Source organism: Benincasa hispida, chromosome 12, assembly GCF_027475165.1.
Source record: "Benincasa hispida cultivar pf3 chromosome 12, pf3_genome.v1.1, whole genome shotgun sequence".
NCBI lineage: Eukaryota > Viridiplantae > Streptophyta > Magnoliopsida > Cucurbitales > Cucurbitaceae > Benincasa > Benincasa hispida.
Window position 1 is genome coordinate 23,246,995 of NC_143489.1, and position 144,179 is coordinate 23,391,173.

A 144,179-nucleotide genomic window follows, 5' to 3' on the forward strand; every position below is an offset into this window, starting at 1 on the left:
ATCTAGCTTGCTCAAGCTAACAATAAATTTTTTTGGATAAATAAACAAGGTGGTGCTAAGAAGGGTAATTAATTACACCACTCTTATTTTGTCCTAATTCAAGTATATATATATGATGAGTTTTTTTTCCATATAAAAATATACTTGGTTGACCATAAGCTTCTTCTACTTCTATTTCAAGAAATAAATTTGTTTGATACTAAATATATATATATATTTTTTTTTTAAAAAAAAGTTAACAAGACATTCAAATATCCTACTAAGATTAATTAAAAATCCAAATTAACACCAAAACCACCCATAGCACCTAAAAGAATGCAATTCAAATGTTCATAATCTAGAAAATAATATTTTACATTTTTATGATTTTCATTTGCTTAAGACACAAACACTACCTAATTAGGTCACAAAGCAATATATGATATAATTGTGAGTTGGTCTGTCTTTTTTGTCTTCCATTGGTCCCCTCCCTCATTATCCATATAAAATAGTTAACAACAAATTATCAATTAGTTTAATAATTACAAAGAAAAAATTAAATTTTTTTAATAATCTGGTTATGACATTTTTACTTTAAAAAATCTAAATTAAATGGTAATCTTAAATTTAATAAATAAATGGATAAATATTTTAAATAGTAAAACTGTTGAAAATATTTTTTAAGTATAACAAAATGTCTTTGTCTAATAATGATAGACTGCGATAGACATCTATCAATGTTATTAATAGATGTCTATCGCGGTTTATCACTAATAGATAGTAAAAATTTTGCTATATTTATAAATAAGTTGACTCATTTTCTTTTTATTTAAAAACAACCCTAAATATATATGGATACTTTATTAAAATGTTAATTCAACCATCTCTAAAAATAAGAGACAATAGAGCAATATATACCTTTAAACTTTTTTTTTTTTTTTTTTTTTTTTAAAATTTATACCCTCTTATTTTATTAAACTAGTCCCCAACTTGTTTCTACGGGATAAATCATTATTTGTTAGTTTATATTAATGAATCAAAATGAATATTTAAGTAACTATATTAATATAGCCAAAGTAAAAAATTTAGATTATTATGAATTGAAACATATGTAACTTTTTCTTTTTTTTTTCCTTTATAGTAAAAGGATCGGAGAAAGTGATCTTACCAATTCGGATCTCAAAAGATTGAGTACATGTTTATTATTACTAATTTAAACTTGATTAATTTAATGAAATGTATGCACTTTTTATCTTTGTGAGATGCATTTCATTTTTTTTAAGTGGTTTAATTTTACGTTAGAAGAATGATGATTAGTTGTTGAATAAAATATTTTAATATTTATTGGTGAAATAATGATAATGTGGGTGATCGTTGCATTTGGACTTTAATTAGCTACCTAACAAACAAATGAGATATCTCAACTACTTTCAAGTGCAACTAAATTTACAAATATTCTCATAAATACCAATTATCTTTACACATCTAATTTTGATTTGCATTATATCTTTATACCTTGATTTTCTTTTTCTTTTTCTTTTTTTCCTTTTTCGAAAAGCTTGAAATGTTTTACTCAAAACAAAAGTCCACATGTTGTCCATGTAAGCATATATATATATATATATATTTGATTTTTTTTTTTTTCCTTTTTCGAAAAGTTTGAAATGTTTTGCTCAAAGCAAAAGTCTATATGTTGTTCATGTAGCATATACATATTCACTAAATGCAATTTAAGATTTGTAATGAGCATAAATAACAAAAGAACTAAAAAAATGGAAATAACAATAACAAATGTTGATCCAAAGATAAAAACATGTGCAACATTCTAAAAAAAACCTCTATTTGTGATTTTTAAAGTGTATTTTTAAGATCCACCAAATACCACTATTTAGAGTCAAAGTGAAAAGTAGGATATGGTCTTACATAGACACAAGCATGAATAACTACAAGACATATGGACAACATAAAGATTGACACATGGCTTTTAGCACACTAAGCATTGTGCATCTATATTATAATATTTATAATACTTCCTTAGATGCCCATATATATATGAAATATGCATTGTTAAAATTTTACTGGGAAAAATCCAATGAGAAAAAAACCTTAATGAAGAAAAAAGAGTACATATTTCATATAAAATATATTCCTAAAAGAATATAATATATTTACTCACCTTCACGAAAATATCACTTAAGATCTCTGAGTCACCGCATTCTAATGTTATGAACCAATTTTTCAAAAGTTGCGGTTGGCAATGCTTTTGTAAATAAGTCTGCCAGGCATCCTTCGAACAAATTTGTTGTACAGTGATGTCGTCATTTTCTTCAAGATCATGAATGTAGAAAAGATTCGGTGAAATATGCTTTGTTCTATCTCCTTTAACATATCATCATTTGGTTTGGGCTATGCAAGCTGTGTTGTCTTTGTATAATATTGTTAGAAAATTTTTATTAGAAGACAAGCCATATGTTTCACAAATGTGTTGAGTCATTGATCTTAGCCGTACACATTCTCGACTAGCCTCGTGAATTGCATCAGCATGATTTGAGGAAGTGGCCGTTATGGTCTGTTTCATCGATTGCTATGATATAACAGTTCTTCCACATGTGAACAAATAACTTGTTTGGGATCTCGCTTTGTGTGGATCAGATAAATATCCATAATCTGCATAACTAACTAGATCGAATTTTGATTTATTTGAATAAAATAAATCCATATCGATTGTTCCTCAGAGATAATGGAGTAGATGCTTAATTATGTTCTAATGTCTTGTTATTAGAGAAGAACTATATTTAGCTAATAAATTTACTGAAAATGCAATATCTGGTTTTGTATTATTAGCAAGATACATAAGTTACCAATTGCACTAAAATATGACATTTCAAGACCAAGAAGTTCTTCATTATCATCTTGAGGTCGAAATATATTTTTCTTTATATCTAATGAACGGACTTCTATTGGAATATTTATTGGATGTCTCCTGTCTATATAGAATCTTTTCAAAACTTTCCTATATAAGTTGATTGATGAACAAATATCCCATCTTGTTAAATGTTCAATTTGCAAACCAAGACAAAATTTTGTTTTTTCAAGATCTTTCATCTTAAATTCTTTTTTAAGATATTTTATTGCCTTTGAAAGCTATTCAGGAGTTTCAATTACATTTAAATCATCAACATATACAGTTATCATAGCAAATCCTGACTGTGATTTCTTTATAAAAAGACATGGACATATTGGATTATTTTGATATCCTTCATTCAAAAAATATTTACTTAGACGTTTGTACCACATTTGTCCTGATTATTTCAATTCATATAATGATCTCTGTAACTTTATTGAATACAATTCTCCAAAATTTGATTTATATGTTTCAAATACTTTAAATCCTTCTAAGATTCTCACATAAATATCATTATCAAGAGATCCATATAAATATGTTGTGACTACATTCATAAGATGTATGTCCAAGTTATCATACACAGTCAGGTCAATTACATATCTTAGTATAATTGCATCCACCACTGGAGAATATATCTCCTCATAATCAATACTACGTATTTGTGAAAAACCTTGTGCAACTAGTCTTGCTTTATATCTTGTGACCTCATTATTTTCACTTCTTTTTCTCACAAATGCCCATTTGTATCCCAAACGTTTGACACATTCTGGTGTTTGAACTACTCGTCCAAAAATCTAATGTTTTGAAAGTGAATTTAATTATGTCTCGATTGCTTCTTTTCACTAAAGCTAATCTTTTCTATGTTGACATTCTTCAACAGATTTTGGTTTATGATCCTTATTTTCAGATATAATACTAAAAGTAACATTATATGCAAAAATGTTGTCAATAACTACATTAGTTTGATTCCATCTTTTTCTTGTCATGACATAGTTTATTGAAATCTCATTATTATTTTTAGGTATTCCACCTTTCTCACTAGTCATGTCAAGGATTTCTTCATGGGTATCTACATTCTCAACCAAGTCCTTTTTTCTATTATTTATTTTTCGTTTTTGAGGATTTTTAGCTTTGAAACCCACTGGTCTACCACGCTTCTGGCATGTTCTATATTCATTAATGACAACTTGCTGTGTTGGGATATCAATTTTCGATGGGACATTTGTAGCTGGTATATGTGACTTAGTTACTTTCTTTGCATCTATAAATGTATCTGGTAATTGATATGCTATATTTTGCAAATGAATAATTTTCTGAACTTCATGTTCACATTGATCTGTACATGTATCTAAATGAGACAATAACGATGCATTCCATGTAATTTCTTTTTCCAACTTTTTAATTCCTCTCCTTAATGTTGGAAAAATTGTCTCATTAAAAGGACAATAAGCAAATCTAGTAATAAATACATCACTAGTCAGGGGGTTCAAGATATTTAATAATTTATGTGTTGGGTTTTTGGCAAAATATTAGAAGTGTAGTTATCCTACATAAAAAAGAGTTAAGTCATGGGCTTGCCCAACATTTAAAAGGTTTAGGAAAATCATGGATCTGTCCTACATAAAATAGGTTTAGGAAAGTCATGGGCTTCAAGCCTATAAAAGGAGTCCATGTCTTTCGTTTTTTAGTCATCCCAGTAAGAAATACTTTAAGCTTGGATGGGCTAGCTCTAGTTAAATTCCCTTGATGTATTCTATAGTTTGAGAATGGAAAAAGGGTGTGAGTAGTCAAAAGTTTTGAGAGAGTGCTCTTGTAATTGGGATCGGGGAGAGAATTGTTCTATGTGATAGTAACAAATTTTCACATAGTAGATTTCTTTTTGGTGAGCCGTGGTTTTTCTCCAAGTTGGGAGTTTTTCACATAAATTCTTATATTTCTAGTTTTATTGCTTTCTTTTAATTTCTCTGTTATTTTTCTACTTATTCCTGTGACAAAAGTGGGAGGTATTTCCCAACAAGTGGTATCAGAGTGTCAAGTTTTATAGTTTCTTGAATTTCTAAGTATGCTCTATGGTTGTAGCATTGTCTGACCTTCTACATCAAAAAAAGAATTCTTGAAACGGGTTGCAGTATTTGTGAATAGTTTGAGTTGTTCATTATTTGATGATTTGCTTGGAGTGAAGTAGATGTGTGTCAAGTTTTATGAGTCCGATAAAGTTTGATGTGGAGAAATTTGATGAATGATCAACATCGGGTTGTGGCAAGTACAAGTCAATGATGTATTAATATAATCTAGGCTACACAAGTGCAAGTTAAGCGGTTATGATGTTCCAATGCAGTTTAAGAGTGATTCCAGCAAAGGTTTCTGGGAATGCAGGCAGTTTGGGCACATGAAAAACAGAGCATATTCGTCAAATGGCTCTAGATAGATGCTGATGGTGTCTTTCACATCAGGGAAGACAGTGACTTCCTCTGAAGAAGATGAAAATCATCCTCGTTGTATGTCCACTTTACCATGATAGAGGATGTGATGTCAACGGTTCCACAAGTTTGCACATGGGCATTGACTTGGCGATTATGCAAGGTGTGTGGTGAAAGTTGTGTCAATGGCTAAAGAACTTCCAAGTGAGCCAAGTAGGTGGAAGTTGCACCATAAATATCAGCATGGTTTATCGGCACGTGCAAAAAAGAAAAATCTTGGGAGGTGGAATTTCAAATGGTCTACTTTTTATGGTGAAGTAGGTTATAATTGTATGAGATGAGAATTATGATTGTCAGTGAAGACAATTGATAGCTTGTAGAAATACAAGCTATCATAGCCTTTTACTTAGAATAATGAGGGTAGATGAGTAAAATATGCGATGATAATACTAAGAATTCAAGTGAAATAATAAACTTGCATTGATTTACACTAAAAATCCCAGTTGACCCCATATCATACGTTATCCTACGTCAAAGTGCCTATTTAGTAGTTATCGTAGGAGTCGATCTCACTGAAGAAAAGTTGGTCGCATGCGCTGTCGCAACTGCAGAATGATGACCATGATAGAAGTATGATCGCAAAGAATGGGAGGAATGCATTGATTCTTTAAAAGAAACAAATATGATCGCATACCTCAAGATATTTGAGCTGCACAACAGATCTTCTACAAGTGATCTGAGCATGTTGACATTCTCACCTACTGCGTCAGTGATGGTAGCTAATCAGAGCGAGATTATCAAAGTTGTCAGCGTTTGGCTCTATAAATAGAGCCTTGACGCCAATGTTCAAGTATCTGGGACTTCTACCTTGGGCAGATTCCCGTGATCACAGGTGAGAGCATAAGCAAGAATTTCTCTAAGAGTTCTCCATTACCACAACCACCTCCGATAGATGACCAGAGCTTCGCCGAAGATAGAGCTCGAGAGGGCCTACTCATGACCCATCGATTGCACCACCGGCAGTCTTGACATACATCTGATGGAAGCAAGAGATTGCCTACATCTAGCCTTCCACCTCTCTTTCTCACCTCTGTATTATATTACATTTTGGGTTAAGATATTAATGCATTTGTAATCAATGCATCTCTCTAATCCTTCAACATCATTTCCATTATCTTATTTTATTTTATCGATTTTTCTTAATCACCATGAGCTAATTGTGGATCACAAGAATCATCGCACATTCAATCATGCGTCATAAAGATATGACATATGTAGTTGTCCACCGAAAGATATGCAATGCACGAGTGTAGCGATTCAATCCTGTTTGTTTAGTGCAAGGCTATCATAATGCTTGTCTATGATTGCTAATAGAAACAAGTAGCTATAACCAACTGTCCAAGAGGGTAAGTAGTTGAGGAACTCACTAAGCAAAGTAAGAAATGTTCCTAGAGATAGAAATAACCTTATGCTCAACGCAACATCAATCATGCATCATAGAGATATGACACATGTAGCTGACCACTGAGAGGTGTGCGATGCACGAGTGTGGTGAGTTGGGATTAACCTTGCGACCAAACTTAGGGACTTGGCGATGTCTTCTCCCCAATCTTGCTTCTAACAACTACTGCATCTCTAACGATTTTTATAGTTAGACTTCAATTGCTCATTGTTTGATTAGCTAGGAGTAGGAGTAGCGCATAGTTAATCAACTTCTTTCTTTTTATTTTTATTCTCAGCCTCAAACGCATCACTTTACATTCCTCTTTTAGTTTCAAGTCCCTGTATTCGACCTTGGATCATCCCAAGAAACTTACGATCTCGTTATACTTGACGAGAGAGCAAGAAAACTTGTGACAGGAGTGCATGAACATCACATACACGCTTAACACATAACCATACTCATCAGACCAACACATGACCATCACATGACCATTAACCCATATCAACTTATTTTTCCCCACCAAGTGTTTGGCATCGTTCTTGGGACTTGGCATTTAATAGTTTGTTTAGTTTTGTATTTTCGCAGGCCTGTTTTTGATCTTAGGCGTATTGTAGCTTGTGCAACCAAGTTGCAAATAGTATTTGAGTAAAGGTATTGTACCAAGATTCAGTATTGACCCTGAGATTGAAAGGCTATTTTTCATGTGAGCTGGAAGCAGTCTGAGGAACATAGCGGCCGTCATGTGGCTGATGATTGCTGAGGGCTCTGGTAGTCACGACAATGAGTCCCTTGACTTAAGCAGACAAATTTGACCCCCCTGCGTTGAAGAGTCCTTGCGGTGACTTCACTCCAATTCCTCCAGGAACGTCTTCTACCCTATATTTACTTTTCTTTCCTAGTTAACTTCTTTAGTTGATTTATTTGATTATTGTTGTTTTGGATTTTCGACTGTTTTTCTTGGATGTGGTGTGTTGTGATCACTCCTTTTGGTGCAACAATAACTTCCTTTCGGTAAGTTGTTGTGAAATAAGAATTCTTTCCCTTATTCAACGCATAATGATTTCTTCTACACGAATTCTAAGTGTCGATGCAATCACCATTTTGCCTGCGTCTATTCTTTTCTTGTTTATTTTCATGTGTTATCCTTTCGAAATTCTCTTTTGTTTGTTTACCTTCTTTTGCTTTGATAAATTAGCATCCATAATGATACTCATGTAAATTCGCTAAATCCACTCGCTAAAAGTCGCATGGCTCACTTCACTTTAGCAGCTTCTTCAATAGTTTGACAGTCTAATTTTTGTTGCCTGTAAACCTCTACTTAAACCTCTTTTAGTGCATCTATGAACAATTTTGTCTCCAATTTTTGGCGAGGACCTTGCCACCCTCTAAATTTGGGGGTGGGATCGTTCTGAGTCGATGCGATCAACATAAACATTGTTATAATGAAAAAAAAAATGTACTAAACTCCGCTGTTAGCACAAAGGGGAAAACCCAAATTGATAAGAGTTAAGTTGTGAAAGGTACTTACGCGTAGTTGGATACTTCGCATGACATCCATGTAGGTAAGCCAAAACGAAAGTAGGTGACCAGAATCAATGCATAATAACAACTCTTTTGTCTGGCAAATATGAAATTTAGTTAAGATAAGAGTTGAGTTGAACATGGCACGCAACCGAAGTTGGATGCTCGCATGAAACTCGTGGGGCTAAGCCAAAACGAATAGCGTAACCAGGTTCAACGCCTTACCTATATCTAGTAATAAGTCACGAACTTTGAGTTGTCTTGAACGATCGCATTGTAATAAGCTGAAAAAAAAAAGCTGTCTGTGACGAGTAAAAAGTTTTGAGTGGAGGTTTGTCGGATTTAAATTTAGAAACTATTTCTTAGGAGAAGTGGCTAAGTTTGAGTAAGAGTATTGCTACCTAGGTTAGAAGTGCAGTTGAATTACATTCTGAGATGCTAGTCAACGCAGAGGGAAGGGTATAGGGCAAGTTTGAATTTTCTTAGTTTAAGACATGCTTGAGGACAAACATGATTCTAAATTTGGGGGTATGATAGCTTGTAGAAATACAAGCTATCACAACCTTTTACTTAGAATAATGAGGGTAGATGAGCAGAATATGTGATAATAATACTAAGTATTCATGTGAAATAATAAACTTGCTTTGATTTACATTAAAAATCCCAGTTGATCCTATATCATGTGTTATCCTACGTCAAAGTATCTATTTTGTAGTTATTGCAGGAGTTGGTCGCATGCGTTAATCTCACTGAAGAAAAGTTGGTCGCATGCGTTAATCGCAAAGAGTGGGTGGAATGCGTTGATTCTTCAGAAGAAACAAATATGATCGCATACCTCAGGATATCACATACCTCAGGATTTCTTCAACATCATTTCCATTATCTTTTTCTATTTTATCGCTTTTTCTTCATCACCATGAGCTAAGTATGGATCATAAGAATCATCGCACATTCAATCATGCATTATAGAGATATGACATATGTAGTTGTCCACCGAAAGGTGTGCGATGCGTGAGTGTAGCGATTCAATCCTATTTTCTTAGTGCAAGGCTATCACAATGCTTGTCTATGATCGCTAATAGAAACAAGTAGTTATAACCAACTGCCCGAGAGGGTAAGTAGTTGAGGAACTCACTAGGCAAAGTAAGAAGTGTTCCTAGAGATATAAACAACCTTATGCTCAATGCAATATTAATCATGCGCCATAGAGATATGACACATGTAGCTGACCAAGAGATGCATGCAATGGTCTGATGAGTATGGTTATGCGTTAAGTGTGTATATGATGATCATGCGCTCCTGTCACAAGTTTTCTTGCTCTCTCGTCAAGTATAACGAGATAGCAAGTTTCTCAAGACGATCTGAGATTGAACAAGGGGACTTGCAACTAAAGAGGAATTTAAAGTGATGTTTGTGAGGCGAAGAATAAAAATAAAAAGAAAGAAGTTGATTTACTATGCACTACTCCTACTCCTAGCTAAACAAACAATGAGCAATTGAAGTCTACTATAAGAATTGTTAGAGACACAACAGCTATTAACGCATAATAAGATGCATGGAGAAGCAGGATTGAGGAGGAGACATCGCCAAGTCCCTAAGTTTGGTCGTAAGGGTAATCCCAGCTTGCCACACTCGTGCATCGCACACCTCTCGATGGTCTGTTACATATTTCATATCTCTATAACACATGTTGGATGTTATGTTGAGTATAAGGTTATTTCTATCTCTAGGAACATTTCTTACTTTGTTTAGTGAGTTCCACAACTACTTACCCTCTCAGGCAGTTGATTATTGCTACTTGTTTCTATTATCATAGACAAGCATTGCGATGGCCTCGCACTAAGTAGATAGGATTGATTCGCTACACTCGCGCATAACACTTTTCTCGGTGGTCAGCTACATATGTCATATCTCTATGACGCATGATTGAATCTGCGATGATTCTTGTGATCCGCACTTAGCTCATGGTGGTCAAGAAATAGCGATATAATAGAAGTAGAAGTAGATAACAGAAATGATGTTGAATGAGTTAGAGAGATGCATTGATTACAAATGTATTAATATCCTAACCCAAAATGTAATACAATACAGAGGTGAGAAAGAGAGGTGAAGGCTAGATGTTGGCAATTAAAGGATTTCATACCGAGAGTTCCATGAACGGGTTTAAATCGCTCCGATTTCACAGTGACCAAAACACAAAACACATACATTTCACACAAACAGTTATGCTTAGAATACAATAATTAACAAGGAAAGGGTTCATACCAGATGAAAACTCTCTTTGAACGTCAGAACCCTAAGCAGCGGAAAACCTCCAACAGATCTACCAGCATCCAGCGAGTATGTCGACTGCACAACACGATCAGAACGTACACGAACACTATAGCGGGGACGACACAACCACAAGTGAAACTCGAGTATCATCGGAGTCGAAAATCCAAAGAGTGGGCTTTGGTGAGTTTGGTAGAGGACGGAGGACAACGCGTCGTGTAGACAATAAGCAAGTGGGATATGAAAATGTGCTATCGTATAGCGAAAATGCTTATCGTATAGAAGAGCTACACGATCGTGTATGAAAGGCTGAACAATCGTTTAGGAAAAACGTATACGATCGTTTAGAGAAAACGTGAGGCAGACGATTGTTTAAACAGAAGAACTTCTATCGTATAAGCTCTCGCGATCGCTTTCATGGATTCTTTTGGGCAGACGAAAATTATTAATGCACGATTGTGAAAAATGAAAACGATTTTCATTTTTAATCCGCCGGTTACCATAACCTACGCAGCCCACTTCCCACATCCGAACGTGGATAAATTCGTTAATTATCATATAATTAAACAATTAATTAATTAATTAATATAATCATATTATATTTATATCCTATAGTTTGATATCACATATCTACTATAGTATTTTCTCCTCTACTTGATATAAATCATAATTATATCTAATTTCCTTCAAATTAATGTATCTCATACATTTAGCCAATTATATCATATATAATTAACTAGTCCAATTATATCATATATAATTGAACTTTCTCTTGTCAATTTGAACATTTTAAATTAACCCAAACACTGGTTCTCGACTTTATCTAAGCTACCCAAGTGACCTAATGGACCTGTGGCTCGAAGCTCCAACGATAGGTGAATAGCTGACTAAACTCTTTAGCCACGAGATCTACCATCCGTTAACTGTTAGTGATTCCACTAAATACCAACAGCTGAACTCTTCTTACCACAGATATGTTTCTGTGTCTGTCGAGTATAACCAATTATGAGTACGATGACCCTTCACAGATACTCGTAAGTACAGTTGGAAAAATTTACCGTTTTGCCCCTGTAGTTACATCTCACTCCTTAAGTACCATTGATTCCTCTAATGAACAATACAATATAGTCCAATTACGTGTGAACACCTTTCGAGCTAAGAGAAGGTGTGTGGCGCCACATCGTTCAAGCCCCGAAATCAGCCCTTAAGGGAGCCATCTATCTACTTACCACTGCCTCGGTGAAGGAGTAAATTTTATCTTGTGTAGCTGAGTTCACAGCTCCCAAATCAAACGAATCCTCAAAATGGTAGGTTTGAATCGGCGACCTAGCCACTCACACCCATACAAATCAAAGGACCACCCTCAATGGCAGGAGTTCCCAACTCCCTCAGGATTGAGGTCATGTTACCTATGGTCATCCTAGTGAAGTGAAGTCTCTGTCATGAACGGTGTTATATAACGAGACATTAACACTTCGTGGTCAGGTCTTATACAAACTCTTTGTATAGGACACCCCCCCCTCGCATGTCCCCAACACGAATGATCAGGATTAGACCATCTGTGACAAGTCACAAAACTTGTGACCATTCATCAAACTGGGCGGTGTCCGTAGCATTACCAGGATAAGGTTTCCCTCCTATATCCATTTACTACAGACCATTTTGGTTATCACTCAAGACATGATCCACTTGTATGTCACCACATACATGCTTGAGTCACATACAAATAACCAGGGATTTTATGTTTATTGGTTTGTGGTAAAGCAAATAAAACAATTAACTGAGCAAAATACAAAATGTGAAGTAAATGTCATATATTAACATCACAAATTTTCGTACATACTGTTTACAAGCTATAGGACACGAGACTTTAGGGCATCAACCCTAACAATATCTTGCTTCCATCAGATGTATGTCAAGACTGCCAGTGGTACAATGGATGGGTAGTGAAGTAGGCCCTCTTAAGCTCTATCTCTGGTGAAACTCCAGTCGCCAATTGAAGGTGATTGTGGAAGTGAAAAACTCTCAGAGAAATTCTTGCTTATGCTCTCATCTGTGATCACAGGAATCTGCTCAAGGTAGAAGTCCCAGATACTTGAACATTGGCGCCAAGGCTTTATTTATAGAGCCTAATGTCGACAATTTTGAGAACCCCGCTTTGATTAGCCACCATCACTAATGCGGTAGGTGAGGATGTTATCATGATCTAACCACATGTCAGAAGATCTGTTGTGTAGCTCAGATATCCCAAGGTATGTGACTAACTTTTCTTCTGTGAGATCAACGCATGCAATCGATTCCTGCGATAACTACAAAATAGACACTTTGACGCAGGATAAAGCATGATATGGGGTCAGCTAGGATTTTTAGTGTAAATCAACACAAGTTTATTATTTCACATGAATTCTTAGTATGATACATATTATGCTCATCTACCCTCATTATTCTAAGTAAAAGGTTGCGATAGCTTGTATTTCTTCGAGCTATCAATATGCTTTTCTTGAACATAATGATACTTTACCTGTGATTATCTCCTAATCACTCTCTCAAACTAATGAAGAACTTTTGTTGTAGGTATTAAAGAAGCATGTATGAGCCATAGGATGGACGCTTGTTGATATCCGAGGAATCAGTCCATCATACTATATGCATAACATAAGATCAGAAGAAGGAAAGGCCGGATCTTTTGAGCCTCAACGTAGGCTTAAACCTATCACGAAAGAAGTGGTGAAGAAAGAGATTATTAAGTGGCTCGACATAGGGGTCATTTACCCCATCTCTGATAGTACCTGGGTAAGCTCAATGCAATGCGTGCCAAAGAAAGGAGGCACCATTGTAGCCATCAACAACAATAACCAGTTAATTCCATCCAGAACAGTCATTGGGTGGCGCATTTATATGGACTACAGAAAGTTAAATGCGATGAACAAGAAAGACCACTTTCTAGTTCCTTTCATTAATCAAATGTTAGGTAGACTTGCTGGAAAAGAGTTATATTGTTTCCTAGATGTTATTCTAGTTATAATTAAATTTTAATCGTCCTAGAAGATCAAGACAAGACAACTTTGTAGATGTCACAAGTGTTGTAAAGTGGTACAAATGATATGATCCTGATCATTCATGTAGAGACATATGGGCGAGGGTATCCTATACAAAGAGTCTGTATAAGACCGTACCACAAAATGATTAGTCTTATTATATAATACTGTTAATAGTAGAGACTCACATTTCACCAGGATGACCATAGGTGACATGACCTAAATCCTGAGTGAGTTATGAACTCCTGCCTATAAAGGCGGTCCTTTGATTTGTATGGGTGAGAGTGGCCAGATTTCCAACTCAATATGCCTACCATTTTGGGCATTCGTCCGATTGAGGAGTTGGGAACACAGCTAGGGCTTCAATGTGGCCACACTCTCTCATGGCCCGAGAAGGACTTGGTCATAGTTGGACTATGACTTATTATTCATTAGAGGAATTAGTGGTACTTAAAGAGTTAGATGTAACTATATGGGCAAAACGGTAATTTTGGCCCAACTGTACTTACGAGTAATTTGTGAAGGGTCATCGCGTTGTTGATTGGTTATATCTAATGGACACAGAAATATATCTGTAGTGCGAAAAGTTCAGTTGTTGGTCTTTAGTGGAATGAGCGACATTTAATGAATGATTGGTAATTTAATTAAAGAGTTTAATTAATTATCCAAGTATCATTAGAGCTTCAATCTACTGGTCCATAAGGTCCCCTCTGTAGCTCAACAGGGATTTAATTGAGAATTAATTTTGGATTAATTTGAATTGTTCAAATTAATCGAGGGAAATTGATTATATATGATATAATTATTTAAATTAATTATATATGATATAATTAATATAATGTATTAGATACATTATCAAATAAAGTATTTTGAGAAAAATTTGAATATGATTCAAATACTAATTATATGAATGAAATTCATATAATTAGATTTAATATAAATATGATTTATGTTATGTTGAAGACATAAGTAAAAGTTAAAGTATGAAAGCATTCTAAAAGAATCAGTTAATAACAAACTCTATAACAAACTCCTCATTCTCTCATATATATATAGCTTTATATCCTAAATAATAAGTTCAAGAGAATGATTTAGAGAAAAAGAACACTTAGTTTATGCTTTGTCTTTCATACTTCATCCTCTAAATAATATTTGCTCCTTCCTTCACAGTGGACATAGGCCTTGTTGCCGAACCACTATAAATCATCTTCTCCTTCTATTCTCTCTTCATCATCACCTACATGCAAAGAAATTTTGAATGACTAAACAATCTTCATTATCAAAGATAAGAGCCGAAGAACACTAAGAGAGAGAGTAAGAGAGAATCGATTTCATCTGAAAAATTTATGATATGAAAGTGATTGAAAGCTGTTCTTTTCTTTACTGCTAAAAACGTGTGAATTTAGATAAATTGCTACGTGGCTTCACTTCCATCACATAATAAATCAGACTTTCAATTCTTTGGGTCATCAGTAGAATTGGGTCATTCCTGCAACCAAAATAAGCCCACTAAATTGGTATCAGAGTAAAAAGAAATTTCAAGAAATTTGTTCCTTAACTGAATGATGGCTGTTGCAAGGTTTAATATTGAAAAGTTTAATGGTAAGGGAGATTTCAAGCACTGGAAAGCTAAAATTAAAGCTCTTCTTGGGCAGCAAAAGGCATCTAAAGCAATTCTTGATCCAGAAACACTACCACCAGAATTCACAGAAGATCAGAAAGAAACTATGAATGAAGTTGTCTATGGAACAATCATTCAGGTCCATAAGGTCCCCTTGGTAGCTCAAAGAATTCAAGTTGAGAATCAGTTTTTGGGTCAGTTTGAAATGTTCAAATTGGCAAGAGGGAATTCAATTATATATGATATGATTGAACTGGTTAATTATATATGATATGATTGATTTTATGTATGATATACATTAATTGGAGGAAAATGGATATAAATATGACTTATATCTAGTGGAGGAGAAAACACTATGGTTTATATGTGATATTAAACTATAGGTTAATGAATATAATATGATTATATTTATTATTTTTAATTAGACAATTATGGGATAATTGGGCTGCCGCTTTCTCCGTAACCGTGTGATAGTGGGAGGTTTCATTCAGTTTTCGTAACTAAATAATAAAATGAAAATCGTTTTCATTTTGCAAGAGATCGGTCATTCGCTCAACTAAAGTGTATACTGCCTATTGCTTAGCAAACTAAAAGCCTACACGATAGTTCAATGTTGCTACACGATCGTATACACATGTGCCCTTTCTAAACGATTGCATAAGCTTTTCTAAATGATTGTCTAGCACCCGAGAATTTACTAAACGATCGTCTATATGATCGAAACCTATTTACTATACGATTGTTTACTCTAAACGATCAAGCATTGTCTATATGATAGACCCTGCCTTCTCCCACTTGCTTGGTCATTGTATACGATCTTCGATTCCTTCTTCCCTCTACCAAAACCAACAGAGCCCACACTTCTTGATTCTTACACCGAGAATATCGAGGGTTCTAAGTGGTGGTATCATCCTCATTCTTCTGTACGTGTGGAGGTCGTTCGTGAGTAGACGACTGGTGGTTTTGGTGAATGATTGCTTGGACATTCCAGCGAGAGCGAGAAAAGCAGTCTCTTGGAGAGAACGAGATTTTCTGTGGAGAAGTGTTCTTCAAATGGTACGTATCTCTTCTCTTTGTTGTTTAGTTTGAAAGAATGCCAGTAATTTGTAGTATAATGCATATCTGTTTTGTTAGATTGTAAATGTGGAAATTCTGTCACAATATTTTTGGAACGATTCATTTCTGCTCAGAGCTACTCTTGCATAAGATTTCCTTCAAAACTAGGGCATACTCTATACCCCAGTATCATCTCCCACTTGCCCTAAACAAGATGCTATATTTCCTATAGACCCAAACTCTCCAGATGACCCTCGAACAGTTTAGCCGGGAGGGCCTTTGTGAACGAATCAACAACGTTGTGCTCCAATGCGATCTTCGTGATTATCACATCATCGCGATGCACAATCTCTCTGATCAAATGATATTTCATTCTATGTGCTTGCCTTTACGATGACTCCGAGGTTCCTTGGAATTTGCCACAGCCCCACTGTTATCACAATGAAGAGTGATCAACAAAGACATATTTGGAACAATTTCTAAATTTGTAAGGAATTTCCTTAACCAAATAGCCTTCTTAGCTGCTTCACAAGAGCCTACGTATTCGACTTCCATAGTGGAGTCCGCGATGCTTCCTTGGTTGATGCTTCGCCACACTAGAGCCCCTCCATTCAGAGTGAAGACTGACCCTGGTGTCGATTTCCAAGAATCTCTATCAGTCTGAAAGTCTGATTTTGTGTATCCTATAAGGATCAAATCCTTATCTCCATACACAAGCATGTAGTCCCTTGTTCTCCGAAGATACTTGAGGAACGTTTTGAGTGTTGTTTAGTGATCTTATCCTGGATTGGATTGATAATGATTGACAATCCTTACTACATAGCAAATGTCAGGTCTGGTATATAATATTGCATACATTAAGCTTCCAACAGCTGAAGCATAGGGAATCTGTCTCATCTCCTCAACCTCTTGAGATATCTTAGGACATTGATCTTTAGACAAAACGATTCCATGCTTGAAGAGTAGTAAACCCCTCATGGAATCTTGCATCCTGTTCCTGATCAACATTTGATTAATGTACGATGCTTGAGACAAGGTCAACCTCTTGTTTTACTATCCCGAATGATCTAAATCCCTAGAACATACTGCACCTCTCTCAAATCTTTCATTTGGAATTGGATAGCTAGCCACTTTTTAATGTCAGTTAGAAAGCCTACATCATTCCCAATTAGTAGGATATCATCCACATATAGTACCAGGAAAGCTACTGAGCTGTTGATGATTTTCTTGTAAACACAAGGCTCATCAACGTTATGACTAAAGCCAAATGATTTGACCGCACTGTCAAATCTAATGTTCCACGATCTAGATGATTGTTTCAGCCCATAAATAGACCTATTAAGCTTGCAAACTCTTTACTCTTGATCTAGAACTATCAACCCCTCTGGTTAAGCCATGTAGATGGTCTCCTCAAGATTACAATGAAGAAAGGCAGTTTTGACGTCCATTTTCCATATCTCATAATCATAAAATGTGGCTATGGACAGGAGTATCCTAATAGACTTTAACATGACAGCAGGTGAGAAAGTTTCCTCATAGTCCACTTTCTCGACCTGAGTATAACCCTTTGCCTCGAATCCAGCCTTAAAGGTTTGCACCTTTCCATCTATACCTCGTTCTTGTTTATAGATTCATTTACACCCTATAGGTTTTACCCCATCAGACTAATCCACAAGTTCCCAGACATTATTGAAGTACATAGACTTCATTTCCTAGTTCATGGCTTTAATCCACTCATCTCTGTCAACATCCTCCATTGCTTGCTTAAAAGATAATGGATACTCGATCCCATCATTAGAAATGATGTTCTAGGCTTCAGTCAAACCCATGTAGCGATTCGGTGGGTTCATAACCCTCTTACTACGTCGAACCAGTCTCAACTCTTGAGATGGTTGACTAGATGAACCGATCTCAACAGCTCTTGTTGATCTATCAGTTTGTTCAACAATTCTTGTTGAACCCTCAATAGTCTCACTAGATGTCTCACATAAAATAAGCTTACTTCATGGTTTATGATCCCTGATATGGCCTTCTCCAAGAAGATAACATTTGTAGACACAAACACTTTGTTCTCACTCTGATCGTAGAAGTATCCACCTCTCGTTTCCCTGCGGTAGCGTACAAAGAGGCAAACTATCAAATGTAGTTCCAACTTCTTCGGGTTAGTCACTAGCACGTGGGCTAGACATCCCTAAATCCTGAAGTGGTGTAAACTAACTTTACGGCCTCTCCACAACCCAAAAGGTGTTTCAGAAATACTTTTTGAGGGAACATTGTTTAGAATATAACATGCAGTCTCCACTGCAAAACCCCAAAATGAGTCTGGAAGATGAGCATAACTCACCATAGATCGAACCATATCCAACAAGGTTCTGTTTCTCCTTTCTGATACACCGTTCTACTGAGGTGTACCTGGGGCCGAAAGTTGGGATGTAATTCCATGTTCTATCATATAGTTCTAGAATTGAAGTTCCATACACTCTCCACCATGATCAGATCGTAGTGTTTTTATCTTTTTACCTAACAAGTTTTCAACTTCGGCCTTATACTCCTTGAACTTGTCAAGAGCTTCAGACTTACGTTGCATTAGGTTGAGATACCCGGACCACAAAGGTCTGAATATATAAGCTCCAAGGTTTCCTCAGCTCTATAACCATTTCCTGTAAAAGATCGTTTGGTCATCTTGCCTTCAAGGCATGATTCACATATCGACAATGAGTTTTCTTCTAAACTCTTTAGAAGTCCACATTTCACCAACTGCTCAATCCTATTAAGGTTGATGTGACCTAACTTTAGATGCCAAAGATGAGCGTTTTCCTTTGGAGAAACCTTTGGTCTTTTATTTGTAGTCGTCGTACCAAATATTTTAGTATTAAGCAAGGCTTTTATGACTAACGACCTTAGTATATATAAGTTACTTTCCATTGAACCAAAACCAATCTCCATACCATTCTTGAAAATAAACACTTTACTCTCAGAAAAGGAGATGGTATGACCTTTTTTAATGAGATAAGAAACCGAGATTAAGTTTCTCTTGATATGAGGAACTACAAAAACATTATCCAGTAACAGATAATGTTTCTTGTCCAAAAATAACTTTAGCCAGTCGACAGCAACAGTTGAAACAATCTCACAAGTACCGACTCGAAGAGTCATCTCTCCCTGTGGCAACGTTTTCCAGGAACTAAATCTTTGGTAGGAAGAACTGACGTGATTAGTAACATCCGAATCAAGGATCCACGCAGAATCATTATTCTATACCAAACACGTCTCTAAGACCAATAAATCACATTTACTGTCTTTAAACTTCCTCCTCTTTTGGAGAGTAGTGGGATCAGTATCAGAACCTAAATAAACTCTAAGTTCCATGTCAAAGAACACTTCTCATCGATGAACTTCTACAGAGTCAGCAACACTTACTATCTCTTCCTGGAGGTTATCTTGGGAACTGACACTACTGGTTTTGTCATCCATCCCTTTATGCTCGAAAAGTAAGAACTGACGTTCAAACAATTCTTGCAATGAGTCCATGATCTCACGTGCAATGACCATGTTCTCAACTCTTTTGGCCAACGCATCAGGTATGCTAGCAAATATGTGAAGTCAGGCCGACAAGTTAGCCTTCATTCACACCTCATATGCATTGCGAACACTTCACAACGCATCAAGGGTCAAGACTTGAGGACACTCCTCAGCTAGGACAAATTTGAGGTCGTTTACCACGAAATATGTTTTAACGGACTCTTTCCATTGTATGATATCGGTCAAACTAGAGGCATTTAACGGAAAAACATTCATGTTGCTGAAAAAGAATCACATTAACCTACATTAGGTTTAAAGCAAATACTCGTTGAAAAACATACAACATCCAATATGGTTTAGCAAAACTCAAATGAATCCCGTATGACATCTAGTTTCGCAATGACGGTTCAAAGGTTTAGGACAAAAGCCGCCGAAGGGTGGTCAATTTATCCCTCCTCTGAATTGAGACATTCTTAACCAGTCATTAATATCAGAACAACTCTTGCTCCTATAATGACTAGCCATCATTGATTTGGTCAAGAAATCATTAACTTACTTAACAGTTTCTTATAAGTGTGACCCGTCATTTTAGGCCCTAGAGTCCCGCCCCAAGCAGCCAATCCGAAGGGAAAAAATACGATTGAGGAAAAAACTAAAGTGACCTTATCCATTTCTGGAGTTCACTTTGATATTGACCAACTGCACAAAACCCATCCGAAGGGAAACTTTCCAGGGCGCCACGAGGGAGTGCAAGAATGATCTCACGGTGCGAACTAATGAAGGAGACCGTAGGACGTGTTTACACACACCTTTCACCAACTTACTAGAAATACTCTTTCCGTCCACCTTGATATTGACTCATGCAAACACCATCCCAAAGGGGATGCTCCCAGAGCACCACGAGGCCAAGCATGAATCTCACGGCGTGAGCATTCAAGCAGAAACATGAGTGGAATCATTGACATATCATATACTTCTCTTCCTCCCACTGAGTATTTTATAACCTAGGGTTTAGTTTACTTAGAAAAAACACGGCTAAGAATTTTAACTAAGTGACTTTTAGGTTTGCCCAAGAGTAACGTTTACCTTGGATAGTTTAAACAACTTTTGATCATCATCCATTAAACTCTTTAACAGAGTCTTTGATCAACTGTCGCATGCTTGCAAAAAATCTATCTAATTCACCTTTCCAGGTAGGTTCCCAGATAGAGGTGTTTCGTTTCCGTCAGCTTAAGTACCCCAGCCTAGACAGAACTCGCCTTAGACAAAAGGTCTCTTATAGATAGATTTAATATAATTTTAATCTTTTATACCAATCAATTTGATTCTATTAAACCGATTTAAAAGGATTAAAACTTAGGTATCTAGTCGCATTAGAACCTTGAACTTAGGTCTATCTCAATCCAATTTTAAAACCCTTTTAAAACATGAGTTCGCCTAAGTTCGCATGAAACTCTTTCTTATCGATTTTAGTTTTAATTTCCATTACAACGCTTATACAGAAACAACCAAAACCATCCACAACGTGAAGCAAACACATACAAGGCATTCATAACATTTACAAATTAGCCTAAGTGTCATGCTTCATGCATTGTTCATTCAATGCTACTTTTATATAACACTTATACAACCAAGCAATGAACCGAGCAAACATGTTTCTATTCACCCTTATACTATAATTCTTATAATATAAAGATGATGCATGAATTTGCTTACTGCATACATAAATATAACTCTTATATTTCATGATGCATGTGCATGATTTCTTGTAATTTCATCATGCCATATTATAACACTTATAATATATGATGTATGAATAATTGCACAACCTAAGGTGGGTTTTAAATCTATATTCATACATTATGCCATATAAACCAACATATATCTCATGTATATTGAATAAAGTTGATGAACCGGGATAATTAGCCTCAAATCCTTAAAAACTAAGCTAACTATTATAAATAGAAAAGAGTCTCTGGTTCAAACAGGCAAACCGGGTCTTGAATCATCCGGACGAAGAAATGCGTCTCCACTGATCGTGTACCAAACTCCTTGTGATTGCCTACACGAAAGAGTAAATTATTTACTCAATCGTTTACCAACACTTTCTGAGCTAAACGATCATTCAGCAACGATCTTGTACCTTGACTATGCGATGAAGCATGAGGCACGCAATCGTGCAGCACGCAACACATAATGCAAGCCTTAAACGATCATCTAAATGACAACGATGCGATGAAGCAAAATTGTCTAAACAATTGTTAAGCAAGTGCGAGGTATCATATACTGGGTGATCGTGTAGTCAATGACTATACGATGAAGCATGCTGACTACACAATCGTTTAGTGAGCGCGTCTTTTATTAAACGATGAGCATCAAATGCTCCTACTCGATCATTTACCTCCAACGTCCACGCGAACGGGCAACCAACGCTACGCGATAGAGCAAACACTTTACCCCATCGTTTAGAATTAGCTAAATGATCGTTTAGTAAATACTACACGATCAGGCAGAATTAGAAGTTGAAGGTGCAGACTTTGTTCCTGAGGTCAAACCTCAATGGAACCTTTTAGAAGACGAGACAACATTTTCCTCACCTCCCTTTTTCTTCTTACTTTTCAGCAAGGATTAGTAAGCTGCAACTCGTTGAGGAGAGTGGTAAAGGTATAGTCCACTCGGTTAAGAATCGTATTTCTAACAAAGTAGAGGAAGCTCTCTAGTAATGAATGCAGGATAATGCTAACCTAACTACCCTCATCGATTTTAGACCCATTTATCTCCGCCACATTAAAGTGGACCATCATATTCAGCACATGTTCATGAACAGAGGTGCCTTCCTCCATTTTGGTGCTGAAGATGTGTTTCAGAGCCTCATGCTTGAGCTGTCCAGACGATTGTCTGAACATTCCCCACAGGGACTCCATGATCTCATGTGCCAAGACCATGGACTCGTGGTTCTTGGCCAACACATCACTAAGACTGGCCAAGATATAGACTCGGGCCTTCTTGTTTGCCCGTGTCCAACGCTCGTATGCTACCCGAACATTTCAAGTAGCATCCTGAGGTGGAATAGAAGAACAGTCCTTCGTAAGGACAAACTTCAGATCCTCGATGATGAGTATCGTCTTGAGTATATGTTTCCAACTCGAATAGTTTTGGCCATTCAATTTTTTAATACTAAGTAAACTGATAGTGGTTGTAGCCATTTAAAACTGTTGCTGAAAAACGAATAAACTTTTATAAGACTTTGCAAAAACCACGTTTTTAACCAACTAGTTTTAGCAAAACAGATTCCAAGTACCTTAAGTGATAAGGCTTCTATTTTGCAAAGATGCCCCAGCGAGGCAAGAAAAACGTCATTGGTGGGGTGATCAGATGTCCCTTCACTAAGATGAGACATTCTCAACTATTAGGCAGAACCAACTCTTGGAACTGAACTTAACAGCCACCATTTGTTCGGTTCAGAACTGTTAACCCTTAACAATTCTGCGTAAGTGTAGCCCCTTATTTCAACCCCAGAGTCCCGCCCGAATGCACCCACCGTAGGGAAAAAGCAGATTAGGAGAAGAGACTAAGTAACCTTATCCTCTTATAGGAGATCAAATAAAGAAACGCGCAAAACGACCATCCTATAGGGGGACACACCCAGGGTGCCTTGAGGCGATATGCATAAACTTTATTTAATCCAACAAGAGAGACCGTGGGATATGCTGTTGCATTTCCTGCTCCCACTTACTATGAACATTCTCTCCATCCACTTGATATTGACCTACCCAAACACCATCCTTTAGGGGGACACTTCCAGGGTGTCACGAGGTCGAGGATAGATCTCACGGTGTGGACTATGAGGGAGAAACGCGAGAGGTGTAAATGAAGCATCAAATGCCCCAAATACCTCCCACTGAATGTTCTACGGGGTTTATTAACCTAGACAATCCGGTTACTGATTATAATCTAAGTCATTTATTAAGTTTACTCAAAAACAACTTTTGTCTTTGAAATAAAATAAGTCCAAGTAGTCACATTAAACTCTTTAATGGACTGTCCTTAACTTGCATGTATGCATCAAATCTATCTAATTCACCTTTCCAGGTAGGTTTCTAGGTAGGGGTGTTCCATTGCTATCACCTTAAATACCCCAGCCTAGACAGAACCTGTCTTAGACAAAAGGTCCCTTGTAGATAGATTTGCTACACTTTAATGTTTACTAATTATTTTAGTTCTAATTTCATTTTATAACTAATTATAAAATAAACAACTAAAACATACATGCTACATAACGAAGTATTTATAACACTTATAAATATTACGCTAAATAAATAATGCATACATAAATATAACCCTTATATTATATGATGCATGAGCATGCACTTACGTAAATCAAATCATGCTTCACTAAATCATAACACTTATACTAAAGAGAATATGCATGACCAATGCATAACCTAAGGTGGGATTTATCTATATGCGCATACCATATGACATAAAAAATATACATTACATGTATAACATCATGGATTAATGGACCGGGATGAACCAATACAAAATCGGAATGAGAAAACTATCTATTACATTATTATGTCGAGCAAACCGGTTCACAAGCGAACCGGGTCTTGAATCACCGGGCGAAGCTCCCATCGTTTAGTAAATGCCTCCAGGTAAACAATCGTGTAGTGCACACTAGATGATAACGCAAAAGCTAAACGATCGCATAGACAACAATGAGGCCACGAAGCCTGATCATCTAGGTGATCACATAGTATATGAAAGGTATACGATTTACCATGCTATTACTCCACGATCGTATAGTCAGTAACTAAGTGATGAGGCTTACTGAGCTATACAATTGTCTAGTGTGTGTGCACGTTAAATGATAGTCGAGCATCCGAACTTTATCGTTTTCTTCTTTGAAGAACAACAACCTTGCTCCGAACTTCATCTTGAATGACTCAAGACTTAAACTAACTTTGAATTTAAAGACTCGATAGCAATTAATTGTGCCAAAAACACAGGGGCCTTAACAATTAACTTGGGAATTCAACAAACCGAGGTTACATCCCAGAAAACTCCATTAATCCACACATCCACAAACGAATTAACAATTAAAACAGAGAGTAGACATGTTGCACCCACCAAGAATGTAAATGTAATTCTTTTGCAGCAATGAATTGGAATATCAAAAACCGAAAGCTCTACTAGCAATTGAAGGAACTCTTATTCAAAAGTACCTACGAACGGAAGCGGATCTTTCCAATTCATTGTGACAAAATTTCTACATATACATCGAAACATACTGATATGCATTCATAATGCTAAATTATTGACATGCTCAAAAGAACGGTAAATAAGAGATTGAGAGATCATACCAATTGAAGACTTATTCTTCATAGAAAATCTCGCTTTTGTTGAGACGGTAAGCCTATTGCTCAGCAAAACCCAATTGTCTACCTCGAATAGTTTCCACACGAACAGAAGAAAACGGGGATGACACCACCACTCAGAGCCCTCAATATTCTTGGAGTGAGAATCCAAAGGGTGAGCTTTTTTCGGATTTGGTAGAGGGAAGGAGAAAGGGAGATTGTATACAACGATCAAGCAAATGGGAGATAAGCTCGTCTATCGTATAGACAAAATGCTTGATCGTTTAAGTGAAATATACGATCGTGTAGGAAAAAGGTAAGCAATCATCTAAACGATCGTGTAGGAAAAATTAAGCGATCGTCTATACGATCATTTAGTAAATATCAGGCGCTAAATGATTGCTTAGGAAAAGGTAAACGGTTGTTTAGTAAATAGCGTGCGTGGGTGTAATTGTTAAACGATCGCTCAACACTATCGTATAGGTAAGTGATCGTCTAAGCACTATCGTATAGGCACAGGTTTTTCTAAATGATGACACTCTTCAACACAATGTTCGTGCATACCATGCTTAACACACCGTGAGCTATTTAAACGTCTCAAAGTGATTTTTCAACTTACTCATCTGTTATGAAAACAGAAGAGACGCCGTCCTATTACCCCTTTAACCATCCAATTAATAGACAATGAATATCATCACATCATATTAATAATTTATGAATTAATATCATATATTAATCATAGTATTTTTCCTCCACTAGATAGAAATCATATTTATATCCAATTTATTCCAAATTAATGTATCTCATAAAGTTAATTATATCATATATAATTGACTAGTTCAATTATATCATATATAATCAAACTTCCTCTTATCAATTTGAACATTTCAAGCTGACCCAAAAACTGACTCTTAACTTGTATCAAAGCTATCAAGGGGACCTTATGAACCTATGGCTCGAAGCTCTAACGGTACGTGAATAGCTGACTAAACTCTTTAGCCACGATATCCACCATCCGTTAACTTCCAGACATTCCACTAAAGACCGATAGTTGAACTCTTCTTACCATATATATATTTCTATGTCCATTGGATATAATCAATCATTAGTATGATGACCATTCACAGATGCTCGTAGTTACAGCAGGTCAATTTATCGTTTTACCCTTGTAGTTACATCTTACTCCTTAAGTACCACTGATCCCTTTAATGAACAATACAACATAGTCCTACTATGTGTGAACACCTCTTGGGCCATGAGAATGTGTGTGGCGCCACATCGTTCAAGCCTCAGGATCAGCCCTTAAGAGAGCAATCTATCTACTTACCCCTGCTTCGGGGAAGAAGTGAACTCTATCTTGTGAAGCTGAGTTCCCAGCTCCCAAATCAGACGAATCCCCAAAGTGGTAGGTTTGAGTCGGCACTCTGGCCACTCGCGCCCATGCAAATCAAAGGACCACCCTCAATGGTAGGAGTTCCCAACTCCCTCAGGATTGAGGTCATGTTACCTATGGTCATCCTAGTGAAGTGAAGTCTCAGTTATGAACGGAGTTATATGACGAGATGTTAACACTTCGAGGTCAGGTCTTATACAAACTCTTTGTATAGGACGCCCCTACTCGCATGTCCCCTACACGAATGATCAGGATCAGACCATCTGTGACAAGCCACAACACTTGTAACAATTCCACAAAGCGGGCCACATCCGCATGTTACTAGGATAAGCTTTCCTTTCTATATCCATATACTACAAACCATTTTGGTTGTCACTTAAGACATGATCCACTTGTATGTCACTACATACATGCTTAAGTTACACAAAGACAACCAGGGATATTAAGTTTATTGGTTTGTGTTAAAATAAAAAACATCTAAATGTGCAAAGTCAAAAAGTGAAGTAAATATCATATATATTATACGTCACAAGCGTTCTTACAAAGTTGTTTACAAACTACAGGACACGAGACTTTAGGACACAAACCCCAACAGTATAGACGACGTGCTCAATCGTGTAGAAGATGGCAGCATATCATATAGACAACGCCACACAATCGTTTAGCTACAACCAACTGAGTGAACTATCTTATAGTTATACTCCACGATCGTTTAGTCTCTCTACTAGCTATCGTTTAGTGAAACACTTTCACTTGATAGCTTTTTCGTGTGTTTCTTTCAGAAAGTAGCACCCTGGGAGTGTCCCCTAAAGGATGGTTGTATTTGCACAGCTCTTTATTTGATCTCCTGAAAAGGATAAGATTGCTTTAGTCTCTTGTCCTAATATGCTTTTTCCCTATGGTGGGCATATTAGAGCGAGACTCTATGACCTAAAATGAAAGGTTACACTTACGCAGAATTGTTAAGGTTGTTAACAAATTTTGGACCGAACAATGGTGACTGTTAGAATCAATTACAAGAGTTTTTTCTGTCTAATGGTTGAGAATGTCTCATCCAGTGAAGGGGCATTTGATCACCCCATCGGTGACTTTTGTCCTGCCTCACTAGGGCATCATTGCAAAATAGATGTCGCTTAGGGTACAATAGAACTATTTTGCTAAAAACTAAAAATTTGTCTTAAAAATGGTCATGCAAATAGACTTATTAAGTTTATTCTTGTTTTTAGCAACTTTTAATTAATGGCAACTATTACTTTAGCTCTTTTAGCCGCCGACAAACTAACTGGCAAAAACTACGCTAGTTGAAAGAACACGATAAACACAATACTGATCATTGATGACCTCAGGTTCGTCCTTATGAAGGAGTATCCTCTCATTCCACCTCAGAACACCGCTCGAAATGTTCGAGAGGATTATGAGAAATGGATACGGGCAAATGAGAAGGCCCGAGCTTATATCTTGACCAGCATAAAAGACGTTTTGGCCAATAAACATGAGCCCATGGTCACTGCACGAGAGATCATGGAGTCTCTAAGGGGAATGTTCAGACAACCGTCCATGCAGTTCAGACATGACGTTCTTAAGTTCATATTCAACTCCAAAATGAAGGATGGAACTTCTATTTATGAACATGTTTTGAACATGATGGTCCACTTTAATGTGGCAGAGATCAACGGGTCTCACATCGATGAGGCCAGCCAGGTTAGCATAGTTCTGGAGACGTTGCCAGAAAACTGTCTACATTTTGTTAGCAACGCTATTTTGAACAGGGTTGACTACACCCTTACAAATCTCTTCAACGAGTTGCAGACATTCCAATCCTTGCTGAAAAGCAAGGAGAATAAGGTTGGTGAGGCAAATGTTGCTTCATCATCTAAGAAGTTCTATTGAGGTTCAACCTCTGAAATTAAGTCTATACCTTCTTATTCCAACACCAGCAAGTGAAAGAAGAAGAAGGGTAGTAAGGGGAAAGGGAAGACACCTGCTAACCCACCACCTGCCGCTCCATGGGGTAGGCAACCAGCGTTGGTTGAAAAGGAAAAATGTTTCCACTGCAACCAGGATGAGCACTGGAAGCAGAACTACCCACGCTAGTTAAAGGAGAAGAAGAAGGCCAAGGCCAAACAAGATAAATGATTTACTGGTTTTGGAGACTTGTTTAGTGGAGAATGATGATTCTGCCCAGATTATAGACTCTGAGGCCACTAACCATTGTTCTGTTGGGATTGGTATCCTAATTCTCCCGGAGTCTCGTTGTTTTGTAAAGATGCACATTGTTCAATGAATAAAATAAATGTTATTTAATTCTGGCATTTACTCATATCCAATAAACAAAGCTCCTTGGTTGTTTTATGTGAACTTAAGCATGTATATGTGATATACAAGTGGATCATGCCTTAAGTGATAACCTAAATCGGTCTGTAATATAAGGATTAAGGTGGGATACCTGATCCTGGTGACACTCCGGATATGACCCGCTTTGTAGAAGTTTGCAAGTGTTGGAAACTACTACAAATGGTTGATCCTGACCACATATGAAGACGTGGAGCGGGGGTGTCCTATACAAAGAGTTTATATAAGACCTGGACTACGAGATGACTAGACTCTTTATATAACGCTGTTGATACTAGAGACTTGCATCTCACCTAAATGACCATAGGTGACACGACCTCAATCCTGAGTGTTTTGTGAACTTCTGCCTTTGAGGGCGATCATTTGATTAGTATGGGTGAGATTGGCCAAATTGCCAACTCAACATGCCTACCTTTTTAGGGACTTGTCTTTTCTGGGAGCTGGGAACTCAATCCACAATATGGAATTCACTCCTTTCCCGAAGCAGGGATAAGTAGAGAGATTGCTCCCTTAAGGGCTGATTCCGGGGCTTGAACATAGTGGCCACAACTTCTCTTTGTAAAAGAAGACTCAGTCATAGTAGGACTATGATTTATGTTCATTAGAGGGATTAGCGGTACTTAAGGAGACAGATGTAACTACAGGGGCATAACGGTTATTGGCCCAGTTGTACTTACGAGCGATCTATGAAGGGTTGTCGCACTGCTCATTGGTTAAGATGGACACATAATATATCTGTAGTGAGGAAAGTTTAGCTATCAGTCTTTAGTGGAGTGCTTGACAGTTAACAGATGGTGGATCCCGTGACTAAAGAGTTTAGTCAGTTATTCACGTACCATTGGAGCTTCGAATCTACAGGTCCATGAGGTCCCCTTGGTAGGTTGGATTCATGTTGAAGGATCAAGTTCTTGGTGTTTATTTGAAATGTTCAAATTGACAAGAGGTATTTTGATTATATATGATATAATCGGTTTGATGTATAAGATATATCTAGTGGAGGATTGATGTAAATGAGATTTACATTAAGTACCATGGAATAGGAAAAGAACTATGGTTTATATGTTTCATGAGATGAAATATTAAAACTATAGGTTATAAATATAGTACAATAAGTTGGTTATCATTTATGTTTATAATAATATTAATTATTAGATAATTAATACTTTTTCTTTTAAATAACCAAATGTAGTGGGTGGTTATTGATCATGGTAACCATGAGGTTTTAAAAGGAAATCGGTTTCCTATTTTGAAAAAGAGGTTTTTTTTTTTACAAAAAGATTGAAAAGTTTTGAGTTTTCTCTCCAGCGAAAAGAAACTCAAGGAAGTCGTCAAGTAAATACAGATTTACTAAATGACGGTTGGGCTAGGTAAACGATCGTGCAGAAGCTAGCTAAACGATCGTGCAGTGTTTCCTAAACGATCGCATAACTTTGCTAGACAATCTCTGGCCCAAGGTAAACGATCGTGTAAAGTCTGTCGAGCTAAACGATCGCATAGCTTTTGCTAGACGATCGCATGGTTTTATCTAAACGATTGGGCATCGACCTATATGATAGGTCTCCGACTTCTCCCACTTGCCCAGTCGTGTACACGATCTGTCTTTCCACCGTTCATCTGCCTTAACCAAGTCCGAACAGAGCCCACCCTCTGGATTCTCACACCGAGAATACAAAGGTCGCCTTGTTGGTGGTGTCAGACTCAACTCGACATTGTCGAGGTTTATCGGAGGCCGTTCATGGTGCTTCGGAGGTCATTCGTTGTTGCGGAGGAGTTCATGACTGAGGAGATCGTTGAGGACGAGCACGAAGAGTTCGTGCTATGTTTGTGCGGTGTTGTGGTCGTGTAGATCGGGTGCTCGTGGTTGCTTTGATCGATTAGAGTGCACATCGGAGCACTCTAAATGTATTTTGATGTTCGTGGTTGTACCTTTGTTAGTACAGTTTTTCCTTCTGTACTTTTGATGTTCATGCTGTAATTTCTCTGTATATTTGCAAAACCATTTGTATTGAAGTCGACTGTAAATGTATTGTTGATTCATGATTGTAATTTGGAATAGTCTTGCTTCCACTGCTCACAAAAATCAGGATTCTGATTTCCTTCACGTTCTTCTTTTCAAGTGATTAGATCCTAGCGGCAGCTTGAGGCTGGTGAGATGATAATGCGGGTTGGCACCGGGTATGTCCTCTCAACTGTGGTAGTGAGAGACCTCTAGTTGAATTTACATAATAGATTTATCATTTTGAATGATGTGTATGTTGTTCTCGAGTTAAAGAGGAACTTGATTTTTGTAAATTCGTTGCTTGAATGTAAATACACTATAAACTTTTTAGTTAATAAAGTGTTTATTATGATATATGGTGTTGAAATATGTTCAGCTAAACTAGAAAACAATTTATATGTGCTAAGGCCATTAGCAACAAATTCCCTCCATAACATAGAGATGTTTAAAACTATCGTAACTCAAAATAAACTACTTAAAGTTTCTTCTAAGGAAAATGCCCAACTTTGGCACCTTCGTTTAGGGCACATCAATCTCAATAAGATTGAAAGTTTGAAGAATGAATTTCTAAACGAGTTAGAAGAAAATTCTTTACCTGTGTGCGAGTCATGCCTTGAAGGCAAGATGACTAAAAGAGCTTTCATTAGAAAAGGTTATAGAGCCAAAGAGCCTCTAGAGTTAGTGCATTCAGACCTTTGTGGTTCGATGAATGTGCGAGCTAGGGGAGGCTGGGAATATTTCATCACTTTTACTGATGATTATTCGAGGTATGGGTATGTTTATTTAATGCAACATAAGTCAGAATCCTTTGAAAAGTTCAAAGAGTTCAATGCTGAAGTTGAAAACACATTAGATAAACGGATTAAAATACTTCGATCTGATTGGTGTGGAGAGTTTTTGGATTCTAAGTTCCAGAAATATTTGATAGAACATGGAATCGTTTTCCAATTGTCAGCACCTGGTACACCTTAGCAGAATGGTGTATTGGAGAGGAGAAACAGAACCCTGTTGGACATGGTTTGGTTGATGATGAGTTACGCTTCCTTATCAGACTCGTTTTGGGGTTTTGCAGTAGAAACTGCAGCTTACATCCTCAACTATGTTCCCTACAAGGGTGTTGCCAGAACACCTTTGGAGTTGTGGAACAGTTGTAAAGCTAGTTTGCGTCACTTCCGCATCTGGGATTCCCAGCATGTGTGCTTGAGGCTAATCCTAAGAAACTGGAACCACATTCGAGACTGTGCCTATTTGTAGGCTACCCCAAAGGGACACGAGGGGGTTACTTTTATGATTATAAGGATAACAAGGTGTTTGTGTCGACAAACACTACATTTCTTGAGGAGGATTATATAAGGGAGCACAGTCCAAGAAGTAAAGTCATGTTGAGTGAACTTTCCAAAGAAACTACTGAAACTTCAACAAGAGTTGTTGAAGATCCTGCTACATCAACAAGAATTGTTGATGTGAGTTCATCTAGTAGGTTAAATCCACCTCAAGAGTTGAGGGAACCTCGACGTAGTGGAAGGGTTTTGAACCCACCCATTTGCTATTTGGGTTTAACTAAAATCTTGGCTGGTAGTCGATGGCAAGGTTAAAAATCCGTTATATTACAAGAAAGCAATGGAGGATGTTGACAGAGATGAATGGGTCAAAGCCATGGATCTCGAGATGGAGTCTATGTACTTCAACTCAGTTTAGGATCTTGTAGATCAACCTGATGGGGTTAAACCTATAGGTTGTAAATGGATCTACAAGAGGAAACAGGGTGCTAATGGGAAGATGCAAACCTTCAAGGTTAGACTTGTGGCAAAGGGTTATACTCAGGTAGAAGGAGTTGACTATGAGAAGACTTTCTCGCCTGTTGCCATGATTAAGTCTATCCGCATCCTCCTATCTATTACCTCATATTATGACTATGAGATATGACAAATGGATGTCAAGACTGCTTTTCTGAATGGCAATCTTGAGGAGACCATTTATATGGTACAACCCGAGGGATTTATAGCCCAAGGTCAAGAGCAAATGGTTTACAAGCTGAATCGGTCCATCTATGGATTGAAACGAAGATCTTTGGTTATCGTTGTAACTTAAGCATGTCTGTGGAGACATACAAGTGGATCGTGCTTTAAGTGATAACCTAAATGGCCTATAGTATATGGATAAAAGAGGAAACCTTATCTTGGTGACGCTACGAGTGTGGCCCGCTTTGTAGGTGTTACAAGTGTTGTAAAGTGCTATAAATGGTCTGATCCTGACCATTCGTATATTAGACATGTGAGTAGGGATGCTCTATACAAAAGAGTTTGTATAAGACCAGACCAGGAAATATTTAGTCTCGTTATATAATGCCATTTATGACAGAGACTTTCATTTTACTAGGATGACCATAGGTAACATGACCTTAATCCTTAGTGAGTTGTGAACTCCTACTATGAGGGCGGTCCTTTGATTTGCATGGGTGCGAGTGGCCAAATCGCCGACTCAAACCTACCACTTTAGAGATTCGTTTGATTGGGGAGCTGGGAACTCAGGTACACAAGACGAAATTCACTCCTTCCCTGAAGCAGGGGTAAATAGATAAATTGCTCTCTTAAGGGATGATTTTGGGGCTTGAACAATATGACGCCACACCTTCTCTTGGCCCGAGAAGAGTTTACTCATAGTAGGACTATGATGTATTATTCATTAGAGGGATCAATGTGAAGGATCTCATACCGAGAGTTCCATGAGCGTGTTCAGATCGTTCCAATCTCACCGTGACCGAAATACAAATGATATACATTCAACACATACAGCTATGCACATAAATCTAATTATCGACATGCTCAGAACAAAATAAATAACAGGGAAAGGATTCCATACCAGTTGAAGACTATCTTCGAACTTTAGAACCCCAACGCAACGTGATAACTTGTAGAAATACAAGTTATTTATTCTGTTTTATTTAGATTATGCGGCAAAAAGAAGGAAAAGTTACGTCGACAGTATAGAAATTGGCTTAGAAATACGTAAAGTGCCATGAACACACCCGCTAACCCCATTGTGATGGCGAAATGGAATGTCCAAGTCTTTGTTTTGCGGGAAATAGGTCACTGCATGCGACAATCGATCAAGAACGAAAAAGATCAACGCAATTGCAACGCATGCGACGATCGATCATGGATTCAAGCGATCATCGCATTTCCACCGCATGTGGCAATCGATAAGAGATCAAAACAACTACACCGCATGCAGCGATCGATCGAAGATGTGAAGAGCAACACATTCGTAGGGAACTCTAACAAGTGTACAACTTTTCTGTTGTACGAGTCTGACAAATTGATCGTGGAGCAGAGTAGACATTTCCATTACGATATGGCAGGAATTATATGATTTTCAAAGTGGGACCACTAATACAAAGAGCCAAGGTCTATAAATAGCTTCCTCAAATTCAATGTTAAGAAGGTTGTTCTGAAAAGACAATCCAGAGAAAATCCGGGAGAACGGCAGGACAAGACTGAAAGGTAAGTCTCCGAGCACGAAATTATTTCCATTGCTGAAGAAGAAGCTCTGTGCAAAAGATCACTTCTACCTGGAAAGCAAGCCTGAGAGGGAAGTTTTCCACTCTATTTCATCCACAAACTGGCAAGCATAACATCTTCAATCGGGATCTGTGTCAAGACATTGACACTCTTTCCGTATTTGTTCTTATTTTCCAATTCATCTACTGTGTTCATCTATCTTTAATCTTTCATTCACGATTTGTATCAAACGCTAATCTTTAGATTTTAATATCATTATCATAATCATTATCATCTCTCTGTTGTTTTCCACACATTCATCATCCATTTTCTTCATCATGTGTCATTAATCCCCTGGGTAAAGGGGAAGGATTAAACGAGTGAGTTAATCCTTGTTAAGGAAATTGGCTTAGTTTAGCTAAAGCATGCTCAACGACATCTTCACCTGTGAGAGTAGAAGTGAAGATGTTATTCCGCCTATCAAAAGAAGATTAAAAGAATGCATTAACTAAAGCGAGAAGTATTTCCAGAGATGGAAACAACCTTGCATTCATCACGTTCATCCCTATTTCACCATAGACATATAGGAACGCGGCCGATCACTAAAACGTGTAAGTCAAGGGAAAGTGGAACCTTAGTTGCGTCCTCAGCAAGATTGACGAACTTGCGATGTCCTTTCCCCCAACCCATTCTCTTTCTGATTCATTCAAAGGACTTGCCACCGCATACATTAGATTCTTTTGCAACACTTCACAGCCAATTCTCAACCTGTATCATTAATAATTTAGTCATTTATTTTATCACCGTAATTTATTTTACAGCACTTTACTTTATCACACTTTATTTACCATCACATTTTATTCTTTAACGCAATTTACTTTTCATCGCAAATTATTTTTCTACACACCCAATTCATTATTCTTTATTTTAACCGGTCGCATATACCACATTTATATCGCATTAACAATAACAATCCCTGTGTTCGACCTTAGGTCAATCTGAGAAAATTGCGTTGGAATTATACTTGGTTCCGGCGCAAGAAAACTTGTGACAGCACTACACGAACGCATACTATGCAGCATATCATCATCAACGCATACATTTAGAACGTAGTATCACAATATCTTTATCTCAAAGAGCTTGAATCATTCATAAGCAACGCATTAGTTAGTTAGATAAAGATTACAAATTTTATTCATCACAGCAGATCCCTCCAACAGATCTACCAACACCCGGCAGGAACGTCGACTGCAACAGCACGATCAATACGAACACGAACGCTGCAGCGGAGATGACACCACCACTAATGAGCCTCAGGTATTCTCGAAGTGAAAACCCAAAGGGTGGGCTTTGGTGAATTTGGTAGAAGACAGAGAACAACGAGTCGTGTAGACGATAAGCAAGTGGGAGATAAAACAGTGCTATCGTATAGCAGAAGTGCTTATCGCATAGAGGAGCAACGCAATCGTGTAGGAAAATCTGAACGATCGTTTAGGAAAAACGTACACGATCATTTAGATAAATCGTGAGGTAGACGATCGTTTAGACGGAGAAGCAGCTATCGCATAGGCTTTTGGGCGATCGTTTTACGAATTCTTTTGGGCGGTCGAAGAAATATTGAATGCACAATCCAAAATGAAAACTTTTTTTCATTTTTAACCCATCGGTTACCATAACTTACGCTACCCGCTACCCACGTCCGAACATGGAAAAATGATTACTTATCATATAATTAATCAATTAATTAATTTATTAATATAATCATATTATATTTATATCCTATAGTTTGATATCACATATCTACTATAGTATTTTCTCCTCTACTTGATATAAATCATACTTGTATCTAATTTCCTCCAAAATAATGTATCTCATACATTTGCTAATTATATCATATATATAATTAATCAGTCCAAATATATCATATATAATCGAACTTTCTCTTGTTAATTTGAACATTTCAAATTAACCTAAATACCGGTTTTCGACTTTTATCCAAGCTACCTAGGGGACCTAATGGACCTGTGGCTCGAAGCTCCAACGGTACGGGAATAGCTGACTAAACTCTTTAGCCACGATATCCACCATCCATTAACTGCCAGTGATTTCACTAAAGACCAATAGCTGAACTCTTCTTACCACAGATATATTTTTGTGTCCATTGGATATAACCAATCATGAGTACAATGACCTTTCACAGATGCTCGTAAGTACAGCAGGCCAATTTATCGTTTTCCCCCTGTAGTTACATCTCACTCCTTAAGTACCACTGATTCCTCTAATGAACAATACAACATAGTCCAACTATGTGTGAACCACCTCTCGGGCCAAGAGAAGGTGTGTGGCGCAACATCGTTCAAGCTCCGGAATCAGCCCTTTAGGGGAAGGTGTGTGGCGCCACATCGTTCAAGCTCCAGAATCGGCCTTTGAGGAAGTCATCTATCTACTTACCTCTGCCTCGGGGAAGGAGTGAATTCCATCTTGTGTAGCTGAGTTCCCAGCTCCCAAATCAGACGAATCCCCAAAATGGTAGGTTTGAATCGGCGACCTGGCCACTCACACCCATACAAATCAAAGGACCGCTCTCAATGGTAGAAGTTCCCAACTCACTCAGGATTGAGGTCATGTTACCTATGGTCATCCTAGTGAAGTGAAGTTTCTGTCATGAATGGTGTAATATAACGAGACGTTAACATTTCGTGGTCAGGTCTTATACAAACTCTTTGTATAGGATGCCGCCACTCGCATGTCCCCAACATGAATGATCAGGATCAGACCATCTGTGACAAGTCATAACACTTGTGACCATTCCACAAAGCGGGCCGCATCCACAGCGTTACCAGGATAAGATTTCCCTCCTTTATCCATTTGTTACAGACCATTTTGATTATCACTCAAGACATGAACCACTTGTATGTCACCACATACATGCTTGAGTCACATACAGATAACCAGGGATTTTATATTTATTGGTTTGTGATAAAGCAAATAAAACAATTAACCGAGCAAAAAACAAGATGTGAAGTAAATATCATATATTAACAACACAAGTGTTCGTACATACTATTTACAAAATACAGGACACGAGACTTTAGGACATCAACCCAACAATCTCCCACTTGTCCTAAAGCGAAGTGGGGTGTACAAAAAACTTAGTACAAAACAATAAACTAGGGCATAAAAGCCCAGTACAAGAAAATCTCTCACTTGCCCTAGTCCAGCCATGGGCGATCCTGTAGACCCATGCTCCGTAGGTAACCCTCAAACACTGTAGCCGTGAGAGCCTTCGTAAATGGGTCAGCAACATTGTGCTCCAAAGCGATCTGCATGATGATCACGTCCTTCGATGCACTATCTCGCGGATCAGATGATACTTCTGCTCGATGTGTTTTCCGCGCCAGTGACTCCTTGGCTTCTTGGAGTTCGCCACTGCCCCACTATTATCACAATAGAGGGTAATGGGCCTAGACATATCTGGAATAACTTCCAGGTTTGTCGAGAACTTCCTGAGCCAGACGGCTTCCTTAGCAACTTCGCAAGCCGCTACGTACTCCGCCTCCATAGTGGAGTCGGTGATGCACCCTTGCTTAGTGCTTCGCCACACTACAGCTCCTCCGTTAAAAGTAAAGACTGACCCTGATGTGGACTTGCGAAAGTCCTTATCAGTCTGAAAGTCAGAATCCGTGTATCCTGTAAGGATCAAATCTGTAACGACCCGACCTTTTGAGTACTCTGATAAGGGTCGTTACTCATTTACACATTTACATTCAAAACATTTTGACCATTGAGGAAAATAGATTTTATTAAAATAATAAAGACAGTTTTCCAAAATAAATAACAAATAAGTAAAACCTTTGTTCGGGGCCCCTAAAATAATGAAGAAAAAAAATAACTTAAACAAATAAAATTTTGACCAACATTGAGTTTCAAATCAAAACTTTTAAATAGCTTGAAAACGTAAACTGAGCGGAAGCGATTTATATGTCCTATATGGCACGATCACAGGTCCCTCTCGTCACCCACCTGTCCGTTCCTATCATTACCTGAAAAACATAAATTAAGAAAGGTTGAGTATAAAATACTCAGTAAGTGATCCCATTACCGGGATCAGACTATACATCCACGAGCAAAGAAAGATAGCCCGTGGCTCATACAGCTGCATCGGTTTTTTATGATGAAAGGAAAACCAAAAGACATACTATCTTGCCTTGAAATGCATGTCTAGCGGCCCGTAGGCACACCGTCAAACATGATAATAACATGAACGTGAATCCATCGACTCACGCATGTCTAGTGTCCCGTAGGCACACCGTCAAACATGATAATAACATGAACGTAAACCTGTCAGTTTACGCATGTCTAGCGACCCGTAGGCTTGCCGTCAAAACATGAAACATGAAAATAAAAGTAACATGAACATAAACCTGTCGACTCACGCATGTCTAGCGGCCCGTAGGCACACCGTCAAACATGATAATAACATGAACGTAAACCTGTCGGTTCACACATGTCTAGCAGCCCGTAGGCACACCGTGAAACATAATAATAACATGCGTCAAGGCGAGATAATAAACCGCTCTACTGGTCTGTTCATGCATCACATACATAATATCAGTACTGATTAGAAATTTTAACATGCTTATAATACTTGTAACTGCCATGCAACTAGCAAAATATAATGACAAACAAAATCATGCTCAAGAGTCCACCAAGTAACTTTATAGGTCTAATCTAGGTCGTTTGGCATGAAGGCACCGGTAATAGTATCACTTACCTCAACTTGGTAAAAAAACGCAAAACAAAATCTTCTTAGAACTTCTTTAGCATACTTGAATCAACCAATTTCAAAACTTGATTCAATTAGCCAAGCTGATCAAGAATTAAATCCAAAATCAATAACTTAATTTTCCACTATTACTCTCAATCCAAAAGAATAACCAGCCAACAACTTACCCAAAAGTTACCGATCTTTACCAATTTTCTGCAGAACAAAAAATGGTCTCTAGCTTGATGGTCAATGCCTCAAAACTTCCAAATCTGGAATCCAAGATTTTTCTCAAGATTCCGGCAAAGATCGGGCAGTGGTGGTTGATGGTCGTCGGCTTGTGGCTATCATAGATAGGCAGCGGGTGTTGCTTTCGGACGACATAAATTGTTTAGGCTCGCGACTAGTAGTGAGGGTCTTGCATGAGGAGGGTTTGCGAGAGTGAGAGAGAAGGGGAATTTCTAGTTTTACAGATTTAATTCAGAAGCGATTAAGAACAAACCAGAGCTTCAAACAATGATCCAACCGTTCAAAATGAAACTCTATATGTCTCGAACAGACTGACCAAATTTGAGCACGATCCAACTATTTAAACTCTAGCTATCAACAATTTTGTGAAAGCTGCCGCTGAAAAACCGAATTGCTCTCTCCCCAATTTTTGGCCTCTTTTCACTTCATTTAATTTTGAAAAAATATCAATCCTTTTATTTTATTTTTAAAAATTTGAAAATAATAAAATATTTTATCACGATATCTCAAAAATCTCCAAAGATTCTATTAAATTTATAAAAGAATTAACTTTTCAAATTATCTTAATTTAGGCTTCAAAAACCAAAATTAAAGGGCAGATCCATCAAGTTGATATAAATTAAATCCTTCCAAATATTTAAATCAATTTAAAATCACATGAAATTAATTATCTCTTTTAATTTTTTTTTTAAGTTGACCCTAAAATCCAAAATCAAAGGGAAGCAAAATTCAATATTTTCAAGATAATCAGTTCGAATATCTAATCAATTAAATTCAATTTAACCAATAAATTTTGTTCAATTATTTCAATTTAATCTCAATTTTTTAAATGAAAGAGAAATTTAAACTCAATAATTTTAGATAATTAACTTAAATTTTCCTAAAATTTAGGATGTCACAAAATCCCTCAAACCATACACGAGCATGTAGTCCTTCGTTCTCCGAAGATACTTAAGGATGTTCTTCACTGTGGTCCAATGACCCTGGCCTGGGTTAGACTGATACCTACTGACTATACCCACAGTGTAGCAGATGTCTGGATGAGTACAGAGCATTGTGTACATCAAACTACCAACGGCAGACGCATATGGGACCCGTCTCATCTCCTCAACCTTTTGAGGCGTCTTAGGACACATTTCCTTAGACAAAGTGACTCCATGCCTAAACGGCAGTAGGCCCCTCTTGGAGTTCTGCGTCGAGTACTTGAGCAACATCTTGTCAACATACGATGAGATAGTGCTAGCACTTTGTTCTTATGATCCCGAAAGATCTGTATACCTAGAACAAACTGAGCCTCTCCCAAATCTTTCATTTGGAATTGGGTCGCTAGCCAGTTTTTAACTGCAGTCAGTAGACCTACATCATTCCCAATGAGTAGGATATCATCCACATACAACATTAAGAAGACTACTGAAGCATTGATGATCTTCTTGTAAACACAACTTCATCAACGTTTTGGTCAAAGTCATACGACTTGATCGCAGTATCAAATTGTATGTTCCAAGATTGAGACGTTTGTTTCAGTCCATAAATGGACCGATTCAGTTTGCAAACTTTTTTCTCTTGACCTTGGGCTATGAATCCCTCGAGTTGCATTATATAAATGGTCTTCTCAAGATTGCCATTCAAAAAGGCCATCTTGACGTCCATTTGCCAGATCTCATAATTATAATAACCTGCAATGGACAGGAGGATGCGGATCGACGTTAACATGGCAACAAGCGAGAAAGTCTCCTCATAGTCGATTCCCTCTACCTGGGTATAACCCCTTGCCATAAGTCGAGCCTTGAAGGTCTGTACCTTCCCATTAGCACCTCATTTGCACTTGTAGATCCATTTACAACCTATAGGGCGAACCCTATTAGGCTGATCTACAAGATCCCATACTGAGTTGAAGTACATCGAATCCATCTCGAGATCCATGGCCTTGACCCATTCATCCCGGTCAACATCCTTCATTTCCTTCTTATAAGACAACGGATCCTCAACGTCGCCATCTACTACCATAGCAAGGATTTTCGTGAAACACAGATAGTAAACGAGTGGGTTTGCAACCCTCCCACTACATCGAGGTTCCCTCAACTCTTGAGGTGGAACCGACCTACTGGATGAACTCCCATCAACAACTTTTGTTGATGTAGCAAGCTCTTCAACAACTCTTGTTGAAGTTTCAGTAGTTTCATTGGAAAGTTCACGTAACACGAATTTACTTCGTGAACTGTGCTCCTTTATATGATCCTCCTCCAGAAAAGTAGTGTTTGTTGAAACAAACACCCTATGTTCCATTGGATCATGAAAATAACCCCCTCGTGTACCTTTAGGGTAGCCTACAAAGAGGCATAACCTCGACCGTGGTTCCAACTTCTTGGGATTAGCCTCAAGCACATGTGCAGGACAACCCCAAATGTGGAAGTGCCATAAACTAGCTTTATGCCCGTTCCACAACTCCAGAGGTGTTCTTGCAACATTCTTAGAGGGAACACAATTGAGTATGTACACCGCAGTCTCCACTGTGAAACCACAAAACGAGTCCGGTAAGGAAGCGTAACTCATCATCGAGCGAACCATGTCTAACAAGGTCCTATTTCTCCTCTCTGCTACACCATTCTGCTGAGGTGTACCCAGCGTTGAGAATTAGGAAACGATTCCATATTCAATCAAATAGTCTTGGAATGCCGAGTCCAAAAACTCTCCACCTCGATTCGATCGAAGTATTTTAATTTGTCTATCTAATGCGTTTTCAACTTCAGCCTTGAACTCTTTGAAATTTTCAAAGGATTCAGACTTCTGTTGCATAAGATAAACATACCCGTACCTGGAGTAATCATCAGTAAAACTAATAAAATACTCATAGCCACCTCGAGCTCGCACATTCATGGACCACAAAGGTCAGAATGTACTAATTCAAGAGGCTCCTTGGCTCTAAAACCTTTTCCAGTAAAAGGTCGTTTAGTCATCTTACCCTCAAGGCAAGATTTGCACACTGGAAAAGAATTTTCTTCTAACTCACTTAGAAGTCTATTCTTCACCAATCTCTCAATCCTATTGAGATTGACGTGCCCTAAACATAGATGCCAAAGTTAGGCATTTTCTTTTGGAGAAATTTGTTGACGTTTTGATTGAGTTATGACAGTTCTGAACATTTCAGTATTATGGAGGGAATTAATGGCTAACGGCCTTAGCACAAATAAATTCGATTCCAGATTTGCTGTGCAAATAAAAACACCATCTTTATGAATAAATGCTTTATTCAAATCAAAAGAAACAATGTAAATACATTGCAAGAAACACTTTACAGAAATAAGGTTCCTTTTTAGTTTAGGAACAATATATACATCTTTTAAAATAAGAAACCTATTATGTAAAGCTAATTGGAGTCCTTCCACTGCCACAGCTGAGACAAAGTGCTCGTTGCCTACTCGCATCATCATCTCACCAACCTCTAGCTGTCACCAAGATCTAATCCCCTGAAAAGAAGAACAAACATGGTTAGTGGCACCTGAATCAATTATCCAGGCAGAATCATCATTCTCCACTAAACAAGTTTCAAGCACAAGTAAATCACATTTACCTTCGTCGACCTTGGCCTTAGCCTTGGCTGCTTTCTTCTCTTTCAGATATCGAGGACAGTTCCTCTTTCGGTGTCCATCTTGGTTGCAATGGAAACACTTTCCTGTAGCAACTTGTGGACGCCTCCTTGGGGCAACAGACGGTGGGTTAGCAGGTGCCTTCCCTTTTCCCTTACCACCCTTCTTCTTCTTCCCCTTTACAGAGTTAGAAACAGAAGGTGCAGACTTCGTTCCTGAGGTCGAACCTCTATGGAACATCCTGAAGGATGAAGCAACATTTGCCTCACCCTTCTACCTCTCCTTACTTTTCAGTAAAGGTTGGTATGTCTGCAACTTGTTGAGGAGAGTTGTAAGGTTATACTTCACTTTGTTAAGAATCACATTATTAACAAAGTGCAGGAAGCTCTCCGGCAAAGAATGCAAGATTATGCTAACCTGGCTGCCCTCATCGATGGTAGACCCATTCAACTCCGCCACATTGAAATGGACCATCATGTTTAGCACATGTTCATGAACAGAGGTGCCTTCTTGCATTTTGGAGTTGAATATGTATTTAAGAGCCTCATGCATAAGCTGTTCAGATGGTTGTCCAACATCCTCCGCAAGGACTCCATGATCTCACGCACTGAAACCATAGGCTCATGTTTCTTGGCCAAAACTTCAGAAATACTTGCCAAGATGTAGGCTCGAGCCTTCTCATTCGCCCTTGTCCATCACTTGTATGCCTCCCGAACATTTCGAGCGAAATTTGGAGCTGGAATAGGAGGACAATCCTCCGTGAGAGTGAACATGAGATCCTCGATGATTAGGATCGTCGTGATCATGTGTTTCCATGTTGAAAAATTATCGCCAGTTGGTTTTTCGACACTTAACAACGATAACGTGGTTGTTGCCATTTGAAAATGTTGCTGAAAATACGAACAAAACTTTATTAGATTTTGCTAAACCACTTTTCAACCAATCAATTTTGCAAAACAGTTTCAAGTACCCTAAGTTATAGACTTCTATTTTGCAATGATGCCCCAGTGAGGCAGGACAAACGCCATCGGTGGGGTGATTAGTTGCCCCTTTGCTGAGATGAGACATTCTCAACCATTAGGCAGAACCAACTCTTGGAACTGAACCTAACAACCACCATTTTTCGGTCCAGAATTGTTAACATTTAACTATTCCACGTAAGTGTAACCCCTTGCTTTCGGTGTTAGAGTCCCACCCTAATGCGCTTACCATAGGGAAAAGATAAATTAGGACAAGAGACTAAGTTACCTTATCCTCTTACAGGAGATCAAATAAAAAAATACGCAAAACTGCCATCCTTTAGGGGGACACTCCCAGGGTGCCTCAAGGCGATGTGCAGTAACTTTATTCAACCTAATGAGGGAGACTGAGGGATATGCTATCGCAATTTCTGCTCCCACTTACTATGAACATTCTCTCCATCCACCTTGATATTGACCTACCCAAACACCATCCGTTGGGGGGACACACCAAAGGTGCCGCGAGGCCGAGGATAGATCTCACAGTGTGGACTATTTAGGAGAAAAATGAAAGGTTTAAGTGAAGTATCTTATGCCCCAAGTACCTCTCACTGAATGTTCTACCTAGGGATTCATTAACCTAGACAATCCGGCTGCTGATTTTAGTCTAAGTCATCTTTTTAAACTCTGCTCATAAACAACGTTTGTCTATGAAATATGAACAAGTTCAAGTAGTTACATTTAAACACTTAATGGGTTGTCCTTAACTTGCATGCATGCATCAAATCTATCTAATTCACCTTTCCAGGTAAGTTCCCAGGTAGGGGTGTTACGTTTCCGTCAACTTAAATACCATGGCCTAGACAGAACCTGCCTTAGATAAAAGGTCCCTTATAGATAGATTTGCTACACTTTAACCTTTTATTAGCCAATTTAATCATATTAAATTGATTAAAAGATTCACTAGAAGAAATTTGGGCTTTAATGTCGGTTTTAAACCGACATTAGTGGGCTTTAATGTCGGTTGACAACCGACATTAAAGATAGTATTATTAAAGCCCTTTAATGTCGGTTGCCTTTCACGTCGGTTTTAAACCGACATTAAAGAGCTTCAATAACACAGCCTTCAATGTCGGTTGCAACCGACATTAAAGACCTTCAGTGAAATTTCCAACCGACATTAAAGACATTCAGTGAAATTTCCAACCGACATTAAAGTCTCTGTTTTTTTTAATTATTAACTGACATTGAAGCCCGAATCTGTTCGTTTTTTTTTAAATTCCGTTGCCGAATCCATTTTTTTGGTCAAAAAGTATAACATGACACATCATCATTGAACGTTGTGGCTATGTCATATTATTCATGTATGGATTATAAATCTATTACATTTAATCCACAAATTCTGCTATAAAATTATAATTTAAAAGGTTGTACAATAATTCAGGCCTTGAAAACACAAATTACAAGTAATACAAACATTATCATATTACTGTCTCTCTCCACTTGGTAAGTATGGATCCCTTCATAATTCTTCTTGAACCAACCCCCTAGCTTCAGTAGTGTCTGGTTATAAGTATCTTTGTCTGACCACTGTTGTTCAAAGGATCACAAACAAAAAAGGTTTAAGACAAAGGATTGAAAGTGAAAATGTGATAAGAATTCATATTCAACTAACCGTGTTTATTGGGAATGTGCATAAATGGTACATTCAAGACAAAATTCTTGTAGTGAATGTGTTAGATCTAAAGTTCCCCAAGAAAAAGCATAAAGAGGTTGCGATACCAAATATTTACTCCTTTGTTGCATCTGCAAAACAAGAAAACTCAATAGTTGAATAAATGAGAGAATCTTCTTTTTCAAGATCTTGAAGAAGAGAAGCTTGGTTACCTAGATATGAGATATGAAGAAGATGAAAAATTTTCGGCAGCATGACGATGCTACCACAACAAAACCAAAAATTTACCTTGAACCTCTTCAAAGAAACACACTCCCAAAAGTATTTCACAACCACTTGTTCTCAACATAACTATCAGAATTCCCAAAAAATGAATATTCAAGAACACGTACATCAATAAGCAAATTTAGCTCACAATATACCTCAAACCTCAAAAGTTGTCACAAAGACTACCATATTGCATGAATAACCCACAAACTACCATAGTGCGACCTACAAACTCAAGCACCTTGAATCAAATCTAAACTACAAATAAATAGTACCCATGAGTCATAAATGGGTGTTACATTCTAATCCAATATGGTCCAAAGAGAAATAAGCACACTATAACTTCTGAAACAGAAATTTTCATATCATTAGAGTCACTTGAAAACACTTAGAAACTGTGCTTAAAACTGCAAGCATTCAAAAATGCACTTACCAGGAACAATTTTCACCTGAATCTCTTACTGTTGCAAGAAATCCATCTCCTCTCCACCCCTTCCAAACACCTAAAAAATATACAAACAAAAAAGGTTTAAGACAAAGGATTGAAAGTGAAAATGTTATCAGAATTCATATTCAACTAACCGTGTTTATTGGGAATGTGCATAAATGGTACATTCAAGGTAAAATTCTTGTAGTGATGCTTATCGAATGATCAAATAATTTAAATCGAATATTAGAATGATGCTTATCAAATCTTAATATGAAAAATGTTACTAATGTAATAGAAATACCAATTCTGTTACAGAGCTAGATACTAACTATTTAAATCGGATGTTAAAGAACGCTAGTAGAGCAAATTCATCATAAATTTATACTTGTAATGATTTTTAGCTATATGCTAACCTAGCGTTTTCACATTTATTCTAGAATTTCTGGGACATTTTAAAAATTGAACTGAAATTTAAATATTCAACAAGAATGTCAGGAATATACACATAGATAACCATATAATAAGTTCAAATCTACATATGAGAATGATGGTTACAAAGTTCTAACCTCCGATGAAGGTTCCACGCTTAGTGAATGAATCTGTGCTCCTAAACCCAATGTCAACATTACACAACAAGCGCTCAAGACACTTTTTAAAGTGTACTTGTTTGGTTCCACACCATCCGAGAGCATCTCGACGAAGAAACTTAAACTCTGAACTGCTTGACCATTATCATAACAGGAAGATACAACTGAAGTCCATGAAATCACATTCTTTTTCTTAATTTTCTTGAAGGTTCTTATTGCAAATTTCAAGCTTCCAGACTTAAATAGAAGTTCGAAAGAGAGTTGCCACATTTGATTTTGATGTGGCAACTCTCTTTCGCCATTAAAGTGGTGGATGTGTGTATATATAAAAACCGCCCCGTTGGAATTCGTCTTTACTGAACGCACAGGAAAACAAAATTAAAATAAAATTAAAATGAATTTCTAAAAAAGAGAAAGCAGAACGGTTACCATTTTCGATTTCCCACACCAGAGAGACACCAACACGCCGCCGCACGCCGCCGTACCACACTCCAAATTCTCTACTCTCAACGCATGTAACCACGAAATTCTTCAACATGATTTGCACCAAGTGGCCGATAACATCCGTAAATTCGTCGCAGATTCCGATCTCTTCGATGTCTTGCCGGACGATCTCCTTATACACCTCCTCTGCCGCCTCGCCTCCTCTGCCTTCTCCCCTTCCGATCTCCTCAACCTTCTCTTGACGTAATTACATGCTTCTTTTCTTTTTCTTTTTTCCTCTGTTTTTTGTTGGTTTGTAAATTTCTCGTTTTTTTTTGGATGGTTTTGCAGATACAAGAGGTTGAATCGCTTGGTTCTTCATCCTTTGGTTTTGTCTAAGGCCGGACCAAAGGCGTTTGCAGTGAGAACGAAAAACTGGTGCGATTCCGCTCACCGATTTCTCAAATGCTGCGTCGACGCCGGTAATTCGGAAGCGAGTTACACGCTCGGAATGGTTTGTTTATCTTTTTCTGTTCTTTTTTGTGAAAAGGATGAAGAAATTGTTACTCTGTATTGAAGTAGGGAGGGGGATTAATGAATAATGATATCTATATTTTTTCCCCTCTGTAGATCCGATATTATTGTTTGAGGAATCGAGGGAATGGAGCTTCTTTAATGGCGAAAGCAGCGATTAAATCTCACGCTCCGGCGCTGTACTCACTCACGTGCGGTGGCAGTCGATGAGATGGTGTCGAGCAGGAATAGCGAGTGGGGGGACGAGGTGCAGTGGCTGGTAATGGGAGGGAGGAGGTGGCTGATGGGGAAAATTGGCTGGGGGGAGTGAAGCGGGAAATGAAAAAAATGGGGGGAATGAGTTTTGTTATTTTTTTTTTTTAAAAAAAGAAAAGCGGATCTTTAATGTCGGTTTTAAACCGACATTAAAGGTATACCTACAATGTCGGTTTAAAACCGACATTAAAGATCCGCTTTTTAAAAAAACAAAACCAACATTGTACACCCGGTTTCACTTTTTCCAACCGACATTAAAGCCCAAAATTCTTGTAGTGATTAAAGCCTCAAAGTTGCTAATCGTATTAGAACCGTGATCTTAGGTCTATATGATCCAAGTTTTAAACACTTTAAAACCATGAATTAAACCTAAGTGAACATGCATGTCTTTTTTATTTCTTTTAGTTCTAATTTCTCTTTAACGTTTAAAAAGAAACAACTAAAAAACATTGCGCACAACGAGGCATTTATAACATTTATAAAGTAACCTATGTGTCATGCTTCATGCAATGTCCAGTCATTACTATATATAAATTTTATATAATTCGTAACAACCAAACAAACATGTTATCATTCACCCTTATACTGTAATAATTATAATATAAAGATGATGCATGTCAATGCTTTTTATGTATGCATAAATATAACTTTTATATTATATGATGCATGAGCATGCTCTGACATAATTAAATCATGCTTTTCTAAATTATAACAATTACAATAAATAGATGATGCATGACTGTTGCATAACCTAAGGTGGATTTACTATATGTGCATACCATATGACATATAAAACATACATCGCATGTAATAAACAAAGGATTAATGGACCAAGATGAGCCTTTACAAAAAAAACGGAATAAAAAACCCTATCTATTACATTTTTCATCGAGCAAACCAGTTCACAGGCGAACCGGGTCTTGAATCGCGAGGAGGTCTTGATCGTGTAGCATACTCCAGCAGGTAGACGATCGTTCAGCGCACACTAGACAATAGGAGCATAAGAAAACGATCGCGTAGACGACGACGAGGCTGCGAAGCCTGACCGTCCATGCGATCATGTAGCGCGATGATAGGTAAATGATTTACCTTGTGTTACTAAGCGATCGTTTAGTCAGTTACTAAGCGATGAAGCTTGCTGACTTAAACGATCATCTAGCGCGCGCGCTCTAAACGATACACGAGCGTCTCATCGTCTAACTGATGCATGCAACTTGGTAAACGATTTACCTTGCGATACTAAGTGATTGTTTAGTCAGTTACTAAGTGATAAAGCTTGCTGACCTAAACGATTGTCTAGCGTGGGCGCATTAAACGATACTCAGCGATCGTGTACCCGATCGTCAATCCGATACGACCAACTCTTGATCGCATTCCCCATCGTTTAATCGATGCGTTCAATCGTGATTGCGTACTCCTTCATCTTTATGATGCGATGGACATCGATCGTGTAGAACTTTTTCTGCATGATGCGATCAACCCTAGATCGTCTCCATCCTCGAAGAGCCACAACGCTTGCCCAGAACTTCGACGAATGACTCAAAACTTCAAATAAACTTTGAATACAGACTCGATAACGATTATTAATGCCCAAAAACACAGGGGCCTTTACAAATAACCACAAATGTAAAAGGATCTTAAACAAACCAAGGCTATTCATCCCGAAAACATCCATTAATCCGACACATCCACAACAGATTTAACAATTAAAACAGTGTAGAAATGCACCCACCATGAATGTATATTTCATTTCGTTGCAACAGATGAAATCGGAGTATTAGAACCTAGCTCTGATACCAATTGAAGGATCTCATACCAAGAATTCCATGAGTGTGTTCAGATCACTCCGATCTCACTGTGACCGAAAGACAAATGATATACATTCAACACATATAGTTATGCACATAAATCTAATTATTGGCATGCTCAGAACAAAATAAAATAACAGGGAAAGGATTCCATACCAGTTGAAGACTGTCTTCGAACTTTAGAACCCCAATGCAGCGGATCCCTCCAACAAATCTACCAACACTCGCCGGGAACGTCGACTACAACAATACGATCAACACGAACACGAATGCTGCAGCGGGGACGACACCACCACTAATGAGCCCTGGGTATTCTTGGAGTGAAAACCCAAAGGGTGGGCTTTGATGAATTCGGTAGAGGACGGAGGACAACGAGCTGTGTAGACGATAAATAAGTGGGAGATAAAACAGTGCTATCGTATAGCAGAAGTGCTTATCGTATAGATGAGCTCACGATCGTGTAGGAAAAGCTGAACGATCGTTTAGGAAAAACGCATATGGTCGTTTAGATAAATCATGAGGCAGACGATCGTTTAGACAGAGAAGCAACTATCGCATAGGCTCTCGGGCGATTGTTTCACGAATTCTTTTGGGCGGTCGAAGAAATATTGAATGCACGATCCAAAATGAAAATTTTTTTCATTTTTAACCCATCGGTTACCATAACCAACGCTGCCCACTACCCACGTCCGAACATGGAAAATGATTAATTATCATATAATTAATCAATTAATTTATTTATAAATATAATCATATTATATTTATATCCTATAGTTTGATATCACATATCTACTATAGTATTTTCTCTTCTACTTGATATAAATCATATTTATCTAATTTCCTCCAAAATAATGTATCTCATACATTTGCTAATTATATCATATATAATTAATCAGTCCAGATATATCATATATAATCGAACTTCCTCTTGTTAATTTGAACATTTCAAATTAACCCAAATACTGGTTCTCGACTTTTATCTAAGCTACCTAGGGGACCTAATGGACCTGTGGTTCGAAGCTCCAACGGTACGTGAATAGCTAACTAAACTCTTTAGCTATGAGATCCACCATCCGTTAACCAATCATGAGTACGATGATCCTTCACAGATGCTCGTAAGTACAACTAGGCCAATTTACCGTTTTGCCCTTGTAGTTACATCTCACTCCTTAAGTACCACTGATTCCTCTAATGAACAATACAACATAGTCCAACTATGTGTGAACACCTCTCGGGCCAAGAGAAGGTTTGTGGCGTCACATCGTTCAAGCCCCGAAATCAGCCCTTAAGGGAGTCATCTATCTATTTACCCCTACCTCGGGGAAGGAGTGAATTCCATCTTGTGTAGCGGAGTTCCCAGCTCTTAAATTAGATGAATCCCCAAAATGGTAGGTTTGAATCGGCGACCTGGCCACTCGCACCCATACAAATCAAAGGATCGCTCTCAATGGCAGGAGTTCCCAATTCACTCAGGATTGAGGTCATGTTATCTATGGTCATCCTAGTGAAGTGAAGTCTCTGCCATGAACGGTGTTACATAACGAGACGTTAACACTTCGTGGTCAGGTCTTATACAAGCTCTTTGTATAGGACACCTTTACTCGCATGTCCTCAATATGAATGATCAGGATCAGACCATCTGTGACAAGTCACAACACTTTTGACCATTCCACAAAGCGGACCACATCCGTAGTGTTACCAGGATAAGATTTCCCTCCTTTATCCATTTACTACAGACGATTTTGATTATCACTCAAGATATGATCCACTTATATGTCACCACATACATGTTTGAGTCACATACAGATGACCAGAGATTTTGTGTTTATTGGTTTGTGGTAAAGAAAATAAAACAATTAACCGAGCAAAAAACAATATGTGAAGTAAATATCATATATTAACAACACAAGTGTTCATACATACTGTTTACAAACTACAGGACACGAGACTTTAGGGCATCAACCCCAACACAGTGGTACTTAAGGAGTTAGATGTAACTACAGAGGAAAAATGGTAAATTGGCCTAGCTGTACTTACGAGCGATTTGTGAAGGGTCATCGTACTGTTAATTGGTTATATCCAATGGATACATAAATATATATGTAGTGCGAAGAGTGCAACTATCAGTCTTTAGTAAAATGCCCGACAGTTAACGGATGGTGGATATCGTGATTAAAGAGTTTAGTCGGTTATTCACGTATCGTTGGAGCTTCAAGCTACAGGTCCATAAGGTCCCATTGGTAGCTCAATGGATTCATGTTGAGAATTAGTTTTTGGGTCAGTTTGAAGTGTTCAAATTAACAAGAGGGAATTTGATTATATATGATATAATTAAATCAATTCAGTTATATGTGATATAATTGAGTTAATGTATTTGATACATTATTTGATTGGAGGAATTAATATAAATATGGTTTATATTAAATGCCATAAAGAAGAAAAAGAACTATGGTTTATATATTGCATATGATGTGATACTGAAACATAGGTTATAAATATAATATGATAAATTAGTTATTATATTTATTTATAATTAATTAATTATAAGATAATTGATTTTGGTTTTTCTCCAATAACCGGCTTAGAGGTTGGTTATGGACAGTTTATGGCAACCGGTGGGATAAAGTGAAAATGGTTTTCATTTTTTCATAACACAGATTACACATGCAAGAAGCATCAAGTTATGCGATATCATTGAGAGTGTAAACAATCACTCGAGTTTATCTATACGACAGTGACTCGTTTGCTAAACGATCGAGTACCCAAGTCTATGTGATAGACTTCTTCCTTCTCCCACTTATTCAATCATTTACCCGATCGTCTAGTTCCTCATTCCCTCTTCCCAAATCCATACAGAGCCCACACCTCCTGGATTCTTACACCGAGAATACCAAGGTAGCCTAGTGGTGGTGTCAAGTTGCTGTTCAAAGGCCGAGGATAGAGTTTCACTCGTTGCTGTGAGAGGATTTTCCAGAGGTGTGTTGCGTTCGTGTTGTGGGACGCGTTGGTGAGTTCAATCGAGGAAATACTAGAAGAAATATTTCTTCAAAGTTATGTTTACTCGATACTTTGTATTTATTCATGAAACATGCTGTAATTTAGACTTGATGCATAACTGTTTTATGGTAGATTGTAAATGTTGATGTTCTTTCACAATGGGATTTGGAACGATCTGCTTCCACTCATTGGTTCTCTACTTTTAGAGTTCCTTCACAGATACCCAAGAAATATGTATCATAGTGTCGAAAGAGGAAAATAGAGGAAATCGAAGGAGGAGAAAAAAGTTGTCATCAGAGGAGGTCGGTCTCATTGTCGAAAGCTCATAAAAAAAGTGTCGACTATCCTTACACTATCATCGGAGGAGCAGATAGACAACGAGGCGTTGCCAGCTTTGACTAACGAAGCTTCATCATAGAAGAAATGGCCAGCGATTGAAAAACTGAATAAATGGTTGGCAGTTACAAATTTTCATGGGGATATTTGTACGAATGACCCATTTTTTGGGCCCAGAATGTCAAATGACCCATTTTTTAAAAATAATGTCAATTGACCCTCTACTGACATTATCGTCATACCAGATTACGTAAATTGACCTCATAAGTGCCTCACGTTATAAGCCTCGCTCTCAACTAGTCAAACTTCTCGCTTTTGCTTTAAATTCCTTAGTTTGATGTGATTGCTCGTCAGTGTACGAATGATTTGACAATTTTCATGACTGAAGCCTCAAATCAATAATACCTAAACATAATGGTGATTTCTTTAAACTATAAACTCCATTTCAATGCTGATTTCGAACGGGGATTTCCAAGACAAGGCTTTTTCAGAACGAAACAGGTTTTCCAAAATGGTGTTTTATTATTTAGATGTCTGTTTCATTATTTTTGTTGTGTTATTTCTGGAAAGGTAGGAATTGAGCATTAGAAAAGTTTATAATGGGAGAGTAAGAGAGAGTGTGGTAGAGTAAGAATGAGAGATCATTAGGGTTTGAAGTTTTGAGAGATTCAAATCGAAGATGGGAGCAAAAATAGAGAGAGCGAGAGATAGAATAAGAGTGAGAGAGAGCGAGAGTAAGAGAGAGTACACTTCAATTGCTTATACAACTCAGTGACAAATGTTCTTTTGCTTTGTAGGATGACAGAAAAGTATCTACTTATTCAATATAGAGGTGATTGAGATGAGAATGAAAGTTCATATGTTGGAGGCGAGCTAATAGGAATCATTGTGCCTGTTACATTGAAGTATGATGAACTTAAATCTCAAATTTACAGGGTTACAAATGTCAGTTCTTCAGAGTTTGATCTTATAATGAGAGTTAAATATAAGTTTGAATACGAAGCCCCTCTACGATACATAAGGAACAATGATGATGTTCGCTTCCTTCTTTTTCAGGAAGATCTTAGTAGATTTCAGTTATTTGTAACACTAAAATCGAATCATGACAAAAATATTAGAATGAGGTTTGGAAATGTGAGTTATGAAGATACGACTGTGGACAGACAATACGAGGAATCATATGAGTTTCATCAGGAAGATGATGATATTCCATTGTCTACCAACACTGTACCATCAATATTATCACTAGACAACGACCGCATTAATCCAGTAGGATTGAATTCAATCAATTATGGTGATACAAAATTGGGTGATACTTCAGTTGTTAGTAATGAGAGATCATCTAGACTAGATTATATGGATTGTGGACATCCAGAGCAACGTTGTGGTCCTTCAGTAGATAATAATGAACAACTAGTAGGATTGAATGAAATAGATCGTGATCATAGAGATAATCGTTGTTCTATAGAAACTTCAGTGGTTCCACCATCTGTGTCTTCAAGTCATAGGGGAGAGTTGATTATACCTGGTACTTCTTCATTTGGGATAGATGTTGAAGTTGGTCAATCATTTTTTTTAGTAAAAAGGACTTGAAAATGCAATTATCTATTTTGTCCATCAACAAAAATTTTGAATTTAGGGTCAATAAGTCAACCAAATATGTGTTCATTGTCAAATATATTGGGGAGACTTGTAAGTGGAGTCTTCATGCAGTGAAAATGAAAGGGTGTGATATATTCAAGATGACAAAGTACTCACATTCACACATATGTTCTAACGAAATTCTGAATCACGACCATAGACAAGCAACTGCTACGGTTGTTGGTCAGTTGATTAAAGATAAATTTACAGGCATAGGACGTATTTATAAACCTCAACATATTGTTGAGGATATGAGGATAGATTATGACGTGAACATAAGTTACGATAAAAGCGTGGCGTGCAAAGGAAGCCGCATATGATCTCACTAGAGGTATTCCAGAATATTCATATGTCATAGTACATGTTTATGGGGAAGCGTTAAAAATAGAGAATTTGGGTACAGTGCTTGAGATCGAACTTGAAGATGATGTGCATTTCAAGTATATGTTTATGTCATTAGGACCTTGTATTAGAGGTTTCACAAGTTGTTGATTTGTGATAATTGTTGATGAGTCGCACTTGAAAAGAAAGTATAAATGGACCATGTTGGTTACAGTTTCTATAGACGGGAACAATCAATTATACTCACTAGCATATGTAATAGTGGATAATGAAACCGATCGATAAGGGAAATGGTTTATGTTGAATTTAAAATGCACTATCAAATCTTTCATAAAAAAAATGGTCTATAGTTAAATCTTCCCCAATTTAAAAACAAGCTTCTAAAATCAAATCTTTCATAACCTCCCATACCTAATTTAATGTGAAATTGAAGTTAAGGAATTACATAGTTGACAAAATTATTTCCATGATCTTTCCCTCCATGAAATTAATGATTTTTTTTTTAAAAAAAATCTACAAATGATCGTAAAAACATTTTGAATTATTTTTAATATTTTAATTAAAAAATTATAAATAATGAATAGGAATTACAAAGTTAAAATTATTTAAAAATATCCGAAAATCTAATTATAAAATATAATAAAAGTTTAGGACTTTCGTAAAATATTAGATGATGGAGGTTAATTCTATAAATCTTTCCCTTTTCAAGGGTTATAGGTGTAGAAAGCCGAATTTGAATCGAGTTGGATCTAGATTTGAGCCCAGCCTTTGGGCCCAAGCCCGTTTACAAGGGTGAGTTTTTATGTGGCTGAGCTGGAATATCATAATTTATGACAAATTGGATGAATTAAAATTTAAAAGAAAAAAGAAAAGAGAAAAGAGGGAAAGAGAAAGAGAGGAAGGCATCAAAATCGAATTGGGCAATTTGACCTTGGACTGCACACAACCAGACCTCCACAGAGCGAAGAAGCCACGAGGTGGAGACTGGAGGCCGGAGCGTGGAGGAAGAACACACAACAACAACAACAACAACGACGGCAACACTCTTTTCTCTTATTCTTCAATTCCTCATTCATATCAAACCTCAATTTCTCAATTCTCAATTCTCAATCTCATCATCCCGCCATGTTTCACCCAAACAATATGCAGGCATCTCTCTCTTCCCTTCTATTATGAATATCTCTTTGCTTTCTCAGAAACTCTCTGGATGTTTTCTGTCTGAAACTCCCACGATTCTCTACTCATAGACCTACAATTTCATTGTTTCTGTTAAATTGCTTGTTGGGTTTTTTGAGTTTTGATGAATTTGGAGTGGAGAGCTTCTTGGGTTTCATCGTTTCTGTTCCTTTTGTCCTGAATTTTTGCATGCCTCTTCCTTCTAATTTTACTCTTTCTGGCAGCTGGCTGTTCGGATACCCACATCGCCTTCCCAAGATTCTACGCAGTATATGCAAGTCGATCAGAGCGATAAGTCTTTAGTCGTGAGGAATGATATGCAAAATGGGAGCTTCCCACATGCCGAATACATCTTCAACTACTCCAAGGTCTCATCATACTCATTTCCGTTTCTTTTTCTCCTTCAATCTCTTGTAATTGCTTCCTTTAGTAGATATCATTTGTATGGAGATAGTTAATGCGTAAGGTGGGGGAGCATGTTTTAGACTCTTGGTTGACTGTGGTTTGCTTCTGTATCCTTAGCTAGTATATTACGAGTCTCATGCATCATTGGCTTCATTCCTACAGAAACTTGAAGAGGATCTACAGACATTTGGAATGAAAATAAAGCAACACGAGGACAACATTAAATTTCTCAAGACTCAGAAAAACAAATTAGATGAATCCATCCTCGACTTGCAAGGTATTTTTTCTTTAATTGTTGGGAGGTGAATTTGTTTTAAAATGAGAGACGTGGGCAATTTAACCTGCTTGTGATCCTTTGTTATTTACCATCAAGGTGATTGGTATTGGCAAGCATTGCATCAAAAAGCATATATTAGTTTTGGTGATATTTTTACGTATGATTTGAACTTGTGGGGTTTATGTTGTATTACACACCAAAATATATTACACTTTTAAATTTCACGCATGCATGGAGTGGTTTTTGCTAAACATTAGATTCTAAGACATGTAGAGTTGGTTTTCTTTTCCTCCCACTCTGTGTCTGGACTTTTATTTATTTCCTTTAGTATCTGTTATCCACTTAGAATTTTGTTTCAGTTATTCTAGGTAAATATCATTCTTCTGGCACACCTGTGGCCGAAAACGAGGTTCATTCCCATCCTCAAAATGACGAGGAAACAATGGAACAGATTATGCGGCAGGAGAAATCTGCTGCTAGCATTATATGTAAATTGAGTACACATCATGGTATTCAGGCTTACAACCTTGTGTTGACCAAGGATGTATTGGGTATTGTTGCTCGTCTTGGAAAAGTTGATGATGATAACCTTAGCAGGTCCGTCTGACTTCTAATTTTATTTTCCTCCATCTACTTGGGAATATGGAATTTGTTGTGAGTCAATTCAGTTAATTTTCATTGTTATGATAAAGTTAATAGTGGATATGGGTATTATACCATTTAATTTTCTTTCTAATGATAGAGAAAGCAGAAGTGAGATACAGTGCTTTAGCATGTGCTTTTCATTCTTCCTGTTATGAATTGCTTGTTATTATCAGAGAGTCCTATTGCATCATCAAACAAACAATGTATATAGTTTTGCACTTACATGTTTCTTTTTTATTAAAAAAAAATGCAGATTGCTCTCTGAGTACTTGGGAATGGAAACTATGCTGGCAATTGTCTGTAGAACATACGAGGGAGTTAAGGTGCTAGAAACATATGACAAGGAAGGTTGCATAAACAAAAGTCTTGGCCTTCATGGTCTTGGTGCTTCTATTGGGAGGAACTTAGATGGCCGGTTTCTCGTAATTTGTCTTGAACATTTGAGGCATTAATCTTATATGCTGTCTCTGTTTGAAATTCTGGAGCTTTAAGCTTGTAAACATTCTTCGGAGGTTTTATTTATCTATGATTTAATCCATGAGAATGCTAAACATACCCTTTTCTTTCTTTCTTTTTTTTTTTCTTTTCCTTTTTTTGCAGATCATATGCTGGTGACTTTATTGCCAATGACCCACAAAGGAGGCTTGACCTTCTAAAGCCAAGATTACCTAATGGGGAGTGTCCACCTGGCTTTCTTGGCTTTGCTGTTAACATGATCAATATTGATACCACACACTTGTTTTGTCTCGCAGCCAATGGATATGGTCTCAGGGAGACCCTGTTCTATTCTCTCTTTTCTCGTCTTCAAGTATATAAAACCAGAGCAGACATGCTACAAGCTCTCCCTTGCATTAGTGATGGCGCACTTTCTTTAGATGGAGGAATGATTAAAGCTACTGGTGTTTTTTGCTTGGGCCATCAGTATGAAGTTCTCTTTCGAAATTGTATTTCATGTTTATCTGAATCATTTAGTGGACCACGCTTTACAGATTAATCTCTTTATTTTTTAATTGCCTTTCATCAATCCATCTAATCGGATGCCTGTATATTTGTCGGTCCATGGACTCACTCCTGTTCTTAAATGATGGACTACATCTTAAAATTTTTGTGCTACTTGGATGTTTAAGATTCCAAGCGATAAGTCTTCTGTTTTTTAATGCTATTGGTAAAAACTACCATGAAACGTTGTCTATCTTTTTCCAAAAATCCCTTGTGCAAAACTGTGTAATGTGCTAGGCTTGACCTTCAATTTACAGAAACAAAAATTGAATTTTTGTTATGCTTGTGGACGTATTTGTGTTGTTTCAATTAAAATTTGGATTTTATCTAGTGTTAATCTCAATTTTTGCATGTTTGATGACAGGGAAGATGTTCAGTTGAGATTCCCAAAGGCCTCAATGAAATCAAGCCTACCTGAAAATTACATTGAATCTGAGAGGCAGATTAAAGAACTTAAGTGGAAAAAGGAAAAGATGGTTGAAGATATAAGGAGAGAACAAGCATTATTGGACAATACTAAGCTCAATTTTGACAGGAAAAAGGCAGAATTTCTAAAGTTCCTGACTGAAAGCTCATCATACGCAGCTCAGGTGAGCTCTAAAATTTAATGAACAACTACTATAATTGGTTCATGGGGGACTCATACGCCTTTGATTAAGAGATAAAACTTAAGGCTTAAATGTTCTTAAACTACAACATTTCAAGTCAAATATATTTAAATTGTTTCGTTTTGGAGATTGACTCTCCTCTTCTTTTCCTTCTCCTTTTCCCTACTTGCTTCTGATGAGTAAAGTTAGCAGTTTATTGGAAGTGGCGAACTCAATCATTTATCTTCGATAATTTATATTCTTTTTACTTGTAAACGAATAAGAGCTTACAAAAACATACCTAATCAAGATATTGATGATAAAATCTTCTAAAATTGCAAACGAGCTTGTGAAGAAATTTGATTGAGCCAAGACAAGCTTACCAGACTTAGAAATAGGAAAGTTCCACTTCGCCATACTAGCCTTGACATTGTCCAAGGATCCATGGACAATCCCAAAAAGCATACTGGGTTTCCACCAAGGGAAGGCCAGAGGTAAGGGATAGAAGTGAACGACTCTAGTTTTCAGCCAAGAAAAGTTGCCTACCTGATAATTTCTTGATTTGCAACGTTAAACCTTTTAACAAGGTCTTAGAATCAATGGTTATACTAGAAGTCCATTGGAAGAATAAATTTATTTAGACGAGCGGGTATTCATAAAAATGCATTAGACTTGGGATTTTATAATTCATATTCCATTTCTTTTTTCTTCTTACTCTGAATAAATTTACTTGTAATACTATCAGCTCTGCCATTTACTATTCAGTTTCGCTTGTATAATCATTTGTGGCCTTTAAAATGTCTATAATTGAATGATTGTGATTCTTTTGTGCCGGAAATTTTGTATTTTTATCTGGAAATTCAATCTTATGACCTGACATTTACAAAGATAACCCCATTTCCCTTTAACTGGAGCACATGCTTGGAATGCACCTGTTAAATTGCCTGCTATAATATTGAAAATATCAGCATGTTGTTATATTCAAAGTTTTATGAGATCTAAGTTATAGTGATCAAGGTGAAGATTTTGGATTGGTGTGGCTGCTGTTTGAGATCTGATATAGTAACTGCGTATAATCCCAACCTTTGTAACAGTGGTGATATCTGAATGTTATTTTGATGGTGTAATATTACAGCAACAACTCTCAGCCAAGCCAGAGAGGTTGACACCACGATGAAATTTGCAGTAGAGAACCAAGTCTTCCACTGAACAACAATTTGGGGGGAGGAACTACTGTGAGAGCAGTCAGCTGCAATATTTAAATCTGCGAAAATGCATAAGCTTCTTATTGCATTTTTGAGGTAAATATCTTATGGTTTAGCTGAAAATTTTCAAAGCAATGGAATAGGCAGGGGCGTGGCATCTGTAGTTCCTCTCTGGAATAGGCATTCTTTTAATGCTTGCTATCTAAATTTATTGAAACTTATGTTCTTGACAGAGGAGACAATGGTTCTCTTGCCTGGCAGTAATCTAGATGGGATGGCGGTTTGTATTGATCACCTTTGTCTTTATCATAGTATTTTTTTTTTATAAAATAAAATATGCTGTCTATCTCATAGTTTAAAATTTCGATCGAAATCTCGAGATTTCGACGGTTCAAAATTTCGGTATGGGGGAAATTTTGATTTTCCCCCCTTCTCGAAATTTCAAGAACGAAATTTCGATTTTTTTAAAAACAATTAGGCTCAATTGATTATTTATTTATTTATTTATTATTATTTTTTTTTTACCTGAACACGTCAATATATAATTTCATCTCAAAATTGAATTGATATAAGTTTTATTTTTTTACCATCCAAAGTGTAGGGGTGTTTAAATGACCTGACAACTCAAACAATTCGGACTACCCAACCCAAACTATAAGGGTTGGGTTGGGTTAATTTTTTTTTTTAAAAAATTTGGGATGGATTGGGTCTCGAGTTGTATTATATATATATATAGTTTCGAGGATTTTTGTTTTGGAGTGCTGGGTGTCACGGTCGTACTTCTCCAACCATGCGACCTCATGATTCACCCATGATCATGGTTAGAGATATCCAATTTCCCCACGGGGAATGGGGGAGGGAGTGGGGAAAAAAATTCCCTGTGAGCTAAACGTGATTGTTTATTGGGAAATATAATGAATATGTTTAAATTGAATACATAAATTTTAATTATATATGTGAATAATTTGATTTATATTTATTTCTTTCTACTATAAGAAATTAATTAGCTTTTTGAGATTAAAATTTGAATAATTTATCTTTAAATTCAAATTGTCATGGAAAACTAACATAATAAACAATTTAGTGATAAAGTTAATTATTTAATTAAAACTTGTTCACATTAGTGATTTAAATTAATTGATTTTTTACAAAAGAAAAAAAAGTAACGGGGAAAAATTCCTGGTGGGGAACCTGATCCCCGCGAATTTCCTGCGGGAAATTCCTGCCCCGATCCCTGTGGGAAATTTCACGGGGATGGGGAATGAAATGGGGAGCGGGGACGGGGATGAGGAATGGCATCCCCAGCCTTCGTCCCGTGGACATCTCTAATCATGATTAGCCTTAAGGGAAACTTAAGTCCAAATTCACTTCTTGTTCGACTCTTTGAAGCTTCGTCGGACTTTAGGTGAGGTCATTCCATCCTTAATCGAATTGAACTCATGCGGAATTGAACTTCATTTGGTCATACATATCGCCCGCACGTGTATTTTCCCTTATGTGGCTCTCTAGCCGACTTGCCTCTGCTCTAGGCCAAATCTTGAGGCTCGATCTTGTCCATATATGAGGCTAAGGTCATCACAATGCAATGTCGTTAAGGTGATCTTTGACTCTTTAGTCACTGTGTTCGTAGCTCTTAAATACTACTCCATAAAAAAAATAAAATTTTCTAGTGCTTTTGCATCACGAGTCCCACAGAATGGCTTAGGCTTGGGTAATTTACCCTGCTGAATTGGACTGCACCCCCAGCTTGGGCTTGATTTCCCATCGCTCTCATGGTGAGGTTAACTCTTGCACTGATGTTCGCAATCTCTGCCTGAATGACATCGAGGGTGGCTCAAAAGTCTTCAGATAACTTAGTCACCATCTGAATTATCGCTTTTTGTGAGCTGTCTAGTTCTTCGACATGCTTTTCCACAGGGGCAACAGAGTTCGATGAGCCATCCCCGTGCTCGAAAGTACATGTTCTCATAACTTTTGCCTCTAGGATCTCAACCCTTGTCAACAATTCCCTAATGGGCATCTCGTCTAAGCTGTCAGTCACCGTATCGATTTCATCGGCCTTGTCAGAGACTTCTTGTAATCAAGTTTCTAGGAACCGAACCTGATCAAGAACTTCTATTAAATAGAACATTTGCTCTTCTATATCGACCAACCGGTCAACATGGGACTTGTCTAACTGTTTCGTAGCAAACATGATCACAGTTTCTCAACTCCACGAGTCGACTTGGTTCTAATACCAACTGTCACAATCGTACCCTTGTAAGGGTCTTGTGGCAATTATGTAGCACTTGTTCTCGCCCTCGAATAAGTCAACCAATCTAAATCTGAATAGCCGATGGCACAATGGGCGTTACTCACAACCTCTACCCTCGTTCTTGAGAAAAGGTTTTAGAAAACGGGTTTAGAGGAAAAGGTTTTCGCAAACGTTTGAAAGCATGATTAAGTAATGAAGATTAGTCGTACAACTAGAAAGCAATAAGCAACAACACGACTTTATAACACAACTCACTGGTATGGGGTAAGACTAATCATCATATCTTCATACCAGTGAGTTGTATGCTATAAAGTCGTGATGTTGCTTATTGCTTTCTAGTTATACGACTAATCTTCATTGTTTAATCATGCTTTCAAACGTTTGCGAAAATCTTTTTATCTAAACCCGTTTTCTAAAACCTTTTCTCAAGGAGGTGGAGGTTGTGAGAAATGCCCATTGTGCCATCAATTATTTGGATTTGGATTGGCTAACTTGTTCGAGGGCGAGAACAAGTGGCACACAATCGCCTCGAGACCCTTACGAGGGTGCATTGTGACACTCCCCCTCGCTATCATCCCTCTTTCAGACTCCATGCTCTCTCGCCCCTTCACTTCAAGCCTTCCACCTACCCAATTGTCATGGTCATCTCTTCCCTGTGACTCATCATTCTCCCTCATACCTTTGATTTCACTTGTGCTGCCTCTTATCTCTAAGTCTTCGATTTCAATTTCGCTTACATCTTGTTTGCCTTTCGATTTTGTCTATACTAGTAGAGAGTCGTTTGCCAGCTTTAGTCTTTCTCCGTTTATCTACTTCAATCGTTGATCTCTGTCAGTTTTGAAAAAGAAAAAAAAAAACCCCCGAAAACCCAATCCGAACTTTAAGATTTGGTTAGAGACCTTATTCGAGTTGTTTGGGCCAATCCGACCGACTCGAATTTTCAAGTTGGTCCAAAAAAATACCTCCAACCCACGTGCACTTCTCGCCAAAATATTCATTTCCAAGAAACAAAATTGAGAAAAATAATAACATATATTTATTTTTAACTTTATTCAAACCTTTTTCCATTCACAACATTTCACATCAAAATTGAATTAATATAAGTTTTGGTTTTTTACCATCCAAAGCTTTCATTTTCAAGAAACCAAAATTGAGAAAAATAATATCCATTTATTTTGAACTTCGTTCAAATCTTTTTCTATTGAATTTTTACATGATTTCATTCAAACATTTTTCCATAGAATTTCCATATCATCTCAAAACTGAATTGATGTGAGTTTTGTTTTTTTTAACATCTAAAGTTTTCATTTTCAAGGAAAAAATTTTTAGAAAACTATAATCATAAGCAATAGTAATACACAACAAAATAATGATCAAAATAATAATTATTATTATTCTGATTATGATGGTCCTGTTCAAGATTTGACCATAATAATTTCTAGCCTAATTTTTTACCCAATAGTTTTATCTATGAAGGAGAAATATCATCGATCGTGAGATGTATCCATCAATAGAGGCTATATATTGGCTATATAAGTCCTATCATTTTTATTTAAGTAACTATCTTAAATACATTGCATTTAAATTCAAAACCTCAGTTCTTATTTTTTGAGATGGTTTTTAAATTTAAATACATTGCAATTTGTAGAACAAATTGAGGATGAAAATTAAATAAAACAAATATGATGGAAATTATATAATCTATTATATCATATGATGTGTTTATTTAGATGAGTCTTCCTATATCTAAATAGGATTAGTAAAAGAATTAAAGTTGAGTAAATCAAACCAACAAATCAATGAAGATCATATGATTTATGAGATAAATGGGGAGAGAAGTAATTGCTCATGTTGAGATTTTGTGTGCTTTTGCATCCTAAATTATTTAATTTCTCATATTTTTTTTCAATTTGTTGCACCTCAAAAAAAGCAAATAAAATTAACTTACTCATGAAAAAAATATTGAATGAATCTACACAATAAGTCCTTAATTATACATAGAAAATTCAATGATTTGGAATATGAACTTGCATTCAAAAAAGAAAAAAAAAAAGATAGGGAGACCAATTTGAATTGGATAAAGTTCGATGATTAGTGTAAAAAAAATAAAAATAAATAAATAAATCAATTAGTATATACAATTTGAATGGGGCTTTTTTATTTTTATTTTTTAATATGTGTTTCATAGTAAACACCTTAATGAGAAAATCAAAAGAAGAAGGTAAAGATCCTACATTCATAATTGTTGCAGAAATTTCTAAAAAGTAGGAAAAGGAAAAGAAGAAAATTAGCAAACATTGCTTCCAATTTTTTTTAAGAATACATAAATATTACTTTTGAAATTGGGATTTGTTTTGTTTAAATGGAGAATTGGTTGGCGAGGAAATTCATCTTAAATGTATGAGTTTGGATAATTTCTTATATGGATCATGTGGAAAATCTTTTCTCTTTGTGATGATGTTGGGTGAAAATTTATTTTTCAAAAATAAGAGGGAACCAAGATTTTTGAAATGGAAGCCTCCCTTTTGGACACCAAGTTTGGGCCTCGAGGATACCCATATTTTGAATGGAGTAAGGAGATAGACCAATTCGTCCACATATGCTGCCGTCGTCCATCCAATCAAATATTATTATTTATTTATTTTTTTGATAAATAAAACCGAAAAAAATAATGTTAAATAAAACCAAAAAAATAATGTTCCAATGGTCCTCCACGCATGTCATCCAGCCGCTTTTTTCAATCCGCCCTCGCACGTTCGGAGGCTACTACCTCTCGACAGTTCCACTATGAAGGCTTATAAAAGGAAAGGCGTGGCTTTCAACAGTTCAGAAAACACATTACACTTCCTTCCATTTCTCCATCGAAAGCTCTCTTCTACCTACTTTTTCTTCCACTTTTCATTTTTCGAGCAGTTAGTCAGAAATGGTGTGTATTCCGATCGGTAACAGTGTATTTTTTATTGGATTTTCTTTTTCAACTGTTTTATCTTAGAGACGACGTGACCTCTTTGCACACTTGGGCAGAGCCATGAAACGACGTGGCAATATTCTTGACCTCTTTGCACACTTGGGCAGAGCCACGAAAGAGAACAAGATTCACGACTCAGGCTATAACGAGCTTCTGCTTTGCAGGTTCCATTCTTTGTTCGACAGTTGAAAAAGACCGAGCCTAATGAACTAGAAGTTACAAATATGAAAGGGATGTTTTTTGTACCATTCTATGGTAACAATCATGTAAGGGTGAGAATTATAATTTAAATAGAATTTCTAATAACTAACCAAGCAAATTCATTTTGTTAAAACATGATGGGTAAACTGGGAGATAAAAATTCTTCCCTTTTTGACCCTTTCAATGTAGTAGAGATAAACTAACAATAAGCTTTATTTTGATAATATTTAAAACTTGTTTTCGAACTTTGATGATGAAAATTTTTCTTTTTTGAATTATTAGGATCAAATAGCCCCAATTTGACTAAAAGAATGTTATCTTTATTTTCGACAAGGTTATTTTTTGAAAATTTATGAGGTTATTTCTCTTTTCCATTATTTCAAAGTTATCTCTTTCTTTGGAGGTGTTTAACCTATCTTCTTTGTTTGGGGATGTTTGACCCACCGACTTTATAAGTTGTGTTTGACAACCCAACTTTAATAATAAACTATTGAAGTTTGACATTTATAATTTTTCTTCTATTCTTTCTTCATTATTTCTCGAGCTGAGATCATCTTATTGTCGAAACTTTATTATCTCGTTTCTCCATTCATGCACTATTAAATTGATTTTCTTTCTCCAACTCTTCCAAAAAAAAAAAAACTTAAATTTTGGTAAGTAATCATTCTTTTTTAAAAAATCTTAGGTGCTATTTGGGTTATACCTATTCCATTGCTAAATAAAAATTTGACATGTGACTATTTTTTTTAAAAAAATATTTTTATTATTTTTTGTAAAAGAAAATGATGACAAATCAAACAATTTATGTTGAAAACCATGAAGTTGGTTTGAGTTTCCTACCTCCAATTGTATTAGAAAAAGAAAGAAAATGATGGGATTAGATATATAATCATTACACTAACATCACAAAATTTTAATTATATTAATTAAATACGCCAAGCTTTTACCTTTTATTCAACTTTCACTAGGGGTGACCATTCAAATCGCAAAAACGGAATCGTTTTTAAAAACCAAACCGAAAATTTAGTGAACCGAAAAATGCGGTTCAGCTCGATTTGAAGAAAATTTGAAACCGAATTGATTCGGTTTGATTCGGTTTCAATTTCGAAAATCGAATTTGAAACCGAATCGACCCCTTTTTAACTATATATATGTATATGTATATTTATTTATTTATTTAAAAAAGAGTAAAACAGAATTTAAAACCGAACTGGACCGTTTTTTAATTAAAAAAAATATAACCTAGATTTTTTAAAAATAACAAAACTGAATTTGAAACCGAACATATATGCGATTCGAATGGACATATTAGAAAATTCGGTTTGATCACTAAACCGAACAGAATCAAACTGTTTCCACCCCTAACTTTCACTCCTTTACAATTCACAACTTTTAACAAAAATCTACCTCTCAATTAAAAAAAAAAACTATCCATAATATATCATAAAATATGTTTTAAAATTCATTAAATATGCCAGAAAATTATTTCTTTTCATAAAAAATTATACACATATGAACATTTTTTATTTATAATATATTGAAAATTTGAACATTAGGTAAGAATATAATATCTTAACCAAACTAAATGGAGCAAAATTTAGAGAATGAATTTTGGAGCCTTCAAATCTGATTTTATTGGAATATAATCCATATGATGGGTACATGTCAAGGTGAGATTCATTACCAAATCAAAGGACATGGCTATGTTTTAATCCACGTGGCATAGCCTTGTTGGACTTTGAAGATGCATTTTCAAAGTGTCTCATCACATCTATAATGAACTATAAAGCTAACTCTGCACCATATATTATATGTCAACATTATTTTTATAGCTTTTTGTAAGGGCATTTTAAAAATAATTTTTTAAAAAAGATAATATGAAATAATAGAGATTTAAGCCTTTTGCGTGTAACATTGGGACATGTTGTACATTTAGATGTTTTCAAATGTGAATATGAGAAGTCTTTTGACTTTTAAAAATGATTTCAATTCTTTTTATAAAGAAAAAAAAAAGAGTGGAAGGCTTAAAATTATCGATGTTTAATGAGGTCTTTTAAGATTAAAAAAAAATAATAAATTGAATTTTTATACTTTTAAATTTTATAATTCAAGTTTGATAAAACCTAGTTGGATAAAACTCTCTTGAATAATCCCTATTATAGAAATAAACTTTTAAGTATAGTCTAATAATTAGGGTGAGTAATACTTTTTTTAAAAAAACTTCAACCTAGCCCATGTGCTTAAGCTGCACTTAATCATTTACCTAAATATTTACTATTTTTAATATAAGGATAACAAATTTAAAATTCGAGAACAAAATCTAAACTAAAATCCAAAAATATTTTCAAGGTAAATCCACTCAACAATATTCATTAAATTGATGAAACTTTTGAATCTTTGAGAAGATGTGTGATTTTGAACAAAAATTTTGAAAATATTATTTTATTATTTTTAACTTTATGTTTTCAAATCACCAAACAAGCTAAAAGAAAAATCCAAACTTAGAAAAAAAAAAAAAACTAAAAACAACTGTAAAAATCAAAATTATCTTCTGAAAAAAAAAAACCAACATTCTCATCAAATAAATTGCTATATATAAGGAAAGAGAAAAAAAATCAATATTTGTAGTTGCTTGTGTTCTCTGTTTGTATTGTTTATTTGAAGCAAAACTTCTTGGAAAATTCTCCTATTTGCATTATAGAGAAAGGGACAAATAGAAAAAGTGGAATTTTTCTTTTCTTTATATATTTTGTGATGATTAAGATGGATTAAGAGATAATGGGTTCAGAGAAAGAGACAGAAACAAGAGGTGAGTAGATTTTTTAGCTTCATTTTCAGTATCCCCATTTAAGAATTTTGATGGGTTTTGTTTACTATTCGCCATGGATGATCATCAATGATTCTTTTTGTTTTTGCTCTTCGAACCAGAACGACAAAACCCTCTTTCCCACAATTCTGTTTGGAACTGGAATACTGCTTTTTCCCATTACTTTTCATTCACTAGAAGAAAGTGTTCTTCAATCTGTTCTCAAAGTCAAGTGGGTTATTTTCACTTCAACACATGCGATTACGAGTTCCCCTGTGGATGTTTGTGTTTTGTGTTTGATCAATAAGACTTGGAAACTTTACACTGTTTCGAATCATGGGTTTCTTGTTCTTCCTCAAATTGTAGGTTCTGAATTTGGGAGGTCAAACGTTTAGCCCAAAATATCTCAGTTTCCGATCTCTTTTTTTCTTTTGGGAAATTGCTTGTTTCGTGGAATCTGGTCCTGATTCTTAATTTTGGAATCCGAATTCTCATCGCTTTAGTGGTCGATCGTTTTCGTCTGCTTTCTCAGGTCTGGTTGATTTGTTTGAGTCGAGGCCTTGATAAAAAAGTGCTTCTTACTTTTGATGTCGAGTTTCTGATTTTATCATTCATTCCAAAGATTCTTATTCGTAGTGGATTTTGGTCTACTGAAAAGGTGTTGAGTGAACTTTCATTGCATTTGATTGGATCCCGTGGGTGATTCATTATCCTTATGATTATTCGAGTTTCTTAAAATGTACTAATTTGATAAACTATAGTCCTTAGTTTCATTGATCTTTTCTTCTCTTTGTTTGGCTGTTGAAGAACTCTGAAATTCTGGAAGTACAATTCTTTAATCCATGTCCATCATTTGCTTTCATTTGCTATAGGTTTTGGAGAATCATGTTCCATCTGAAACTGATTTTTGTTAAGGTATCTATCTTATCTTGAGACTTATGTAAAATTTTGGCCAATAGGTTTGGACTATCATGTGATCTTTGCCCCATTTGTTGGTAACGAACAATTAAAGGGTTGTCCATTTTGAAATTCTGCTTGATTCCTTCTGCTGCCTTTACTGTTTATAGTTCTTCCTTTAATATATTATCAAGCAATTCAGTGACAAGAATGAATGTTAACTCTATATAATTGCAACTTGAAATGATTGAATGGTCCTGTATCTAAGGTAACTATCAATTCCATTATAATCTTTAGGTCTACAAATTTGCAGTTCAAAATGATTGAATTGTCCTGTATCTGATTTTGAGTAAAATGTGTTTTTAAGCCCATTTAGGGACCTTATAAGTTATATTTAGATATTACCATCCAAGGCTTCTTGATCTGAAAATCCACTGCAACCTGCTCTTGCTTCCCTTTATCCATTTCGATCAGTTATTCTTTCAATCTGTCTCCCCCACATTGTGTTTCTCTCTCCCTCTCTCTCTCTCTCTCTCTCTCTTTTCATATATTATTTTTACTGACCTAATAAATTAAAAACAAAACATATTTAGTCCAGTCCATTTGGCATTTATTAGATTATTTGTTTCTTCTTTCTTCTGGTAAGGTTGGTTGTAATCCAGTATGTTCGGTGTAATGCAATCAGTTGACGAGGACGGTAAGCAAAAGAATTTGAAGCGTTCAAGGCCACTTTCAAACAACATGACGGTCACTAACTCTAGTGTTGCTCAGAGTTTGGATGACTCTTTCCTCTTCCCAGTTGAAGAGATTGTACAATACCCATTGCCAGGATATGTTGCGCCCACTTCAATAACTTTCAGTCCAGATGATAGTTCTGTCACTTACTTGTTTAGTCCTGATAGCACTTTGAATAAGAAGGTTTTTGCTTTTGATATCAAAACTGGCAAACAGGAGTTGATTTTCAGTCCTCCTGATGGTGGGCTGGATGAGTGTAATATTTCTCCAGAAGAGAAGCTGAGGAGAGAAAGATTGAGGGAACGTGGTTTAGGTGTAACTCGGTATGAATGGGTGAAAACAAGCGCCAAAAGGAAAGCAATTATGGTGCCTCTGCCTGCTGGGGTTAGGTCTTTTATTACTTTAAAGCTATTGTACTACTAGTCATTCTTGTGAAATATTATTTGGAACAAAGAATCTTGATCTAATTCATATACTTGTACTTGACATCCTCCTTCTATGCAGATTTATATTCAAGATTTTTGTGGCTCAACCCCAGAGCTTAAGCTTTCCAGTAAACCTTCTTCACCGATCATGGATCCACATCTCTCACCAGATGGGTCCATGCTTGCATTTATTAAAGATGGGGAGCTTCATGTCATGAATCTTTCATACAATGAAGTGAGACAGTTGACTGTTGGTGCTAACAGAAACATTACGGTAAATCTACAGTCATTCTTCATGAACTCTAACCTTCTATTGAAGTTAATGTTTTCATCTTTCTGCTTTTGGATGGCGTCTGGTTGTAGAACAGAGTGAGTTGCAGTTTAGGAAGTAGAATCCTAGTGCTTGGCTGCCCTTTCTCCATTTGTCTGTGCATTTTGTACCCTTTTCTAGTATTCACAGCTTAGTAATTAGCAATTTGTTTACTATTATTTGTATCTTTTGTGGCTCAGAACAGCGTGTATGATGTCATTTCCTATCAAGAGTTGTATGAGTTGTCTCTTGATATGGATTATGTGATTTATTGGAGCATTTGATTAGGTGTTCAGTTGGCATCTTGGTTGAAGAAGTTTACATCTTAACTACAATGTTCATCTAGATTACTGTTACATGTATCAAGTATGATATAAATGTTTAATGTTTTCCCTCTTCGGTTTTTCCCCTAGAATTTAACGCTTACCTTTTTTCCAAACTGCAGCATGGACTTGCAGAATATATTGCTGAGGTGAGAATACCAGCATCTGTTTTTCATATAGAATTTTGAAATCATTCCTGCTTGGAAGCTGAAGGAAGTTGAATTCTTACTGTTGGAAGAGATTAAAAGCAATTTTTGATCTTCAATGACGCCTCGTTTTGTTCTACTTGAAATTGTAGTTGGACATTTTCACATTTTCATGAATATTTTCTTCTTTCAGGAGGAAATGGATCGGAAAAATGGGTACTGGTGGTCGCTAGACAGCAAGTATATTGCGTTTACACAAGTTGATACTTCAAAGATCCCTCCGTTTAGAATCATGCATCAAGGTAAAAGCTCCGTTGGTTCGGATGCACAAGAAGACCATGCTTATTCTTTTGCAGGAACTTCCAATGCTGTTGTTCGACTCGGTGTTGTCTCTGTTGCTGGAGGCCCGATTACTTGGATGGATCTTCTTTGTGGAGAAACAGATGAAGAGGAATATCTGGCCCGAGTCTGTTGGATGCATGAAAATATTCTCATCGCTCAGATTCTGAATAGGTTACATACCAAGCTGAAAATTCTCAGGTTTGATATCAAGTCAGGGGAGAGAAAAGTTTTGCTGGTTGAAGAAGAAGATTCATGGATTAACTTACATGATTGTTTCACACCACTAGACAAAAGTATCAGCAAATATTCTGGGGGATTTATATGGGCAAGTGAAAAAACTGGATTTAGACATCTTTATCTGCATGATGGCCATGGGACGTGCTTGGGGCCACTCACTGAAGGTGACTGGATGGTCGAACAAATTGCTGGTGTAAATGAAGCAACCGGGCTAGTTTATTTTACTGGAACTCTTGATGGGCCTCTTGAATCTCATCTTTACTGTACCAAACTAACTACTGCCGGGAACACACCATTGGAGCCACCAATTAGACTGACTCATGGCAAGGGAAAACATGTCGTTGTACTCGATCATCGTATGGGAAGTTTTATCGACATTCACGATTCCCTCAATTCTCCCCCAAGGGTGTTGCTCCGTTCCTTGAAAGATGGAAGTGTCATTTTGCCAATTTATGAGCAAACACTTACAATTCCAAGGATTGAAAGGCTTCATCTTGAGCCTCCAGAGATTGTTGAGGTACAGGCTTCTGATGGGACATTGCTCTATGGAGCTTTATACAAGCCTAGTGAGACGATATTTGGACCGCCACCGTACAAGACTATGTTCATTGTGTATGGTGGTCCAAGTGTACAACTAGTCTGCGATTCGTGGATCAATACGGTGGACATGAGAGCTCAGTATCTGCGTAGTAGAGGAATCTTAGTGTGGAAGGTTGGTACTTAATGCAACTCTTTCCTTTACCAACTTTCCTTTCTGTAAACATTGAGATTCTGACATGTCTGACGTTATGTTTCACCGAAATTGTAAATCATGGTCTTAGTAGTGCCTGATCTTCAACGACCCTGCCATGTTCACACTGGAATTGTAGTGTTATTTGTGTAGACTAATCCTGTTTTGGATTCCTTTTGAATTGCAGCTTCATTTCTTGCTTAGTTTAATTTATCCATGTTTGTGTTGGATGATTAGTTTTCTTTCCTTGAAAATTCAGTGAGATAGTCTGTTCTGAGTTTAATAGTACAAACGGTTCCAAATATGCTTTGAACAATTTTTTTTTATCTGATGTCATTTTGAATGGTTTGTTGGTTGCAGTTAGACAACAGAGGAACCGCTCGACGCGGACTGAAGTTTGAAGCTTCTCTGAAATACAATATTGGCTATATCGATGCAGATGATCAAGTGGTTGGAGCGAAATGGCTCATCAGACAGGGTCTATCAAGAGCTGGAGAGATTGGTTTATATGGATGGAGCTATGGTGGCTTTCTGTCGGCAACGAGTTTGGCCCGGTATCCAGATATCTTCCGATGTGCAATATCCGGTGCGCCTGTTACGTCTTGGGATGGGTACGACACGTTCTACACAGAAAAGTACATGGGATTACCGACTCGAGATCCAGAAACTTACGAACGAAGCTCAGTGATGCATCATATAGACAAGATGACTGGGAGTCTACTGCTTGTGCATGGGATGATTGATGAGAATGTACATTTCAGGCATACAGCAAGGCTTGTGAATGCACTCATATCGGCTGGAAAGATGTATGAGCTACTGATATTCCCAGACGAACGACATATGCCTCGTCAGCATCGAGATCGTATCTACATGGAAGAAAGAATCTGGGAATTCATCAAGAGGAACTTGTGAGGTAAGCTTATTTTTGTTCATAATCTTTGTTATTTATTAGTGGTTTTGGAATAAATGATGTTTAATCCCATGAAACCTCCACAGTTTTTCCCAATGTCAAATATTTTATGATAGTTTAGTTTCTTTCTTAGATTTGTATGGAATGGAAATCACTCCTCTTGCTGGGATTCCCCTCCCCCAATTTAACCTCTATTTTTTAATCTTTTTTCAATTTGGTCCTTCTTTTATTATGTATTTGGTTTTCTTTCCAATAAAATCTTTATGATCTCCTTAGACTGATGAAGTTGCAATATACACTTTATTATCGAGTTGAAAATATTTTATATTTTATTTCTTGAAGTAGGCATAATATCACTCACCTATAAAATAAAATTTGGAAGTTACTTGTTATAAATAATTGTTCAATTAAATAACCTTCCATCATTTTTTTAAAAATCTTTTTAACCTTTTGTTATTCGAAGGGATTAATTGAAATTTTTGAAAGAATAAGGGCTAAAATATAATTAGATTCCAACATTTGGGATTAAATTTTTACATATAGCTTAACTAAAATGAAGTAATATTATTTTTAGACATATTTAATCGAATAGGTCATTCATCCTCATAATTTAAAAATGTTTAGATATTTGAATATTTAAATAGCTAGATTAGATTTCGTATAATATTTAGTACCAATATACACTTTCACAATCAATGTGAATTGGTTTAATACTTTTTTTTTTTTTTTTAAATGTATGTATGACTTTTCATATAATTTATTTATTAACTAATTTAATAAATCTAATTTTCGAAGAAGAAAAAATCGAGATTTCGGTTGCAAGGTGAAGCTATACCCAAAAAGAAAAACGAGACTCACTTGACCTGGCCTACTTCTTGTTTCTCCCAATAACCTACCGAAGTTCATAAATTAGAAAGTAGAAATATGAGAGATAGATTTGGGGTGGATTTTAATTTTTACGTTTATGAAAGTTTAAGAGTCTAATTTTTATATTTATCATAGTCCGAGAGTTTAATTTTTACAATTCAAAATTTTGGGGTATAATTATTACGACCACCATATTTTAGAGATGGTTTTTGTAATTTGCAATTTTTTATTTTACTATTTGTAGCCACATATTAGGTGTATTTGTTTATTTGTTTGTTATAACTATAGCCGCAAAAACAACAATATAAGTATGGTACTATTAAATTAATATAATTCAACATATACATAAGTCTATAAATTATATATACTATTTTATGGGTATATATACTATATTTTCAATAAAAAAAAAAAAACAAAAATCACTTATTATACACTTCATCATATACGCCCGGTATATTTGTTCGTCCTTTTTTTGAACCATTTTCTACTTTTGGTCTCCAATCTTCGTTATTTATAATTGCATGGAACATAACAATTAATATATATTTTATTTGAATTAAAAGAAAATTCATTATATTATTGAATTTTAATTCTATTTTCTATATAGTTTTGGCCATTGAGAGTGTTGATGTGATATTTAAAAGAGTATTGAAATGATATGATGTATCAATGAAACAAATTAATGGAAATGTCATATCAATGCTTTTTTAATGGTATTAATAGTAGATTGATAAGTCAATAGCATGAAAAAAAGGGCTCAATCTACCATTTATTTGTGATCATTATTATTTTTACAATGTATTGCCTAACCCAAAAAAAGGAAGTAAGATGAGAAATGAAAACTGCTATCTATGAGAAGTGGAGAAGGAGAGAGTATTTTTGATTCAACATGCTTTTTATCCATTCCTAGTTAATAGGTCATAAAAACACATTCAAACAAAACAAATTCAAGAAAGTACCATTTGTCAACTATGGATAAAGAGAACATGAGTTGGAGGTCATTAACCTCATGAACACGGAGAGGACGAAGATTGGAGTCTTCATTGAAGATATTATTTTGGTTTGTCCATTTTTATTACATTTCTCGAGAGGAGAATAATGTTGTTCATGTCATTGCAGCTTTTGCTTCTTAAAAATGCTTTTTCACGTGGAAAGTTGTTTTTTCATATAGTGTTATTTTCCTCATTGTTTAGGGGGTTTGGTGTTGAGTTTAGTCGTTGATTGTTTGATCTGATATATGAAAAGGCTTACTCATCAACCGCAAAAGGAGAAATCAATTTCCTTTTCATCTCTATCTATATCTAGAATGGAACATGCCAAATTTCAATTGTGGTTTGTACTTTTGGGAAAGGAAGTAGTATGTAATTGATGCAATATTAATGCTTTTATCTTACTTGAAGTAAATACAAGCATCTTTAATAGGTAGTAGGTAAATATAGACCTAAGTTACTTGTTTTTCTATATATCTAGAAGTGATTTTGAAATTGTTAAAATTATTTTTATCATGCTCAAAATCATTTCAAAATATGCTTTTAATCACTCAAAATTAATTTAATATTTAATTTTACACTTTTCAGTGTAATTTTCATTTTGTCAAAATTAGTTTTGAATCATTAAAAACATGCATATTTCTTACTGATTTTAAAAATGACAAAAGTAGTTTTAACCCATTTAGAATCACTACATGTCCTTCATCTTTTTAATGTGAAATCCTCGACAAGCCCCTCAAGATTATGTGGACTTCAAGATTCTTATATCATTTTTGATAAACATGGAATTTGTTAGGAGTGTGAACAAAATCGCACATTGGTTAGAGAAAGAAGTGATCAGGAGTGTATAAGCAAAGACAATTATCTCATTGGTATAAGGCATTTTGGGGTGGTACAAAGCTATGGGAATTATACCCAAAGTGGACAATATCATATAATTACAGAGAATAAAAATTCACGTTGGTTATCTCCATTGGATTGGGCCCATAAATCTAATTAATTATCTTGAGATTTGATTTTTGGATTTAAATTATTGAAAAATTTGGATTTGGGATATTTAGATTAAAAAGGAAGAAACTTAGATGCCAGTTTATATATATATATATATAGGTGGTTTATCAAGCAGCCCTGGCAATTTTTCCTCTCTCCTTTCAAACCCCCATCCATGAAAAGAAGTAGAGTTTTTTTTTTTTTTCTTCTTCTTCTTCCGGATGACCTTCTCTCACGCACTTTTATATTTTATGACCCACCCTTCACTATCTTATGAATTATAATCTTTTATTTATGTCAAAGGGCAGTTTTAGCCTTTCCAATGAACTCACACTCGGGATGAGATCTCCAACCCAACGCCTTTTCAAAGCTCAAACCTGATGCTATCGTAATAATGCAACAAAGAAATTTAAAGGGTGAGCCGACGACTTAATGATATCGGATTAAAGATGAATTCACCAGCTTGATTGCTTTTTCGAAGCCCAACTCGATTTATATGCTACCTGATTCAATAAAATCCAAAAAGTTAGATGATATTACCCGTGACATAGTGACAACGATGAACGTCTCAGCTTGTAAATTGGTTTCACTACTGAGATGTTCACCACTTTCGCGATGTCACGGGTAATGTCATCTGAGTTTTGGATTTTATTCAATTAGGTTGCATATTTGAAATCGAGTTAGGGCTTCGGAAAAGGAACCAGGCTAGTGAGACAACCCGATATCATTAGGCCATTGGGTTTCCCATAAAATTTCTTCATCGCATAATTATGATAGCATTGGGTTCGAACTTTGAAAAAGGCATAGTTGGAGATCTCATCCCGACCACGAGTTCATTGGAAAGATTGAAAGTGCCCTCTAACATAAGCAAAATGTTATAATTCATAAGATAGTGGGGGCGGGCCATAAAACATAAAGACATGTGGGAGAAGGTCATCTAGACAAAAAATTCAAGAGAAGCAACCATTTCACATTTTCCTCCCAGTCTCCTTCAACCACAACTCCTTCCATCCAACACCTACCCACCACCATCCATCATTCACCAATGACTCTCGATCACCACTGTCGTTCCTTCATTCACCTATCGATCATTCGTGCCTCCGGGTAGTCCATGTTATTACACGATTGGTGAGGATCATCTCTCTCTCTAACCGATTTCTCCCTTATAATCACCCATGCCCATTGCACCGTCATTACCGATATTAAGGTCATCAAAATCTCAGTTTTGGTTATTATGGTATTTTGAGGTTTTTCTTGAAAGTTCTTGAATGGCCATTAAACTTTGACATGAAATTAACATTACCCACAATTTTTCTAATGTTAGATTGAATATTTGGAGAGTGAGTTGTCATCCATCATCCTTGGTAAGAGGAATTGACATGGTTGGTAGCACCCGAATCTTGGATCCAGACAGAATCATCATTCTCTACCAAACACGTCTCCAAGACCAATAAATCAGATTTATTGTCTTTAGACATCCTTCTATTTTGGAGAGTAGTGGGATCTGTATCAGAACCTAAATAAGCTCCAAGTTGCATGTCAGAGAACATTTCTCTTCCACGAACCTCAACAGAGTCAGCAATAATTGCTTCCCCTTCTCGGAGTTTAACTTTGGATCTGACACTCCTGGTTTTGTCATCCATCCCTCTGTGCTCGAAAAGTAAGAACTGACGTTCAAACAAATCTTGCAACGAGTCCATGATCTCGTATGCAATGACCATGTTCTCAACTCTTTTGGCCAAAACATCAGGTATGTTAGCCAAAATATGAAGTCGGGCCAATGAATTAGCCTTCATCCACACCTCATATGCATTACGAACACTTTACTGTACATCAAGGGTCGGGACTGGAGGACATTACTCAACCATGACAAATTCGAGGTCATTTACCACGAAATACATTTTACAAGACTTTTTTCACTGTATGTAATCGGTCAAATTAAAGGTTTTACATGGAAATATTAACAAGTTGCTGAAAACAAAAACACATTGACCTATGTTAGGTTTGAAGCAAATACCCGTTGAAAAACAAATACAACATCCAATAAGATTTAGCAAAACTAACATGAACCCCGTGAGACATCTAGTTTCACAATGACGCTTCAAAGGGTTAGGATAAAAGCTGCCGAAGGAAGGTCAATTATCCTCTCCTGAATTGAGAAATTCTCAACTAGTCATTAATACCAGAACAACTCTTGCTCCTATAACGACTAGCCATCATTGATTTGGTCAAGAGATCATTAACTTACTTAACAATCTCCCGTAAGTGTGACCCGTCATTTTAGGCCCTAGAGATCCATTCCAAGCAGCCAATCTGAAGGGAAAAAATCCGATTGGAGCAAAACCTAAAGCGACCCTATCCATTTTTGGAGTTCACTTTGATCATGACCAACTGCACAAAACCCATCCGAAGGGGGACGCACCTAAGGCACCACGAGGGAGTACAGAATGATCCCACGGTGTGAACCAATGACAGAGACCGTAGGATGTGTTGACACACACCCTTCATCCACTTACTATAAACACTCTCTCCGTCCACCTTGATATTGACTCATGCAAACACCATTCGAAGGGGGATGCTCCCAGGGCACCACGAGGCAAAGCATGAATCTCACGGTGTGAACATTCAGGGAGAAATGTGAGTGGAATCATTGACATATCAGATACACCTCTTCCTCCCACTGAGTATTTTATAACCTAGGGTTTAGTTTACTTAGAAAAAACATGACTAAGAATTTTAACTAAGTGACTTTTTAGGTTTGCCCAAGAGTAAGTTTTACCTCAGATAGTTGAAACAACTTTTGACCATCATCCATTAAACTCTTTAACGGAGTCTTTGACCAACTGTCACATGCTTACAGAAAATCTATCTAATTCACCTTTCCAGGTAGATTCCCAAGTAGGGGTGTTTTGTTTCTGTCAGTTTAAGAACCCCAGCTTAGACAGAACTTGCCTTAGACAAAAGGTCCCTTCTAGATAGATTTAATACAATTTTAATCTTTTATGCCAATCAATTTAATCCTATTAAACCTATTTAAAAAGATTAAACTAGGTTACTAATCTCATTAGAACCTTTGAACTTAGGTCTATCTCAATCCAATTTTAAAACTCTTTTAAAATATGAGTTCACCCTAAGTCCGCATACAACTCTTTCTTATCGATTTTAGTTCTAATTTACTTTATAACACTTATAACGAAAATAATAAAAACCAACCACAATGCAAAGTAGACACATGCAAGGTATTCATAACTTTTATAAACAGCCTAAGTGTCATGCTCAATGCATCGTTCATTCATTGCTATCTTTTTATATAACTCTTATACAAACAAGCAATGAATCAAGCAAAAACATGTTTCCATACACCCTTATACTATAACGCTTATAATATAAAGATGATGCATGAATATGCTTACTACATGCACAAATATAACTCTTATATTTCATGATGCATGTGCATGCTTTCATGTAATTTCTTCATGTCATATTATAACAATTATAATACATGATGCATGAATAATTGCACAATCTAAGGTGGGTTTCAAATCTATATGTCAAACATTTTGCCATATAAACCACATACATCTCATGTATAATAAACAAATGTTGATGAATTGGGAAAAATTGCCTCAAAATCCTCAAAAACCTCAAACCTAAAGCTAACTATTACAAAAATAAGGAGTCTTTGATTCAAACAGACGAACTGGGTCTTGAACCATCCGGACGAAGCAACGCATCTCCACTGATCGTGCACCATTCTCCCCACGATCGTCTACACGAAAGAAAAAACGCTTTGCTCAATCATTTACCAACGCTCCCAGAGCTAAACGATCGCTTAGTAATGATCGTGTACCTTTTACTATGCGATGAAGCACAAGGTACGCGATCGTCTAGCGTGCCGCACACAACACAAGCCTTACAGATCATCTAAATGACTACAATGCGGCGAAGCACCATCATCTAAATGATCGCTGAACGAGTGCCTTCGTATTGTATACCGCGTGATCGTGTAGTCAGTGACTATGCGATGAGCATGCTAACTACACGATCGTTTAGCGCGTGCCTTCTTCTAAACGATGAGCATCACATGCTCCCACTACGATTGCCTACCTCCAGCGTCTACGTGATCAGGCAACTAGCGCTACGCGATAGAGTAAACGATTTACCTTATCGTTTAGAATTAGGTAAACAATCGTTTAGTAAATACTACACGATCGTATAGAAAATCTACACGATCGTTTACCCGAGGCTACACGACACGACCAACTCTTGGTCTTCTTATTTACTGAGAACCACATCTCCATGCTTCGAAACTTCATCACGAATGACTTGACTAACTAAAGCACTTTGAATTATAGACTCGATAGCAAGTTAATTATGCCAAAAAACACAGGGGCCCTTACAAATTAACACTTTGTAATTTAAAGAAAGCTTTAAAATAGAGGCAATTAAACCTGTACACATCCATCAACGCCATCCACAAACACATTTAACTATTAAACGTAATGCAGAAAATCCACCACGATTGTAAAAGAAGTTCAAAACAGAAGTGAAATTTGGAATATCAGAACAACTTGGCTCTGATACCAATTGAAAGAAATTGGAACATAAGGATTTCCATAAGTAGTGGAAGGATCGTTCCAAATTTCAATCGTATTCGAACATTAACAATTACAGTACACAAACGAAAACATATGGTTATGCATAAATCGAAATTACAGTATGCTTTTCTCAAGATCAAGGGAGGAATTCACATACCTTTGAAGACTCATCTTCAAGATCCCTCGATCACAAACACTCGATCACAACAACACAACAACACATGAATGTTCGTACACTACGACCGCTACATTGCACGATCAACTGGACCACGAACACAACAATCACCCAGAATTCAACGAATGACCTCCACAGAACCTCGATTAGTGTCGAGTTAAGTATGGTGTTGGGATTGGTGTCCTAATTCTCCCAGAGTCTCGTTGTTTTATAAAGATACACATTGTTCAATGAATAAAATAAGTGTTATTTAATTCTGGCATTTACTCATATCCAATAAACAAAGCTCCTTGGTTATCTTATGTGAACTTAAGCATGTATATGTGATATACAAGTGGATCATGCCTTAAGTGATAACCTAAATCGATTTGTAGTATAAGGATTAAGGTGAGATACCTGATCCTGGTGACACTACATATACGACCCGCTTTGTAGAGGTTTGCAAGTGTTGTAAACTACTACATGTGGTTGATCTTGACCATTCGTGTGGAGACGTGGAGCAGGGGTGTCCTATACAAAGAGTTTGTATAAGACCTGGACCATGGGATGACTAGACTTTGTATATAACGCCGTTGATACTAGAGACTTGCATCTCACCTAAACGACCATAGGTGACACGACCTCAATCCTGAGTGTTTTGTGAACTCCTGCCTTTGAGGGCGGTCCTTTGATTAGTATGGGTGAGAGTGGCCAGATTGCCAACTCAACATGCCTACCTTTTTGGGGACTTGTCTGATCTGGGAGCTGGGACTCAATCTACAATATGGAATTCACTTCTTTCCCGAAGCAGGGATAAGTAGAGAGATTGCTCCCTTAAGGGCTGATTCCGGGGCTTGAACATAGTGGTCACAACTTCTCTTTGGAAGAGAAGATTCAATCATAGTAGGACTATGATTTATGTTCATTAGAGGGATTAGTGGTACTTAAGAAGACAGATGTAACTATAGAGGCATAACGGTTATTGGTCCAGCTGTACTTCCGAGCGATCTGTGAAGGGTTGTCACACTGCTGATTGGTTAAGATGGACACATAATATATCTGTAGTGAGAAGAGTTCAGTTGTCGATCTTTAGTAGAGTGCCTGGCAGTTAACGAATGGTGGATCCTGTGACTAAAGAGTTTAATGAGTTATTCACGTACCATTGGAGCTTTGGATCTACAGGTCCATGAGGTCCCCTTGGTAGCTTGGATTCTGTTGAGGATCAGTTCTTGGTGTTGATTTAAAATATTCAAATTGATAAGAGGTATTTTGATTATATATGATATAATCGATATGATGTATAAGATACATCTAGTGGAGAATTGATGTGAATGAGATTTACATTAAGTACCATGGAATAGAAAAAGAACTATGGTTTATAAGTTTCATGAGATGAAGTATTAAAACTATAGGTTATAAATATAGTATGATAAGTTAATTATCATTTATGTTTATAATAATATTAATTATTAGATAATTAATACTTTTTCTTTTAAATAACCAAAGTAGTGGTGGTTATTGGATCATGGTAACCGTGAGTTTAAAAGGAAATTGGTTTTCTATTTTGAAAAGAAATTTTTACAAAAGATTGAAAAGAATTTTGAGTTTTCTCTAGGCATATAGAAACTCACGGTGGTCGTCAAGTAAATTTAGATTTACTAAACGACGACTGGGCGAGCTAAACGATCGTACAGGTGCAAGCTAAACTATCGTGCAGTGTTTACTAAACGATCATATAGCATTGCTAAATGATTGCTGGCCCCAGGTAAACGATTGTGTAGAGTCTGTATGCGACAGACCGAGCTGAACGATAGAGCTAAATGATCGTATAGCTTTTGCTAGACGATTGTATAGTTTTATTTAAATGATTAGGCATCGACCTATATGATAGGTTTCCTCCATCTCCCACTTGCCCAGTCGTGTACGGGATCGTTGTTTCCTCCGTTCGTCTGCCTTATAACAAGTTTGAACGAAGCCCACCCTTTGGATTTTCACACCGAGAATACCAAGGTCACCTTGTTGGTGGTGTCAGACTCAACTAGACACCGTCGAGGTGTTGTGGAGGCTGTTCGTGTCGCTGAGGACGAGCGCGGTGTCTGTTCGTGTTGCGGAGGAGTTCGTGACCGAGGAGATCGTTGAGGACGAACGCGAAATGTTGCGTGTGGTGTTGCGTGTGTGTAGATCGAGTTTTCGTGGTCATTGTTGTTTGATCAGAGTGCGAAACGGAGCGTGGAGACGCTTCTGCCTATGTGCGTAGAGATTTACTCTCTGTTCATTTGTTGTTCATGCTGTAATTTCTGCATTATAATTGTATAACCATTTGTTTGAAGTTGACTATAAATATTTGTTGATTCATGATTGTAATTTGGAATAGTCTTGTTCTACTGCTCATGGAAATCTTGTTTCTGATTTCCTTCAATTAGTATTAGAGCTAGGTTCTTTGATATTCCAAATTACAAATCTGAATTAAACGTTTTTTTAAAGTCGTGGTGGGTTTTTACATTTGTAGTTAACCATTTTCTGCATTTGTGGATGAATGTGATGAACGTTTCGGGTTTAAATTACCTTTTTGTTAAAGCTTTCAGTATTATAAAGTGTTAATTGTAAAGGCCCCTGTGTTTTTGGGCTAAATTAACTTTGCAATTGAGTCTATAATTCAAAAAGTTCGAGTTCGTCAAGTCGTTCGGGATGAAGCTTCGGCGCATGGCGATGTAGTTCTCAACGAAGAAGAAGATCAAGTGTTGATTAGATTGTGTAGCCTCATGTAAACGATTGTAGGGATTTTACTAAGCGATCGTTTAGATTTTTCGTTTAGACGATCGTGTAGTATTTTCTAATCGATCATTTAGCTAATGCTAAGCGATGGGGTAAATCATTTACCATATCACGTGGCGTTGGTTGCATGATCGTATAGGCGTTGGAGGTAGGCGTCATAGTGGGAGCATGCGATACTCGTCGTTTAGTAGAAGGCGCACGCTAGACGATCGCGTAGTTAGCAAGCTTCATCGCTTCGTTACTACCTATGCGATCGCGCGTATACGATACGGAGACGTTAGCTAAGCGATCGCTTAGGCGATAGTGCTTTGCGGCATCGTAATCGCTTAGACGATCGCGGAAGGCGGAAGTCGTGCGAAGCGCGCTAAGTGATCGTGTACTTCAGGCTTCATCTCTTAGTAAAGGTACACAATCGTGTAGTAATAGTTAAACAATCGTTTGGATTTTTCTGAACGATCATATAGTAAGTGCTAAACGATCGTTTAGCTTTGGGAGCGCTGGTAAGCGATAGAGCATAGAGTTTATTTTATCGTGTAGACGATCGTGGGGAGCTTAATACACGATGGATGGTTGGAGAAGCGATGGTTTGCCGAGCGGTTCAAGACCTAGTTCGTCTGTTTGAACCAAAGACTCCTTGTCTTTGTAATAGTTAGATTTTCTTTTGTGTTTTAAGGCAATTTTACCCGGCTCATCAACTTTTCTTGCTTATACATGTGATGTATGGTTTTTATATGTCAAAGTGTTTGTTATATAGTTAAAAACCCACCTTAGGTTGTGCAATTGATCATGCATCATGTATTATAAATGTTATAATATTGCATGAAGAAATTACTTGAAATCATGCACATGCATCATGAAATATAAGAGTTATATTTTGCATGCAGTGAGCATTATCATGCATCATCCTTTTCTTATAAATGTTATAGTCTAAGGGTGAATGGAAGCATGTTTTGCTTGTTTCATTGCGATTTTGTATAAGTGTTATATAAAAGAAGTAGCAATGAATGACAATGCATTGAGCATGACACTTAGGCTGTTTATAATCGTTATGAATGTCTTGCATGTGTTAGCCTCGCATTGTGGTGGTTGTTTCCGTTTATAAGTGTTATAAAGGAAATTAGACCTAAAATCCATAATTCAGAGTTGCATGCGGACTTAAGGTGAACTCAAGTTTTTAAAAATTGGAATGAGATAGACCTAAGTTCATTTGGTTCTAAAAAGTTTAGTAACCTAGATTAATCTTTTAAAATCGGTTTAATAGGATTAAATTGGTTGGAATAAAAGATTAAATTTGTTGTAACCATATCTATAAGGGACCTTTTGTCTAAGGAAGGTTCTGGCTAGGCTAGGGTTCTTAAGTTGACGTAAACATAACACCCCTACCTGGGCACCTACCTGGAAAGGCGAATTAGATAGATTTTCAACAAGCATGCGACGTTTTGGTCAAAGACTCCATTAAAGAGTTTAATGGATGATGATCAAAAGTTGTTCAACTATCCAAGGTAAAAGTTACTCTTGGGAAAACCTAAAAGTCACTTAGTTAAAATCCTTAGTCGTGTTTTTTTCTAAGTAAGCTAAACCCTAGGTTATAAAATACTCAGTGGGAGGAGGAGGCATATCAGATATGTCTATGATTCCACTCACCTTTCTCCCTGTATATTCACATCGTGAGATTCATGCTTAGCCTCGAGATGCCCTAGGATGCATCCCCCTTCGGATGGTGTTTACATGTGTCAATATCAAGGTGGACGGAGAGAGTGTTTATAGTAAGTGGGTGAAAGGAGTGTGACAACACGTCCTATAGTCTCTGTCATTGCTTCACATCGTGAGATCATTTTGTACGCCCTCGTGTCGCCTTCGGAGCGGCCTCCTTCGGATGGGTTTTTTGCAGTTGGTTAATATCAAGGTGAACTCCAGAAATGGATAGGGTTGCTTTAGGTTTTGCCCCAATCAGATTTTTCCCCTTCGGATTGGCCTTTTGGGACGGACCTTTAGGGATTATAATGGCGGGTCACACTTACGGGAGATTGTTAAGTAAGTTAATGATCTCTTAGCCAAATCAATGATGGCTAGTCATTATAGGAGCAAGAGTTTTTCTGGTATTAATGACTGGTTGAGATCTTTTCAATTCAAAGGAGGGATAACTGACCTCCCTTCGACGGCTTTTGTCTTAAACCTTTGAAGTATCATTGCGAAACTAGATGTCACACGGGGTTCATGTTAGTTTTGCTAAAACCTTATTGGATGTTGTTTTGTTTTACAACAGGTATTTGCTTAAAACCTAACGTAGGTCAATGTGTTTTTTCTTTCAGTAACTCGTTAGTATTTCTATTTAAAGCTTTTAAAAATGACCAATTTATTACAGTGGAAAGAATCGTGTGAAACGAATTTCGTGGCAAACGACCTCCATCCCACTACTCTCCAAAAGTAAATATGATTTATTGGTCTTGGAGACATGTCTGGTAGAGAATGATGATTCTGTCTGGATCCTCAATTCAGGTGCTACCAATCATGTCAGTTCCTCTTACCAAGAATTTAGTTCCTGGCAAACGTTGCCACAGGGAGAGATAACTTTCGAGTCGGTAATGGTGAGGTTGTTTCAGCTGTTGCTGTAGGCAGGCTGAAGTTATTTGTTGACAAGAAACGTTATCTGTTACTGGATAATGTTTTTGTAGTTCCTCATATTAAGAGGAACTTAATCTTGGTTTCTTGTCTCATTGAACAAGGCTATACCGTCTCCTTTTCTGAGAGTAAAGTGTTTATTTTCAAGAATGGAATGGAGATTGGTTATGGTTCAATGGAAAATAACTTATATGTACTAAGGCCGTTAGTTATAAAAGCCTTGTTTAATACTGAAATGTTCAGTACGGCAACAACAACTAAAGACCAAAGGTTTCTCCAAAGGAAAACATCTATCTTTGGCATCTAAGGTTAGGTCACATCAACCTTAATAGGATTGAGAAATTAGTGAAAAGTGGACTTCTAAAGAGTTGGAAGAAAACTCCTTGCTAGTATGTGAATCATGCCTTGAAGGCAAGATGACCAAATGACCTTTTACTGGAAAAGGTTACAGAGCCAAGAAAGCCTTGGAGCTTGTACATTCAGACCTCTATGGTTCGATGAATGTTAGAGCTCGAGGTGGGTATGAATATTTCATCTCTTTCATAGATGATTATTCAAGGTTTGGGTATCTCTTCCTAATGCAACATAAGTCTGAAGCTCTTGATAAGTTTAAGAAGTATAAGGCTGAAGTTGAAAACTTGTTAGGTAAAAAGATAAAAACACTATGATCTGATCATGATGGAGAGTATATGGACCTCCAAATCCAGAACTATATGATAGAACATGGGATTGCGTCCCAACTCTTGGCCCCTGGTACACCTCAATAGAATGGTGTATCAGAAAGGAGAAACAGGACCTTGTTGGACATGGTTTGGTCTATGATGAGTTATGCTTATCTTCTAGACTCGTTTTGGGGTTATGCAGTGTAGACTGCATGTTATATCCTGAACACCATTCCTTCAAAAAGTGTTTCTGAAACACCTTTTGAGTTATGGAGAGGCCGTAAAAGTAGTTATGCCACTTCAAGATTTGGGGGGCTGTTCGGCACATGTGCTAGTGTCTAACCCAAAGAAGTTGGAACCGCGTTTGAAGGTTTGCCTCTTTGTGAGCTACCCCAAGGAAACGAGAGGAGGATACTTTTATGATCCAAGTGAGAACAAAGTGTTTGTTTCCACTAATGCTATCTTCTTGAAAGAAGATCATATGAGGGATCATAAGCCACGAAGTAAGCTCGTTTTATGTGAGATCTCAAGTGAGACTGAGACTACTGAGGGTTCAACAAGAGTTATTGAACAGGCCGATAGTTCAACAAAAGTTGTTGAGGTCGAAACGTCTAGTCAACTAGCTCAAGAGTTGAGACTGCCTCGACGTAGTGGGAGGGTTATGAACCCACCGGATCGATACATGGGTTTGATGAAGCCCAAAATGTCATTACGAATGATGGTGTCGAGGATCCGTTGTCTTTTAAGAAAGTAATGGAGGATGTTGACAAAGATGAATATGTTAAGGCCATGAACCAGGAAATGGAGTCTATGTAATTTAATAATGTCTGGGAGCTTATTAATCCACCTAATGAGGTCAAACCTATTGGGTGCAAGTGGATCTATAAGCGAAAGAGAGGTGTAGATGGAAAGGTGCAAATCTTTAAGGCTAGACTTGTGGCAAAGGGTTATACCCAGGTTGAGGGAGTTAGCTATGAGGAAACTTTCTCACTTGTTGTCATGCTAAAGTCTATTAGGATTCTTCTATCTATAGCCACATTTTATGATTATGAAATATGGCAAATGGACGTTAAGACTACCTTTTTGAATTGTAATCTTGAGGAGACCATCTATAAAACTCAACCAGAGGGGTTCATAGTTCCAGATCAAGAGTAAAGATTTGCAAGCTTAATAGGTCCATTTATGGGCTGAAACAAGCATCTCGATCTTGGAACATCAGTTTTGACACTGCTGTCAAATCGTTTGGCTTTGACCAGAACGTTGATGAGCCTTGTGTTTACAAGAAGATCATCAACAGCTCAGTAGCTTTCCTGGTACTATATGTGGATGATATCCTACTCATTGAGAATGATGTAGAATATTTGACTGACATTAAGAGTTGGCTAGCTGCCCAATTTCAAATGAAAGATTTGGGAGAGGCACAGTACGTTCTCGGGATCCAGATAATTCGGGATTGCAAGAAAAAATGGTTAGCCCTATCTCAGGCATTGTACATTGATCAAATGTTGATCAGGTATAGGATGCAGGATTCCAAGAGGGGTTTGTTACCTTTCAGACATGGAATCATTCTGTCTAAGGATCAATGTCCGAAGACACCTCAAGAGGTTGAAGAGATAAGAGGATTCCCTATGCTTGTGTTATAGGAAGCTTGATGTATGCAATGTTGTGTACTAGACCCAACATTTGCTATGCAGTAGAGATTGTCAGTCGGTATCAGTCCAATCTAGGATTTGATCACTGGACGACGGTCAAGATGATCCTTAAATATCTTCGAAGAACGAGGGACTACATGCTTGTGTATGGAGATAAGGATTTGATCCTTATAGGATACATAGACTCTGACTTTTAGACCGATTGAGATTCTCGCAAATCGATATCGGGGTTAGTGTTTACTCTGAATGGAGGGGTTGTAGTTTGGTGAAGCATCAAGCAAGGATGCATCGTGGACTCCACTATGGAAGTCGAATACGTAGTGGCTTTTGAAGCAGCTAAAGAGGCTGTTTGGCTGAGGAAGTTCCTTACAGATTTGGAAGTTGTTCCAAATATGGATTTGCCTATCCTCTTTATTGTGATAAAGGCAGGGTTGTGGCAAATTCGAAGGGGCCTCGGAATCATTGTCGAGGTAAGCACATAGAACAAAAATATCACCTGATCAGGGAGATTGTGCGTCGCAGTGATGTGATAGTCGAGCAGATTGCATCGGAGCACAACGTTGTTGATCCCTTTACAAAGGCCTTTACGGCTAAAGTGTTTGAGGGTCACCTGGAAAGTCTGGGTCTACGGGACATGCGACATCTTGTCTAGGGAAAGTGGGACTTGATACTGGGGTATGCCCTAGTTTATTGTATATTGTACATGTTTATATTGTATTGTACATTAGTCTCACGAGTCATAGGACAAGTGGGAGATTGTTGGGATTGGTGTCCTAATTCTCCCGGAGTCTCGTTTTTTTATAAAGATACACATTGTTCAATGAATAAAATAAGTGTTATTTAATTCTGGCAATTACTCATATCCAATAAACAAAGCTCTTTGGTTATCTTATGTGAACTTAAGCATGTATATGTGATATACAAATGGATCATGCCTTAAGTGATAACCTAAATCGATCTGTAGTATAAGGATTAAGGTGGGATACCTGATCCTAGTGACACTACGGATACGACCTGCTTTGTAGAGGTTTGCAAGTGTTATAAACTACTACAGATGGTTGATCCTGACCATTCGTGTGGAGACGTGGAGCGGGGGTGTCCTATACAAAGAGTTTGTATAAGACTTGGACCACGAGATGACTAGACTCTGTATATAACGCTGTTGATACTAGAGACTTGCATCTCACCTAAACGACCATAGGTGACACGACCTTAATCCTGAGTGTTTTGTGAACTCCTGCCTTTGAGAATGGTCCTTTGATTAGTATGGGTGAGAGTGGCCAGATTGCCAAATCAACATGCCTACCTTTTTGGGGACTTGTCTGATCTGGGAGTTGGGAACTAAATCCACAATATGGAATTCACTCCTTTTTCGAGGTAGGGATAAGTAGAGAGATTGCTCCCTTAAGGGTTGATTTCGGGGCTTGAATATAGTGGCCACAACTTCTCTTTGGAAGAGAAGACTCAGTCATAGTAGGACTATGATTTATGTTTATTTGAGAGATCAATGGTACTTAAGGAGACAGATGTAACTATAGGGGCATAACGATTATATGCCCAGCTGTACTTATGAGTGATCTGTGAAGGGTTGTTGCACTGCTGATTGGTTAAGATGGACACATAATATATCTGTAGTGAGGAGAGTTTTTCTAGATGATCGTATAGTTTTTTCTAAACGATTGGGCAACAACCTATACGATAGGTTTCTGCCATCTCCCACTTGCCTAGTCGTGTATGTGATCGTTGTTTCCTCCGTTCATCTTCCTTATACCAAGTCTGAACAGAGCCCACCTTCTGGATTCTCACACCGAGAATACCAAGGTCACCTTGTTGGTGGTGTCAGACTCAACTCGACACCGTCGAGGTTTTCTGGAGGCTGTTCGTGGTGATGTGGAGGCCGTTCGTGTCGCTAAAGATGAGCTCGATGTACATTTGTTTTGCGGAGGAGTTCGTGACCAAGGAGATCGTTGAGGTCGAGTGTGAAGTGTTCATGTGGTGTTACGATCGTGTAGATCGAGTGTTTGTGGTCGCTGTTGTTCGATCAAAGTGCGCAATAGAGCGTGGAGACGCTTCTGCCTATGTGCGTAGAGTTTTACTCTCTGTTCGTTTGTTGTTCATGCTGTAATTTCTGCATTGTAATTGTATGACCGTTTATTTGAAGTAAACTGTAAATATTTTTTGATTCATGATTATAATTTGGAATAGTCATGTTCCGCTGCTATCAAAAGTATGGGCTCTGTATGAATTTGGTTAGAGGCAGAGACTGAAGAAGAACAATCGTATAAACGAGCAAGTGGGAGATGTCAATGCCTATCGTATAGGACAATATCCAATCATTTAACAAAAGCTATGCGATCGTCTAGCTAAAGCTATGCGATAGTTTAACTAATCGTCCAACTGAGTGTGTATCGTATAGGAACACTCCACGATCGTCTAGTCTTTCCAAGCTGTCGTTTAGTAAATCTTATTTACTTGACAACCTTTCCGTGAGAACTTTTTGAGAGTGGAAATCTCAAATCAACATTTGCAAATCTTACTACATTTAGGAAAACATTTTTCCTTTTATCTCACGGTTGCCATAAAACCACCAATAACCTCCCATTCAATTGGTTATTAGAGAAAAAGAGATAATTATCCAATAATTAATATTATTATAAATATAAATGTTAACCAACTTACCATACTATATTTATAACTATAGTTTTAATATTTCATCTCATGAAACTCATAAATCATAGCTCTTTTTCTATTCCATGGCACTTAATGTAAATCTCATTTACATTAATCCTCCACTAGATGTATCTCATACATCACACCGATCATATCATATATAATCGAATTACCTCTTGTCAATTTGAAAATTTCAAATCAATACCAAGAACTAATTCTTAACTTGAATCCATTGAGTTACCAAGGGGACCTTATGAACCTGTAGCTCGAAGCTTCAATGGTACGTGAATAACTGACTGAACTCTTTAGTTACGGGATCCACCATCCATTAAATACCAGGCATTCCACTAAAGACCGACAACTAGACTCTTCTTACTACATATATATTATGTGTCCATCTTAACCAATCAACAGTGCAACAACCTTTCACAGATTGCTCGTAAGTACAGCTCGACCAATAACCGTTATGCCCCTATAGTTACATCTAACTCCTTAAGTACCATTGATTTCTCTAATGAACATAGGTCATAATCCTACTATAATTAAGTCCTCTCTTCCAAAGAGAAGTTGTGGCCACTATGTTCAAGCCCCAGAATCAACCCTTAAGGGAACAATCTATCTACTTACCCCTGCTTGGGGGAAAGAGTGAATTCCATCTTATGTAACTGAGTTCTCAGCTCCCAAATCAGACAAGTCCCCAAAAAGGTAGGGATGTTGAGTTGGCAATCTGGCCACTCTCACCCATACTAATCAAAGGACCGCCCTCAAAGGCAGGAGTTCCCAAAACACTTAGGATTGAGGTCATGTCACCTATGATTGTTTAGGTAAAATGTAAGTCTCCAGTATCAACGACATTATATACAGAGACGAATCATCTCGTGGTCTGATCTTATATAAACTCTTTGTATAGGACACCCTCGCTCGGAAGTCTCCACATGAATGGTCAGGATCTACCATCTGTAGTAGTTCACAATACTTGCAAACCTCTACAAAGGGGCCGTATCCGTAGTGTTACCAGGATCAAGTATCCCACCTTAATCCTTATACTACAGACCTATTTAGGTTATCACTTAAGGCATGATCTACTTGTATATCTCATATATATGCTTAAGTTTACATACAATAACCATGGAGCTTTGTTTATTGGATATGAGTAAAGCCAGAATAAAATAACTCTTATTTTATTCATAACAATGTGTATCAATTACAAACAACGAGACTCCGGGAGAATTAGGACACCAATCCCAACAATCTCCCGCTTGTCCTTAATGCCTTGGGAGATTAATGTACAATACAAGATAAATACATGTACAATATACAATAAACTAGGACATACCTCAATATCATCTCCCACTTGCCCTTGACAAGATGCCGCATGTTTCCTAGACCCAGACTCTTCAGGTGACCCTTGAACACTTTAGCCATGAGAGCCTTTGTAAAGGGATCAGCAACGTTGTGCTCCGACGCGATCTTCATGACTATCACATCATCGCGATGCATAATCTCCTTGATCAAGTAGTATTTTTGCTCTATATGCTAGCCCCGACGATGACTCCGAGGCTCTTTGAATTTGCCACAGCCCCGCTGTTATCACAATAGAGAGTGATAGGCAAATCTGGAACAACTTCCAAATCTGCAAGGAATTTCCTCAGCCAAACAACCTTCTTACCTGCTTCACAAGCAGCTACATATTCGGCTTCCATACTGAAGTCCGCGATGCATCCTTGCTTGATGCTTCACCACACTACAACCCCTCCATTCAGAGTGAACACTAACCCTGATGTCGATTTGCGAGAATCTCTATCGGTTTGAAAGTCAGAGTCTGTATCCTGTAAGGATCAGATCCTTATCTCCATATACGAGCATGTAGTCCCTCATTTTTCGAAGATACTTGAGTATCTTGTAAGAAGCATAAACACTCTTATTTCAGTCAGATAATGATTTGAAAAAATCTACTTCGGGATCAGTGTTCACTCTAAATAGAGGAGCAGTAGTATGGCAAGTATCAATAAAAGTTGTACTGTTGACTCTACCATGGAAGCATAATACATAGCTGCCTATGAAGTAGAAAAGGAAACTGTGTGGTTGAGAAAATTTTTGACCAATTTGGAAGTGGTTCCAAATATGCATCTGCCTATCACTCTCTATTGTGATAACAGTAAAGCAGTTGCAAATTCCGAGGAGCCAAGAAGCCATAAGCACGTAAAGCACATTGAGCGAAAATATCACCTCATCCTTGAGATTGTCCAACGAGGAGATGTTATTGTAAAACTAAGGGATGTATAATCTAGGGCAAATGGGAGAGAAACCATGGGTATATAATGCCCTAGTTTATTGTATTCTTTCTCTAAAAACTCAACATTTGATATATATTTTTTACCACTGAAGTTTTAGTCGGGAGTATGTTGGGTTTTATGTCTTCAAAACTCGTGGTTTGTAAATGTTAACATATTGTCTTACGAATAAGATCTTACTGAGGATTATTCAATAAAGATGTTATTGAATATGTGAACTGCATATTTCATTTTAGAAAATACTAAATCCAATAAACTAGGATCTATGGCTATAACATGAATACTTAGACTTTATGTAGCAACATAAAAGTGGATCAAGTTCGAGTAAATAGTCTAAACGGTCTATAGTATACAGATAAGGCTGGGTATCTTATTCTAAAGACAATATCAGATGTAGCTCACTTTGTATTTAGTACAAATGATGGGATTCTGAATCGTTGATGTGAGGACATGCAAGTGGGGGTGTTCTATGTAAATATTTTTTATAAGACCTGCCAAAAAAAATAATTCATTCTTACTTATAACGTTGTTTACTATTGATGACTAACTATTTCAAAGCAATGGACTAGGTAACTTGACCTTAATTCTAAGCTAATTATGAACTCCTGTTTATTCAAGATTATCCTTAGATTTTCATGGATGAGGGTTGGCTCAACAGCACCGGCTCAATAAGTCCCTTATTTTAGGGGTAAGACCAGGTAGATAGCTGGACTTAGAGTACAAGACGGAATTCGCTCCTACCCACTTTTAAGGATAGTAGAGAGGTTATTCCCTTAAGTACTAACTTTGGATTTTGAACAAGGTGTCCCACCCTCTCATTGGCCCAAGAGAGACTCAGTTTAGTGATTGGATCACAAACCAATTATTCATTAGAGGACCAGTGAGATTTAAGGAGCAAGATGTAATCTTGGGGGTAAAATAGCTTTTGACCCAGCCATTATTACGAACAACTTGTGAAGAGTTGACTTACTGATTATGGTTATATCAAGTGGACATAAATATATCTACAGTGAGGGGAATGAAGGATCCCATTGAAGGGCCCTTGAGCGGAAGCGGGATCGTCCCAAATCATATTTTTACAGAATGTTTTTTATAGAAAAAATCAAATAGATTATGTATCTTAACAAATAAATATAGCATGCTAAATAAACAGAAATTTAGGGTTTCAAGGAACCTTACCTTTGAAGACTTTCTTCACACAGGAAATCCCTCGATCTACAAATCATGTACAAAATAGGTGATGGCCAATTGGGCATGACCACTTGGAATCCTTGGTATTCTCTAGTGAGAATCCAGGAGGAGTGGGCTCTGGTGAATTTTGATTGAGGGAAGGAAATTGAGAGAAAGTAAGAGGAATTTAGAATTTTTTCTCTAAGATTTTTTTCACACACTGTGTTGTTTCTCTGACTTGCAGGTTGAAGATGAAGACACTGTAAAAATCCAAAAACCACCCACTTACGTGGGTGGAGAGAAAAGAGAGGAAGGGAGTTGTAACTTCCTCCCTCATTTAATTTAAATTAATTTTAAAAATAAAAATTAATAAAATTAATATATTTAAATTATCATTTATATATATATATATATATATATATATATATATGATAACTAAATTATCATATGATATATACATTAAACTATATGTTATATCAAATATAACATATAACCTATAGTTTTAATATTGTATCATATACAATATAATCTATAATTTCTTTTCTCTCACATATGGAATTTAATATAAATCACATTTATATTAAATTTAAAAATTATGAATCAAATTCATATAATCAACATTTGAATCATATTCAAATATTTTTTTTCTCTCATAAATAATATAATATATCAAATACATTATAATAATTATATCACATATAATTAAAATAACTTAATTATATCATATATAATCAATTCCTTTAATTAATTTGAACAATTCAAATTAATCCAAATATTGATTTTCTTTTAGTCCTATTGAGCTACTAAGGGGACCTCATGAACTTGTAGTTTGAAGCTCCAACGATACATAATAATTAACTAAACTCTTTAATTAAATTATTCACCATACGTTAACCGTCGAGCACTCCACTAAAGGCCGACAACTGCACTATTCACACTACAGATATATTTCTATGTCTATTGGATATAACCAATCAACAGTACGATGACCCTTCACAAATTGCTCATAAGTACAGCTAAGCTAAAATCACTGTTTTGCCCCTATAGTTTCATCGAACTTCTTAAGTACCACTGATCCCTCTAATGAACAATAGATCATAGTCTAACTATGACTAAACACCTCTCAGGCCAGGAGAGGGTATGGTGCCACATTGTTCAAGCCCTGAAATCAGTCCTTAAGGGAACAATTTATCTACTTCTCCTAACCTTGGGAAAGGAGTGAATTTCTTCTTGTGTAGTTGTGTTCCCAACTCCCCAATAAAATGAATCCCCAAAATGGTAGGCTTATTGAGTCGGTGATCTGACCACTCTCACCTATACAAATCAAAGAACTACCCTATTGGGCAGGAGTTCACAACTCACTTAGGATTCGGGTCATGTTACCTATGGTCATCTTAGTGAAATGTAAGTCTCTATTATGAACGACGTTATATAATGAGACTAAACATTTCGTGATCCGATCTTATAATAATTCCTTTGTATAGAATATTTCCGCTCACATGTCTATACAAGAATGATCAGGATCAGATCATTTGTAGCACTTTATAACAATTGTAACTCCTACAAAGCAGGCTATCCTTGTAGTATCACCAAGATAAGGTACCCAGCCTTATCCATCTACTATAGACCATTTAGGTTATCACTTAAACATGATCCACTCGTATGTCTCTACATACATCTTTAAGCTACAAAATAACCGTGGATGTTATTTTATTGGTTTGTGGTAATGCAACTAATTTTGAAATAACACATCATATATATTTTTTAAATAAATAATAAGTTTGTACAATACAATTAAAAACTATAGGATTCTACGAGATTCAGGGCATCAACCCCAACAATCTCTCGCTTGACCAATATAAAGTAGACAAAATAATAAACTAGAGCGCAAACCGGCTAGTACAAGTCTCCCACTTGCCCTAGTCTAAATGTGGCCTGTCCCATAGACCCATACTCTGCAGGTGACTCTCAAATATCTTAGCCGTGAGGGCCTTTGTAAATAGATCAACAACATTGTGCTCCGAAGCTATCTGCGTAACGATCATGTCCCCTCGATGCATAATCTCTCGGATGAGATGATACTTCCGCTTTATATGTTTGTCGCATTTGTCACTCCTAAGCTCTCGGGAATTAGCCATAACACCACTATTATCACAATAAAGTGTGATGATATTTGACATGTCTGGAACAACTTTTAGACTTGTCAAGAATTTCCTGAGCCAAACAACTTCCTTAGCAGCTTCACAAGCTGTTACATACCCGACCTTCATAATGGAGTCAACAATGCACCCTTGCTTGGTGCTTCTCCAGACTACTGCCCCTCCATTAAGAGTGAACACTGATCCTGATGTGGATTTCCTATAATCCTTATCAGTCTGAAAATCAGAGTCCATGTATCTAGTAAGGATTAAATCCTTAGAACCATACATGAGCACGTAGTCCCTCGTTCTCTATAGATACTTGAGAATATTCTTAACGATGGTCTAGTGATCTTATCCGAGATTAGACTGATATCTATTGACTATCCCAACCGCATAGTAGATATCAAGTCTCGTACATAACATCGTATACATCAGGCTGCCAACAACCGATACATAGAGGATCCGTCTCATTTCTTCAATCTGTCGAGGTGTCTTAGGACACTGTTCCTTAAATAATGTAATTCCGTGCCTGAAAGGTAGGAAGTCTCTTTTGGAGTTCTGCATTGAATACTTGACAAGCATCTTGTCAATATATGAGGCTTGAGACAAAGCTAGCATTTTGTTCTTTCGATCTCTAAAGATCTGCATGTCTAGAACAAATTGAGCCTCTCCCAAAATTTTCTTTGGAATTGGGTCGTTAGCCAGTTCTTAACTTCAGTCAGTAGACCTACATCATTCCCAATGAGTAAGATATCATCTATATATAACACTAAGAAAGTTACTGAACTGTTGATAAGTCCATCAATGTTTTGATCAAAGCTACAAGATTTTATCGTTGTATCAAACCTTATGTTCCAAGATCGAGAAGCTTGCTTTAGTCTATAAATGGACCGATTAAGCCTGCAAACTTTTTGCTCTTGGTCGTGAGTTATGAATCCCTCGGGCTGCTCCATATAAATGGTATGCTTAAGATTGCCATACAGAAAAAACAGTCTTGACATCTATTTGCCAAATCTCATAGTCATAATATGAGGCAATGGACAGGAGTATCTGGATAAACTTCAATATGGCAACAGGTGAGAAAGTCTCTTCATAGTTGACTCCCTCAACCTGGGTATAACTGTAACATCCCGAATTTCAGGAAAATTTAAGTTAATTATCTAAAATTATTGAGTTTAAATTTCCCTTTCATTTGGAAAATTGGGGTTAAATTGAAATAATTAAAAAAAATTTATTGGTTAAATTGAATTTAATTGATTAGATATTCGAACGGATTATCTTAAAAATATTGAATTTTGCTTCCCTTTGATTTTGGATTTTAGGGCCAACTTAAATAAATAAATAAAAAAAAAGAGATAATTAATTTTATGTGGTTTTGAATTGATTTAAATATTTGGAAGGATTTAATTTGTATTAAATTGATGGATCTTATGCCGTTTAATTTTGGTTTTTGAAGCCTAAATTAAGATAATTTGAAAAGTTAATTGATTTCTAAATTTAATAGAATCTTTGAAGATTTTGGAGATATTGTGATAAAATATTTTATTTATCTTTTCAAAATTTGAAAAAAAAATAAAAGAATTGAGATTTTTTTTAGATTAAATGAGAGTGAAAAAAGGTCAAAAATTGGGGAGAAAGCATTTCGGTTTTTCAGCAACGGCTTCCACAAAATTGTCGATTGTTAGAGTTTGAACCATTGGATTGTGCTCAAATTTGGTCAACCTGTTCAAGACATATAGAGTTTCATTTCGAACGGTTGGATTGTTGTTTGAAGTTCTGGTTTGTTCGTAATCGCTACTGAATAAAATCTGTAAATTAGAAATTCCCCTTCTCTCCCACTCTCGCAAACCCTCCTCATGCAAAACCCTCACTACCAGCCGCTAGCCTAAACAATTTATGCCCTCCGACAGAAACACACGCTGCCTATCTATGGCAGCCATAAGTCAACGCGCCGTTGGCCGCCATTGCCTCGATCTTTGCCAGAATTTTGAGGAAAACCTTGGGTAAGACTTATTTTTCCTTATAATTTGGGGGATGAAGTTCACCCCTTTGATTTTGGGTTAAATTAGTAACCTCTCTTTGGTTTGAAACTTATATTTAAGGTTTTGGAAGTTTTGAGGCATTGACCATCAAGCTAGATACCATTTTGTTTTGCAGAAAATTGGTGAAGATCGATTGGCTAATTAAATTGAGTATTGGAATTTGTCTTGGACCAAGCCACAACTTTAGGTTGATTCAAGTGTGCTAAAGAAGTTCTAAGGATATTTTTTTTTGCGTTTTTTACCAAGTTGAGGTAAGTAATCTTACTACTGGAATCGCTTTTGTGTCGATAAATTTATGATTTATGTTGGGGATTGTACGACTAATTACCACGATAATTTTGACTGTTTTGAGATTTAATGGACTATTTAGAAAAGATATATGAGCATGTGATAATATGTCTGAAGCATGTTAATGTATGAGCAGGATTTAGAATTTTATGAGATATATTAAAAGGACGATTGAGCATGACCCTAAATTATGAGTAAAGCGACACTACTATGGGAATGTCTTAAAGTTAGGTAAAAGTTGGAGTATTTTGTTGATGTGCTTATTTATGTGATTTATTATGAAAGTGTGTAAGCTATATGATGTATTATGAAATTTCAAATGTTTGATTGTTTACCTGAGTTAGTGCATGAAAGTTATGTACTAGAGTGGATCCATTAATACTAGATTAATTACGTATGTTGAGGTTAATTAACATGATCAAGACTTTGATCAGGAGATTTTAGAGAATTCATGATTATGTGAACGACGTTCACATAATCATGAATTCTCTAAAATCTTTTCCACCCCTAGTGAACCGAACCGTTTCCGTAATCTAAAATCATAAATCATAATCTAAAATCATGAATTCTCTAAAATATTTTCCATCTCTAAAATCTAAAATCATAAATCATAATCATGATTACGTCTGTCGAACCGAACCATTTCCACCCTTAGTGAACGTTATATGTAATATGAAGTTAGATGCAATATCTTTTCCTTTCCAGACTATGTGACTGCATGAAAGTGATGCACGTCCAAGGGCGCTAGTCCATGAAAGAGATGTACTAGGGTTGGTGTGTATGAAAGTGATATATACCTAGAGGGTACTGGGGTGTACGAAAGATGTACATACTCAGTGCGTTATGTGTATACAAAAGAGGTGTATACATAACCATGTGTACGAAAGAGATACGCATCCCTACATTTATAGAGAGGATCTGGGGTGTATGAAAGAGGTACATACTCAGTGAGTTATGTGTATACATAACCATGTATACGAAAGAAGTATATACTCAGTGGGTTATGTGTATACGAAAGAGGTGTATACATAACCATGTGTATGAAAGAGGTACACATTCAGTGGGTCATATGTATACGAAAGAGGTGTATACGTAACCATGTGTACGAAAGAGGTACACATTAAGTGGGTTATGTGTACACGAAAGAGGTGTATGCATAACCATGTGTATGTAAGAGACTGTGTTTCCTTCAGGATTCACTAGAGGTTATGGGTCCTACGAGACTTACTAGAGATAGTGGGCATACTTAACTACAGTAGGATAGAAATAAGTTTTCATGTATGTATGTGCCCCATGAGGACTAGAGCAGTTTATATGTTCCACTAGAGGTAGGCATCTAGAGGACATAGATGCCTAGCCTGACCCCAGTAGTGGGGTTACTTACTAAGTATTTTATACTCACCCTTTTTCATGTTTATGTTTCAGGTAAGAGTAGGGACGCGCCAGCGAATGACAAGCGGAATTCGTGAACGAGCCACTGGGATCAGTTTTATGCTTCCGCTCATGAGATTTAAACTTCTTTTCATGTTTTTCTTAGCTTTCAATGTTGATGTTTAAAACTTACTATTTAGAATCGCTTCCAGATTTATTTATTATAATTTATGATTTATGGGTACCCTACTGTTATTTTTAATATTTAAATTAAATGCAAAGTCTTTTAAATTTACCTTATTTAATTAGCATTTATTTCACCATAATAGAGTGTTGTTTTAAGTTTCATGCATGCATGTGTTTAGTAACGGCCTAACTTAAGTCCTAGGGGGTCGGGTCGTTACAATAACCCTTTGCTACCAGTGTAGCCTTGAAGGTTTGCACCTCCCCGTTAGCACCATGTTTTCTCTTGTAGATTCATTTGCAACCTATAGGTTTAACCCCATTAGGTAGATCTATAAGATCCCAAATAGAATTTAAGTACATCGATTCCATTTCGAGATCTATAGCTTTGATCCAATCATCTTTGTCAACATCCTCTATTGCTTTCTTGTAAGACAATGGAACCTCAACATCTCTGTTAGCTAGCATAACTAGAATTTTAGTTAAACCCATGTAACAGACAGGTGAGTTTGCAACAGTTGAGATGGATTTGACTCACTAGATGATCCAAGTTCAACAACTGTTGTTGAGGTATTGGATTCTTCAACAACTCTTGTTGAAGGTTCAGTAGTTTCTTCGGAAAGTTCATTCAACATAATTTTACTGCGGGCCCTACGCTCCCATATGTGGTCTTCTTCAAGTAAAGTAGCATTTGTTGACACAAACACTTTTGTTTTTTTTAGGATCGAAGAAGTAACCACCTCTCATTCCTTTAAGATAGCCTACAAATAGGCACAATTTTGAATGAGGTTCCAGTTTCTTAGGATTTGCCTCAAGCACATACGCTGGGCAACCACAGATTCTCAAATGACGTAAACTCGCTTTACGGCCATTCCATAATTCCAAAGGTGTTCTAGCAACACTCTTAGATGGAATGCAGTTCAGGATGTACGCTGTAGTCTTTACTACATAGCCCCAAAACGAGTCAAGTAAGGAAGTGTAACTCATCATAAACCGAACCCGAACCATGTCCAATAGGGTTCGATTTTTCCTTTTTGATACACCATTTTGCTGAGGTGTACCAGGTGTTGAGAGTTGGGATACTATTCCATGTTCTACTAAATAGTTATGGAATGTTAAAAACCATAAACTCTCCACCTCGATCAGAGCAAAATGTCTTAATCGTTTTGTTTAATTCATTTTCAACTCCAGCCTTAAATTCTTTGAACTTTTCAAAAGATTCAGACTTATGTTGCATTAAGTAAATGTACCCATATCTTGAATAATCATCATTAAAGGTGATGAAATATTCATAATCTCTCCTTGCTTTGACATTCATTGGATCACAAAGATCTGAATGTATTAGCTCTAGAGGTACTTTTGAACCTGTGACCTTTTCTAGTGAAAGGTCTTTTAGTCATTTTTCCTTCAAGGAAAGACTCACACATAGGTAAAGAATTTTTTCTAACTCACTTAGAAGTCCATTCTTCACCAATCTCTCAATCCTATTGAGATTAATGTGTATTAGTTTTAGAAGCCAAAGTTGGGCATTTTCTTTAGGAGAAATTTTAAGTCTTTTATATTGAGTTACTGCAGTCTTAAACGTTTCAGTGTTATGGAGTGCCTTAGTAGCTAACAGTCTTAGCACATAAAGGTTGTTTTCCAGTTTTGCAGAACAAATATCAACACCATTTTTGGAAATAAATACTTTATTAACAATGAAGTTGATAACATAACTTTGTTGAAGCAAACACTTTACAGAAACAAAGTTCCTTTTTAAATCAGGAACTACATATACATTTTCTAAAATAAGAAATAAGAAATTTGTTATGTAAAGTCAACCGGAGACCTCCCACTACCACAATCGAGACGATGTGCCCAATTTCAACTTGCATCATCATCTCACCGGCATCTAGTTGCCGTCAGGAACTAATTCCCTGAAATGAAGAACAAACGTGGTTAGTGGCCCCAAAATATATAATCTAGGTAGAATCATCATTCTCCACTAAGCAGGTTTCCAATACAAGTTAATCATATTTACCTTGCTTGGCCTTCTTTTTTTCTGCCAAGTATTTGGGGAGTTTCTTTTCCAATCACCATCCTGGTTGCAATGCAAATAGATTCCCTTTGTAGCCTTGGGTGGTCTTTTTCCTCCTTGTGCAACAACTGTAGGGTTAGCTTTTCCCTTCCCACCTTTCTTCTTCTTCTACTTTTCGGTACCGGAGGAAAAAGGTATAAACTTAGTTCTAGAGGTCGAACCTCTAAGGAACTTCTTGAAAGATGAAGCAACATTTGTCTCACCTTTCTTATCCTTATTTTTATGCAAGGATTGGAAGGTCTGTAGCTCATTGAACAAGGTAGTCAGGTTGTAGTCAATCCTGTTCAAAACGGCATGCTACGAAAGTGGAAGAAACTTTCAGGTAATAATTCTAAAATAAAGCTAACTTGACTAGCTTCATCAATGCTAGACCCATTCATCTCTACCACGTTGAAGTAGACTATCATGTTGAGAACATGTTCTCGAATAGATGCCCCTTCTTACATACAGACATTGAAGATATGTTTCAGAGCGTCATGTCTGAGCTATGCGAACGGTTGTCCGAATACTCTCCTCAGGGACTTCATGATCTCACGGGTCGTGAGTATCATGCTTCTTAGCCAAGACTTCGATAAGACTAGCTAAGATATACACTCGGGCCTTTTCGTTTGCCCTTGTCCAACACTCATATGCCTCTCAAATTTTTCGAGGAGTATTTGGAGCAGGAATGGGAGGACAATCCTCCATCAGAACGAATCGAAGATCATCAATGATCAAAATTATGTTGATCGTATTTTCCCAAGATGTATAGTTTTCACCTGTTAATTTGTTAGCGGTGAACAATTTTAGAGTAGCGGTAACCATTGTAATAAAATTTGCTAAAACCATATAAATTATTTATTATTAGTCTACTTGCATCAAACCACTAAGACAACCAATCAGTTTTTAACAAAAAATTCTAATGTACCCCAAGTGACATCTATTTTGCAATGATGTTTCAGTGAAGTAAGACAAAAGTCACCGTAGGGTGATCAAGTGTCCCTTCACTGAAATGAGACATTCTCAGCCATTAGGCAGAAACAACAACTTGTCATTGCAATTAACAGTCACCATTGTTCGGTCCAGAATTTGTTAACTGAAGGAAATCGAAATCGAGATTTCCATGAGCAGTGGAAAATAGATCATTCCAAATTACAATCATGTATCAACATTACAATTACAGTCGTAAAACAAAACATACAGTTATGCAATTGTTACAGAAATTACAACATGCACAATCAAATAAACAAGAAGAATGCTATGAACGTTGGTCGACTTGTCTCTACGCCCCTTGCTCACGAACGCTCGAACACAGCAACCTCGAAAGCTCGAACAACACGACCGCAACACTGCACCAACACTTCGTGCTCGTCCTTAGCGATCGCCTTTGTCACGAACTCCCTAATAGCATAAATGGCCTGCACAGAACTTCGACGGTGTCGAGTTGAGTATGATACCACCAAGAAGGTTGCCTTGGTATTCTCGTTATGAGAATCTAAAGGGTGGGCTCTGTTTGAACTTGGTATGAGGTAGATGGAGGAGGAATGAACAATCGTGTACACGATTGGGAAAGTGGGAGAAGACAAGAACCTATCGCATAGATTGATGCCCAATCATTTAGCTATAAAGCTAATCGATCGTCTAGCAAAAGCTAAGCGATTGTTTAGCTCATCGTTTAGCTTTGTGTTTATCGCCTACAAAACACTACACGATTGTTTACTTCGCTCAAGTTGTTGCTTAGTAAAAATGTATTTACTTGACAAGCTTCGTGAGTTTCTTTTCTTTTCTTTTTTTTTTTTCGAGAGAGAAAACTCAAAACATTTTTTCCAAAAAACTTTTGTAAAAACTTACTAAAATTAGGAAAAAATTTTTTCCTTTTAACTCATGGTTACCATGAACCACCAATAACCTCCCAAGAGAAAAAGATTTAATTATCCAATCATTAATATTATTATAAATATAAATGATAACCAACTTATCATATTGTATTTATAACTTATAGTTTTAATATTTCATCTCATGAAACATATAAACCATAGTTCTTTTTCTATTCCATGATACTTAATGTAAATCTCATTTACATCAATCCTCCATTAGATGTATCTCATACATCATACCGATTATATCATATATAATCAAAATACCTCTTGTCAATTTGAAAATTTCAAATCAACACCAAGAACTGATCCTCAACTAAATCCATTGAGCTACCAAGGGGACATTATAGACCTTTACTCGAAGCTCCAATGGTACGTGAATAACTGACTAAACTCTTTAGTCATGAGATCGACCATCCGTTAACTGCCAGGTACTCTACTAAAGACCGATAAATGAATTCTTCTTGCCACAGATATATTATGTGTCCATCTTAACCAATTAACAGTATGAAAACCCTTCACAGATCGCTCGTAAGTACAGCTCGGCCAATAATCGTTATTTCCCTGTAGTATATGGATATAGGAGGGAAAACTTATCCTGGTAACGCTACAGATGCAGCCCGCTTTGTGGAATAGTCATGGGTGTTGTGACTTATCACAGATGGTCTGATCCTGACCATTCGTGTTGGGGACATGCGAGTAGGGGCGTCCTATACAAAGAGTTTGAATAAGACCTGACCACGAAGTGTTAACGTCTCGTTATATAACACTGTTCATAACTGAGACTTCACTTCACTAGAATGACCATAGGTAACATGACCTCAATCCTGAGTGAGTTGGGAACTTCTGCCATTGAGGGCGGTTCTTTGATTTGCATGGGTGCGAGTGGCTAGAATGCCGACTCAAACCTACCATTTTGGAGATTCGTCTAATTTAGAAGCTGAGAACTCAGTTACACAAGATGGAATTCACTCCTTCCCTGAGGTAGGGGCAAATAGATAGATAGCTCCCTTAAGGGATGATTCCAGGGCTTAAACGATGTAGCGCCACACACCTTCTCATGGCTCGAGAGGTGTTCACACATAGTAGGACTATGTTGTATTGTTCATTAGAGGGATCAGTGGTACTTAAGAAGGAAGATGTAATTACAAGGACAAAAGGGTAAATTGGCCTGCTATAATTATGAGCATGTGTGAAGGGTCATCTTATTGATGATTGGTTATGCCCAATGGACATAGAAATATATCTATAGCAAGAAGAGTTCAACTATCGGTCTTTAGTGGAATGCCTGGCAGTTAACGGATGGTGGATATCGTAACTAAAGAGTTTAGTCAGGTATTCATGTATCATTGGAACTTCGAGCCATAGGTCCATAAGGTTCCCTTGGTAGCTTGGATACAAGTTGAGAGTTAGTTTTTGGGTCAATTTGAAATGTTCAAATTCACAAGAGGGAGTTCGATTATATATGATAAAATCGAACAAGTTAATTAAATATGATATAATTAACTTTATATATGAGATACATTAATTTGGAGGAAATTGGATATACATATGATTTATATCTAGTAGAAGAAAAAATATTATAATTAATATTTGATATTAATTTATAAGTTATGAATGTGATAAGATCACATTAATTGGACGGTTATAAAGGAAATGGGAAGGTGTCTCTTCATTTAAAATAATGGATGAGTGCATTATAAATAGCAGACGGTTTGATCTCGATGTGTACGGATATTGTGAAAAAGATAGTGTCATCGTTTAGAAATCAGTGCCTATTGATAGGACTACACGATCGTTTACATATACGATATTGCTAAGCGATCGCATACCAATTACACCGTCGCACGTTATTATCTAAACAATCATTTACCTTTTTAATAAGCGATCGTTTAGCTCCAGGTATTTACTAAACGATCGTATAGACGATCACTTAGTTTTTTCTACTCGATCGTTTTGGATGATTGTTCACCTTTTCCTACACGATCGTTTAGACGATCACTTACTTTTACTACACGATGGTACACTTTACCTAAACGATCAAGCATATTATCTATGTGATAGATGACCACATCTCCCACTTACTTGATCGTTGTATACGGTCGCTCTTCCTCCTTCCCTCTACCAAATCCGAACAAAGCCCACATTTGGGATTCTCACTCCAAGAATACTAAGGGCTCTAAGTGGTGTTGTCTTCTTCGATTTCTTCTGTTCGAGTGGTGACTGTTCAAGGAAGACTCGAGAAATCTTCATCTGGTATGATTTCTTGATCCCTTTAGCATTATGAAAGTATGTTTGAATGTATATGCGGTAATTCTGTCACAATGAATTGGAAAGATCCGTTTCCGCTCGTAGGTACACTTGGTTAAGAGTTCCTTCAATTGTCATCAGAACCTCAGTTTTCTTATATTCCAATTCATTGCTGCAAAAGAATTGCAAATGCGTTCTTGGTGGGTACATTTCCACACTGTTTAATCATTAAATTGCTATGGATGTGCGAATGCATGGATGTTTTCGTGGATGTTAGCCTCGATTATTTTAATTCTTTTACATTTTCGGTTGTTTGTAATGGCCCCTGCATTTTTGGGCATTAATAATCGTTATCGAGTCTGTATTAAAAGTCTGTTTGAGTTTTGAGTCATTTGTGACGAAGATTGAAGCAAGCATTGTGGTTCTTCAAGGAAGGAGATGATCAAGTGTTGATCGCATCGTATAGTCAATGGAGAATGCGATCAAGTGTTGATCGCATCGTGCAGTCGATGGAGCACGCGACCACTGTTGATCGCATCGATTAGATTATGGAGTACGCGATCGTTGTTGATCGCATCGGTTAAACGATGGGGTATGCGATCGAGCGTTGATCGTATCGTGCAGTCGATGGGGTACACGATCGCTAATGATCGCATTGTGTAGACGATCGGATAAGCGAATAAAGGTTGATCGCATCATGTTGAAGATCGGTTACGCAATAACTGAGTATCGGGTCGTGTAGACGAGGTGATGCTCGCGTATCGCTTAACGCGCACGCCTGGTCAATCATTTAGGTCAGCAAGCTTCATCGCTTAGTAATTGACTAAAGGATCGCTTAGTAACTCAAGGTAAATCGTTTAGCTGACGCCGCGTTAAGTGATCGCATAGACGATCGTTCTGGTCAGAAAGCTTCATCACTTAGTAACTGACTAAATGATCGCTTAGCAACGCAAGGTAATTCGTTTACGTGACGCCGTGTTAAGTGATCGCATAGACGATCGTTTTGGTCAGCAAGCTTCATTGCTTAGTAACTGACTAAACGATCGCTTAGCAACGCAAGGTAAATCGTTTACCTAGTTGCACGTATTGGTTAGATGATGAGATGCTCGCGTATCGTTTAACGCGCGCGCGCACTGGATGATTGTTTAGTCAGCAAGCTTCATCGTTTAGTAACTGACTAAACGATCGCTTAGTAACACAAGGTAAATCGTTTACCTGGTTGCATGCATCGGTTGGACGATGGGATGCTCGTGTATTGTATAACGTGCGTGTGCACTGGATGATCGTTTAAGTCAGCAAGCTTCATTGCTTAATAAATGACTAAACGATCGCTTAGTAACACAATGTAAATCGTTTACCTGTCATCTCGCTACACGATCACATAGATGATCAAGCTTTGCTGCCTCATTGTCGTTTACGCAATCGTTTAATTATGCTCATATCATTTAGTTCGCACTGGACGATCGTCTACCTCCGACATTTACTACACGATGGAGTCCTCTAGCGATTCAAGATCCGGTTCACTTGTGAATTGATTTGCTCGATGAAAAATGTAATAGATAGGGTTATTTCATTCCCGTTTTGTAAAGGCTCATCCCGGTCCATTAATCCTTTATTTATTACATGTGATGTATGTTTTTAATATGTCATATGGTATGCACATATAGATATGTCCCACCTTAGGTCATCCATATTTTCTTTATTATAAGTGTTATAATTTAGATAAGCATGCTTTAATTTACATAAATGCATGCTCATGCATCATATAATATAAGGGTTATATTTATGTATGCTTTATTTAATTTTTTTTCCCGTTATATTTATAAGCATTATAAATACTTTGTTATGTGGGATGAGTGTTTTAGTTTTTTATTTTATAAATGGTTATAAAATGAAATTAGAACTAAGATAATTAGTAAAAGATCCACATGTAGCAAGTCTATCTATAGTAGACCTTTTGTCGAAGGCGATTTCTGTCTAGGCTGGGGTATTTAAGATGACGGCAACGGAACACCCTCCCTGAGAACCTACTTGAAAAGGTAATTTAGATAGATTTGGTGCATGCAAACTAAGGCCAGTCCATTAAAGAGTTTAATGTGACTACTTGGATTTTTTTTAAAGACAAAAGTTGTTTTTTTAACAAACTTTATAAATGACTTAGATCATAATCAGTAGCCGGATTGTCTAGGTTAATAAACCCCTAGGTAGAACATTCAGTGGGAGGTTCTTGGGGGCATTTGATGCTTCATTTTCACTCTCGCGTTTATCCCTCATAGTCCACACCGTGAGATCTACCCTCGGCCTCGAGGCACCTTTGGCGTGTCCCCCCAACGGATGGTGTTTGGGTAGGTCAATATCAAGGTGGATGGAGAGAGTGTTCATAGTAAGTGGGAGTGGAAGTGCGACAGCATATCCCTTGGTCTCCTTCGTTGGATTGAATAAAGTTTCTGCGCATCGCCTCGTGGCACCCTGGGTGTGTCCCCCTATAGGATGGCTGTTTTGTGCGTTTCTTAATTTGATCTCCTGTAAGAGTATAAGGTTACTTAGTCTCATGTCCTAATCTATCTTTACCCTACGGTAAGCGCATTAGGGCGGGACTCTAGGGCCAAAAACGAGGGGTTAGACTTACGTAGGATTGTTAAGGGTTAACTATTTTGGACTAAACAAATGGTGGCTATTAGGTTTAGTTCCAAGAGTTGATTCTGCCTAATGGTTGAGATTGTCTCATCCCAGTAAAGGGCCATCTGATCATCCCATCGGTGACGTTTATCCTGCCTCACTGGGGCATCATTGCAAAATAGAAGTCTTTTCACTTAGGGTACTTGGAATCTGTTTTGCTAAAAATTAATTGGTTAATTAAAATGTGGTTTTTTCAAAGTCTTATAAAAGGTTATTTTTTCCAGCAATGTTTTTAATGGTTTCAACCACTATCAATTTACTAAGCGTCGAAAAACTGAATGGCCTCGATTATTCAAGTTAGAATTATATGCTCACGACGATACTCATCATCGAGGATCTCAAGTTTTTCCTAATGGAGGAATGTCCTCCTATTCCACCTCAGGACGCTACTCAAAATGTTCAGGCGGCGTATGAGCATTGGACATGGACAAACGAGAAGGCTCGAGCCTACATTCTTGCTAATCTTAGTGACGTGTTGGCCAAGAAACACGAGTTCATGGTCTTAGCACATGAGATCATGGAATCCCTGCGGGGAATGTTCGGACAACCGTCTGGACAGCTCAAGCATGAGGCTTTGTAACGCATCTTTAGCTCCAAAATGGAGGAGGCACCTATTTTTATGAACACGTGCTAAAAAGGATGGTCCACTTTAACATGGCGGAGATGAATGGGTCTAAAATCGATGAGGGCAGTCAGGTTAGCATTATCCTGCATTCATTGTCGGAAAGTTTCCTCCACTTTGTTAGTAATATGATTCTTAACAAAGTGGACTACTCCCTTACCACTCTCTTTAAAAAGTTATAGACATCCTTGCTGAAAAGTAAGGAGAAAAAGAGAGTTGAGGAAAATATTGTTTTCGTCCTCTAAAAAGTTCTATCGAGGTTCGACCTCAGGAACAAAGTTTTCACCTTCAACTTCTAACTCTGAAAAGGGGAAGAAGAAGAAGGGTGGTAAAGGAAAAAGGAATGTGCCTGCTAACCCGCCATCTGTCACCCAGAAGAAGCGTCCACTGTCGGTTAGAAAAGGAAAATGTTTCCACTATAACCTGGACGGACACTGGAAGAAGAATTGTCCTCGTTATTTGGAGAAAAAGAAAGCTACCAAGGCTAAGGCCAAGGCAGAAAAAGAGGATTAGATCCTGGCGATAGTTGAAGGCTGGTGAGATGACGATGCGCATAGGCACTAGGGCACGTCGTCTCAGCTGTGGCAGTGGGAGATATCTAGTTTACTTTATAGAATAGGTTTCTTATATTAAAAGATGTCTTTGTAGTTCTTGAACTTAAAAAAGAACCTTATTTCTGTAAAGTGTCTGTTACAATACAATTACACTATTGAATAAAGCGTTTATTCGTAAGGATGATGAAATGTGTACAGCTAAACTGGAAAATAACTTGTATGTGCTAAGAACTTTAGCCGTAAGTTCCCTCCATAACATAGAGATTTTTAAATCTGTCGTAACTCAATCTAAATGCCAAAGAATTTCTCTAGAACCTTATTGGACATGGTTCGTTCGATGATGAGTTATACTTCCTTATCGGACTCGTTTTGGGGTTTTGTAGTGGAGACTGCGGTATACATTCTCAATTGTGTTCCTTCTAAGAGTGTTGCAAGAACAACTCTGGAGTTGTGGAACAGGCGTAAAGCTAGTTTATGTCACTTCCACATATGAGGTTGCCCAGCACATGTGCTTAAGGAAAATTCCAAGAAGTTGGAATCATGATCAAGGTTGTGCCTCTTTGTAGGCTACCCCAAAGGTACATGATGAGGTTACTTTTATGATCCGTCTGAAAACAACGTGTTTGTTTCCACAAACGTTACTTTTCTGGAGGAGGATCATATCAGGGAGCACAGTCCACGTAGTAAAGTCGTGTTAAGTAAGCTTTCCAAAGAAACTACTGAAACTTCAACAAGAGTTGTTGAAGAACCTGATTCATCAAACAAAATTGTTGATGATAGTTCATCTGGTAGGTCGGTTCCACCTTAAGAGTTGAGGGATCCTCGACACAGTGGTAGGGTTACGAACCCGCCTGATCATTATCTAGGTTTCACGAAAATCCTAGCTATGGTGACAGATGGTGACGTTGAGGATCCATTGTCCTATAAAAAGTCAATGGAGGATGTCGACCGGGATGAATGGGTCAAAGCCATGAATTTCAAGATGGAGTTGATGTACTTCAACTCGGTATGGGATCTTGTAGATCAGCCTGATGGGGTAAGATCTATAGGTTGTAAATGGATCTACAAGCGCAAACGGGGTACTGATGGGAAGATGCAAACCTTCAAGGCTTGACTTGTGGCAAAAGGTTATACCCAGGTGGAGGGAGTCGACTATGAGGAGACTTTCTCAGCTATTGCCATGTTAAAGTTGATTCTCATGATAGTGCATCGAGGTGACGTGATCGTCACGAAAATCGCCTCGGAGAAAAATGTTGCTGATTCATTTACGAAGGCTTTCACAGCTACAGTGTTTGAGAGTCACCATCAGAGCATGGGTCTATGGGACCGCTCGCGGCTAGACTAGGACAAGTGGGAGATTTTGTTGCACTGGGTTTTTATGCCCTAGTTTATTGTTTTGTGCCTGTTTACTTGTACTCCCCACTTCGCTTTAGGACAAGTGAGAGATTGTTGGGGTTTGTGCCCTAAAGTCTCGTGTCCAGTAGTTTGTAAACAACTTTGTACGAACACTTGTGATGTATAATATAAATGATATTTACTTCACTACTTGACTTTACACATTTAGAATTTACCACAAACCAATAAACATAAAATCCCTGGTTATCTATATGTGACTCAAGCATGTATGTGATGAAATACAAGTGGATCATGTCTTGAGTGATAACCAAAATGGTCTGTAGTATATGGATATAGAAGGGAAACCTTATCCTGGTAAAGCTACGGATGCGGCCCGCTTTATGGAATGGTCACAAGTGTTGTGACTTGTCACAGATGATTTGATCCTGATCATTCGTGTAGGGAAAAATACCTAACTACGAAGTGTTAACGTCTCGTTATATAACACCGTTCATAACTGAGACTTTATTTCACTAAGATGACCATAGGTAACATGACCTCAATCCTGAGTGAGTTGGGAACTCCTGCCATTGAGGGTGGTCATTTGATTTGCATGGGTGCGGTGGCCAGAACGCCGACTCAAACCTACCCTTTTGGGGATTCGTCTGATTTGGGAACTGGGAACTCAGCTACACAAGATGGAATTCACTTCTTCCCCGAGGCAGGGGCAAGTAGATAGATAGCTCCCTTAAGGGCTGATTCTAGGGCTTGAACGATGTGGCTCCACACACCTTCTCATGGCCCGAGAGGTGTTTAATGGAATTTTTGGTAGTTAATGGATGGCGGATATCGTGACTAAAGAGTTTAGTCAGCTATTCACGTACCATTGGAGCTTCGAGCCATAGGTCCATAAGGTCCCCTTGGTAACTTGGATACAAGTTTAGAGTCAGTTTTTGGGTCAATTTGAAATGTTTAAATTGACAAAAGGGTGATTATATATGATATAATTGAACAAGTTAATTAAATATGATATAATTAACTTTATGTCTGAGATACATTAATTTGGAGAAAATTGGATATAAATATGATTTATATCTAGTAGAGGAAAAAAATATTATAATTAATATTTGATATCAATTTATAAGTTATGAATGTGATAAGATCACATTAATTGGACGGTTATAAAGGAAATAGGAAGGCGCCCCTTCATTTAAAATAATGGATGAGTGCATAAATAGCAGACGGTATGTTGATCTCGGTGTGCGCGAGTATTGTGAAAAAGATAGTGTCATCGTTTAGAAAATCAGTGCCATACAATAGGACTGCACGATCGTTTACATATACGATATTGCTAAGCGATCGCATACCAATTACACTGTCGCGCTCTATTGTCTAAACGATCGTTTACCTTTTTAATAAGCGATCGTTTAACTCTCGGTATTTACTAAACGATTGTATAGACGATCACTTAGTTTTTCCTACGCGATCATTTTGGACGATCGCTCACCCTTTTCCTACACGATCGTATAGATGATCGTTTTCCTTTTCCTATATGATCATTTAGACGATCACTTACTTTTACTACATAATTGTACACTTTACCTAAATGATCAAGGATATTGTCTATGCGATAGATGTCCACATCTCCCACTTGCTTGATCATTGTGTACGGTCGCTTTTCCTCCTTCCCTTTACCAAATTCGAACAAAGCCCATATTTTGGATTCTCACTCTAAGAATACTGAGGTCTCTAAGTGGTGTTATCTTCTCTGATTCCTTCTGTTCGAGTGGTAACTGTTCGATGTAGATGGTTGGGCTTCAGACTCGAGAAATCTTCATCTAGTATGATTTCTTGATCCCTTTAGCATTATAAAAGTATGTTTGAATGTATATGTAGTAATTCTGTCACAATGAATTGGAAAGATCCACTTCCACTCGTAGGTACTCTTGAATAAGAGTTCCTTCAGTCCCCTGGGTAGCTTGGATAAAGTCGAGAACCAGTATTTTGGTTAATTTGAAATGTTCAAATTGACAAGAGAAAGTTTGATTATATATGATATAATTGGACTGGTTAATTTTATATGATATAATTGGCTAAATGTATGAGATATATTATTTTGGAGAAAATAAGATATAAATATGATTTATATCAAGTAGAGGAGAAAATACTATAGTAGATATGTGATATCAAACTATAGGATAAAAATATAATATGATTATATTTATTAATTAATTAGTTGATTAATTATAAGATAATTAATCCAAATTTCATGTTCGGACGTGGGTTAGTGGGGCAGCGTCGGTTATTGTAACCGATGAATTAAATGAAAATAGTTTTCATTTTGATCAGTCGCCCAAAAGATTTTCGTGAGAGCGCGTTGTTGAAAAGAAAACGATCGCTTAAGTTTTTTCGAGAGCCTATATGATAGCACTCTCCACCTAAACGATCGTTTACCTCGCGCCCAAACGATCGCATGCTATTTCCTACACGATCAGATAGCTTCTCTAAGCAATCGTATAGCATGCCGATATTACTAAACTATCATATACCTTTTCCTAAACGATCGTTTAGTAAAACCTACACGATCGTATAGCTTCTCCTAAACGATAAGCAGTCTGCTATGCGATAGCGTCTTTTTCCCTCTCACTTGCTTATCGCCTACACGATTCATGTTTCCTCCTTCCTCTACCAAATTCACCAAAGACCACTCTTTAAGTTTTCACTTCGAGAATATCTGGTGCTCTTTTTTGGTGTTGTCTTCTCCGTGGCGTTCGTGTTCCTGCTGCTGTTGTTGATGCTGCTGTTGGGCATTGGTAGATCGCGTGGAGGGTTTCGCTGCGGTGAGTTCCGAAGTTTCGAAGAATGTCTTCAACTGGTATGGCACTCATTCTCTTGTTATTTTGTTGTTCATAGCATGCCAATAATTAGTGTTTGTTTGCATAACTGTATGTTTTGAATGTATAATGTATATTTCGGTCACGGTGAGGTCGGAGCGATCTGAACGCGCTCATGGAACTCTTCGGTAAAAGATCTTTCAGTTTCTACTCCTATTTACATGAATGAAAATATCTTTCATTTTGCTTAAATGATTGAATCAGTTGATATGCGGCATGGTAGATTAGGTCATGTTAATTTTGCATTAGTTAAAAGGCCTAATAGTTTACATATAATTAATGTATCTGATTCACATGAAAATAATAGATGCTCAATCTGTGTAGAAGCAAAATTTGTGAAAAGTGTTTCAAATCAATAACGACACGTAGTACAAAATTACTTAAGCTAATTCACATAATTCTAACTGATTTTAGAAACATTATGAGTAAAGGTGATAAAAAAATATTATATATCTTTTGTTGATAATTATTGTAGATATACAAAAATTTACCTTCTAAAGTCAAAGGATGAAGCTAGTAGCATGTTTGTGAAATTCAAAGTTGAAGTAGAAAATTAATTAGATAGAAAAACAAAGAGTTAGATCCGATAGAGGAGGTGAATATAGTGACACTTTCCTTAAGGAATTCTGTGAATTAAAAGATATCATTCATGAAGTAACCGCTCCGTATTGACCTTAACAAAATGACATAGTGGAACGTAAAAATAGAAAGCTAAAAGAAATGATGAATGATATGTTATTAAGTTATGGATTGTTTGATAACATATGAGGGAAAACTATGCTTTCTGCCTATTTTATTCTTAATAGGATTCCTCACAGAAAGCCAGATAAAACTCCATATGAGTTGTGGAAGGGTTGTCCACCTAACCTGGATTACTTAAGAACGTGGGATGCTTAGCCAGGTAGCATATCCAAAATTCAAGAAACCCATAGTAGGATCTAAAACATTTTACTGTATTTTCATCGTTTATGTTAATTATAGTGCTGAATATAGGTTTATGTGTTATCATCGTGTGAATATAGAGATGCAATGTTTTTTAAGCATGTTTTTTTCCATGAATAGAAATATTGATAAATCAGTAGATAATTCACTCAATAATCAAACTGCTAGTACTTCAAGCATCAATCAAATGTTTGAACTCCCTCTTTCAAGTCCTAATAACACACATGAATTAGAGCCAAGAAGAAGTAAAAGAGAAAGGATTAGTAAGGATTTTAGACCCTATTTTCTAACTACTCTTCTAATTGAAAATTCATATAAAATAGACAATCAATTTACTTGCACGTACTTAATAGAAAAGGATCCAAAAACCTATCAAGAAGCTTTAAGCTTAGTAGATTCTAGTTTTTGGAAAGAGGAAATCAAGAGTGAATTAGATTCTTTAGTTGTGAATCAAACATGCGAATTAGTGGAACTACCTAATGGAAATAAACCTATTAAGTGTAAATGGATCTTTAAGAAGAAAATGAGACCAGAAGGTACAATAGATAAGTTGATGGCTAGACTAATGGTTGTGGGATACACATAAATATAAGACATAGTCTATTTTGATACTTATTCACCTGTGACTAAAATAGCCACTATTATAGCCTATGTTGTGATATGTGGCCTTTTAATATACTAGATGGATGTAAAGATGACATTCCTTAATGGATTTAGAAGAGAAAATATATATGACACAACCTGAAGGTTTTATTGTTGCTGTTTAAGAAAATAAGGTCTGTAAACTTACGAAATTTCTTTATGGTCTGAAACAAGCTCCTAAACAATGGTATGAAAAATTTAACAACACTTTAGTAAATAATGTTTTAAGATAAACTGTTCTAACACTTGTGTTTACACAAAGCCATTTAGAGTTGATTGTGTAATTATTTGTTTGTTTGTTGATGATATGTTGATCTTTGGTACAAACATAGATATAATTAACGACACCAAGTTATTTCTATCCTCACAATTTGAAATGAAAGATTTAGGTGAGGCTGACGTGATACTTGGCGTTAAGCTAAGAAAAACTAAAACTGGTTTCTCTTTATGTCAATCACATTATATTGAAAAGTTGTTAAAGAGATTTGATAGTTTTGATGTTACACCTGTAAGAACACCCTATGATTGTAGTATGAGTTTTAAGAAGAATAAGGGTGAAAGTGTCTCTCAGCCTGAATACACAAATATTATTGGCAGTGTTATATTTTTAATGAACTATACTAGGCTTGATATTGTATATGCTGTGAGTAGACTAAGTAGATACACTCATAATCCTGATAAAAATCATTGGAAAACACTTCGTCATTTGCTAAGGTACCTCAGAGGTATAATGGATTTTTGTCTGCATTTTAATAATTTTCCTATAGAGGTCGAAGGATATTGTGATACAAATTGGGTAATAGATAATGACGAAGTAAGTTCCACTAGCAGATACATATTTATATTAGGTGGAGGATCTATTTCATGGAAATCGGCTAAACAAACTTGTATAACATGATCCACCATGGAGTCAAAGTTTATAGCACTTGAGCTAGCTAGATAAGAAGTAGAGTGGCTAAAAAGTCTATTAGGAGACGTGCCACTATTAGAGGCTTCTGTACTAGTATCTCTACATTGTGATTTACAGGCTGCCATAGGTATTGCCAAGAACAATGTGTATAATGGCAAAAGAAGGCATATTCGCTTGAGACATGAAGCTGTGAAACAACTGTTGGAGGAGGATTTATCTCTTTAAAATATGTAAGGTCTGAGAAAAATTTAGCATATCCACTCATCAAAGGCTTAACAAGGAGAGTAATCCTAGAGTCTTCAACTAGTATGGAACACAAACCCTTGGTATGATCCATACCCTTTATTTGGTTGGTCTATTGTGATAGACTTCATGGATAATTTGTGAGTGATCCATACCCTTTATGTTAGGTGGTCTATTGTGATATATTTGATGAATAATCTCTAAAGTTTTCATAGCTCAGTTTTGAGTAGTTTATTGCGATAGACTTGATGAAGCATCTAACGTAAAAATGAAGGTGTATATTTCCTTTTATGAAAGAGTTTGAGGGTCCCTTTCTAGAGCTTTCATGGTGACCCAAGATTCTATATGAATAGCCCAAATGGCTTTATATGCATGATTTTATCACGGAATCAAGAGAGAAATTAAAAGGATTGAAACGTGTTATGGGGGGTCTCAACCAGAATTCAAAAAATTTCAAGAGGTAACTCACTTTTGTGAATGCAGTTGATGGCTCACTTCATTATGCATCAATTCGAATCGCACGATATTGATGCTTAAGTTTACTATCATTCCATTTCTTAGATTCATTTTCTTCTTTCTATCATTTTTCTGGTGCCTATAGGTCATTTGTGAGGGACTGTTGGGAATGATCTGTAACACTCGAGCCTTACGAGATTCCTTGGGTGGAGAGAAGAACTTAGAATCCAAGCCTTGGAAAGGAAAACTTTTATTAAGTACCTAAAACTATGCCTTGGAGGAAGAAACGTTTATAAGTATTAGAGGCATAGTAGTTTGGAGTCAAAATTTTGGCTAAGTGTCCAAACTATGCTATGAGAATAAGAGTTGGATTCATAGCATAGGAGAAGATGGGGAATCCTGGCTAAGTTCAACTCATAGTGTAGTTGAGGAAGTAGGTCATAGCGTAGGTAAAAAGTCATAGCATAGTTGATAGAATATGAAGTTGGATGGATAGTAGGTGCATCTTAAGGGTGATTTTGGAAATTTTGGATACTTGGAAGATATTGGAAGCTATGCTATGAGAAAGAAGAGACTATGCTGTGAACATGAGACTATGCTATGAGGAGCTATGCTGAGCTTGAAGAGCCATGATTTGAGATTAGGGGCAACGTGAAAGCATGTGAAGTTTAGGTTAAGAGTTTATGAACTTTGAGTTGAACTATGCACCACCAGGAGAGGATGTTAGGGTTGGACCCGTGGATTGAGATTGGTAGGCGCATACGGTATCAAAGGGAGAGAATTAGGCTAAGTGTTGGACAACATAAGACACTACAAGTGGAGAGAATCCTAAATATTGAACTGTTGGGCACATAGATGGTGTAATGAGTACATATATGGTCATGTGGATGCATACTTAGAGGTGAAGTGAGACAAGAGGACACATGGCTATACCTTAAGCTCAAAGGAAAAATCTATGCTTTGAGAAGATGATAGAAATAAAGGAAGAATGAAGTAAGGGAAGGTTGGATGCATAGGGATAAAGTTGGATAATAAGGAACTTTGTGGATTCCATTTTGGGTCTATGTGGAGTAAGATGGAAGCATAAGAAAACTCCTCTGGAAAGAGTTACACCAAGGGAGGCCAATTGCCCTAGTTGGATGCATACCTAGGGGTAAAGGTATAGGTTGGGCACATACCCTTGCTGTGAGCTAAAGAAGGAAGTTATGCTATGAGAGGGAGACAAGTTGGTAGCATAATTAAGGAACCATACGTCCAAACATAAGGAATCATGCATTGAAACACTATGTGGGAACTTAGGCAATGATGTTGGATGCATAGAAGGTGGTGGGTGAAGCAACCATGCGCCCAACATAAGCTACCATGCGTTGCCTTGAGTAAACTTTGGGAGCAAGGTTCAATTGACAGCAAAGTGGGGTATGTGGCTCAACTAAGTGAAGTCTTGACCGAGCCAAGGATAAGGTGGGCACATAGAAGGACATGAAAAAGGTTCGAAATGCCACCTCAAGGGTAGCTATGTGTTGGCCTATGCATGTGAAGGAAATTGAATTTGAGATTTCCATGAGCATCGGAAATAAGAAAATTTCAAATCATAACCATGAATGAACATCACATATTACAGTCGTCTATAGAAACATGCGATTATACAATTCTTACAGAAATTACAACATGAATAACTCAAATGAACAACGAGCAAACTCTATGAACATTTGAAGATGCGTCTCCACACTCCTTTGAGCACGATCGCTCGAACAATAGCAACCTCGAATGCTCGATCTACACGACTGCAACACAGCACGAACACTTCACACTCGTCTTCAACAATCGCCTCGTCCACGAGCTCCTCAGCAACAACATGAACGACCTCCACAGCACCTCGAGGGTGTCGAGTTGAGTATGACACAACCAATAAGGCTACCTTGGTATTCTCGGTGTGAGAATCCAGAGGGTGGGCTATGTTCGGACTTGGTATGAGGCAGGCGAAGAAGGAAACAACGATCGTGTATACGATTGGGCAAGTGGGAGATGGTGAAGACCTATCGTATAGGTCGATGCCCAATCGTTTAGCTAAAGCTATGCGATCGTCTAGCAAAAGCTATGCGATTGTTTAGCTCATTGCTTAGCTCGGTCTATCACCTACAGACACTACACGATCATTTACTTTGGGCAAGCGATCGTCTAGCAAAAGCTATGCGATCGTTAAGTAAATACAGTACGATCGTTTAGCTCACCACTGCACGATCGTTTAGGTCGCCCTAGCCATTGTTTAGTAAATCTATATTTACTTGACGACTACCGTGAGATCCCTTTTTGGCAAGAGAAATATTAGAACTTTTTATGAAAAATTTTTCAACAGTTTGTAAATATTACTAAAATTAGGAAAACTATTTTCTTTATATCTCACGGTTACCATGAAAATCCAATAACTACCCACTCAATTTGTTATTAAAGAAAAAGAATTAATTATCCAATAATTAATATTATTATAAATATAAATGATAACCAATTTATCATACTGTATTTATAATCTATAGTTTTAATATTTCATCTCATGAAACATATAAACCATAGTTCTTTTTCTATTCCATGGTACTTAATGTAAATCTCATTTACATCAATCCTCCACTAGATGTATCTCATACATCAAACCGATTATATCATATATAATCAAAATAGCTCTTGTCAATTTGAACATTTCAAATCAACACGAAGAATTGATCCTCAACTGAATCCATTGAGCTACCAAATGGACCTCATGGACCTATAGCTCGAAGCTCCAACGGTACGTGAATAATTGACTAAACTCTTTAGTCACGGGATCCACCATCCGTTAATTGCCAGACACTTCACTAAAGACCGACAGCTAAACTCTCCTTACCACAGATATATTATGTGTCCATCTTAACCAATCAGCAGTGTGACAACCCTTCACAGATCGCTCGTAAGTACAGCTAGGCCAATAACCGTTATGCCCCTGTAGTTACATCTATCTCCTTAAGTACCACTTATTCCTCTAATGAACATAAGTCATAGTCCTATTATGACTGAGTCTTATCTTCCAAAGAGAAGCTATGGCCACTATCGTCAAGCCCCAGAATCAGCCCCAGAACAAGTCCCTAAAAGGTAGGCATGTTGAATTGACAATCTGGCCACTCTCACCCATAATAATCAAAGGACCACCCTCAAAGGTAGGAGTTCCCAAAACACCCAGGATTGAGGTCATATCACCTATGGTCGTTTAGGTGAGATGCAAGTCTCTACTATCAACGGCGTTATATACAGAGTCTAGTCATCTAGTGGTTCAGGTCTTATACACACTCTTTGTATAGGACACCCCCGCTCGCACGTTTCCACATGAATGGTCAGGATCTACCATCTGTATTATTTTACAACACTTGTAAACCTTTACAAAGTGGGCCGTATTCGTAGTGTCACAAGAATCAAGTATCCCACTTTAATCCTTATACTACAGACCTATTTAGATTATCATTTAAGGCATGATCCACTTGTATATCACATATACATGTTTAACTTCACATAAGATAACCAAGGAGATTTGTTTATTGGATATAAGTAAATGCCAGAATTAAATAACACTTATTTTATTCATGAAACAATGTGTATCTTTACAAAACAATAAGACTCCGGGAGAATTAGGACACCAATCCCAACAATTTCCCGCTTGTCCTAATGACTCGGGAGACTAATGTACAATACAATATAAAAATGTACAATATACAATAAACTAGGGCATACCCTAGTATCATCTCCCACTTGCCTTAGACAAGATGCCGCATGTCCTGCAGACCTAGACTCTCCAGGTGACCCTCAAACACTTTAGCCGTGAGGGCATTTATAGAGGGATCAGCAACGTTGTGCTCCGATGCGATCTTCGTGACTATCACATCACCACAATGCACAATCTCCCCGATCAGGTGATATTTTCGTTCTATGTGCTTACCCCGACGATGACTCCAAAGTTCCTTCGAATATGCCACAGCCCCGCTGTTATCATAATAAAGAGTGATAGGCAAATCCATATTTGGAATAACTTCCAAATCTGAAAGGAACTTCCTTAACCAAACAGCCTTCTTAGCTGCTTTACAAGACACTACGTATTCGACTTCCATAGTGGAGTCTGTGATGCATCCTTTCTTGATGCTTCGCCAGACTACAACCCCTCTATTCAGAGTAAACACTGACCCCGATGTCGATTTGTAAGAATCTTTATCGGTTTGAAAGTCAGAGTCCATGTATCCCGTAAGGATCAGATCTTTATCTCCATACACAAGCATGTAGTCTCTCATTCTCTGAAGATACTTGAGGATCGTCTTGACCGTCGTCCAGTGATTAAATCCTGTACTAGACTAATACCGACTGACAATTCCTACTACATAATAAATGTCGAGTTGAGTACACAACATTGCATACATCAAGCTTCCTACAGTAGAAGCATAAGGAATCCGTCTAATCTCCTCAACTTCTTGAGGTGCCTTAGGACATTGATCCTTAGATAGGACAATTCCATGCCTGAAGGGTAACAAACCCCACTTGGAATCCTGCATCCTATACATAATCAACATTTGATCAATGTACGATGCCTGAGACAGGACTAACCTTTTGTTCTTCTGATCCAGAATGATCTGGATCCCGAGAACATATTGTGTCTCACCAAAATCTTCCATTTGAAACGTGGCAACTAGGCATCTCTTAATGTCAGTCAGATACCCTACATCATTCCCAATGAGTAGGATATCATCCATATACGGTACTAAGAAAGCTACTGAGCTATTGGTGATCTTCTTGTAAACACAAGGCTCATCAACATTCTGGTCAAAGCCAAACGATTTGACAACAGTGTCAAATATGATGTTCCAAGATCTAGATGCTTGTTTTAGCCCATAAATGTACCTATTAAGCTTGCAAACTCTTTGCTCTTGATCTGGAACTATGAACCCCTCTGGTTGAATCATATAGATGGTTCCTCAAGATTACCATAAGAAAGGCAGTCATGATGTCTATTTTCCATATTTCATAATCATAAAATGTGGCTATGGACAAAAGAATCCTGATAGACTTCAACATGACAATAGGTGAGAAAGTTTCCTCATAGTCAACTCCCTCAACCTGAGTATAACCCTTTGCCACGAGTCTAGCCTTAAAGGTTTGTACCTTTCCATCTACACCTTTCTTTTGCTTATAGATCTACTTACACCCAATAGGTCTTACCTCATCAGGTGGATCAACAAGTTCCCAGACGTTATTGAAGTACATAGACTCCATTTTCTGGTTCATGCCCTTAACCCATTCATCTTTGTCAACATCCTCTATTGCTTTCTTAAAAGATAACAAATCCTCGACCCCATCATTTGTAATGACGTTTTGGGCTTCAGTCAAACCTATGTAGCGATCCCATGGGTTCATAACCCTCCCACTACGTCGAGGCAGTCTCAACTCCCAAGTTAGTTGACTAGACGTCTCGACCTCAATAACTCTTATTAATTTGTCGGCCTATTCAACAACTTTTGTTAAACCCTCAGCAGTCTCAGTCTCACTAGAGATCTCACGTAAAACGAGCTTACTTTGTGGCTTATGATCCCTCATGTGATCTTCTTCCAAGAAGATAGCATTTGTGGAAACAAACACTTTATTCTCACTAGGATCATGGAAGTATCCTCCTTTCGTTTCCTTGGGGTAGCCTACAAAGAGGCAAACCTTTGAACGCAGTTCCAACTTCTTTGAGTTAGTTGCTAGCACATGTGCCGAACAGCCCCAAATCCGAAAGTGGCGTAAACTACCTTTACGGCTTCTCCATAACTCAAAAGGTGTTTCAGAAACACTTTTCGAGGGAACGTTGTTTAGGATATAACATGCAGTCTGCACTGCATAACCCCAAAACGAGTCTGGAAGATGAGCATAACTCATCATAGACCAAACCATGTCCAACAAGGTTCTGTTTCTCCTTTCTGATACACCATTCTGCTGAGGTGTACCAGGGGCCGAGAGTTGGGATGCAATCCCATGTTCTATCATATATTCTGGAATTGGAGGTCCATATACTCTCCACCATGATCAGATCGTAATGTTTTTATCTTCTTACCTAACAATTTTTCAAGTTCAACCTTATGCTCCTTGAACTTGTTAAGGGCTTAAGACTTACGTTGCAATAGGAAGACATACCCAAACCTTGAATAATCATCTATGAAAGAGATGAAATATTCATACCCACCTCGAGCTCTAACATTCGTCAGACCATAGAGGTCTGAATGTACAAGCTCCAAGGCTTCCTTGACTCTATAACCTTTTCTAGTAAAAGGTCGTTTGGTCATCTTGCCTTCGAGGCATGATTCATATACCGGCAAGGAGTTTTCTTCTAAACTCTTTAGAAGTCCACTTTTCACCAACTTCTCAATCCTATTGAGGTTGATGTGACCTAAACTAAGATGCCAAAGATGGGCGTTTTCATTAAGAGAAACCTTTGGCCTTTTAGCTGTTGTTGCCGTACTGAACATTTCAATGTTAAACAAGGCTTTTATGACTAACAACCTTAGTACATATAAATTATTTTCCATTGAACCATAACCAATCTCCATTCCATTCTTAAAAATAAACACTTTATTCTCAGAAAAGGAGACGGTGTAGCCTTGTTCAGTGAGAAAAGAAACTGAGATTAATTTCCTCTTAACATGAGGAACTACAAAAATATTATCCAGTAACAGATAACGTTTCTTGTCAACAAATAACTTCAGCCTGCCTACAACAACAGCTAAAACAACTTCACCAGGACTAACTCGAAGAGTCATCTCTCCCTGTGGCAATGTTTGCCAGGAACTGAATCTTTAGTAAGAGGAAATGACATGATTGGTAGCACCTGAATCTAGGATTCAGAAAGAATCATCATTTTATACCAAAAATGTCTCCAAGACCAATAAATCATATTTACTGTCTTGTCTCCTCTTTTGGAGAGTAGTGGGATCGAGGTCATTTGCCACGAAATTTGTTTCACATGATTCTTTCCACTGTAAGTAATCGGTTATTATTAAAAGCCTTAACGGAAATACTAACGAGTTGCTGAAAAAAAAAAAAACACATTGACCTATGTTAGGTTTTAAGCAAATACCCGTTGTAAAACAAAACAATATCCAATAAGGATTTAGCAAAACTAAGATGAACACCATGTGACATCTAGTTTCGCAATGACGCTTCAACGATTTAGGACAAAAGCCACCGAAGGGAGATCAATTATCTCTCCTCTGAATTGAGAAGTTCTCAACCAGTCTTTAATATAAGAACAACTCTTGCTCCTATAACGCTAGCCATCATTGATTTGGCCAAGAGATTATTAACTTACTTGACAATCTCCCGTAAGTTGACCCGCCATTTTAAGCCCTAGAAGTCTATCCCAAAAGGCCAATTCGAAGGAAAAAAATCTGATTGGGGCAAAACCTAAAGCGACCTTATCCATTTCTAAAGTTCACCTTGATATTGACCAACTACACAAAACCTATTCGAAGGAGGACACACCAAAGGCGACTCGAGGGAGTACAGAATGATCTCACGGTGTGAACCAATGACAGAGACCATAGGATGTGTTGACACACACCCTTCACCCACTTACTATAAACACTCTCTCCATTCACCTTGATATTGACTCATGCAAACACCATCCAAAGGGGGATACATCCTGGGCACCACGAGGCCATGCGTGAATCTCACGGTGAACATACATGGAGAAACGTGAATGGAATCATAGACATAACTGATACGCCTTTTCTTCCCACTGAGTATTTTATAACCTAGGGTTTAGCATACTTAGAAAAAACATGGCTAAGGATTTTAACTGTGACTTTTAGGTTTGCCCAAGAGTAACTTTTACCTTGGATAGTGAAACAAGTTTTGATCATCATCCATTAAATTGTTTAACGGAATCTTTGACCAAATCGTCGCATGCTTGTTGAAAATCTATCTAATTCACCTTTCTAGGTAGGTTTCCAGGTAGGGGTATTACGTTTCCGTCAACTTAATAACCCCAACCTAGCCAAAACCTGCCTTAGACAAAAGGTCCCTTATAAATAGGTTTACAACAAATTTAATCTTTTATTCAACCAATTTAATCCTATTAAACTAATTTTAAAAGATTAATCTAGGTTATTAGACTCATTAGATCCATTTGAACTTAGGTCTATCTCAATCCAATTTTAAAACCCTTTTAAAAAACTTGAGTTCACCCTAAGTCCGCATGCAACTCTGAATTATTGATTTTAGGTCTAATTTCCTTTATAATACTTATAAGCGGAAACAACCACCACAATGTGAAGCTAACACATGCAAGACATTCATAACGCTTATAAACAGCCTAAGTGTCATGCTCAATGCATTGTCCATTGATTGCTACCTTTTTTATATAACACTTATACAAAACAACAATGAAACAAGAAAAACATGCTTCCATTCACCCTTAGACTATAACACTTATAATAAAAGGAGGATGCATGTTAATACTCACTGCATGCAAATATAACTCTTATATTTCATGATGCATGCACATGCTTTCAAGTAATTTCTTCATGTAATATTATAATATTTATAATACATGATGCATGAAAAATTGCACAACTTAAGGTGGGTTTTTAACTATATGACAAACACTTTGACATATAAGTACCATACATCACATGTATAAACAACCAATATTGATGAACTGGGTAAAATTGTCTTAAAATCACAAAAATAAAGTCGACTATTACAAAGAGAAGGAGTCTCTAGTTCAAACAGGCGAACCGGGTCTTGAACTGCTCGGGAAGAGCATCGCTTCTCTAACCATCGTATACTAAGCACCCCGCGATCGTCTACACGACAAAAAAAATGCTTTGCTCTACGTTTACCAGCGCTTCCAGAGCAAAACGATCATTTAGTATTTACTACATGATCGTTCAGAAAAATCTAAACGATCGTTTAGCTGTAAGTACACGATCGTGTACCTTTACTAAGCGATGAAGCCTGAAGTACACGATCGTCTAAACAACTACGATGCCGCGAAGCACCATCGCCTAAGCGATCGCTTAGCTAGCGCCTCTGTATCGCATACGCGCGATCGCATAGGTAGTAACTAAGCGATGAAGCTTGCTAACTACATGATCGTCTAGCGCGTGCTTTCTACTAAATGACGAGCATCGCATGCTCCCTCTATGATTGTTTACCTCCAGCGCCTACGCGATCGCGCAACCAATGCCACGCGATAGAGTAAACGATTTACCCCGTCGCTTAGTATTAGCTAAACGATTGTTTAGAAAATACTACACGATCGTATAGAAAAATCTAAACGATCGCTTAATTAAATCCCAACGATCGTTTACCTGAGGCTACACGATCCGACCAATGCTTGGTCTTCTTCTTCATTGAGAATTGTATCGCCATGCGTTGAAGCTTCATCACGAACGACTCGACGCACTCAAACCTTTTGAATTACAGACTCGATTGCAAAGTTAATTTCGCCCAAAAACACAGGGACCCTTACAATTAACACTTTGTAATACTGAAAGCTTTAACAAAAGGCAATTTAAACCCGAAACGTTCATCAACGCAACCACAGATGCAGAAAACGATTAACCACAAATGCAGAAACCCACCGCGACTGTAAAATGCGTTCAATTCAGAGTTGTAATTTGGAATATCGGAGAACCTTGCTCTGATACCAATTGAAGGAAATCAAATCCGAGATTTCCATGAGTAGCGGAAATAAGATAATTCCAAATCACAATCATGAATGAACATCACATATTACAGTCGTCTACAAAAACATGGGTTATATAATTCTTACAAAAATTACAGCATGCATAACTCAAATGAACAATGAGCAAACTCTACGAACATTTGAAGATGCGTCTCCTTTGCACACGGACATAGCCTCGAACGCTCGATCTACACGATCGCAACACAGCACGAACACTTCGCAGTCGTCCTCAACGATTATCTTGTCCACAAACTCCTCAGCAACAGCACGAACGACCTCCATAGCACCTCGACGGTGTCGAGTAGAGTATGACACCACCAACAAGGCTACCTTGGTATTCTCAGTGTGAGAATCCAGAGGGTGGGCTTTGTTCGGACTTGGTATGAGGCAGACGAATGAGGAAACATTGATCGTGTACACGATTAGGCAAGTGGGAGATGGTGGAGACCTATCATATAGGTCGATGCCCAATCGTTTAGCTAAAGCTATGCGATTGTCTAGCAAAAGCTATGCAATCGTTTAGTTCATCGCTTAGCTCGTCGCCTACATACACTACACGATCGTTTACTTTGGGTAAATGATCGTCTAGCAAAAGCTATTGATGTGTTATTTTATTAAGTGAAAATATGGATGATATGCGTTGATGGAATTGCGTTGTGCACTCAAGTTTCCCCAGCAGAATTCAAGTGTAAATTCCTCCGAGTTTCCTGGTAAGTCTAGGGTCGAACACAGAGACTTGTGAAAATAGTTACGTTGGTGATTTTTATGAAGACTTGCAGTAATCAGTTAAATAAATAAATCGTTGGGTTTGTTGTTTGCGTTGATGAAAATAAATAACAAATGTGGCGGAGTTTGAAAAGAGTTGGTAAACGGGAAATACAATGAATATATGGTGAACGGGTTGAGAAAAGTTTCGGTTAACACTCCCTAGAATGCGTTCATGCTTTGCGATCTTGCAACATGCATAGAATAGTAAACCACCTCTCGGTGTGAATGCTACAGCTTCTAAGGCTAGAACGCATGCGATAAATATGTGATAAGTCTACAGGATTTACACATAAACCTCTATCTCTATTTATGCGATAACAACATGACATTCACACAAATATGCGACCACACAATATCATTCCCATTCCTAGGATGCATGCGATGCAAGTTGACAAACAGAGCTTATCTCTAAGTCCCATCTCTTGTTTATGCAAGTCTAATCTTGCTTTTTCGAGTCCAGATTCTAACCTAGCTCTCTCGAGACATTAGGTTCTTTCTTTAGATTCTCTCTCGAGTAACTCTAAAGGGTATTTTACACAGCATAAAGTAAGACAATCACAAGCAATGAACTTCCTAGGACATGTTAGCTTAGTTCTTCTCAACCCATTCACCTATTTTAGCTGAGCAGATGTAAAAATAGAACTTCCATTGAATAGATATGAAGATGAAGTACAAAATAACAATGCAAGTATAGTAAAGAGCCTGGTAGCAATTTCTTGCTGCCAGGCATTTACACTGTTTCTACTCGTGCTCTAAAAATATTATCGCTCTCGTGAGAGTCGGCCCGCTTTCTGCTCTTACGCCCCAAGGTTCTCTCTCGAGTTGCCTTGGGCGATCTCCAATGCCACCACTCTTCTCTTGCTCCGCTGTAAAATGGAAAAGAAAACTATGAATAGAAGTAACTGGTTAACTCGTCAACCGATCAACCTCTTTTCTGAAGAATGCACTTGGTATTTATAGGACATCAATTGTGAAAGGCAGCTTCTCTCTCCCGGTTGTACAGATGTGACAGCTTTAATTCCTGGTTGACGCGCCGAATGATTGTTACCGATAAAGCTAAATGTACTTTGTGACCGTTATCGACTGTCAACTTAATTTGGATTCGACTGTCATTAGCTTTCTGTCCCATCGCTCTTAATTGGCCTTTCACCCAGATGCGCCCACCATGTTGCGTTGACCAAGTTGCGACGATCCTTCTCGGGCGAATGTTTGCGAGCACGATCAACGCAAAGTCTTGCGGTAAAGTTGCGCTCGATCGATAATTTTCTATGATCACAATCTTGCATTGCGTTAACGCATATTCTGCATAAGAATACAAAAATCAATAGTTCTAATACGTTGAACGTATTCGACCGCAATATTATAGAATTTATGCTTAATGGATGCAATTTAACATATTTTATCAACGTGATCCAACATTGTTTAATAACTTAGAACTATGATAACGTCCATTCCTTGCCGTTATTAGCTATGCGATCGTTTAGTAAGTACTATACGATCATTTAGCTCGCCACTACACGATCGTTTAGCTTGCCCTAGCCGTCCTTTAGTAAATCTATGTTTACTTGACGACTACTATGAGATCCCTTTTTCCCGAGAGAAATCTCAAAACTTTTTATAAAAAACTTTTCAACAGTTTTTAAATCTTACTAAAATTAGGAAAACCATTTTCTTTTTATCTCACGGTTACCATGAAAATCTAATAACCACCCAATCCATTGATTATTAAAGAAAAAGAATTAATTATCTAATAATTAATATTATTATAAATATAAATGATAACCAACATATCATACTATATTTATAACCTATAATTTTAATATTTCATCTCATGAAACATATAAACCATAGTTCTTTTTTCTATTCCATGGTACTTAATATAAATCTTATTTACATCCATCCTTCACTAGATGTATCTCTTACATCAAACCGATTATATCATATATAATCAAAATACCTCTTATCAATTTGAACATTTCAAATTAACACCAAGAACTGATCCTCAACTGAATCCATTGAGCAACCAAGTGGACCTCATGAACCTGTAGCTAGAAGCTCCAACGGTACATGAATAACTGACTAAACTCTTTAGTCACAAGATCCACCATCCGTTAGCTGCCAGACACTCTACTAAAGACCGACAGCTGAGCTCTCCTTACCACAGATATATTATGTGTCCATCTTAACTAATCAGCAATGCGACAACCCTTCACAGATCGCTCGTAAGTACAGCTGGGCCAATGACCGTTATACCCCTATAGTTACATCTGTCTTCTTAAGTACCACTGATCTCTCTAATGAACATAAGTCATAGTTCTACTATGACTGAGTCTTCTCTTCCAAAGAGAAGTTGTGGTCACTATGTTCAAGCCCCAGAATCAACCTTTAAGAAAGCAATCTCTCTACTTATCCCTACTTTGGGAAAGAAGTGAATTCCATCTTGTGGATTGAGTTCCCAACTCCTAGATTAGACAAGTCTCCAAAAAGGTAGGCATGTTGAGTTGGCAATCTGGCCACTCTCACCCATACTAATCAAAGGACCGCCCTCAAAGCCAGGAGTTCCCAAAACACTCAGGATTGAGGTCATGTCACCTTTAGTCATTTAGGTGAGATGCAAGTCTCTAGTATCAACGGCGTTATATATAGAGTCTAGTCATCTCGTGGTCCAGGTCTTATACAAACTCTTTGTATAGGACACTTCCGCTCGCACGTTTCCACATGAATGGTCAGGATCTACCATCTGTAGTTTACAACACTTGCAAACCTCTACAAAGCAGGTCGTATTCGTAGTGTCACAAGGATCAGGTATTCCACCTTAATCCTTATACTACAGACCTATTTAGGTTATCATTTAGGGCATGATCCACTTGTATATCACATATACATGCTTAACTTCACATAAGATAACCAAGGAGCTTTGTTTATTGGATATGAGTAAATGCAAGAATTAAATAACACTTATTTTATTCATTAAAAAAATTGTATCTTTACAAAACAACGAGACTCCAAGAGAATTAGGACACCAATCCCAACAGCATGGTGTGGACACCCAAGCTTTGCATGCAAGTAGGAGGTGTCAAAGGTGTTGCATTGGGCTTTCATGGTACTGACACATAGGGTTCCCATGCAGAACTATGTGTTATACATTGAGAGCATGGAAGAAATGACGAGGACACTCTTGAAGGCCTATAAATACCCCAGGGAGGTTTAATTTCATATCACAACTCAAATATCCTTAAAGAAGACTTAAAAAGGAGGGAATTGAAGAGAATTAGAGATTCGAGGAAAGGCCTTTACTTTGAAGAGGTGTGCCTATGCATTGAACTTGATGTCCATGCGCCCAACTTGAGATCTGTGCATTAATCAAAGAAACTCAGGTGTCCTGAAGTGTTGCCATGTGTTCAATTGCCTAGGGAAGCCTACCCTATACCCAACTGTTGTCCAAAAGTGTTTTAGGGCCTAGTTTCATAACAACTGAAGTTGGTAAGCTAAGTTTAGGGCCATGAAGGTATTCTAGCCCTAAATATAAGATTCTAAGCTAATTATTGGATCAATATAGACTCGATATCGAAAATAAAACCAGGGGAAACTAGGGAACTCGGAGAAGAAAGAAGATCCCTACTAACGAACTGTGAGTGGTATTCCTTAAGATTTCTTGTGAGTTTTAATAATGATGTATGTGTAGCTTGTTATGAGGATAAGAACATGTGGCACGAGATGGTCAGGGGGTCAGAAGTCCTGGTTCCTAAGCCTATGGTGGAATCTCACAGGATGGTTAAGAGGTTGTTGGGCCTAGTTCTTGAGCCTGTGAGAGGAACCTCATATGGGATAGTTAGAGGACTGACGGGTCTAGTTTCTAAGCCCATAAGAGGGTGATCTATGTGCACATAGTAATAAAAGAGATATGTTTAATTATTTACCGTGTGTGTAGGTAAAAAGGGAATGAACTTGTTCAAGCTTGAGGTTTGAGTAATAACTTATGGAGAAGCTGTTTGAGCTATTTGTCTCTTAGGGTTGAAAGAGACCCTGTAAGTTATTTACCACTCACTAGGCTTCTAGCTCACTCCTTTCCTTTATGTTTTTCCTTCGTAGGTAGTAGAAGAGTCTGGGTTGTTGCGAGAAGATGAGGTCTGCCATGAGTTAAATCTTTATTAAAGTAGTGGTCAAAATGGGTTGGGCAAGTGTCTTGTAAAAGCCTATTAAACTGTATGAATCTTAATTTCTGTTAAATGGAACCTGAAGTTAATTTTATTCCTGACTAAGATGAGTTAAAGTTAGTCCAGTAGGGATGAGCAGTAAGTATCATAAAAGGGTAGTATCTACCATCTTCACACATTCTTTCGGGCTTGAGATGTGAGCTCGAGAGGGGGTGTGACATGATCCACATACACTTTAGGCCCACAAAGGTATATGGGAGTAGCACCTTTCACTTGTCCCACATTGGAGAATTAAGGAGTGGGTAGATGGTATATATAGAAGACCACTTCTAAAGAATTGTAAAAGTGTGTTGTTGGTAGAAGTATAATCTTTTCACCATACATATGCTGTCGCCGCCATCCTCTGGTCAGACGACAGGTCGGCCGGGTTTGGGTAACCGTGCTTATGAGAAAAAAATAGTTTTATTTCTTTTTTTTTTTTTAACTTTTTACAAAATCTTATGTTTAGGGTTTTTAATGATGCAATTATTTTTCCATATCTGAATTTATTATTTTACAGATATTTATGATCGTTGACCTCCTTCTTTTTCTTGATAGCTTTTCAAAACTAGAGTTCATAGATATGAAAAATTAGTTCTTTGCATCCCTATTTCAGTTTTCCCTTCATCACCGATATTCTCCTTCGATTATGAGATTGTGATTCTTTGGGGAGCATGTCTGAAGTAGGTGTTGTGTTAACCTTGGGGTGCATTCGGCAAGAACGATTTGCACCACGATCATGTTGAATTTGCTTTCAAGGCAGTGGTTTCCATGGCACAACAACTAGCTTTTGGATCTATCCATGACTAACATTTTATAGAAACTTGGCTGAACTGCTCATAAGATACTTGTTCTTAGTCGTAAGTTGATACGATAATTTTTTTCCCTTGGTTTAATTATCCCTTCTTAACCATTTGCATTTGCTTAGATTCTTAAGCGAAATTTCCCCTAGTTTAATAAGTATTTAATAATTATTTCACATTATATATATTTATTATGTAAACATTCTAATATGAGCTCGACCTCTTACTTGGAATCCTGTTAAAGTAAGCATTTCAATTTTGATTAAGTGATAAAATATGTTGGATTAAAACATTTGTTTTCTTATAACATGAGCAAAATAATATAGAGTGTAACATAGTAACACATAGGAGCAAAATAATTACATACGTGGTATAATTTTTTTTTTACACTATCTTCTTTAACTATAATTTTTACACTTAGTACAACTTTATTATATAAATTACATTTACTTTTTCGTCTGCAGTTGATGAGACAAATACCTTATAGATAATTGAAATTAGATGCAGTAAGAGTTGCGTATTGTGACTTTATAGGACATCATTATTATGATGATGCATAAATAGTTTAGCATGTATAGGGTTAGGATTTGTGATACGATGTCAATTTTGTAGGGTTAGGTCTTATATGATCGAATTTCTGGATACTAATTATTTGTAGAAACTTTGTTTTACTGTTTGATTAATGAAAATTACTAAGTTCATTCATTGGATAATAAGTTTATTAAATATATATTACTTGTTTCAATGAGATGGTCTGATGCTATCGATTTAGATATATGCTATTGAAAATTTGAAGTTGTATAATTGGTGACTTGCAAGAGATTTGTGTAGTTGTTGGTGTGAAGGAGTTATGCAGTTGTTGGTAGCTAGTTTTATAATTGTTGTATTAGGAGAAATTATACACTTTGTAATTTGTCTAATTTTGATAACAAAGTCGTGTGTGATTAAAAAGTTAAGTTTATAGTTGGTGGTTTGCAAGAGCTGTGTAAAGTAGTTGGGTTTGCAGGAGTTGGAAGAAGTTGTGTAAAGTTGTTGGTTTATAGTTGTGCAACAAACTTTACGTAAGTGATTTTGTGAATTTTGTTGTTTGTGTATAAAGTACTGATTCTATACCATGAGTTACTTCTTGAAATAAATACAAATTTCATGTTGAAAGCTTATTTGGGGTTGATTGGTTGCACATATGAGATGTTCCAATGACTTGTTTTATTTTTTTATTTTTTCAAATTGTATGGTTGACGGGCAAAAACCGTCCACAAAAGTGTATAGTTGACATTAAAAAACTGTCAATGAAAACGTATAGATAATAAGATGGTTTTCTGGACATGCAAAAAACGTCAATAAAAAGTATTTTCTTGACGTTTTTAAAAAATAGTTGATGGACAAAAAATGTCAATATTACTTTACTTTGACGTTCAAAAAGTATTAAAAAAATGATTTTTCTTGAGGTTTTTTCATATAGATAATGGACAAAAAAAAGTCAAAATATCCTTTCTTGATGGCTAAAAACATCACCAAAAACAACAAGAAAGGGTTTCTCATGATGTTTTTTGACCATCAAGAAAACGAGTTTTTTTATGGTCGGGTACTCTTGACGATTTTTGTTTATCAAAGTAGATATTTTTTGATATTTTTTGTCTATCAATAAAGACTAAATTTATAATAGTACAAACAACTCTTAAAGTGCAACTTGAACCCGACCCACGAGAGAAATTAGAGCATTGACATCTATTTATTTCTTAAAAAAAAATAGAGGGGGAAGATATTAGGTTGGGGGTTGTGATGAGGACATTGACATTATCATGTTCATTATTGGTCTCCTGCCGACGATAATGAAGAAATAGAAAGAAAATGGTATAATTTTCAAAAGAGAAAAGAAAAAGAAAAAGAAAAAGGGTATCATGTAATATTATTCCATTTGCTAATTTTTCACTTATCACTATCAACAACTATGTGTACCTACCAACCCAACATCAAAAGATAAGCTCAATTTCCAATTTATGAAATGACAATCAATCCAAGCTTTCATCAAATCTTCTTCATCCTTTTTTTTTAAAAAAAAAATTATTCGCAACTAATTTAGCATATTTTTTACTAAACAAGTATTCATCCTTTAGTCAATCATCATCAACGGTGACCGACTCGATGAACTAATAAAGTATTAATTCACGTTTCGAAGTCTTCTAATCTTACTTTACACCGTTACAAAATATAGACATATAAACAATCATTTCTGTCAATATTTCCCTTATTATAATAATTAGCAACAACAATCAAATTTATTGTTGGTGATCATCAAATCTAGTCGACACACCGCACATGCTAAGTCTGTCGTTTTTATCAATGATAAATTGTCTTATAAGAATCAATCATCATAACGTGAACTTTATGTAATTGACAATTACTTAAAATGATAATGACACAATAATTAATATTGTCACCTGTTATGTAAATTGACAGATACTACATAGCGTTAAAAAAAAAAAAGTTCCATTTTTTTTTATTTCATGATTAATTGAAATTTTCAATGTTACATCCATGAGAATAGAGAGAAAAAAAACAAATTTATTCAGTAAATATATAATGTTGATACAACAAATACAATCACAATTATAGCCATATATGTATATATGTATTTATATATATGACCATCTCATATTTTGATGTGGCTCATATTATTTTCCAAGAGCATAATCAAAGGAATGAGACTATACACGTGTCATCATCAACCACATCCTAAAAATAAAAAATAAAAAAAAAAAAAGAAAAAAACAAATTTTAATTATTTAAATACACTCATGAAAAAAAAAAATTATGCATTCTAATTAGTTAGCAGATAAGCCAGCTGAAAATGACACTCCAGTGGAGGGCAACCAAGAAGAGCCATAAATAAATTGGCCAACAGTAAATTTAGAGGCTTCCACCGTGGAAGTTATAACTCGATAACCGGACCACTTAACCCGCTGTCCCACGGCAGCGCCGGGCCCAGAATTTGAATACTCGCCATAGTAAAGAGTGTCGAGAGCAAAAGAACCTTGCCACTCCAGCCAGCCTCGTGGGTGAATATGGTCTCCCATGAAAGATACCATGTACACAACTCTAGAGTATAGCTTCCAAGGGCGGCCGAGGAAGGTGGGGAAAGAACCCTTGGAGGCTTGAAGGTCGCTGGTGGCAATTATCTTGCAAGCATGGATGGAGATTCCGGTATTTTGGTTTGGGTCCTTCCTGTCTTGGGCTGTAATGGTGTTTTTTTGTCCCGGCATTGGCTTTCGAGCATAGATGTTGCAGCTTTGGAAAACGACTACAGCGTTCCCAAAGATGAAGTCGACTGTACCATAGATGTCGCACTCTCGGAAGAATTGGCGATTCGAGTGCACGTAGAGAGTGTCTTGATAACCAATGATGTTGCATCGGTATACCACGGCGTGGTCTGCGCTCAAGCGTAATGCCACCGCTTGGTGCTTGCTTGGTCCTGCTGTGTTCTCAAATATCATGTCTCGTAGAATTATTCCTGTTCCGGACCCCGCTGCGCCACATAAGAAAAAAATTAGAACTAGTTTGAGAAGAAAATAATAAACACTATATCAAAGAATAAAAAAAATGATAAATGTAAAATAATAAAAATTATAGCAAATAGTAAATAATATAATAAATGGAGATTTAGAAATAGTATTTAATGCAACAAGAGTTGGTTACTATAATCTTAGGATAGTCATTACTCCAAACATCCATCAGAATGAAAATTTAAAAATTTAGTCTTTGAATTTCAAAGATTAACTTATAATATTTTAACTTAATTTTTCTTTGAAAATATTTTAAAGATTAAGAACTCATAGGGCAGAAATCAATTACTTCTATAAATTTATAGGTGAGGACCATAAATTATGTGATGAAAGATGGAGCACTTTTGAAATAGAATTACAATAATTTCTTAACTTATATCCTTATCTCCATGGAGTAAGCTTTTGGCTTCTTTATTTGGACAACATTAGATTCTCATATTATTATTTTTTTAAAAAAAAAAAAATTCTTACCAAGTTGTGGAAGTAAGCATGATGCAAGAACATAGAATAATACTAGTATGACTTTTCAAAGTCATCATGAATAATTGGGATATTCCATTCCTTTCTTTTTCTCTTTTTTCTTTTTTGTAATTCTCATCTTCTTTGTAAAATATTTTGAATCTTATAATAATTTATTAGAAGGGCCTACTTTACTAACTAATTATTATAGACATTACACACTATGTAATAGAGACATCATCTTTCTTATAAAGAGAACAAAAAGATTTTAAATCTTCTTATAATATGGTATGTGAAAATTTATTACATGTAATGACCAATCGATACAACTTGCGTAATTGTTACTATCTATTATATTTTTTTTTTCTAAAGATGATCAACTTTTTATATTATTGTCACAAGTACGGAAATCTTTATGATATATATTTATAATATGGCATGTGAAAATGTTACATCAAATATTCAATTTGTAAGCTTGACTTTTACTAGTAATTGTACCGATTAAATAACATAGCTTATAATTATAAAAATGAATGTGGGCGCTTTTCCTACAAAAATAATTAATGATGCGTAGAAGAAGAAAAAAGGCTAATTGCCTAACACAGCTGGAATCTACCATTTCTCATATGATTATTTGGATAAATCAAACCAATTATTTTTTATTTTTTGTAGCCCATTAAATGCTACAAAAGTAGCTTAATTTGTCACTATCTTGAAATATAATTTTCTTTAAACAAAAATTTATAGCCTCCATTTTTCTCTACAATAAAAAACATGCATCTAAATTTTTCTTCTTAAAATGTGTAATAATTATTTATTCCAAAAAATATTTAATGCTACTTTGGTCCTAAATTCAACTTAGCTATTATTCTACCACCTAAAATAAATTTTCGACTTAAGCTACTATTCTACCACCTATAATCTTCTCACCAAATATCCATTCAACAATCTTCATTAATATAAATAAAATAGTTTTAAAATTTATGGATTTTTTTTTTTAATTTAGCTGAAAATTCAATTTTTTTTAAAAAAGAATTATTATAGTATACTTTTTAAAAAACTAAAAATAGATCATATGCGATAATTTTGAAAATTCAATAAAAAAAAAATGATGTTTAAGTGGAAAAAGAAAACAAGAATGAAAGCGTATGGCCACATTTAGTTCCAAGACCGGACGACCATAATTCTAAGTCCTAGATATCCGGTGTCAGAATTAAAAGGCTTGATATTTTATTGCACATAATTTTTTCTAAAAAAAAATCTAAATTTTGTACTTTAATTTTTAAGAAAATTAAAAATACTATTTTAGTTATTGTAAGATTTTAGTAACTGTTGCTTTAAATATTGAATTTTAAGTTTATTATATTTAATAAATTTAAAATTTAGTCCTTATTACTAGTTTATAATTGATGTTTTAAAAAAATTATTATTTATTAACATTTTCATTATAGATTTAGTCATATATTAACCTATTATATTTTATTAAAATTAAATTTGAGAAATCAGACATTTGAAAGTAGGAATATTAACCAACTTTTTATTATTAATCTTTTGACTATAATTTTTAAAAATATATTCACAATAATTATTATCATTTAATCAATTTCAATAAAAAAATATGTTTTGAAGGATTAAAACTCAAAACTTTAAATGACGTTAACCGAATTGGTATTTTAACTTTTTTTTATTTAAATATATCAAGAGAATTTTTTTTTTTTAAAGTTGTGGAATAAAATTAAAAAGGAGAAAAGAGAATGAGAGAATATACCAAAGGTGGCGGTGCGAAAAGTGGTAACTTTGTCAAAAACACTTTTGCCACCTGAAATGACGGTTATGCCCTTCCCATCTCCCACAAACATCAAGTTTGTTTTCTTCCTTCCCACCTTCAAATTCTCCTCTTCGTACCTACAAAATTACATTAATATCCCTTCTTAGTCCCACGGTATTATTTTCAATTATTATCGTAACCCAAATAAATAAATGATTTGCCCTAAAAATGTCGGTCTTTAAATATATTATGATTCTCGTGATGGATAGTTGGAATGAGTAATCCTTTTCTACTAAATTGTATTTTATTGATTTGATCTCTCACTTTCTAAACTATTTTTATATTCGTTATCGGTCTACATACGAATTAATTTGAATTTATTCATGTTAGTTTTATTGTGTTTAATTTGGTTGTTAAGAGTTATTATTGTGAAAGCAACTAAATTGAAAAGGACTTAAATTAATGTGGGGACATGTAATATTTATTTGATTGTATAATTATTATCACGAAAATTATGGACTTTAGGAATTGGTAAGTAACAGCTTTGCATGATTATGACACTGAAGTCAATAAATTAAACACATATCAGGAAAAAGGTTGTTAAAAGAAACTTTTTTTTCCTCTTCTTTCCTTCCATTTAATGAGAGCTAATGTTGATTAATTATGGCCTAATCACAAGCATTTTCTTTCTCCATTTTCCCAAGAAAAAAAGGAATAAATAAACAATCATTCATGTTTTGGAAAAAACAAAGAAAAATAATAAAACATCATGATCCACTCTATAATAATCCAACTAACTTAGTCCACCTAGATTTCTATCTTCTTAAAACTAAAATTTTGAAATCTACCTATTACATTTTTTAAAAAATGCTTTAATCAAATGCTAAAATAGGTTTGTAAAGAGTAATACTCATCATCTCTTTCATATATTCCCATCATCCATCACAAAGGGAAAAAGTGATTATCACAAAGAGAAAAAGAAATATATATTTTTAAATTTTTTAATCATTTAAAAAAATAAATTTGTCACTTAATAATTTTTAATTGAGTGTAATTTGTAACTAAGTTTTCCCTTAAGTAGAAATATCGGTTTAAAAAAAAAGTATAATGTGACAACTTATAATTGGACATTTGTGTAAATTATATAAATATTGATGTATTGAGAAAAACAATTTTTGTTTATAAATATTAAAATAATTATAATCTAATTTAATTAGTGAAAATATATATACTCTCATTTTGAATTAGTAGAGAAAAGTATTGTTCTTACTTTCCGGCCTTAATGTAGATGACGATCCGGCGGCCACTCGACGACGGCGCCGCGTCAATGGCCTCAGCCACCGTCTTGAACTTCCCAGAACCATCCTTAGCCACCACAATATCCGCCTGAATCGCCGATATAGGAGCAGCCAAAAGCCGCCGATCCTTCACACTCAGCCATTGAGGAAAACCCCCATCACCACCATTCTCCGCCGCCCATGACCGCGTACCACTCTCCATCAACCGACGCCGCCTATTCTGCACTGGCAAATCCCCACCACCAAACCCAGAAAATATAGCCAAAGAATTACTGATCATCTCCGACAAATCACTCAACTTCGCCTCCACCTGATTCTTAACAGCCAAGTCAGCCACATCCGCAAATCCATCCGTACACGTGTCATGGTAAGTCAATGCCGCACTAAGCCACGTCATGACGTCGTGATTGGAAGCTTCAGTAGAAAAAAGAGAAACTGAAAAAGCGTCAACGGCGTCATTTAGAAGCTCCATACAGTCTTCATAAGCTGAATGAGCTAAAGGGTCGTTAGAGATTTGTGAGATAGGGATTTGAGAAGTGGAATAAAGAGCCTTAGTGAGATGTTGAAGAGTTAAGTTGAGAGAGATATGAACAAGGTCATGAACGTCGGCGGAGAGCGCGTCGGGGATGGAGAGAAGAGATGAGAGGCAGAGAGATGGGTAGAGAGTGTGGCTACACGCGCGGGAGATGGCTTGGGAGGGCTTGTTGTGTGGGAAATGGGGTTCGTTAGACGCGATGCGGGACCGGACTAGGACGGCGGCAGAGACGATGGAGGCAGCGATGAGGAGGACGGAGAGGAAGGAGATGATAAGGATACGAGAGCGACGGCGGTGGGAGGAGGAGGGTGGAGGTGTGGGCGGGAGATCATTGCCGGAGAGGTGGAAGGAGGATGCCGGAGTAGAGGTGGCGGAGAGGGAGGAGTGGAGCTTGTTGTAGTTGTTGTTGATCATGGTTGTTGTTGTTGTTGAAGGAGAATAATGAGATGAGTGTGCATGGGGTTGAGGAGGGAATAATGGGAGTGAATGAGTTTAAATAGGAAAAAGTCTTCCCCAAGATTCCACAATGTTTCTAATAATAACATGTGGGGTTGGTCCTTTATCTTTTCCTTCTAAATCTTTCTACTCTTATTGTGTATATCAATACCTATGTTTGGTGTTGGGGATGTCTTGCTACCATCCTTGCCTTCTATTATTTCAGTATATCTTCCTTATTTTAAAACAAAAGTAAGAGTAATTTTGAATAGTTTTAACCTCATTGGATGGTTTTCGAAACTTGTTTGTGCTCGAGTCTTATTCACGTTGAATTTCAATGCAGACCCTCAATAGTCTTGACCATTCGACCTACTTCTCCTTAATCTAATTTCAAGATACTTTATACTAACTTACATAAGAGATCTTTGTATCAATCTAAGATGTCAAGCTTATTATATTACGATGTTTAAATTATTATTAAGAGTGACTAATTCAGAGTAAAAATAATAAAGTAAGGTTGGTAGTGGGTGAGTTTAAATATGAATAAGTTTTTTTCAAGATTATTATTCCATTATATGTTTCTAATTATAATGTGGGGTTGGGCCCTTCTTTTCCTTTTAAATCTTTCTACTCATAACCCTTTCATTATTGTGTATAGCAATACGTGTGTGTTTTGTGGGGATGTCTTGCTACCTCCATGCCTCTTATTATTTCAATATATGTTCCTTATATTAAAACAATATACATCCAATTTTAATAGTTTCATTTTTATTTTTGAAATTTATTTCAAACCTACTCGTCAACATTAAAATTGCACAAAATAATTTCTTTTATATTAGAGTAAATTAAGAAAATCAACGTCGCAACTAATGTATAAAAATTAGAGACTTGTATGATATATATTATTTACAATTATATAGAAGATTTAAATCATTATTATTATGAAAAATACTTTTTTAGTTTCTAGATTTAGAGTCTATCCTAAATTTCAAAATTTTACACTTTTAGTCTTTAAGTTTTGAGTTTAATTTCAATATAACCCCTAGTTCCTCAATGTCGTACTCCTTGGGGTCATCATGCTCCTTCAGATATTTTTGTATCCTTTCGGGTATTAAAATGCTGCAATTTTACCTTTAAAATTTTAGTTTTGTTTCAATTTAATCTCTATATTTCAAGATTTACAGTTTTAACCCCAATTTTTTACTAAATACTCCCATCAATCTTTAACATTAATTTAAAATAAATATAAAGTGATAATTTTTAAAATAATTTTAATAGTGATGGAAAAATAGAAAAATTTATTTAATTATAATTCTTTTAAAGTAATTAATAGAGATTAACAGGGAAGACCAAAGATGGGTATTTAATAGAAAAATCGAGGTTAAAAGTGTAAATCTTGAAATCTAAGGATCAAATTGAAACAGAATCCACATTTCAAAGATAAAATTGTAGTATTTTTAAATTTAAGAACTAAATTGAAATCAAATTCAAAACTATCTAAAATTGTAACTTTTAAATCTTTATCGAATAGAAATTATACCGAAAATTTAGATTAAAAAATATGTTTTTTCCATTTATTTTATCTTTTTTTAGACTGTCAATAATTAAATACCGAAACATTAATCTTTTTAAAAAATGAGGGACAAAAGATAAAGAGGAAAGACATCTATCTAAGATTCAGACGATTAAAAAAAAGAAGCCAAAAGTGCAAGATTATAGGTGGATAGATGATTATTGGGAGGTTAGGTTAAAGGAAGCCCTTCATTCTATCTTAAAAGATATTGGTAGGAAACATTAATAATATTGACATGCAATGTATAAAAAGATTTTGAGTAGAAAGAGAGAGACTTAAAAGATGTGTACAAGTGGAATTGCCAAA

At 36.7% G+C, this 144,179-nt stretch overlaps 3 protein-coding genes across 16 annotated transcripts; 2 read left to right on the forward strand and 1 right to left on the reverse strand.

Moving 5' to 3' along the window:
* The first annotated feature begins 56,066 nt into the window (after positions 1-56,066).
* Positions 56,067-60,865, forward strand: LOC120068260 (protein DEFECTIVE IN MERISTEM SILENCING 3-like). Its single transcript, XM_039019972.2, has 8 exons — positions 56,067-56,385; positions 56,637-56,780; positions 56,980-57,094; positions 57,454-57,691; positions 57,993-58,184; positions 58,340-58,660; positions 59,103-59,328; positions 60,461-60,865. The coding sequence occupies exons 1-8, from the start codon at positions 56,362-56,364 to the stop codon at positions 60,500-60,502; spliced, it is 1,302 nt and encodes a 433-aa protein (XP_038875900.1). The 5' UTR covers positions 56,067-56,361; the 3' UTR covers positions 60,503-60,865.
* A 7,708-nt stretch (positions 60,866-68,573) lies between these two features.
* On the forward strand, positions 68,574-73,946 carry LOC120092521 (uncharacterized). Of its 13 annotated transcripts, none has more exons than XM_039050626.2 (7): positions 68,574-68,762; positions 69,632-69,674; positions 70,303-70,775; positions 70,896-71,090; positions 71,572-71,598; positions 71,789-72,886; positions 73,265-73,946. In XM_039050626.2, exons 3-7 carry the CDS (start codon positions 70,320-70,322, stop codon positions 73,814-73,816), a joined length of 2,328 nt encoding a protein of 775 aa, XP_038906554.1. In that variant the 5' UTR covers positions 68,574-68,762; positions 69,632-69,674; positions 70,303-70,319; the 3' UTR covers positions 73,817-73,946. The 13 variants fall into 13 exon arrangements, with proteins under 13 accessions (XP_038906554.1, XP_038906557.1, XP_090164886.1 ...); XM_039050629.2 differs by having other exon boundaries at positions 68,578-68,762; positions 70,342-70,775; XM_039050623.2 differs by having other exon boundaries at positions 68,758-69,291.
* A 62,841-nt stretch (positions 73,947-136,787) lies between these two features.
* Positions 136,788-142,484, reverse strand: LOC120067346 (putative pectinesterase/pectinesterase inhibitor 61). Of its 2 annotated transcripts, none has more exons than XM_039018913.2 (3): positions 141,303-142,484; positions 140,033-140,169; positions 136,788-137,768 (listed from the first exon to the last, which is right to left on the reverse strand). In XM_039018913.2, exons 1-3 carry the CDS (start codon positions 142,277-142,279, stop codon positions 137,068-137,070), a joined length of 1,815 nt encoding a protein of 604 aa, XP_038874841.1. In that variant the 5' UTR covers positions 142,280-142,484; the 3' UTR covers positions 136,788-137,067. The 2 variants fall into 2 exon arrangements, with proteins under 2 accessions (XP_038874841.1, XP_090164151.1); XM_090308025.1 differs by having other exon boundaries at positions 140,084-140,169; positions 141,303-142,483.
* Positions 142,485-144,179: the final 1,695 nt, after the last annotated feature.

What these genes read in the sequence shown, in the direction of transcription:
- LOC120068260 (XM_039019972.2), top strand. Translation starts at nt 56,362, where the DNA reads ATGTTTCACCCAAACAATATGCAG. An exon ending in ACATCTTCAACTACTCCAAG is followed by an intron (nt 56,781 to 56,979) that starts GTCTCATCATAC and finishes TCATTCCTACAG; the next exon opens with AAACTTGAAGAGGATCTACA. An exon ending in ATCCATCCTCGACTTGCAAG is followed by an intron (nt 57,095 to 57,453) that starts GTATTTTTTCTT and finishes ATTTTGTTTCAG; the next exon opens with TTATTCTAGGTAAATATCAT.
- LOC120092521 (XM_090308758.1), top strand. Translation starts at nt 68,732, where the DNA reads ATGGGTTCAGAGAAAGAGACAGAAACAAGAG. An exon ending in GAAAGAGACAGAAACAAGAG is followed by an intron (nt 68,763 to 70,341) that starts GTGAGTAGATTT and finishes TAATGCAATCAG; the next exon opens with TTGACGAGGACGGTAAGCAA. An exon ending in GTGCTAACAGAAACATTACG is followed by an intron (nt 71,091 to 71,571) that starts GTAAATCTACAG and finishes TCCAAACTGCAG; the next exon opens with CATGGACTTGCAGAATATAT.
- LOC120067346 (XM_039018913.2), bottom strand. Translation starts at nt 142,279, where the DNA reads ATGATCAACAACAACTACAACAAGCTCCACTCCTCCCTCTCCGCCACC. An exon ending in ATCTACATTAAGGCCGGAAA is followed by an intron (nt 140,170 to 141,302) that starts GTAAGAACAATA and finishes GTAATTTTGTAG; the next exon opens with GTACGAAGAGGAGAATTTGA. An exon ending in TTTTCGCACCGCCACCTTTG is followed by an intron (nt 137,769 to 140,032) that starts GTATATTCTCTC and finishes TATGTGGCGCAG; the next exon opens with CGGGGTCCGGAACAGGAATA.